We start from the raw sequence: 119,122 nt of genomic DNA, 5'->3' as shown, positions 1-119,122 counted from the left end.
GAATTATAGATGCTTGTGAGCTATATAACAAGGATGCTGGGAATCAAACTTGGGTCCTCTGGAAGAAGAGCAAGTACTTTAAATCTCTAGACCCTCTCTACAGCCTTCTTTTGTTGCTTTTCTGATAAAGAATAGATGGAACCCAGGCAAGCCTCAAACTCTGCATGTACCTGAGATGACCTTAAAGGTCTGCCACACTTGCCTCCTGCTGTGACTCCCACTTTTGGTTTTATCAGGTTTTTGGTATGAAACCCAAGGTTTACTGCATGCTAGGCAAGAACTCTACCAATGAGGCTGTGTTCTTAACCTCTCAAGTCATTGGAAGAAGAAAATTCTAACTAAGAGTTTATGCTATTCTTTTTATTTATTATACACGGTTTTACTTTTGAGGCAGAGTTTCACTCTGTAGCCCAGGGCCTCAGTGTGAATCCCCAAGCTAGCCTGGAGCATTTGAGTGACCCTCCTTCCTCAGCCTGCTGAGTGCTGGGATTTCAGGCATGGCCATCTTACCTGGCTTCACATATGTTCTTTAGGAGAATGGTGGGTGATTACCTGTGTAAACAATGGTGTGATCATTTGTTCATGTCTCGGGAGGCCAGAGGTGACCCAAGTTCATCTTCAGGGAACCATGAACTTCAGGTTTAAATGGAGAAAACCAAGGCATTATGTGAATGCATTAAAGAGTCCTGATCAAGGTGTGGTCTGGTTGACCAGTGTCTCATCTGGTTCTGCAATGTTGTCCAAAGAACTTGCTGCCATTCTTGTCACTTTAGGGGAGCAGTCTGGTTCCTGCAGGGTGATTACTTGTGATCCCAGGGGAGCCTCCCTCTGCAGAGACATTGCTTTTAGCTGAGGGTAGTCTGTCATGTGAGGCTTCCCTGTTCCTTTGTGTCTTCCATCTTAAAAGGAATGAGCTAGGTTAGATAAACAGCTGCTCCTGAAGTAAGTATCATGCATGTGCAGAATTGGGGTGGGGGGTATCTGAGCCAAAGCAAAATAGGCCTAGTGCCCAGCTTTCAGCCCGTATTTAGTTACTCTGCAAGTCTTGGTGCCTTTTATCAAAAGTAGAATCTAACTGCCTGTTCCAGTAGCACCAAGAGTGGCACTTCTCTGTGGGAGAAGTGAGGTCCCCATTATTCCTAGCCTCTCTTCAGTGCCACCCAATGTTCCAAAATCTTCGTTACACACTAGCTGTAATCTAGGTGCCGGCTCAATAGTACAAACTCACCACACTTCTATGGTGAAACACTGGCCACACATGTCATATCCAACCAACAGGCATGTCTTATTAGACCAGTACAGAGTTAGACAGGAAAACTGAGCCTGCACTGAGCAATCAGATTTGGACCCAACAAATGGCAGCTCTGGAGGCTAAGGTGGAAGGATCTTGGTAGGCTCTCCATCTCAAAATGAAGTGATTATAAGTAACAATGAGGTGGTATTACAACAGATCAAGTGTGGAGCACATGCTTAGAATTTCAGCAACTCTGGGGACTGAGGCAAAAGAATGAACAAATTCAAGGCTAGCCTGGGCCATATAGCAAAACCCTATCTCAAACAAACAAACAAACAAATAAATACAGGGGCTAGAGCCAAAAATAGAGCACTTGCCTAACATCCTCTAGGCCCTGGGTTCTACTATAAGACATTGTTTTTATGTTTGTTTGCATGAATGTACATGTGATATATATGCATTTGTACATGTGCATATATGCATGTTGACATGGGTAGGGGTACACCACGGAGTGACGACAGGGCATGTGTGTTTGTTTGCATGTATGTGAAGGCCTTAGGCTGATGTCAGGATTGATCCTCAATCATTCTTCCACCTTATTTATTAGTCAGGGTCTCTTAGTCAAACACCGAATCCCCCAGTGTGGACTGGCCAGGTTGCTCTGGGGTTCCCCTGTCTCCATCCTCTAAGGATGGAGCTGCAAGCTGGCTGCCATGCCACCCATTATTTATATGGTTTCTAGAAATTGAAACTTAAGCTTGCTTCTTCTCACACAGGAAGTGCTTTAACCACTGAGCCATTTCCCTAGCCCTCAAGCATCAGAAAAAAAAAAAAAAAAAAAAAAAAAATCAAAGGGCCAACCAAAGACAAGTTCAGAGGCTCTCGCCCTTTGAGAATGTGAGAAGGTTTGTGTTTTATACTGCACGTATCTGTGTAAAGAGAACATGTTAGGTTGCTGTGCTGGCTGACTTTATGTCAAATTGTTGGAAGCGCAGGTCATTTGGACAGAAGAAACCTTAATTGAAAAAAAATGTCCCCACCATTTTGGCCTGTGGGCAAGACAGAGGTATACTTTCTTAACTAGAGATTGATGTGGGAGGGTCCAGCTTATGTGGGTGGTGCCAGCTGGGCTGTTGGTTCTAGCATGTCTAAGAGAGCAAACAGGTCAAGCCATAAGCAACTTTCCTCCATGGACTCCGCTTTAGTTCCTGCCTGATTTCCCTGGGTGATGGACACAAGCTGTGGACTGGAATCAACCATTTCTTTGACCATGGTGTTTATCCCATCAAGAACCCTAACAAGAACAGTGGTCATTTTTTCATACTCAGTGCTTTGCTGGTTTGCACAACGTTTTAGTTTTGCAGAGGTAAAGTTGGTATTGGAAGCCTCAGGGTGGGAAAGGAGTGCCCACAGTAGCTCATCAGAACTTTCTTGTAAGTTAGAAGGTAGGGCTTGTGCGTCTTAGGGGATGCAGCCTGAGACTGGGTTCCAGAATTGCCCTGAGCTAGATCCCAGACACGATGAGGGGCTGCCAGAATTTGCCTTCTCCCTATTTCTGCTCTGCCCACCTGACTCCTGCTAACTGCACGTCTGCTTCTCACAAAGCTCAGCTTGGATGGGGAACTGAGGCACTTGCCCACAGCCCAGTCTTCCAGATGTTTTGGTTTCCTCAATTTGAAACTTTCTGTTAAGGGTCATGGGGTTGATGTTCTCATCTCTGCTGTGTCTTCAGTTTCATCACAGTTAACGTTTTGTTGAGAAAATGGTTTCCTTCCTCAGAGTCCTTGGGTCCACAGGCTTGGGCACCCACAGACTAGAGCCTGTGGAATGGTTTGGGGAAAAACAAGGACTTTCTCAGTAGACTATCACTGTAGGTGTGTCCGAGTGGATAAGCAAGGGCTGCAAATGGAATGCCTCTCTTAGGCCTAAAGACATGAGCCTACAGATGTGAGCTCATCTTATAGACACAGATGTTTTGTAAATGACAGGCCATCAGACCTTTCTAGAATTCTACAGTTCAAGTTTGACTGTGTATTCTGTTATGATCTCATTGCCCAGGTAAAAGAGGGTTGACTGACCATTGGCTTGAGCAAGCAAAAGCAAGACAGCATCGTCCAGAGTGAGGACAACATGTGTAGGGACTGATTTCTGGTGGCTCCACCACTGCACTAAGCAACATTGTCTTACTGTTTAGCCTCTCCATATCATTCCTCTTATATAAACAGAGCTAACAATAATGTTCACCTTGGAGATGAGCCTCACGTGCTGTGCATGTATAGGGCTCAGACCAATAAGAGATTCCCTGCTGTTTTTCACAATAGAGCTTTCCCTGTTACTGTTGATGGTTGAGCCTGCATGGCTTGTTTACTTTGAATCTTAGGGTTTCCATTGCTATGAAGAGACATCATGACCAAGACAACTCTTTTAAAGGAAATCATTTCATTGGGACTGCCTTATAGGTTCAGAGGTTCAGCCCGTTATTATCATGGCAGAAAGCATGGCAGTACCCAGGCTGACTTGGTGCTGGAGAAGGAGCTAGGTGTTGTACATTATGATCTGCCTGTCACCAGGAAAGGCTGTCTCACACTGAGCAGAGCTTGGGTATATATATTACCTCAAAGCCCGCCTACACAGTGACATACTTCTTTAACAAGGCCACACCTCCTACAATAAGGCCATACCTCCTAATAGTGCCACTTCCTATGGCCAAGCATATTGAAACCATCACACTTTGTGTAGACTTTGTCTATACCATGAAGCTAGAGGGAAGACAAAGTTAAAAGTGCTTTCCAGCTCTGACCTCGCTTTCTAGGGGGATCCGTGGGCTGCCCAATGCCGTGTGTGTGCTTCATGCATCAGCAGCTTTGAAATGGGAAAGAATTACATCAGTGCCCTTGACTCTGAACTATTTGGGAATGAAAATCCTCTCTGAACGTGAAAGTCATGGAACACCTCAACCTCACCTACAAACACGCGTTCCTGAGGATGCAAATGCTCCCTGATCCCCACTATGGAGATGCAGGCTGTCAATGTAGAATAAGAGCTGGGCACAGGAGCCTCTGGCATACCACTGCCTGGCAGGCCTTAGGGGTTGAGTTGTCCGGCTTTATGTTGATTCCTGTCCCAACTGGGACTACACATACCTCACAGATGTCACGAGGGCCCAGAACATTCTATGAAATCCTGACATGGGCACAGTGAAGACCCCTTCCAACTTGCCTCTGACAATGAGAAAACACAACTCTTGCCTCAGAGGGAGCAAGGGAGAGTTTATTCCGGAGTCAGGTATGAGTGACCATGGTTTGGGAACACAAATTTTGTGTTTCGGTGTGAAGCAGCTTTATAAAGCTTTTATAGTAACAGAACAAAGAAAGCCATAACCAGATTCTTTTCAAATACTTCACTGGCTCTGTCAGGTAGGTGGATTATGGCAAATCGGGGAGAACTCTGCTATCAGCATCTGCATCTGCATCAACATCGGCATCTGCCATCAGATACTGTCACCATCCACTGCCCTTTATTGCTGAAAACTCCAGGTCTGTTCATACATTCCAAGGTATTTTTTTTGTTAGTCATAGGATGTTAGACCAGACACAGAGGTAGACAAGGAATGGCTATCTAGGGGCTAAAGATAGCCCAGCATAATTGTAATTAGTTCTGGATCTGCAGCATTCCAAACATCTCCACAGCACTGAAATTAATCAGTCCCACAGGCTCTGTAGACAGCCTGTTCCCAGAAGTCCTCATTCATAGCCGGTCATGGGAACTCTGGAGCAGTTGGGCAGTTTACTTTTTAACTTAGAACAATATTATATTAGTAACTAATATTTATACTTTAAGTATTAAACTTTTTTTTTAATCCTCTTAAAAGGCTGTGTGGTTTGACCATTCATCCAGTGATGGGCACTTTGCCAGCGTCTGTCACTTTTGCTTGCCTTTTGCTGCATGTAAGGAGAGGAGAGAAGAAAGTGAACCGAGTTTCTGGTGAGAAGTGAGCCTAGAAATGAGCACACAAACTGGGGACCATCTTTTTTATCGGAGATGGTGGTGTGAGTGCCCATTCCTTATTTCTTTGAGTACCTGCTTCTGGGGACAGAAGGTCTTGCTAGCTCGGAGGCTAGAAGCATTCTCTGAATGGAAGAACCAGCTGGCTCCTCCAGGCCGCAGAGCCCTTCCCGTCACAGTCCAGACTCAGTCAGCAAATGCTGAGTGAGGAAAAGTGGTATAATGTGAACGTGCCTCAAGGTCAGACCCAGAATGTCACATCTCACTAGGCCTTGGCCTTTGCCTTGCATCCAGCCAGCTGTTCTAGGAAGAAACCCTACTCCTCAGTTAACAGAACTGTCTTAGGGCTTTACTGCTGTGAACAGACACCATGACAAAGGCAGATCTTATAAAGGACTACACTTAATTGGGGCTGGCTCACAGGTTCAGAGGTTCAGTTCAGTATCATCAAGGTGGAAACATGGCAGCATCCAGGAAGGCATGGTGCAGGAGGAGCTGAGAGTTCTACATCTTCATCTGAGGCTGCTACAGTAAGGGTCTTAAGGCACCACACCCATAGTGACACACCTACTCTAACAAGGCCACGCCTTCTAATGGTGCCACTCCTTGGCCAAGCATATACAAACCATCACAAGAACCAAACCTGGTCCTATCCTCCCAAGCCTTGAATGGTTTCCCTTCTCCCCTTTTACTCTGCCACACTCCAGGGGTATCCTTTCCTCCCCATCCTAACCCCGTCCTCCTTCAATTCTTTACTACTCTATAAGATTAAAAAGTAATTTTGTTTGTTTGTTAGTAAAATGTTTGAATTGGTGTCATCCTTGTACAGGGGCCATACTAAGCTCTGCCCTTCCACTTCTAGTGCATATGCTGCTGAGGGGAGTCTTTACATCTTCTGTGATGATTAATCATCAAGGCTGACAGCTTGATTAAATGTAGAGATGCTTAGGGATTACCGAAGCATGGCTCTGCTCTGACTGTGATGGTGTTTCCAGAGAGGACTGGCATGTGAGAGAGCAACTGTGTATGGGCTTGGGGCCCAGGTAGAACAAAAGCTGAAGAACAGGGAACGCATCACTAGTAGCCTGCTATGTCATTGTCATTGCAGTTGTGTGTGTGTGTGTGTGTGTGTGTGTGTGTGTGTGTGTGTGTGTGGTGTGAGTTTATAAATGCCAGGGAACATGTATAGAAGTCAGGACTAGAGAGTCAGTCCTGGGGTTTGAATTCAGATCATCATATTTGTACATCAATTAGACACAGAACCATCACTTTCCTGCTAATTTTGTCACAGCAACAAGTTCTGACTAACATGTCTTACTATCCCCCACTCAGGGAGCCACAAAGACTAACATTCTGGTGGATTTCCTTCTTCATTTTCCTTTTGTTTTGAGACACATTCATTCTGTAACCTGCATGGGCCTCAGGCTCAAGGTGATGTTTTCATATCTGCCTCCTGAGTGCTGCGATCCCAGGCGTAATCCAACTTCCCCTAAGCAGTACATTTAATTTTATAAACAGTGCTAACATTGTACCCAAGTTATCATGCTGTGACTAAAGTTCACCATTTTGTTTTTCCATGCCTTTGTAAATGGTAATTGTGTCACGTTCTTCCAGCAATTCTCAACCATTTTCTTAAGAACGTCAACAGCATAGCAGCAGAGGTGTCTCGGCATGTGCAAAGTCCTGAGTTTGAACCCTAGGAGTAAAATAGTAATAAAATAAAAGTTAGTTAACTAAGTCATTGCTCATTTTTATCGTAAATTATTCTGTATTGGGTGTAATAAACCTTTGATCTAATTTCACAGTATTCAGGATGGGATGCCATAAAAACCATTAGATAATAAGAAGTTCTCCTCCTCATTATAAAAGTATTGTGCATTATGGGAAATGTAAGATGGTATAAAAGATAAACATGTACCTGTGTTCTCCCCACCCAGAGATGGCTGTCATAGGTATGTGGCAAGAGAGCCTTACCTGGGAACTTGCTGGAGTGTAGACTCGAGTGACAAACTCCACATATATTGAGATATGATCCTTCACTTGACTACACCCTGTTCAAGTCTGAGAATTATGGCATGCACAGCCATAATCCTACCCGTGTATAGGCCTTTCCTTTCAGAGCTTTACACAAATATCTTTACTGTTTGGGAGTCTAGGGAAATTCTGTCACCCCTGCCTGTGAACGGCCCTGCTCTCCAAGGCTTTTCACTGAGCACTATGTGACTGTGTTTTCCCGTTTGTCCACTTTCTCCGGAGCATGCATCTCGTGGCTTCAGGGAGTCGTCCATCTACTGACTGTGTCATAGTTCATTGACTGACTCCTATTGTTATCAGGTTGTTTCGCAGGGGGGTGGGGGATGTTTTATGGCTGTTGGAAATACACCAGAATGAATGGGTCACATTTGTCACAAAGAAGTTCCTTCCTTTTAGTTAATTCTTGGAATACTGGTCTTGGGCCAAAAATATGACTGCTTTAATAGGTGCCTCAGGTGTGTGCAAAATGCCCCACACTAGCCTAGGCCTCTGTGGTGCAGTCTGTGGTAAATGGTACAACAGAGCTGTCTCCATTTTTATTGTGCCTCTAGAACTGGCTCATTCAAAGGTGACTGGAGGAGGGGACATACGTGACAGAGGAGCAGGCAGTTGGCTGTGGTGATAGAGTTCTTTCCTGGCTGAGTCCCAAGTGGTAACAGATACCACCGACTGGGAAGTGGCCTCTTTCATGGTGTGTGTGCTGTGTGCACAGTGTAGACTTTCCTCACTTGTCCTGAGGTGCAGAAGTAAAACTTGCCTACAGTAATTGCGGATGTGAAGTAACTACTCTATACTCCCCACATCTGTAGGACGTGATCGGGACCAGACTTGGCTTTGCTTCCTAAGTCTCAGACTGTTAGGTTACAGAACAGAACACCAGATTCTTGTTTTAAGTAAACTTTACTCTGGAAGGTGTCCTAAGATTTTTTGATAAAGAAAAAGTGAGCTGTCAGATGTACAAATGTGATTGAGTTAGAGTTTGAACTTCAGTGCATGCATAGAGAGAGAAGAGAGGGTGAGGGTGGGCTGAGAGACATTTTTTAAGATTCATGTCTGTGACTGTGTGGTGTACCTGTAGGTCACAACCCCTTTAGGGAGGTCCAATGACCTTTTCACAGGGGTCACCTAAGACCATGTAAAGACTCAGATCTTTACATTACAATTCATAACAGCAACATTACAGTTATGAAATAGCAACAAAAGTAATTTTATGTCATCACAACATATTAAAGGGTCTCAACATTAGAAGGCTGAGAACCATCCAATCACTTTCTGCCTTATTCCCCTGATTCACTGAACATGGACATAGGTTAGGAGCCAGTAAACCCGAGCAAACATCCCACAGTACTGGGGTTATGGATGTAGTGGCCACGCCCAGCGTTTTACATAATTGCTGAGGGTTTGAACTCAGATCTTTATGGTTGGTCAGCATTTGTTCTTAGATCTTACCCACTGAGCCAGCCATCTTTCCATTTCTTAAGTACTTTTTATGGACAGCTGATACTGTGTTCTGTGAATAGATCATAATTTGTCCACTTTGTCTTTTGTAACCCTTTAAAGAAGCTATCATGAATAAAGCTGCTGGGAACATTCTTGGAATCTTTGAAACTGATCTTATTGAGGTACAATTTATATACCATTAGAACCCACTCATAGGTTCACAAATCTGTGTTTTCCAGGGGTTTGAACAACTGTCACCATAATCCAGAAACCCCTATTGTCCACAAGACTTCACCATGTCAGTCAGTCAACTCCTAGCCCTAAGCAGCCAGTCATCTGTTTTGTCTAAATGGAATCTTAGAACACAGCTTTGGGGATGTGGCTTCTTTTGATGGCAGAGTATGTGAAGATGTGGGTGCTCATGGAGGCCAGACAACAACCTCTGGTATTTTTTCAGGCGCTGTCTGTCTACTTTGGTTGTTTTGAGACATGCTTTGTTGTTGTTGTTGTTATTGTTGGCCTAGGAATTCTGTGTTTACGTCTCTAGCTGGATTACAAACACACATTACCAGGCATGGCTTTTTTATGTGTTTCTGGGGCAGAACTCGGGTCTCCCTGCTTTCATAGTAAGTACTTTATTAGAGTAGACATCTCCCCAGAGCTTACTTCCTAGTCTGTGTTGGAGAGTATGTCAGTAATAGGCCACCCCTTTGTATTATTAAAGGATTTGCTCCTTTGAAATGACGTACTCTCACGTCTACTTTTGAACTTAAAGGCATTTGAATTGTTTCAGTTTTGGTTTTGGTTATTTATATAGTTTCAGGTATTGCAAATGATGCTTTGGTTATTATAAATGTGAATGTGTCTGTATAAATTTTGTTTCTATGTCTTGTGGGTGAGTTTCTGAGAGTGTAGCTGTAGAATTAAGTTTATGTTTAACTTTTAAAACCTGACAAACTATTTTCCCAAAGTGTGTGCACAGTGCTGGAGTTCAAGCACCACTGAGGGAATCTGCCCTCTCTGCCTTCTCTACAGTATCCAGTGTTGGCCATCTTTATTACAGCCTGTCTCAGTCACTGTTCTATTGCTGTTCTGAAACTCCAGAGCCAGAGCATACAGAAAACATTGTTTAATGGGGCTTACAGGTTCAGAGGGTGAGTCTATGACCATCACCATGAGAGGCAGGAGAGCAGGCAGGCAGGCAGGTAGGCATGATATTCCAGTAGTAAAGAGCTTGCATGTTGAGACAGAAGCCACAAGGCAGAAGAGAGCTAACTGGCCTTCTGAAGCCTCAAAGTCTGCTCCCAGTGACATACCTCCTCCAACAAGATCACATATCCCAATCCTTTCCAGAAAGTTCCTCCAGGTGGGAACCAAACATTCAAATGTATGAGCCTAGAGGGGTTATTCTTATTCAAACCACCACACAGCCATTCTCTTGAGTATGTGCTAGCGTAGCATTACAGTTTTAATTGGCATTTTTGTAAAGATGAATGACCTGGAAGACTTTTTCTATCTGGTTATTTATCAGTATATGTGGTGAAATGGCTATCTAAATTTTTGCCAGTCCTTTAAAACATTTTTAATTAAAATGCAGTTACATCATTTCCTGTTGCCTTCCTCCACCTGTCTCATTCCTCCCAGATTCTTCTCAAATTCATGGTCTCTTTTTCTTTAATCACACACACACACACACACACACACACACACACACACACACACACACGAAGGGGAAATCTGCTGAGTCACAGTGTTGTTTGTTTGCTTATGTGTTTAGGGCTGACCACTGAGCATTGTAGGGAACACATCCCCGAGGAAGACTAGTTCTTCCTTTCTCTGCAGTTGTTATAGCTCTTCATAAGACACAGGCAGGCTTGCAGCAGACTTCCTAGTGCTCAGGCATTTACTTTCTTTCTGCACATCTGTGATGTTCCTTTGTAGATGTATTGGTTCTGTTGTAGATGTATTAGTTAGCATTGGGCACCCCACAGCCAATTGTTTTCTGCATTTGACCAGCTGTGGATTTCTATAATGGTCTCCTGCTTCAGAAAGAAGCTTGTATGATGAGGGGAGAGGTGAGAGGTACACTTACCTGTGGGTATAAGTGTTCAGGATGAAGTTAGGAATTATACTGGCTTAGAAAGTGGTAGTGGTAGGTTCTCCTTTAAGGTCCATGATATCACTAGCCATGGGTGGTTGGCTAGGTTTCTAGTACCAGGTGTGATTTTCCTCATTTTGATCAGGTCTAATATCCAATTACAGCTCTTTGTTACTGCCAGGATAGACTATTGCACCTTTAGGAATATCTCACTCTGATGGTTATTGTGATTCATAGGCATTCCTCCCTTTGGCAGCTTTCTTAGTACTACCTGGCTCTGTAGACTAGTCCTTAGGGGGGAGACCTTAAGGTCAGATCCAGCTTAAATCCTCTGAATCCTGTCCTCTAAAGTGTTTGTTGTCTTCAGAAAAGGACACTTAAATTCAACTCTGAGAGGTAACCAAGGACAACAGCAATAACATACATTGTTTGGGGGAATATTTTGGACTCTTCTAACAATTGCTCTACAGGACGATTCCCATGCCTGGTGTGTGTGTGTGTCACTGTCTTAGTCTTAGTTACTATTCTATTACTGTAAAGAGATACCATGACCAAGACGAGTCTTATAAAAGAAAGCATTTAATTGAGGGTTTTCTTAGTTCATTATCATCATGACAGGAAGCAGAGAATAATGGTACAGGAGGAATAGTGAATAGCTAAGAATTTAACATCCTTAATCACATACAGGAGGCAGGGGTGGTGGGTGGGGTGGGGTGGGTTGGAGAGAGACAGAGACTAGAAAACCTCAAAGCCCTCCCCCAATGACACACCTCTCCCAACAAGGTTACAACCACTCTAACACCACCACATCTTCTAATCCTTTCTAAACAGTTACACTAAACAGTGACATTCAAATGTATGAGCCTATTGGGACCATTCTCATTCAAGCCACCACACACTTTTTCCCTTCCTCCATCTGTATTTAATCCTCCTTTTCCTGTTTATGCTTCTCTTTTTCTGGTTCCCCCTTTAAATCACCTGTGACCTCTGTTCTGGTCTCTCTAGAGTTCCTTCTCTACCACTAAGGTCCATTTTTATACTTCCTTGGCTATTGTTATTTTAGGATGTGCCAGGAGCTGACAGAATTAAGAAATCCCCTTAGCCTGAGTAACGCCATTTTACATAGATCTTGGCCTAGGTTTCTGTTTCCCATGATAGAGGCCTTTTTAGCCAGCTGAGTAGAGCAGGCAACAGATCCTGCTGGCAGAACATTCTCTCCTGCACCTGGGTCGTCCCCTTCCCATGAAATTCTCCATAAAAGGTATTATGAAAAGTCCTTTAGCTGGAAAGTTTCCTTGGTCCCACGCCTTACTTCCTTCTTCTTCCTGTATAAAACTAGCATGTGAGAAATGAAAACTTGTCAACTTGACCAGACCCTTTGACTTTCTGTCCGTTCTTTGCGTCTCTTGCTTCCCCCATTTTCTCTTAGGTGATCCGAGCTTCCGTTGACTGTCCCACAGGACTGGGCACAATGTATATTCACATCTGAAGAGTTCAAGCTGTGAGCCCCAGATGAGAGCGAACCCACGGCATCTGTCATCCTAGATCTGGGTGACCTCAGTCTCTGCAATATTTTCTAATTCCATCCATTTACCTGTAAACTTCATAATTACTTTATAATTTCATTTTCTTTACACTGAATGGTGTTCTACTGTATATATGTATAAAGTTCTTATTATCCAGTCATCAATTGAAAGGCATTTAAGTTTTTCTGTCTCCTAGCTATTACGAATACAGTGACATCATTGTCTCTAAGGGTGAGAGGAGCACACTGAAGGAAAGCCCTTCACTTTGTGACAGTGACATAAGATTAATCTATTGATGATATCAGAGCCCTCCTAATGCAATCAGTTCCCAAAATTCCACCAGGCCAGGCATTCAAAACCTTCAGGGGACATTTCAGAGTCAAACCCTAAAATACAGCACCAGCTGGACCTCTTGTTTTGTATTTGGTGTTGCTGGTTTTTAACTCAGGCATTCTGGGGGATGTGGAGCTGTACACCATTGTGGTTTTGGCTCTTCTTAATGACAGATGCAGAGAGCTTCTAGATGCTGCTGGGTGTTTATGCATTTTTCTCCTCCAAGTGTCTTTTTCTTCTTTCAGTGTTCTTTGATTAGACTTTTATTTTAATGAGTTTCTAATTTCTGTGCTTTTAAAAGCATTTTAAGCAATTTTTTTTTACCTGCTCTAAAGGTTACAAAGATGGATAGACACAGATGTTCATCGCTGAATTCCTTTACAAAGAAGAGCTAAAGATGCACAATTGTGTTCAGAGGTGAGTGATCATTGGATTCCTATGAAAATCGGAGACATGGGACACCAGCAGAGGAAGGGAAGCAGAATGGTAGTGCCTGCCAGCCCATAGCCACAGCTGCAGAGGACAAGCCTCCCTGTAAGTGTGACAGGCCAGTACACTGCCAATGTGTGTGCTGGTAATTTTAGATCCTGGACGTTTTCATAACTTTCATGTTTGCAGCTCACTGACATCAGAAACATGGAATCTCTTAAGTATCATCTCCTTTCAGAAGAGGAGCTCACATATCTATCCTGTTGACTGCCACGCTTGCTCTCCGGATGTTGCTACTAAAGCCAACTTGAGAAGTCACATGTCTGAACTTGAACTGGCATTGGAGTCATGGTCCACATCTGCGTATTCTCACCTTTGGGACTCCAAAGACACTCACTATGCCCCACACCATAGGGACAGGCATGGTGACACAGAGAACAGTGTCACCTTCTTGAGTCAGGAGATTGGGGTGATTTCCCTTTGAGAAGGTCCAGCTGCTAGGACCGTGACCAGCCACATGTGTGTAGTCTCAGTGAAGGCTCTCGAAGTTCCTGCCATTGTACAAATGTGTCATCTTCATCACTCTGCCGTACCAGCTGTGCTCACAGAAGTGTTGGTGGGGCTCTACTTCAGCTCAGCACATACTGCACACACTGTCCGTACAGTCAATGACCGTAGGCAAGGAGAATACAGGGTTCCATTCTGTGGTGGCCAGCTAGAATCAAAGCTAGCACTGCACTAGTACTTCATGACACATGTTCAGGAGAAAGCTGCCTACTAAGAAAGTTACTTCATCAAAACAATAGAACCATCAGAAACACAGATTTTTAAAAATTTTATATTTCCAAAAATATATTTAGCAACTGCCACCACTTTTTTTTTTCAATTTTGTTTGATATTTTCTGTATTTACATTTCAAATGTTATACCCTTCCCCCACACTCCTCTCCCTCAACTTGCTTCCATAAAGGTATTACTCCCTCTCCCAATCACCCTTTCCATCTCAGTGCCTTGGATGGTTGGTGAAGTTGTTCTTCCCATGAGGTTGCAAACCTTTCAGCTCCTTCAGTCCTTTCTCTAGCTCTTTCATTAGGATCCCAGTGTTCAGTATAATGTTTAGCTGCAAGCATCCTCATCTGTATCTATATGACTCTGGGAGAGCCTCTGAGGAGACATCCATGTCTGGTTCCTGACAGTAAACACTTCTTGGCATTAGCAATAGTGCTTGGGTTTGTGGGGTGGTTCTCCAGGTGAGGCAGTCTCTGTAGATCTTTTCTTCAATCCCTACTCCTCTATTTGACCTTGTATTTCCTCCCCTGTCTTGTTCTCCCTTCTAAGAAGGACTGAAGTATCCAAATTCTGGTCTTCCTTGGATGAGAAATACAGATTTAATGTAGGAACATAAGGAATGAGATGATATGATGATGCCTCTCAAGGAAAACCCTAACTATGGCAATAAGTTCCAAATAAACTAAAGAGTAAAGAAAAGGAATGATTATTACTGGGCAGAGGAAGGAACCAGTGGAGAGGGGCAAAGGAAGGTATTCCAGGGGTGATTATGAGCCAATAAAAGGACCAGTGTCTCCTAGTGAAAGCCCTTGTTTTTTTACATTCATTTACAAAGGAACATTTGAAAGATAAAGGGATGATTATATTTTTTAAAGTGAGATCCAACAGAATACAGATAGATGAAATTAAAGAGAATTTAATATTCTCTTTAATACTATGAGTGAGAAATTCCATAGAGAAGTATTTGAAAAAGAATCAGACATCAATCTTGGGATTAAGAACACAGTAAATTAAATTAAAAAATACAGTTGACAGCCTCAACAAACAATGTAGATTAAGCAGAAGAAAAACTATCTGAACTTATGACCTTACCCCATTTTACCAGATTCCATTTCTACCCTCCAGGACCCAGCCACCCTGGCACACCGTGTGTTCCGATCCACCCTGATTAGTATAGCTCTCACTCCTTGTCATGGTCAGTGTTTTGTTGATGTGAAGAGACACCATGCTTGCACTATGACCACTCTTAGAAAACATTTAATTGGGGCTTATGTATAGTTTCAGAGGTGGAGTCGATGACCGTGTCAGTCATGGCACAGAGTGTGGTGGCAGGCAGGCTTGCTTGGTGTAGGAGCAGTAGGTGAGAGTTTACATCCTGGTCCACAGGATGTAGGAAGAGACCACACCTTCTAATCCTTAAAGATAGTGTCCTTCCCTGGTGACCGAGCATTTAAATCTGTGAGCCTATGGGGACCATTCTTATTCAAACCACCACAGCCCTTTTAAAAGAACCTCCTCCTCTTTGTAGAAGTCAGAGACCATCACTGAAAACTACAGTTGATCAAATTGAAGAGAACAACAGACCATGGAATGCCCAGCCCCAACTGATAACATCTACAATACAAGTCCTGCACCTAAGGCTCAGGGAGTGTAATGGAAGACAGAAAGATTGAGAGTCTGAGACACAGGAAGTCTGCTGTGAAAGCGTGTTTCCTAGAAGTGACAGGGAAGCCACATGCAGGACACCTCAGCAATGTGACTGCTGTAACAAGACCTGAACCATGAGAACACCAACAGACATTCTAACATCCACTGAATACCCTGCAGCCCCCCCCCCCCTTTCCCAGGGATGAGCCCCCTGATTTTCCCATACCAAGTGGTCAGGCCTGAAATGGTACATACTGCCAACACTACGTGACTCAGCAGATTATATTTATCCGTGTATTCGATGTCTTTATGTGTTACAATAAAGAAAGAGACCATCCATGAATGTGAAAGGGAATAAGAGATATAGGAGGAGTTGAGGGGAAAGGGAAGGAAGAAATAATGTAATTCTATTTTAATTTAATTTTTTGAACTTGAAAATAGGCATTCTGATAGCTCAGTGAGGGGGAAAAACATGAAAGAAAGTATTCAGAGACAGGCAGTGGTGGCGCATGCCTTTAATCTCAGAATGTGGAAGAGGCAGGCAAGCCCTCTGAGTTCAAGGCCAGCCTGGTCTACAGGGCAAGTTCCTGGACAGCCAGGGCTACACAGGGAAACCTTGTCTTGAAAAACAAAAACAAAACAACAAAACAAAAGTATTCAGGACTTCTGGAACACCATTCAATGAACAAACAGTATTGTTTTTAATACTTAAAGTTGAAGGAAGAAGTTAAGGACATAGACTATTTCAATGCAATAATATGAGAAATCTCAGGTAAAATGTAGACATATATGTAAACAGGGTATATTACGTCTCCAGTGTGGCCAGAAAAGATCTTTAGCTCGTTCATTATGCAGATGCCAGTGAGGCTGTGGTTCAAGCTGATGGTAGACCTTGCTGTCATACCTGGCAGGCTGGTTCTGTAGACATGCAAGATGCCACATTGTGGCAAAGGAAATCCTGGGAGGCCAGTGTGTAGCAAGGTCCAGTCTCTCTAAGAAGAAGCTGAGAGGGCCCTGTGCAGAAGCTTGAGAGTAAAGTCACATGCCGGGGTGAGGAACATCAAGGAACAATGTAGGCAAAAAGCAGAGCCAGAAGAGAGAAGGCCCAGGGTTCACTGTTCCTAACACAGGGATGTTTACGCCCACATCTCTGCTCTCCACACAGGCTCCTCAGTCCTCTGCTGTGTGTTCACTCAGTTTCCAGCCTCTAGATTTGCATCTTTGAAGATATATGCCTTTAGAATAAAGTGCTTTTCAGAGATTTTAAAGCCATTCAGGTGACAGATTTGGCAAGTACTCTCTCCAGCTGCCTCTTCGGCACTGCAACATCTATAGCAATAGGTTAAATAACTCCTTGTCTTAGTATATTTCTGCACAAAACATTATGCATGACCAAGAAGCAAGTTGGGGAGGAAAGGGTTTATTCAGCTCACACTTCCATATCGCTGTTTAACACCAGAGGAAGTTAGGCCTGGAACTCAAGCAGGTCAGGAAGCAGGAGCTGATGCAGAGGCCATGGAGGGATGTCACTTACTGGCTTGCTTCCCCTGGCTTGCTCAGCTTGCTTTCTTATAGAACCCAGGTCTACCAGCCAAGGGATCGCACCACCCACAATGGGCTGGTCCCTCTGCCTTGATCACTAGTTGAGAAAAAGCCTTACACCTGGATCTCATGGGGGCATTTCCTCAGCTGAGGCTCCTTTCTCTGTGATAACTTCAGTTTGTGTCAAGTTGACACAAAACCAGCCAGTACACCTTCCGTGTTGGTTGGTGCAACATCTATATCGATAGGTTAAATAACTGTTCTGTGGTTGTCGGTCCTGACCATCCTCACACACTCTCCTCTCCAGTGTATACATGTCAGATTTTGAAGCACATTCTAGTAGTCAACCCTTTTCTAGATATTTCAGTATGTATATTTAAAAGTGACTCTTCATTTCCATTTCCTCTGCAAAGATGTTCTCTATAAATGCAGTCCTGTCCTGACATACTGTTGTTCAGGGCTTCAACATTTGAATTTGAAGAGAGCAGAGTTCAGGATTACCAGCTTAAAAACTCCTTATACCCTAAATTTTCTAGTTAATGCCCAACTTTACTTTAAATATGTTTGCTTTAATGCATTCTATATAGTGTGCCTACTTGTATATTTTAATGCCCCCTTTTGCGGGTTTTTTTTTTCTTTTATTGACAATAGATATTTTTTTATATAATATATTCTGGTCATGATTTCCCTTCTCCCAGCTCTTCAAAAATTTCCCCAATCTTCCCTCCCATTGGAATTCACATCTTATCTTAAGCCCTTTAATCTTCATACTGTTGATAATAATTTACTGAAGAAACAAGCTGTTCCATAGAGCTGACCTTATCTTGATTTTCCTGCTTCTTAGTACTCATGGGATGTTTGGCTTTTTTTTTTTTTATGGTGAGCTATTGCTGAACTTAAAGGCTTTGTTGGGTTATAATTTCTTGGCAAGTCTACATAGTAGGTAATTATGGGTTCTTCACCACTCCTTTGGGAGAGATGGTGACCGGGGACTTGTCTCAATGTAAAATGCCACTGTTTAATTTTATTGTTGCTTTATCTTGTCATCACTAGTTTCTTCCCAATACTGTTTTATCCCCAGGTGGTAGAATTAATATAGAAGATGTAACAAAAATATGCCTCTCCCAGGGTTTCCCTGTGTAAGTAGAATCGATAGCTTGGTTCTTTAGTGTGTCCTCCAGTGTCACAGTAAGATTTGCCTCCTCCTGTTTTGTGTGCGTGTGCGAGCACACCTGTGCACACCTTTGTGGAGGAGACTAGTCTTCAGAAAAGACTGCTCATGGAATCACCTTGCACTTTCTCTGAAAATCAGTTGACCGTAATTTTTTTGGGCCTACTTTGGAATTCTTTTCTGTACCATTGACTTATGGGGATGTCTTTATGCTAATACCATGCTATTTTAACTTCTTTATCATTATAGCAAGTCTCAACTTGGGTTATACAAAGTGTTATATACAATTGTTCATGTGAACCATTTTCCTTCTCCCAGGACATGTATCTTTCTAGATGCACCATAAACCAGTGTGTCAGTTTCCACAAGATTAGCTTTTGGAGCCCTTTAGTCTCTGTCTTTTCACTGATTTAGAACTTCTCTTCCACAGCAACATTCGGTTTTCAGAATACTGGGCTTACTGTGCTTTGTCTGTTGTATCCTTGGGTTTTTCTTGTTTGTTCCTGCTATTGTAATATTCATTTCCTTTCCAATACTTTGTTGTAGTACATACAAATGTGACTATTAGTTGGCTTACTTTATTTTGGCTTCCTTTGAACTCCCTAAGTTCATGGCCATGTTACCCATGAGTAAAGAGTTTTATTTAGTCTATATTCCTGAGATTCACTCTGCTTGCCTATCACATGGGTGAGGCCCCTCAGTGAAGCACTGAGTGGACATTCAGCCCATCTAGGGAAATGGCTACTCTTTGATCACTTAAGCATGTGTCTTATATCTTGCTTGTCTGGTTAGGGAAGTTCCAGTCTCTTGCTTGTATCCTGTTGGGTTTTATGAAACGCTTTCTGCATTTGTTCAGCTGATCTTGAGATTTCCTCTTCCCTCTGCTAACATGGTTAAGTTACTAGATTTTCTAAACTAAGTCTGCACTGTTTGTAGAAGGACTTTTGTGTGTTCGTAGACCCCCATCGCTCATGTTTTCTTAAAGGGTATTCTTCCCGTATCTATAAAGTATGTTGGTTTATGATATACTTTTCTTGAACTACCTTTGGTTTTGATATTAATGTAATTCTGGTCTTATGACATGAGCTAAGGTCTGTGCTGAATTTAGTACTTATTTTTTTAAAAAACAACTTTTTATTGATTCTATGTAAATTTTATATCATGCACCTCAATCCCACGCTTCTCTCTGTTCCTCCATGTCAGGCCTCTGCCCTTGCAACCTCCCCTCAAAGGAACAAACAATTTAAAACCTCACTGAAGCGGCAGTGTGCCCCAGTGTGCCTCACAGTATACATACCCCTCTGCCCAAACAGGTTACTTGCAAATGTTTATTGCACTGAGTCACTGGTGTGGTTTGAGGCCTCTGGCTTCTGCTGCACTGTCAATACTAGATCCTCGCTGGGACTCCTCTTGGATGTCCTCTAGTTCACCTTTGGTTCTGCAGGACCAGCCCTGTTCTGTGCTCCAGCAGTTCGTAGATGGGTAGATATTGGGGTGGGCCCACTGAAAGCCTGGGTGGACGCTGTATTCATCAGCTTGCCAGCCCTCCTGCATCAGCACTACTAGGGCCAGGCCTCTTGCTTGCAACAGCCAGCCAGCTCTCCCTCATGAGCCATCTGAGCCAGCTAGCCTGCGCCAGTTAGGTCTCCAACACTGTCAGTGAAGGGCGGGGCCAGCTCTGCTTTGTGTAGCCTTCGGACATAAAGATGGCCCCAGGCAGTAGCTAGATGCTAACGGGGGCCATGAACATTGTCACAGACCATGCCATGGACCCAGACATGGCCCTCAGCAGCAGCGTGGGCTGGGATATCACTGTGGCCTCAGGTGGCAGTGCAGCCTGCTCACATCAGGCCGCTCCTCACCACCCCCACCTGTCTTCACAGTTCTCAAGCCCCTCGGCTTTGTCGCTGTGTCTCCACCACGCACTTGCACGTCAGAGTGGAGCCTACCCTTTGATGTCTTCTGCCCACCCAAGCCTCTAGGTCAGTACTTTATTCTTAAATATTTGGTGGAATCAGTCGAAATTGAAATTCCTTTGTATGTGTATGAATGTTTTTGCTTGTATTGTTTATGTGCACCACTGCTGTGCTGAGGCTGGAAGAGGGCACTGAATATCTTGGAGCTAGAGTTACAGAAGCCATGAACCACTATGTGGGTGCTGAGAAACAAGTCCAGGTCCTCTGGAAAAGCAGCCAGTGCTCTTATCTGCTGAGCCATCTCTCCAGCCAGTGGCTGATTTCTTTAATGGAGATATTTCACATTGTTTTGTGACTTGAATTTGGTAGTTTCCATAAAGCATTTCATCACAGATGTTTAAATCATTGGAAGAGTCGTTCCAAATAGCCCTTAATTACCGTCTAAGGGTTACAGACGCGTCGGCACAGCCCCGTCTTTCTAGTACTTAGACCATCTGCCTTTACATTGCTTGGGTTCTTACTGTTCCTGCCACGCTCCCACCAAAGCAGCCAGTTTGCCTCACTCATTGTTCGGTTCGATTTGGTTTGTCTGTTTCCTGCAGCCCATGCTGTGTTAGTCTCACCGGCTCCACCTCCTGAGCTGCACGTGTGAGTCACTGCTCAGCTCTGCTGCTGTTTCTTGTTCTTCTCTGTATCAAGTCCTTCCTTCAACGTCTTTTAGGTCTAAGTCACTCTCATCTCTTGGGGTTTAAATTTTTTCGACCACTGAATTTAGATATCCTTTTCCTATATGAACCAATGCATTTGAGTCAGAAGAGAACCTAAAAGGTTCCAGAATACCAAAATCAAAGCCAAAAAATAATTTTAACCATTTTCCTTACATTTCTACTGTAGCTTTCCACACTTAGGATTTCTTTTACAGCTTTTTTGCTGTGAAGTGAATGACATGTGAGGTTAAAACATTTCAAAGGACGCAGAGAACACTGGAGAATTATACTAGTAAGGATGGACTCTATCGAGTGGTCTCCTAACCCCAGTGGCTTAACGCAGCAAAGATTTGCTCATACTTGTATCAGTTGGCTCCTCAGTGTCTGTGGTTCGGTTACTCGGACCCATGCTGGCAGAGCAGCCATCTTTAAACTGTATCATCTAGTACACCGAAGGAACTAATGTTAATGTGTTTATAAATGTGTGTGTGTGTGTGTGTGTGTGTGTGTGTACACATACATATGGTATGTAATATGTATGTTGGAGGATATGTATATGTAGGTGTATGCATGGTGTTTGTGTGTATGTATATGGGATGTATATGGGGATTGTAAGGTGTGTGTGTACACATGTGTAGGTGTAGGGTGATCTGAGGAAATGATCTGGGGGTATCAAGGAGCAATATGGGCCATCTGAAGGACTAAATAAAATGGGTAATTTTCATTGTGTGTATCTCAGGAATTTCAGTTTTGTACCTTATCGGTTAGTTATAACAAGTTTCAAACCAGTATTTGTCTATCCTGCAAGAACTTCATCTTAAAAGGGTATGCATGTATGATTTGGAAGAATAGTTGTCTTAACCAACAGCTAATGGCAGTCTCCCACACGTAATGGCAGAGACAGAGTTCCTCACGTTTGGATTGTGCCTGTGTTTAAAGGGTCTTTTGTGCATAGATAGGGCCCCTTCATTTCTACTTGTGATTTGGTTCATAATCACGTGCTGTATGTTTAGAACTGATCTTAGGACTAAAGGTATGTGTAATCTTGACAAGGCTCAGTGTGTTCTGTAGTATAACTGTAGTACTAATTATTTAATAAACCACAGTGTGAGGTTGCTTCCCACCTCAATGCTTTAAGGTCCCAAATGAAAGGTATACACAGCCTTTGTATTTAATATGCCTTGGGCAACTGCCTAGCCTCCGTGCTGCTAGAATCTACAATCTACAATCAGTCTCAAGCCCAGGAATCCTAAATCCCACCTCTCTCTCTCCTCCCCAGTTATTGGCTGCTGGCATCTTTATTTACCAATCAGAACCAACTTGGGGGACACAACTTAGCATTAGAATACAAGCAGCTCCAATGCTCACAGGCTGTTCCCACTCAGCAGGCTCACAGGGCTGTCATACTGACACCTCCTGTGCCTAAAGCTACCTACCCTTTCTACTCTCTGAGCCTTATGAACCTACCGAGAATTTTCCAGAAGCCATGTGTGGTAGATTCAATGCAGATAAGGATTTAGCTAAACACTAAAGTACCAGTAAAACAGTGTAAGTTTGCTCGATTTGTTATGTTTGGGAAAATAAAGTGTTTTTTATTTTTTTACTTAAAATATTTAGCACACAGTATTAGGGGATCCTTAAACCAAATCGTAAGAGCAACAGGTTTGGAAAACTGCAGTATACTACAAGATTTCGTTAAACAGATGCCGTGTTAGGTGTGCCTAAGTCTCGGACATCTCCGGTGGACTGTCTTAAGTATAGTCCTCCTCCCTGCTGCTCAGGGAAACAGAGATGGTAAGCAGTTGGGCTGGCTCTGGTCCCAAAGGCATGTTTTCTCTGCAGAGACGCTTGGATGCTATTTACTAACTGGGTCTTAATGACGGTAACCTTTGCTTCTTTTCACAGAGGTCACACACTCGCTTTGGTGTAGTAAAGTGACTGGCAAGGAGCTGACAGGGAGCTGACAGGGATACCGCTGAAGGCTATCAAATGAAAAGAAGCTCAAGTCAAGAGAGAGTAAGTATAACAAGCCCTCGAGATAAAGATGGTGACGTGACGGCTCACACCTTTAATCCCAGCACTCAGGAGGCAGGGGCAGGTGGGTCTCTTGTTCCGTGCCAGCTTGGTCTACAGAGTGAGTTCTGGGACATCCAAGGCTACATGGTGAGACCCTGTCTCAAAACAACAAGAAGATGGAGACAGGAAAGCACAGAAGGGGTCTGCCCATGTGCCCATGTTTGGCCAGATCTCAAAGCAAGTGCTGAAGAGACGAATGTCTGGAAAAGGCCTTTCATGGTGTACTAAGTTGTACTTGAGGCACACGGATACAGCAAAGGACATTATTCTGTGCATGTCTGAATCCCTGTGGACACTTCAAGGGAAATTCTGGACAGGTAGATTATAAGATGATTTCACCTCCTCTGGGAGCCTATTTAAAGGAGAATATATTGGAATTTTGAATATTTGTAGTGGATTGTGGGAGATGGGGCTACATATATAAAATCCTCTAAGAAATGTCTTATTTTAGAAAGTCCCGATTTCGACAGCCATATTCAGGAACCACTGTGAAATGGCCCCGAATCTCATTTCTTGCATGCTCCCTTTGACTGTTCTGCCTGCCTCCAGTTGCGTGTGTTCCCTTGGTCTGAATTTTCTTCCACAAAGTCTGCTCCAGGCTCTCTTTCCATTTCCCTTGCAGACAAGTTCTCTGTTAGAACCAATCCTCTCTTCACCTTTCCGAGCCCCTGGGAAACACCTGCTCCTCCAAACATCAGCCAGCTCTCTCCCTACTGCTTCCCAGGTAAAGGAGGAGCCAAATGGAAGTGGGGATGGGGGTACCCCTTCAGGGCTGCCGCTTAGCTTTGCTAATTCCATTCTGGATAGACTGTAAGCAACGAGGATAAGGCATTCTCTTGCTTCTTTTACTCCAGATACATACTTTTAAATCTGGATTAAAAAAAAAAAAACAAAAAAACAGTTTTCATTTATTTTGAGAGGGTCCACAGCCTATGTGTGGAGGTCAGAGGACATCCAGAAAGTCGGTTTTCTCTTTCCACTACGCTGGATTGTGGGTTCCACTTAGGTCATTAGGTGTCAGCAGACACTGTTACCCACCGAACGGTCTCACTAGCCCTGGGTTTTTATGATTCTTTTTTTTTTTTTTTTTTACATCTAACCTAATTTTATTCATGTTTACCTAGGGATGGGGAATAGATCATTCAATAGAAACATACGGTAATAACGGGGGTGGGGAGAAGGCTTATCATGCACAATGTTTAAACTACAGTAATGATGTACATTAATTACTGCCATGCACACAAGTCTAACATTACAAGTTCTTAAAAGATAAACACCATCAGGACTTTATGACTCATTTGTAGTTGTGTGTTTGTATACACACAAACGAGTACAGCTGCCTGTAAGAACCGTCCAGCACGGGTGCTGGAAACGATCTGCAAGAGCATCCCATCCTCAGCACTGAGCCTGCTTCTTTTATATGTTTGGCTGAAGGAAATACAAATATCTCTATGTAAGTTGTCAAAAGCCACAGTTAATATAGAATTTACACTTTTATGTAACATCTCAGTGTAAAGATGTCAGAGTTCTGGACTGATTGGGGCTCAGGAACCGATCACATTGGCTCTTGTTCTCGATTCAGTGTTAGGAGAGATCATCACGTATGCGTCTGTCGGCTGCCACGCTTCCCCCACCTATAAGCCATAAGTTTGTGCAAGGGGAGAAGCATGAGAGGTTCTGGAGTGAAAAGACACCATGTTAACACCAAGGTTTTTCTTCTTTTTGGAGGGCAAGAAAACAAAGTGTCCTGTGTATTCATCAGCTCGTCTTGAAATTTAACTTAAAAATATGACAGCTCTTCCTTCAAAGAACTGCTCCGTTCAACACCAGTTACCTCAGTCTCAGCAGCTCCTGGATGCCAACAGTCTGTTGTTCTTGATCATACTTGGGAAAGTGTTACTAAACACCCTCATCCTGAGGGTGCGAAGGAAGGACGTCTGTTGGAGTTTTATGGGGTGTTTCTGCTTCTCACTAGCGTTTGTTGATCTCCTGCTGTTGGCAAACATTTCCGTTCTGACCTACTTGGGAGACTTTGTAGTCCTGGGGATTCGGTTTACTAAATACCACATCTGTCTGCTCACGCAAATCATTTCCTTCACTTACGGCTTTTTGCATTATCCAGTTTGCTCACTGGCTTGTATCGACTACTGGTGGAATCTGACCAGAGCCACCAAGCATTCATCTAGGTGGCAAAAGTTTCTTTATTTGTCGGCAGTCACTTTGACGTGGATCTCAGTCCTTGCTTACGTTTTGGGTGATCCAGCCATCTCAGTAAGCCTAAAGACACTCAGGACTTATGTGTATGAGTGCCCCTCCTATGTCAGCACTCAGAGTCACTGGCTGTCACTGTCTATGCTGATGGTTTTATTTGTGGCCTTTCTGATTTCATGGCAAGAAGTTCTTGCCTTGATACAGACTATTAGGATAGCATCCTACAAGAACAAGGCCGTCCTCTATTTTCCTTTGCCACCCCACTCTAATCCCACTGTGAGCTCCAGAGAAGGGCTCTTGCCCAGGCTAATCGTGTGCTTTCTCGGTACCTGGTTTCCCTTTGTAGCACTTCAGGTCTTCGTCCTCTCACTCAGAGCTCAGGTCCCAGCGTACATGGGCATGAATGTCCCTTGGCTGTACTTCGTCAACAGCTTTCTCATCGCTGCAGCTTATTGGATTAACTGCCACAAGCTTTGTTTAAGAGACAGCGCATTACCCGTGGATCCTTTCATCAACTGGAAGTGCTGTTTCGTTCCGGTCCACAGACTAAAGCAGGTGGAGAGGCCCATGTCCGTGGTCATCTGCTAGCATGCTCTGTGCTGGGAGGAACGCCGGAAGCACAGGTCAATCTTGGGAGGACCAGGGTGGCTCAGAGTATGTAACGGAAGCTCTTCTCAGCAGGTCTCTGTGGGGCAGACACTAAGTAGAGCTAAGGACACATTAACACAGAATTGTTGTGCCGGCTTAGCAACATTGAGTATTTGGTATTAACCCAAAAGTAAAAATAAACACATTTACATGTGGCCAGCTTGGTGTTTTACTCCAAAAAAAATAATAAATAAAAAGACTGGGTACAAAATGTTATATACATTTGAGATTCTATTTGCAAACTTTTAAGATCTGAGCTTAAATATGTTATAAACTTTAGAGCAAAAATAAAAGACTTAACATGATTTGGTGTAAATAAAATTTGTGGGTTAGATTAGCTCATTTTAAATATAGCTGAAGTATTTTATTACAAATATTCCTGCAGTTTCGGCTGTTTAACCTCCAGAGCTGGGAACCACGAGGGCTCTTGCCATGACACACCAATTGCTTGTTTATTACAGCGTGTGTTTGTCACATCATAATCATGTTAGCAACATGGACTAGAAGCAGCCTTGGGCTGTAGAGATCTAGGGCTGGATAATCCTGTCTTGTATGGATAACCCTACACACGGTACAGATGCCAGTGGCACCTTCCCCAGAAATGGCAATCAAAAATGTCTCCACATATTCCCATCCCTCCTGTGGGCACAACTCCCACCCACACTCCCCAGATTAAAACAACAACAACAAAACAAAAAAACCCAAGCGAAGCACTGTGAGCCAGACCAATGTGAACCTACTTTATAAACTAAGCTACATAGCTGCCTTGGCTGCTGTTTACAAATACTAACACATGTTGCAAGAACCACCCCCAGCATTTCTAAAATAAGTCGCTTCTAAGCCGAGGCGATCACTAACTGGAGGACTGCTTAGCAGCATGCACAAAGCCCTAGCACCACGGAACCCGAGCGCAGTAGCTTATGCCTATAACCCTGTACTTGGGATGTGTATGCAGGAAAATCAGAAATTTGAAGTTGGCATGGGTTACCTTGGGGTTAGCCTGGGCTACATGAGATCATCCAGTCCCCCCCTCTCTCCCGAGATGACTTACCTTTAACATCACAACTCACACGTATCCATAATGTATATACTTAGGTGTAATGCGTGTAACACATTGTTTTAAAAAGCAGTGGTGACCTATCCAGCTGATGATCTGCAGCGATGGCGACGGCAGGGCTGTGTGCCTGGCACTGGAAGCATTTGCATGTGGTGACTCCACTGCAGCCTGGTTGCGTCCCCAGAAGACGAGCAGCCTCCACCAGCTCACTCAAACCCTGGCTTTGGAGTCCTGCTAAACATACACTAGCCCCACCCACTGCTTCTCAAGACTATGCCTTTTTGTAATTGATTTTTACAAAATGCACAGTATCTATGAACATCGTAAGGAACTGAGGTCCCATCGTACAGCTCTCAGCGCCAGCCACCTAGAGAGACAAGCTGGCCATGCTGCTGGATAACCAGGAATTCTCTGAGTTAAAGCACAGGTTAAACATTCCTGGTCTACAATGCTTCTGGATAAGGGATAATCAATATTGTCTGAAAATGTAGGTCTCAGACATTCCGGATGACACCCAGTGATAGCGACCTAATCTGTGCCATTCTAAGGAAAAGGGCACTGTGGCAACAGTGTGGCAAATAAACTCAGACTCTCTGGGGTGTCGAGAGGCATTCTGGCTGCCAACAGGCCAGGCTTTAGTAACCCAACTGAAAGCTCCTACCTTCAGGTATACAACGTAGTAGATGATTGGCCCAATTTGAGTCACATGCTCTATGGCTAGCTTTGCTGCAAGGAGACACTAGAAGGAAGGGAGCTTAATCATTAGGCTGCGAGGTACGGTATTTTAAAAATGTTTAAAAATTAGATATTAAATTTTAGAAAGGAATAAAAATTATATTGTTTTTAACGACTGTATCCAAAGCCAGCACACCTGATTTGCATGGAAAGCCCTCACTGGCAGGGAAGCTCCAGAGTCTTGCCCTGGGCTGCAGCGCACTGGATGTGCTGTGCAATTCCGATGTCCAAAGCTGGCCCTTTACACTCACTGGAGTACATTTCCCTCTCCGTAGTTCTTTTGCCTTCCAGGTGGCCATAACATGAGAATAAAACATTCTTAGCTATATTGAACTTAATACATTCTTTATAGATTAGATAGCAAGAAATTTATAGCCAGTTCAGCCCTCTATTAAGGTCTTTATTAGATTTCCCCGTCTCTCAAAAAAAGCTTAAAGAAATAAAAATTCAATAACCAGTCAGGCTTTTATTTGTAAAGAACTGAAGTTACAACTGGGCTACAATATATTATTGTAATATAAACATAAATAAAAGGTCCTGTAGGCCCAACACTAGTCATCTGCCCAGACCCACTCAAAGCCATGTTACAATACTCATGTGAAAGTGTGCAGGTAACAAAGGTGCAATCCAAGCAAGGTTAAGCAGCGGAGGATAAGGTGCTTCCATGACAGTTAACATCGCCAGCGAACATCTGATGCTCCTTTAATCTCACTGACGAGACACACACAGGAAGTCTAAAATTCACACATGCTACTTGATATGAAAGTGCTTTCTCTTCTCTTAAACATACATCAAACGAACACTTTTACATAGGTAATGGTGTGCTCTTATGATGCAAAATTAACTTCATTTTCAGGTTATACACTGTAAAACTGTAGCTATGGACAGCAATCTAGGAACTATGCTAAGGGCGCTAGAACTATATTGTTTCCTGTGAGGAGAACTCTACCACAACATCCAATGTAAGACGTCTATCATAACCCTAATATTCGCTTTCTCTAAGGTTGAGACATGTTTTCTTTCCTCCTTGGTGATGATTTTTTCCTGGATGAATCATCTTTTGAGTTTTTTTTTTTTTTTAATATATATATAAAACTTTGATTTTTTAGAACAATGGTCAAAACCAAAAGGAAAATTTTTAAAAATGGGTTTCAAACATTCAAAAATAGTTAATCCCAACAACCTGCCTTTATGAAACAAATTTTAAGTGGTAAAAAGGCAAAGCATTCTAACCAAATCAAAGAGGCTTGAAGTCAGAAGCTTCCCCGTGCATGGCTGTCCGCAGTGTACAGCCCTTATTTCTAGCACAGTCCCTGTTCTTTCCAGGAATTTCTGAATCCTGATTTTAATCTCCTACTATACAAACCAAGACCCATCTTCTGAATGAAGTGATTGGCAGTCTACTCCATCAATGTGGGAGTCATACACAAAAATTACACTAATCTCAGCTGAATTCTCACGTTCTAAGAGTACAGATACAAGAACAGCATTTATGCAACAGAGATGTAAACAGCACAGGATATTTTACAACTTAGGTATACTTTCAAAAACTTAAAAAACACCTTAAAAGTAACCAGAATCATGGGACAATTTACAAAGGTCAGATTAGTGGGCTATTTAGATTATTATAACTTAGAAAAACCCTTAATTTGAAAGCATCTATTATATACTGTAATTTAACACTTTATTTGGGCATTTCTCCACTTTAAAAACCTATAGCTATAATACATAAACATTTTTAAAATATATTTTTCCATCTTTATAGAGAATGTGAATAGCAACTGATTTTTAGATTTAGAGCAGGAGTTACAACCTGATTCATAGAACCCCAGAGTGACATGGGAATTCACCCCATTAAAAGTGACTCTTACTCCATCTCCACTCCTCAAATACTTGTCAACACAAGCAGTATCTGCTTTTTGTTCTTGGCAGTGGCTTTTGAGACAGGGCTTCTCTGTGTAGCCTTCCTGTCCTGGAACTTGCTCTTGTAGACCAGGCTGGCCTCGAACTCACAGAGATCTGCCTGCTTCTGCCTCCCAAGGCTGGGATTAAAAGCATGAGCCACCCTCGCCCCCCAAAACTGCTGTCACCAGTTCTGCGCATTCACGGAGCAGTGCAGACCCTTTCTGGGTCTTCCCTGTCTTCGAGAGGCGTTTGTCTCTAACACACTATAATACAGCCAGCACTGTGGAGAAAGCAGCAGTAGCTGATCTCTGCCTTACTTCAGATGATCCTGTGTTGGAAAGCTACCCCACTATCAATACTGGACATAAACTTTTGTAACTAAAAATGCAGAATGATTCCACCAGCTTCTTGCATCCTGCCACCGGCGTCTCCCCCACAGTAACTAATGGTCCTGACAGTGCCGGTCACAGCCGTCCACCAGTCTGTCATGGCAGGCAGTCTCACTGCTGTCAACAGCCAAGGTCCACAGACGGCAAGTATGAGGGTGTGGATGTGACGGGAGCCCCTGGATGTTTTCAAACCCCAGTTCCCAGGCAGCAGGGCACCTCTTAAGCAGCACCGGGTTTGTCTGGGAAGGTGTTACTTGTTATTTTCCAAGTGTCCCGACAGTTACAGCTGAATGAGTAAGTGTGTGGGCACTGCCACTCACTGTCGTCATCAGACCAGGAAGAACCCGCAGCTCAGGACTGGAACTCTAAAGCTGGGGAGAATGTTTCTTCAATAATGATTTAAGCCAAAAAAATAAATAATCAATCAGCCTATTTAGTAGTGCAGGTATCACTGTACACTGAAGTGAGATTAAAAGCCAAATACCTGACCAGCATGTCACAGGGCTGGCCTGCCCTCTGAGTAATACCGCGTCTCTGAGCCGCACCCTTTCCTCTGCGCTCAGCACAGTAATGCAGCAAATGCAATCATCTGCTACTGCTGAAGAAAAGTTGTAATTTGCTCACTTTTTAACACTACAAAGACATTTAATATAAGTGTTATGTGTAAGGATTTAAACACTATACATATTTAGTTTACTTGAGGCAAGATTTAAAGTCTGTTCCTTCTTCGGTGGGTTCATGTTTCCTTCAATGATGTTCTAATCTCCACTACTCTTCACCACTGTCAGAGAAAGACCCACAAAACACTGATGTATCCCACTAAGCCAAAAAGCAATAGGTACTACAATATCTAAGATGATGACTGGAACTAAGTTAGACAGCATGAAGGACTTTCCTACATCCCTCTTACATTTCATTAAAACCATGCCGTGCTAGCATAATGATGTCTTAAATTTATACTGATTTTTAATTATAATTCATTCATTACATACTACTTTAAAATTTCTCTTTCTGTAGACTTATGCCCAATATCAGGAATATCATAGACAGCAGAAGGTTTACACTTGAAAGACCTTTGCCTGAAATATAAAGTGCTACATAGAAGCTCATTTTGTGCCTAAAATTTTATTCCATTGTATTTTTAAATAAAACAAAATGTCCACAAGCCATCAAAGGAGAAAGACAATAAAACCCTGTGGGAATCACTTCCCTTGGGTACGGCACTTGCCGGCGTGTGTGCCTACGAGGCTCTACTGCAGGGAAGCTGTGTGTGTCAGCAGAGGGCAGGGCCTCCTCGTGTTCTTCTCTGGAACGGGATGGTAATAACTGTAGGTAAACTCATATATCTCGTAACTTTCAAAAAGAAAAGAAAAAGCTTTCTCTTAGTATAATGTTACTCTAAAACTGCATGCACAATTGATAAGGCCTTACCATTTCAGGCCACTTCTTAAAATGTCGATATTTTAGCTTTTTAAATTGGAAAACAGTTTTTATTTCAGCTATAAATTATATGGCAATGCATTTTATAATCCAACACCAGAAAAATCTTCCCCGAGGATTCCTTAAGTGTTGGTTCAATTAGTTAAATTTAAATAAGAAAACACATTTACTGTTCCCAGTACTTATCTGTACTCATCTAAAAACCCATCTCTGAGATGAATGAATACTCTAGATGGAGTGGTGGTGTCAGCATTGCTGACTGTGAGTTAGAACAGTTCGTGTCGTGATGTGTTCTCCTTACACCAAGCTTGTGCTTACTAAGGTCCACCAATCACGAGAAACCTACAGCTGCAGTTACCAACACTCAGAGTGAAACGCAACTGTCCTACAGTGCCGTTCCTTATGACTGGCTGCAATTCGGAGTCAGCTGTGGTATCTGGCTGTGGAAATGCCTCTATATCCTGGTCACTCAATTATAAAAAACAAAATCTACATCTTGACAGATTCTCTCCCTCTGATTGGTTATCATCTTCAGATTACTCACTGGGTACCAATGGTACTATGGATATCAGCATTTCTCAGAGCAGGGCCAGGCAAATAAAGAGAAATCACTAATTTGGTTATGGCCAAATCTTGATGATTTAAAACCACAGAGGCTAGGTTTGGCATGGTAGTACAGATCTTAAATTCTAGCACTTGAGAGCAGGCCAGAGGATCACAATTCCAGGTTAGTCTAGGCAGACAAGCAGAAAATACAGTATGCATATTAAAGGTGGAGTGTGAGGCCCTGACTCAGTCCCTACTACCACAGACAAAAGAATTAGCATACCTTGTCCAACCATCCGCCACCAAGGAGTAATTCAAGCTACTGAGGACCACCATCGTGCTAAACGTCATTTAGCTAACAGTTCATCTCCCATCTGTCTCTTACTCTACCCCCCCCCCCAAACCTTCAAGGAACAAGTCACACCGACATATGGTACACAAGAAACTAGGAAATAATTTGCATAGATGGACAAGACTTTCACTGAACTACAACTGGGAAGTTATAAAGATAATGTCCACCCCATTACTAAAGCCTGATGCTTTCCAAGCCAGGATACTACCAACCTCAAGTAAAGAACTAACAAGAAAGTCTGTGCAGTTTATTGGAGGTAGGGTTGGAGCTAGATGGGGCTCAGTGCAGGAAATGAGATGAGGCCATCCCATGCCAGCAAACAGTACCACGGCAGCAAGTGTTGCTGGCATTCCTGATGTCTTCAAACTACAACCTTTAGCCTGTCTCTCTGGCTGAGAACATGTTTGAAATGCTTTAAGAGTATTAGCAGTCAGAGATTTCATATACTGGACACAGCTGCTGAGACACACAACCTAACAAGCTTCTGAGAAAATGAGTCCTGTGAAGAATTTCAAGCCAAGATGTGTGCTTATAGATAGACATGTGACTAAAACTTTGCACTTACTATATGAAGACTGACTATGTGAATAGTTACTCAAAGGCATGGTAAAATTACAGTCTCACACACCAGTCTTCCAACACAAGAAACAAAGGAAACACAGAAAATCCCTTCCATTTATTCAGGTAAGTAAAGAACGTTAACCTCCACAGCACAGCAGTGCGCAGGGTTGTGCTGCTGAGCTGAGCAGAGGAGGAGGTCCCCTTTGCTCTTCCTCTGTAGTGCTTCCCTAACACACTCATCTTGTCCTGCCATCCCTGCTCCCAGACGACAGTCTTTAACCTGGACTTCACTGTCCTGCACTGAAGGCAGGACTTCCCTGCTGGGCTGAAGCAGTGCCCCTGTGCCTGCACGTGTCCACGAAAAGCCTCTCAGTACCATCACATAAGGTAACTTTTACAAGCCGGCACTTTATCTTCCTAAGAACACAGAACTTAAACAACATGTGAAAAGTACGTCCCACAGTGGTTGAAGGCTTTCAGGTCAGGAAAGGCAAACCCAGGAAGCAAAACTAGGAAGAAGCACGTTCCCTTCCTGCTTGTCATTTTTTTTCCCCTTCCAGGAAAATTCTTAAGTGCTTAGTAATACAAACGGAAATGAAACCAGTATTTTTCGTGTCTACATCACACTGAGCAGCCTAACACTCAGGAGACGGGGAAACACGGTGTCCCCATTACATGTGATTGAAGCTTTCGAATTAGCACGACTGAAAATGACCTAGAAAGAAGTACCTGCAGCAATGGGGAACAACCCAACACCAAATGAGCCACTTCTAAATAAATAACCCACTTGTAAGAAAAAGGTGTATTTGTTAGTTAAATTTAAGTGCAAACAACAGAAGATCTGGACTACTTCTACGATGAAGGACAAGAAGGCATTCTCCAAGAGAAACCCATCAAGTGAACTGTTGGGGGATACTTAAAAACAGTGCTAGGCACGGTTTCTCCTAAGCACGCGATGGCCGGTTTTAGTGCAAGTGCAGAGTTAATGCCGTAAAGGCGTCTGTATGGATCTGTAGGAGGGAAGCGTATTAATGGAGCTCTATCCTGGACATGCCGTATTAACTGTGGATCACTACCTCATTTTCATGCCAGAGGAAGTGTGCCTTTGTGCCTCGTTCATTCTGGCAGGGACCTGAGTGCTGCATAGCCTATGTCAGGAGACTGAGGAGTGCCCATGACAACTCCGCCATGACGACTCAGCACTAAGAAGTGAAGCTGACTGCAGAGAACCTGCCTTCTCTGAAAGGGTAGATATGTACCATAGTCTGTACTACTGTAGTCTGAAACAGGAGCCTCAGCTACTTACACATTCTGAGTCTACACAGGACCACTAGTGAACGACTGTTAAAACTACTTACACCAACAATCTCACAGAGCATACATTCAAACAAGAGGCATCTAAAGGTTAAAAAAATTATCCGCTATATTTTTGTATAAAAATAACCAACATTTTCTAATGTACACAAAGCCAAAAGATAGATTTATCTGTGATGTCTTTGTGACATCTGAGTCCTCTACTAACTCCACACTCTGAAAAGCACGGCTAAGATGACTGAGCTCAGATTCTTGCTGTCTCTCATATCTGTGCCAAGAGTAGGTGCACATCCTTCCGACTGTTCCGATTTCTCAAACGCGGTGGAGAAAGAGAAAGCAAACAAAATCAGCAAGACTTCGGATGCTCTCTACTACAATGATTTCAGAGCATCCACAGAATAATTTGGCTTAACATCCTAACAGAAAACTGTTGAATGAAAACTTTTGATTAAGAGAAATCACTTTAAATACTCAGTGGGAAGAATCCAAAGCCTTAGTAAGGGAGGAAGAGATGCGCTCTAGCCAGACTCAGCAGGGCTGCTTCAAGGACCAGATCCCATCTCCACTACTCCCATCTGCTGGAAGAGGCATGGCTGCATCTCACACCTTCACCAGAGCACGGGACAGCGGCAGAACGAGGGGACTATGGGCCAGTGCCACACCACAGTCACATGATCTGTGAGTTAGCCTAGTTTTATAGCCCAAGTTTCTGGATTTCCTTTCCTTTCTAGTATACAGTAAAACTAAAACCTGCTTCTGCAGAACTCCAGTGCCACTTGGCTAACCCTTCCCTGTCCACCCCCTGGTCACAGCCCACCTCTTACGTATGCCCTGCAGGTGAAGAGCAACACATAGCTCTTGCCCACCCAGGCTTCTCAACCGTGGCGCCACTGGCATCTGTAACAGATCAATTATTTTTGGTAACAGAGGGACATGCTATGCGCCATAGGATATTCAGCCACATCTCTGGCTGGCTGCCACACCTCCGTTCCTAACAACCTCCCCAAAACTCAGCCCCAAGCGGTGGCAGCCAGAATGTGTGTAGATATTGCCAACTGTCCCCTGAAGAACAGGTTCTCCACTGAGAACGATTGCTCTCAATGCACAAAACCAGGAGGAAAACTGTCAGTCATGCCAATCTGGGTAAAGGCTAGAGAGAGACTCAAGAACCTTCAAAAATACTGCTTATGCTGAAACACACCCCTTTTCACAGCCAAAGCATTCATCTGGAAGATACGCTTTTAAAAACATACTGATATTTCACTGCATTCAATTCTGTCAATGGGTTCCTAAATTATCCTATATCTCTATGACAACATTTAGAAAACTAACAGGGTAGACAAACGGATAAGAAAAGAGAATTAAAGGAGGGGGGGTGTAAATCAATAATTATTTTTAAAAGGATTCTTTTATATTAATGATAAACATTACCTTTAAAAAATTATCTAGTATAACATGTTTCTTTGAAAAATATGGGCCTCTGTAACAAGTCTTTCAGTGTAGTATGTAACTGGTAAAATTAACGTCAGCAATGTTTGCTAATTATGAAAACGGATGATGAGTTAGGACATCTGAAGAGAAATGTCGGCACTGGCTGTGGCGGTCCCAATGCACTTGGCCTTCCCCATCAGTCTGATGTTCTCAGCCAATGAGGCTTTGCCTTCACACAGTAAGAGGAGCGACGGAGAGACACAAAGCCTCGCTCCTGTTAGGAGTCCTTCAGGGAGTTGATGCGTGCACAAATCTTCAGGGCTGGGCCCAGCTTCATGTTCATTGCACTCATGAGATGGTCTTCTTTTAGCAAGAGCAGGGCTTGTCCATCAATCTCCTGTGCCCTGAACTCATCTGCAACATCCTGGCAGCCTGGAATTGCATGAGAAAACAGTTACACACAGTTGTCACTAGGTGTGAGAGCTTGCAATAGAAGCTGAGAAGCCGATGTACTACAAGGCCTAGGGCTCACCCTTGAAGAAATCAAAGCCCAAGAAAGAGTTTACTTGTTAGTCTTGCTCTAGAAACATTACACTAATAACAGCTAGAGGGACCAGGCAGCATATCATATTTCCCATGCAAAAGGGCGACATCACTTTGATTTTACCTCATGTACTCATCTCTGCATAACACAATTCCACATACAGGTAGAGAGGAATAAATATTTAACTATAAATAATAATCTGGAAATATTTTCTCAAATTTCAGATTAAACTTTCATTACCACCCACACCTTCTCTGACTTTGCATAACAGAGGTATGTCTAAAAATGTTTTCACTGTTCCCTCAGAGCAGAGCAGCTGTCCAGGACTGCTGTACTACCATGTTAGTTACAATGCTGATGACATACATCATGCTGCTCAACTATAACACCAACCCCAAAGCTCAATATCACTAGACATTTCTATTTATAATAGTCTGTGTAGCCCAGGGTGGCCTAAACTTATTCTCCTGTTTTCCCAATACATGCTGGGATTACAGGAAAGTACCACAATACCAACCCTGCACCCCTTGAGTGGAGCTGGGAACGGAACCCAAAGCCCTGGGGATGACAGGCAAGTACCTACCCTGAGCACTTTACCACACTTCCAGCACTCCTCACCTTTACTTTGTAAGGAAACAAGTTGCCACTGGAATTACAAAGCTGCAGGGTAGACTGCAGTCAACAGTGCACTAGCTCTCACCCTAAAGCGGGCTCCTGCTGCCTGAACCTTGACTGCTTCTGTCCACCAACATACGTGCACAGCCATCCTACCCAGTCACTTCCCTACCTCAGTAAAGAAACCTCAAGGGTAGGTAATGAACTATGGAGCCCAAAGAACAGACAGTACAAGAACATGAGAGCTTCCTTACAAATAGTAATGTTATAAAAGCAAGCTTATTATGTAAGAACAGCATCTAATAGCTTTAAAGACTTTTGTTATTGCTGTTTATTTAAATCAGTATTCTAGAGGAACCAGGAGTCAGATGAGGAGAGATAGAAGCGGCTAACCTGCACCCTGGAGTATGGCAGTCTTACCAGGGTAATTCTCATGCCATTGTAAATTCACCCTCTGGCTTGTGTTCAGATAACGAGGCTGATCCTGACCCAGGAGTATATCCTGAAGCACTCCAGTGCAAGGATGAGTGAAGAAATGAGAAAATGAAGAAATGTAAGGCACTATGGAGAGCATCCTGTGGCTGAGACACCCTTCAGTGGTGTGCTCACTTGTGTGGCTGACACTTTCCTCAGTGTCCCTCAATGGCTCCCTTCTTTCCTCTTCACTGCTTCTAATGCAGCAGCTTTCCAGTGTCTCTATTTTGGTAATTTCTTAGACTTTCAGCAATTTATATTTCAAAATCCTGTATAAAATTTATATGGCTTTGCCCATGTACCACACATAAGAAACCATATAGATGAAACAGGATTACTCACCATTAAAAAAGCCCCTTTTCTTTTCCCAGAGGTAGCTCTCAACAAAACTGACTAATCTTGCATCTAGTTGTGACTTCATCCTTCTTTTATGGAAGAACTAATGTTCTTCTCTCCAGTCTTATTTATAAGAACCCAGAAAAGGAAAGAAGAGAGAGAGAAAGGATAGGGCTTACTTAGACTCAGAAATCAGGAGGAGCAAGTAGTAGGAGCCACAAGAGCTACATGGGGATGGAAGGAGCTCCCCTGAGGAATACCCAGCATGCTCTCTGGTTCCTCCTGACTGAGATTCCCTTTCAGATGTAGATAGCCAGGAAATTGGCAAAATCTCTCTAAAGTGTATTGGGAAACAGCATGATTAAACAGTATATATTATTGTCATATTTTTAGATCCTAGTTTTCTTAAGCCAACCACAAAAGTAGCATTATTAGGACAGAAAGGGAGGGACAAGCAAGCCTACATCTGGAAACTCACTGTGAAAAAAAAAAGAAAGTTTTTTTTGTTTGTTTGTTTTTTGTTTTTGTTTTTTAAGTTTAAGTATTCAAGATACCCTGAGCAGGAGCTCTGTGAGGTCCTGACATCCTGACTTGCTGCCTGAAGCTGAGACTGACAGACCACACAGGGGAACACACAGGGGAAGCGGCAGGTGGCTCGGCTGGCACCACTAACCCAGACCACACCCAGACCAGGGCACACACAGCTCCTGGGAAGGCTCTGCCTTTGCTGTCCTGCCTGAATTCTCCGGAGTCCACAGCCACTCCTCCCCCTTGTAATCCAAATCAAAACATTTCATGTACAAATTGACTTCACTAAAGCTGTAGAAAAAACACCAAGTGCCACTCAAGACAACAGGGTAACCACATCCCCAAAGACAGCGCACAGCTGTAGTTAAAGGATAATTCCTCCTTGGCATTCCTACAGACAAGTCAAATCTATGGATCCACAAATCAATACAGAATCACCTTTCCAAAAGGGCAGTTCACTGAAGGGTGCTAGAGAAGATGGCCTGCAACTGTTGAAAATGTTTAGTGCACACAGGTTATGTCCTTTGCAGTCTGGCAACAGCTGAGATTCGAGTTTGCTACTTGGAAGCTTTAACACAGTCCCAAAGGGCTGTTAACAAGATACACCAAGATAACAGAGCCCTGATCACAAGGAAGCACATTCTGTCTGGAAGAAGCATGTAAGAGATCAGAAAATGGATAAACTAGTTCCTACTGAGAAACTTGCAAATAGACCACTCAGGAAGAAGAAATAACCCTGAAGGTACTCAGAAAGTTATTTATAAATGCCAGAGAGGCAGAAAGAAAAATAAACAGTTTTCTGGTGTAAGATTTACCTTGAGCTGTAGAGCATCACTCTGGAAAACGTTTAGGAAGGTAATAACAGAGTTCACAAACAGAATTATTTGGTTTGTCAAAGCAATTCAGAAATATTCCTATTTCATCAGCAATAAAGAAGTCAAGCCAATCAAGACTGTCTCTTTGTAATGATATATTATGTTCTTAAGTACAGGTGAACTCAGTAAACCAAGAATGTCCAGTTTGGGGAATGGCTGCTGAACTCCAGTGAAGGAAGAGCAAGACATAGTCCCCAAGACTGTGAGGATCCACTGAAGCAGTTCAGAGTAGACACAAGCCCTGCAGGCCAGGAAACTGCCTTAACAAACAGCACTTGAAGTGACCCTACTCAGCAGTAAGGACAACTAATTACATTACATTAGGTCTAAATCAACTCCCTTGACCAAAGAAAAAGACATCTCTTCCCCAGACAGAACCCAGGCTTACAAACACAAGGAAAAAGACGACCAAGGAGGCAAAATGCAAAGCCTGGGTGATCAGTTGGGACTCCAGTGTTAATCACAAGACCACTATGTTGGTCTGAAACTAAAGTTTGGTTTTGTTTCCTTAAATAAATCAGTTAAGGTTCACCACCCCAACCCTTGCTAAGAGACCAAGTTTAGAGTCTAAACATACTGGTCCACATATAACATACACCTTAGTTTCCTTACACAGGTGCTTATAAATGAACATGAAACATTCTTCCTTTAAACCATTCTTTCTTCCTATAAACAGGACCATACCTTGGGTTTGCTAAAAATTAGCATTTAGAAAAGCTATGATACAATAATAAATTTTCAGAGTTCAGTAAGTGAGGTAAAATTTGCAGTGGCAGTTTTTAAATTACTATTTCTAGATGTATTTCCTTCAACTGTTTGCTTCTAAAACTTTGGTTACCTTCACAGGAAGACAGTGATATCTCGTTAGCTCAATATAAAATCACTCTAAGAGACTGATGAATAACCCAAATGAGATGTATGCCTTGAGCCAACTCATAATGACACCACAACAGAATGTGGCTTTAAAAACTCTTTTTCTAGGTCCATATGACCGGTGTTTTACAAATTTAAAAACAGTGTCCTAGCATACATTTAGTGTGGCTCTCACTGCAAGCAAAGGCCCCCGTTTTCTTTGGCTGCCAACCTCTTACGAGGAATGTAGATACAAAAACAAAACAAAAACAACAAAAAACAGTTGCTTAAAGAAAACGGAAGCTGAAGCTGGTGAGAAATATGCTAAAAAGAGAACAGGAAAGTATAAGGCTACCTTCAGCATTAGAATGAAGATAGCTTTTTACAAAGAAACCAAAATTTTACCCTAGTCTATAGTATTGATTAGCTTTCAAAAAGGCACAACATGGCCTTCCTTGTCTTGATTTCACAGCAAAGTGGAGTGGGGGAACAGTCTGCTTCATACTGCTGACTCCCGAGAGTCAGGCCAGAGAAGACAGCACCCTAACACTGCCTGCTGGGTGCCACAGAAGAAGCAGGACTAGTCAGTCTTATTCATGTTAGGATATGAAAGAATACAGTCATGCTGAAGGAATGAGAAAGATCACACTTCAAAAGCAAACACCCTTTAATTTTTACATGCACTCTAGCCTTTACTGCCAAAGGTTTGAATAGACTTAACATCATTTTCCTGTGAAAGCACAAGAAAAACATCCAGGCTCGTGTGGTGAATCACATACCGGGCAGAGAATGGATGAAGGCCCAGACGTCATCCACCGTCCATATGGAAGGCTCAGTCTGTGCGACTGGGAGCAAATCACTGTTCTCAGGCATTTTCCTGATCCTCACATCGCGAAGCTCACGCTCTCTTTCCCTCTCACTTTGCCTGCGCAGACGAGTGGTCATTGCAGACGGTACAGGATCTTCATGAGAAGCCAAGTCTTCTTCTGCAGATGGATAAGTAATTGGAAGCTGGAAAATGCAGTACAAGTAAAACACAGCATTGCACTTCCCCTGCATTTCTGAAAAGGACATTGTACATTGAAGCAAGCTTTCTACAGACCTGCCTAAGGATATGTTCTCTTGCTGCCCCTTCAGGGCCACTTGGACGACGGCCCCGATGACCAAGACTTTGATTATCAGGCTTACGATTCCAACGACTAAGTGCAAATTTTTTAGAACAGCTAACATTGTACCTAAGAAATTCAAGAAAGAAAAATTAAGCAATATATGGGACAGCCCATAGTATTTAACTGTAACTCTAAAATACAACGGTGACAGTAAGGACCAGATACGTATTATCCAGGACTAGCACCTCACACAGTACATCCATCTTATTGAATGGATTTATTTATGCTTCAGGTCAAAAATGGCCTCTGTGTATCATAAAATATTCCTCAACATAATACTACACAACTAAAACAAGGAAATGATATTTTCTCCTGATTGTACAAGAATCATGAGAAATCTGCAAAATGCAGAAGAAAGTTCATCATTCCAGAAGAGATACTTGATAATAAATATTTCCAATGCTTATTTAAACTATTTCTCAAGTAATACATTTAGAGTTTTGTTTTGTCTTGTTCTTTATAGTGTATGTGAAAAGGAGTATGCAAATATAATAGCACATATGTGTGCAGACACATATACACATGTGGAGACCAGGGTTTGGTTCTCAGCATACAATGGAGGCTCACAATCGTCTGAACCCCCCTTATAGGGATCTAATGTCTTCTCTTCTGTCTTTCACATCAAGCACACACATAGTGCACAACTATTCTTTGGAGGCAAAACACTCACACACATTAATTTTATTATTGATAACAATTCTAGAACAATACAAGTAATTTTGCTCACCTATGTTTTATGAACGTATCAGAGATGGAAATAAAGAACACTATGAGAACAAATAGACTATGTGCCCTGAGAGCTACTATGAGCAACACTCCTGCTGGGTTCTTCCGGGCCTGTCTGTGGGCTCAGCAATGTTTCACTTTTAATTAGTACATCAGGTGGCCACCTTACTACTGAGGAGAGAACTAGTTTTAGGCCTGGCTAGTCCTCACATAGTTATATATATAGTTAGCTCTCCAGGACTGAGAGCCGCAGCAGCAGTGACTCACTGACCCGACACAGCCTCTCTTCCTGCTCTCTCGGCCATGCTTATGAAGTATACTACGTGCCTAATCAGCCATCATCTCTGGGAGGAGGGTAATGATAGGTAGTAGTAAGTGTCCTGACAGACTTCTAAATAGTCAAGAGATTTAGCATATCCTCAAAGACAGACCATTTCCCAAACTTCCAAGTATAACCAGCATTAGAAAATTACTGTTCTTTCATGTGTTTTATGCAAACTGAAAAGTCTAACATAATCTAATTATAGACCGGCCACTATTCATGAATAAGCATTTGAGTAATGGACTGAAACAGTGAGCTCACTTTTGAAACTTCTACTCACTAAGGTAAATTCAACTAACGGTAGTTCTGTGGTAACTACACAAAATGATATGTTCAAGCAAGAAATTCACTGGCTTCTTAAGAGAATATAAATTTCAAAATAATCAACCTAAACACACCTGGGTCTTTCCAAAGAGTGCTCCTAACTGCTGGGCTATCTCTCCAGCCCCCATATTAATCTTTACAGACTAGTATTCTATCTAGGCATGCTAGTACCTGGCTAGGATCCCAGCACTTGGGAGGCAGAAACAGGAGGATCACAGAATGCTGGAGACTAGCCTGGTTCACCATAAATCTAGGCCAGGCAGGGCTACACAGGAAGATCCCACACAGAAATGATTTTAAAATTAATACTAACTAGTAATTAATCTTTAAGCCACAAGACTGGGATTCTACAACATACTAGTCATGCTGCAGGAGAGATTCTCCACACGTCATGCATGCCTGCACCAGATGACTGCTGCATCATTACAGGGCATTAGGAAGCTGTGTTGCTATCTATAGTGACTCAGCAGAGCAGCCTACTGCACACACACGGGACCTAACCTTTCCTCTGTCCTATGACCTCACTCTTACCTATGCCCAACTATAACCTGTCTTGACTTTCTGCAGAAATTACTGGTTCTCCCTAAGCAAATCCAAGCACACCAACATACCTTTTGGCACATGACATAGTACAGAATCGTTTTGACCGTAAAAATTCATTAGGATATCCCATTTTTCCACAGAATTCACACTTAAGTAACTCACTATCCATTTCTTCCAATGTCTCTAAAAAAAGGGAAAAAGAAAAACATTTGAGTGTGTCAAAAATTTCCGTCAGCCTCTAATTCTAGCTATGTTACACAGTCAGACCAATATTTTTTCACTTTTTTTGAATCCAGAGCTACTTGGCTAGGCTCTTACTAATTCCTTGTTTCCACATAAACATTATGGGTTTTTCTATATAGTAAGTATATTTATACAAGTAAGTAAAAATTAGAGTCCAGCATGTGTAAAATGTAAAAAGTTATGCTGAATAATCACTGAGAAATGAAGGTAAAGGCCATATACCCACCACCCACTAGAAGGGACATCCAGGTAGCAAAATGCGGGGTATAAATGTGGTACTCTATGCGGTGAAGATTGACAGCAGAGGAACCCTTTAAATTCCTAATGGAAAGGGGAATGGCTTAAAAGACAAGAAACTTATGTTTATTTTTAGTTGTAAACATAAAATATTTAATTAAGGGACTTGTGGTACACTAACCAATATTATAAAGTTATGTATGACCAATTTACAAAAGTTCCTTTTAATATTAAACAAAATTAATTTTGCTTTTAAATCTCAAACAGACTCATAAAGTCCAACTACTGCTATGTTTTCCACTAAGTAAAAATCTAACCCCAACCCCAACCCTCTCCTTCACTCTTATCTGCTGCTTCAGGAGCACCACCTAAATCTGCATGACCTTTCCCAGTGAACTGAAGTGAGTGGAAAAATAGCTGGCTCTGGTAGAGCTCCAAGTACATCATCTCTACTAATGAAATCACAGGGCTGGAAGTGGTCTTGCTGGCTTCTATTTTGTATTTGGTACAGGGAATCAGACTTGGGGCTTCTCACATTCTATGCAAATGGTCTATATCTTCAGCCCAAGAGTGGGCATTTAAAGGAAGCTCTCTACCTTGGTATATATGCAAGTAAATATGTAAGCAGGTATGTATGTATGTATACTCAGCTACCTTGGTATGTTTGCAAGGATCACTGATTTAGATGCAATGTGAATACAATTGTAAAAAGTAAGTAAAATAAAAACTGTCCCTTTCACAGGGTCCCAGTCATGGAGCTACTGTCAGCAGATAGTTTCTAGGGAAGAAGAGCTATTTTTTCCCCAGGTTTGTGGCCCCAGATAGTTTGCACATGCTCAAGAGGACCCCAAACCCATGCACATACTGGTAGGTAGCACTAACTGAACTCAGGGGAGGCGGGGCACAAAGTTGGGAGAAGGAAATGATGGGGAAGCTGTCTGGCAAAAGTTGAATGGGACCACAAAGTGCATTTAATCAAAACTCGTTATATACATGTATGATATTTTCAAAGAACAAACTTAAATGTAGTTTCTAAAAAATGAAAAGATTCTGCCCTTCCAAAAACCTAGAGATGGTGTCAACAAAGTTGCTTGTCATTCCTAACTTTCAGATCTGCCCATGGACTTAGCTGGTGAACTCCCAGTAGTATCACTTACACCTGAACTGATCTGGAAAGCCTAGACCAGAGACAGAACTCACCGAACCATTACCACTGACAGAACTACCACAAGACCATTCTGCAAGTTGCTCAAAGCTTTGCTTCAGAGATTTTCCAAAATTATTAACATAACTGTAAAATACCTGATAATGTGCTCCTACTGTTGCTGTTGAGCAAGGAAAGAAATCTAACAGATGCTGTTTAAGTACAGCATACCAATGAAGCAGAGTACCAGTTTATTCTTCATAAAGGAGCATCACTTGGGAATGCCTACCCTAGCTAGGGCTGGAGGAGGCAGAAAGATGTCAAGTCAAAGACCACCTGAACAACTTCATGAAACCCTATCTCCTCAAATTAAAATACAAAAGACTAGGAATATAACTGAGTTGTTAGGTACTTGCCTAGCATGTGTAAGTCCCAGGTTCCAACCCCAAGACTGGTAATAGATAATAATTCCTATCCTAATGCTCAGGTATATTTTTAAGATTTGTCAGCAAAAACATAAAAAACCAAGTAAACTTAAGCTAAACCCAGCTAAGTTTAGCTAATAACCATAGCTTCTATCTATAGACACCTGGTGATTCTTCACTTTCCCCCAGAGACAGATCCTAGGAGTATGCTCACCCAGGCTGAAAACTACTTTCTGCCCTGGGTGTGGCTGACTTCTGACCTCTGATATATAAGTAGAAACCCAGCAAATCCAGACAACACCTTTCTCTGTCTCCCCAGTGTGAGTGTGATTGTAAAGGTGGCCATACTGGAACAGCACTGACAGAAGGCACAGAGCTAGAATGCTCACTGTCACCTAGCCTCAGACTAAAGGCTTGTGGATTGTGTCAGAGAAATCAAATCTGAGTCTCCAAACCTGTATCATAATACATGCAAGCCTCCAGTGTCTGTGTGTAAGGAGTCTCAATGGACTGGAAATTACAGGAGGGGGAAATTATCTGAAAATATGATCAATGTAATGATTTACCAGGGAAGATAATATACCATTTTGATATATCACAAGGCATGATTACAGAACCAGTTTAAATAAAACAACAGTTGTTGCTTGTGCTTGTAAATTCTTGTCAACTTGACACAAAATTGAGGGTTTGAGCTGCCTAAGCCCTTTGAAGCCTACGGCATCATAGGTTAGTCCTAGACATCAGACGTAAGCCATAACACTGTTGGAGTTTGGTTTGGTTTTGATCTGTTACTGTGTCTTGGTTCTTCCTTTTAGAACAAAAAAGTAGGTAACTCATTTTAAATTTTATAAGAGCCCATAGCTGAGACTTTGAACTTCTGAAATATTGTAAAATGTAAAGACTGCAGGACTTTATACTCAGCTGGACTGTGCTTTATACCATGATATTAACATGGGATCTTGGGGATGAACAAAAAGGAAAAGGTTACAATTTAGTAGTGTTTGTGTGAAGTTACCAAGAGTTCAATGTACTAGGTGTTTTTATGTTGTTGTTGTTTTTGTTTTGTCAACGTTACAGAAACTAGAGTCATTTAGGAAGAAGGAATTCAAATGAGGAACTGCCTCCATCAGATAGGCCAATGCGCACATAGGGCATTTTTAAATTAAAGATTGATATGGGAGGACCCAGCTCATTCTGGGCAGTGCCACTCCTGCTCCTGGGTTTTATACAAGAAAACAAGCTGAGCAAGCTACGGGGATCAAGTCAGTAAGCGGTGTCCTTTCATGGTCTCTGCTTCAGTTCCTGCCTTGGAACTTTCCTTGATAGAGGACTGATAACCTGTAAGCCACTAAACCTGCCAGGCTGGTTTTGGTCAGTGTTTTATCACAGTAACAGAAAAGCAAGCGTTGACAATCCTTTACACAGAGATTTATACATAATATGAACTTCAATACTTTGCCTACCTTAAAAATGAGTGGTTTTATACTGAAATTATATATACAAACCCAAAGCTACTAAGTAAATGACTGCAGCATTTTACTCTGTATTATTCTATGTGAGCACTGGTGTATACTATAATAAAAATGCTTAAACTATAAAATGGCCTTGGAAAGTGAAAACTATCAAGCACTCACAAATGTTAGCATTTTCTGTAATACTTGTCTGCTTTGAAATGTGCTAGCCATCTTTAGATCTTTCTGCCCTTTCTGTGGCATCCCTACCTGCTGAACTGTTCACTGCTTTGATCTCTCCTTCCTCTTCACACTTTGATTACAGATGTCAACTATATGACAAACCTCTAAATACATCTAACAGAGAGATGACCAGCAAAATTCTAAAGCCCAATTAGTTTCTGACAACCACCAAAAACCTTCTGTAAAGTTCCCTCGAGTCCATAGGTCTTCATCCCAGGTCCTGTGGCCCGGCTCCAGCTGTCTTCCACGGTTCCTCAGCACTCAGACACATCCTCTGCGCACAGTTCATGTCCTAATCAGAACTGGTTGCCCTGTTATATTAAGTCTGTTTGCCTCAGTGTTTCTTCAAAATGTAGTTCAAACCTCATCAATGTAAGAAATTCACCAGGCTGTAAATAATTTCGGCCAGTTCTGTGTTCTTACTGTCTGGACATTCACTTGCTGCTCTGTAATTCCCTAGTTCCCAAGTAAACATAAACTTTCCCAGATTTCCATGATCCGCAGCGTTCACCAGGTCGGTAGGATAGACATGTTTTAGCAAAGAACCTTCATTTACACAGGCTTTACAAATAAGAGGAAAACAGATACCTAAACATTCTTTATTGATTTTCATCTCAGATCGGTGTCCTCACATATAATCACATGTACAACTAAAAACTGGTATCTGAGAATTAAGTGAAATTTAATTTTAACAATGAAAGCCACCATAGTGACCTAGTTTGGATCCTGACTTTAATCAAATAGCTGTGAAAGAACATGCTTCAGGTAACTGGGAATATGAATATGGATCAGGCATTATGCCAAAGAATTTATTTTGCTACTTAACTTATTTTAGAAAATACCTGCTTTTAAGATGCCTCACTATCTTGGTGAAATAAAATGGCTACAATTCAGAGAGGACAGAGGAGGAGGAATGAAAAGACAGTCAGTACAGGGGAGGTGGGAGGTAGGAAAGCAAAGGATGCATGAGAAGAGTGTGGCCAAACAACTGAGCAGCCACAGCACTGTGTGAGCCTGGTGACCAGGGATCAGCAGACTGTTCTCTACAGGTATGTGTGGAATGGTTCATGGTTAATAACCTTTTACATAGAAAAGAGTCAAACTGAATTTGAAATAATAACCAAAAGTTAGTAAAAATCAAACGTCATACTATGACAGGCTTAGTTGTTCAAATATGAAGTAAAGGTGACGAATACTTTGAAAAAGTTTATAAAATACCAACCAGGGCAGGTGCCATCTTTATAGAGTCAATGCGAATGTGGGTATTTGCTTACCAACTTGCCATTTTGCTAAATTTAACAATGTATATAGAGAGATACACAATATGGTAACACAAAATATTTATAAAAGAATAAATTAAGTTTAGACATACTAAGGATAACTACTAAGAGAAAATGTTAATTAGTTCACTATTGTGTATTGTATTGTGTATTGATTAAATACATCAAACAAAGCAACAGCAACTGTAGGACCATGATCAAAATGATCAATAACAGCATCTCATGAAGGTCGTCCTACATGACACAGCTAGTTTGTCTGGTTTTGTTGGTTAACTGTTAAACCACATTCAGAGCCTCATTAAAAACAAAATAAGAAACACAGCACAATCATTTGCTGACTTTAAATAGAAAACTGAAGGCAGAGAACATCATTTTTTTATCTACCTGTGTTTGCTTTCCCTCAGCCATTTTATCACTTCGACTTATAAGGGATATTCAGTATTAGAATATAGTCAGTTGAGGAGGAGTCTTTGACAGCAAGTAGATTAACAGTACTTTTCTCTTAAAACACATGTTATCATCTATTGACTAAAGAGAACATCCTTCATGTAACTGGAATATTTAGCTGGTTACAATAAGGACATCACTATTGCAGGATATTTGATCACATTGTGAATTCTGAGATTGTGAACTGGAAAACCTGTTTCTTGTTGTGGTGTGGCTCAGCCCCAGCAAACACCCTTAATCCAAGAACTTCCTGTAAACAAGAGCTAAATAAGTCAAGATAGGTCAAGGGGTGGAGCAAGCAACCAGTTGATGGAGAATAAACATTAAAAAGCTCAGGAAAGAGAAAAGAGGGTCTTTGAGTTGAAGTGTATTTAAAACAGCATGAAGGAAGAGGAGGAGTAAGAGGAGGAGGAGGAGGAGGAGGAGGAGGAAGAGGAAAAGGAGGAGGAGGAGGAGGAGGAGGAGGAAGAGGAAAAGGAGGAGGAGGAGGAGGAAGAGGAAAAGGAGGAGGAGGAGGAGGAGGAAGAGGAAAAGGAGGAGGAGGAGGAGGAGGAGGAGGAGGAAGAGGAAGAGTTGTTGCTTCCTTCTGGGACATTGGTGGAATAAACAGGTCAGCTGATGTTTTCTCTGCCTCTCTGAACCAGTGGTCTTTTACCACAGCATCTGGCTCCTGATTCTTCATTTAGTAAATCAAACAGTTGGGATTTTGTTTTTAAAACAACATTTTGTCATTCAACGTGGAGCTTGAACCCATGACCCTGAGATTAAGAGTCTATGCTCTATACAACCCACAAATGCCTATTAAAGAAAAGCTCAAAATCTCTATTTCATATCCAATATCACAGTAGGGACAAGTCTAAAACCAAATACACAGATGTTCTATATTTTTAGCAAATACAATAAAATATTCATGTTACTTAGATCTGCTTTTTAAAAGCAAGAACTGGTTCTTCTGATTCAAAAAAAAAGGTTAAAATACTTTCTCATATATGATAGAACTTGCCCTACCTAGAAATCGAATCATCACCAATGTTGTCGGGTTTTTGTTGTTGTTTAATTATAAGCCTGGTTTGCTTGTCTATTATTCTAGTCAAAAACATACAGTAAGTATGTAAACAAATCCAAGTGAAAATCTGTGGAGACGAGAAAGGCACACTCCATTTCAGAAGTAAAAGACTAGGTTGAATAAAGAGTTTATGAGACCCACAGACCTTCAGCAATCATGTCTTCCATCTCTGTGTCGGATGAGTTATCTGCATGCTTAGCGTTATTCTGTAGCTCTGGCTGAACACACACAGAATTTACCACCTGATTATCCAAAAGTGGTCTCTTTTTCACTGGTTGTTCGATCAGCAAAGATGAACGACTCACCTTTAAATGGAAAAGAGAATGAAAAATAATACAAAAAAATTCAGAAATAAATGAGTTCAGTTTTAAAATAACTGCTTTGGGAGGAGTGGTATCAGTGATATTTACTTACTCGGTGATCAGATCTAATTATTGAAGGGACTGATTATCCCCCAAGTAAAAAGGTAGTCTGTATTTACACACTACTGGTGGCCAGTAAAATATCTGCTACAGGGTCTGTTAATAGACTTGACTGTTGCTTTAGGCATAGAGCTGTATAAAAGGCTTAGAATCTAATGACTCTTTGCATTTGTACTATTAAAAGAGAAGTGATCAGACTATCCTGCACCAAGGGAAAGCAAAGGTGCTGACTTTCAGTATATTTGGGAATTGAAGGGGAAGCAGTTGCTGTTTGAACTGACTTATTTTGCAGTTCTAGAGATTGAACCCAAGGTAGTGCACTGAGCTATACCCTCATCTGTTGCCTTAGAATGTTTTTAAGATCTCCTTTCACTACATAGGTCCTCTTGCATCAGCCCATGTCCAATGTTGGGTTTATCCTATGCAACATCGATGTGCAGCCGAATGTTTCACAATACTATTCAGTTCAGCAACTATTTCTTTTTCATAGTGCCTTGCACACACAATACAAGCTCTCTAATTCATGGCTGTATCCACAGACATTTTATAATTGGTGATGAAGATCAGAAAACAGTTGTGATTGTGTTCATACTTACATAAAGGATACATTACCTACAAGCTGAGACTTCTCCACAGTTCACATTACCCCCAGACTATTTTCCAATATGTTTTCTGTATTAATTTTTTCTAATTTTATTAGATATATTTTATTTACATTTTGAATGTTATTTCCCCTTTCCTAAATTTTCTCCATATCCCCTATCCCATCACCCCACCCCAGTTTCTATGAGGGTGCTCACCCACCCACCCACCCCCTTTCTTCTCCCATTGATGCCCAATAAGGTCAAGGTCACCCTATGCAGCTGGAGTCATGGGTCCATCCATGTGTACTCTATGGATAGTGGTTTAATCTCTGGAAGCTCTGGTTGGTTGCTATAGTTATTCTTATGGGGTTGTGAACCCCTACAACTCCTTCAATTCTTCCTCTAACTCCTCCATTAAAGACCCCATTCTTAGTTCTATGGTTGGCTGCGAGCATCTCCCTCTGTATTTGTTATGTTCTGACAGAGCCTCCCAGGAGACAGCTATATCAGGCTCCTGTAAGCATGCACTTCTTGGCATCAGCAATATTGTTTGGGTTTGGTTGCTGAATATGGGCTGGATCTCCAGGTGGGGCAATCGCTGGATGGCCTTTGCTTCAGTTTCTGCTTCAAGCTTTGTCTCTATATTTCCTCCTGGAAATATTTTTATTCCCCCTTTCAGAAGGACTGAAGCATCCACACTTTGGTCATCCTTTTGAGCTTCATGTAGTCTGTGAATTTTATCCTGGGTATTCTGAGATTTTGGGCTAATATCCACTTATCAGTGAGTGCATACCCTGGGTCTATTTTTGTGACTAGGCTACCTCATTCAGGATGATATTTTCTACATCCGCCCATTTGCCTAAGGATTTTATGAACTCATTATTTTTAATAGCTGAAGTAGTACTCCACTGTGTAAATGTACCACATTTTCCGTATCCATTCCTCTGTTGAAGGGCATCTGGGTTCTTCCAGCTCCTGGCTATTATAAATAAGGCTGCTATGAATATAGTGGAACATGTGTCCTTGTTTTATGTTGGAGCATATTTTGGGTATATGCCCAGGAGTGGTATACATGGGTCCTCATGTAGCACTATGTCCAATTTTCTGAGGAACTTCAAGACTGATTTCCAGAGTGGTTGTACCAGCTTGCAATATCACCAACAATGGAGGAGTGTTCCTCTTTCTCCACACCCTTGCCAGCTTCTGCTGTCACCTGAGTTTTTGATCTTAGCTATTCTGATTGGTGTGAGATGGAATGTCAGGGTTGTTTTGATTTACATTTCCCTGATGACTAGGGATGTTGAGCATTTCCTTAGGTGCTTCTCAGCCCTTCGATAATCCTCAGTTGAGAATCTTTATTTAGCTCTGTACCCCATTTTTTAATAGGATTATTTGATTCTCTAGAGACTATTTTCTTGAATTCTTTGTATATATTGGATACTAGTCCTCTATCAGATGTAGGTTTGGTACAGACCCATTCCCAATCTGTTGGTTGCCGTTTTCTCCTTTTGACAGTGTCCTTGGCTTTACAGATTGTAGAGAGCTGCAAGGTGCTGCGCCCCGAAGATGGTGCTGGTTTCCGCCTTCCACCTCCTTGATGGTGAGTGCTCTCAGTAGTAAACAAGACCTTATTTGGCTGTGCCTATTCAGCTTGCCTGCTTCTGTATTGAAGCAGCCTATCTGCAGGGCCCAAGTGGCTTACATGGGTTGGCGGGGCGCAAGGGAATTTAAGCCTGTGCAGGCATTCCCCTGGGGGCGGGGACAGAGGCAAAAGTAGTAGCAGAAGCTTGTTCAAGGATCCTGTATAAACTGCTTGAAGAAGATTTTCCCCGGGTCATGTCTTCCTTTTCTGGTCGAGGTTGGGCGAGACAACAGAAGCTTTGCAATTTCATGAGGTCCCATTTGTCAATTCTTGATCTTCGAGCATAAGCCTTGCTGTTCTGTTCAGGAAACTTTCCCCTGTGCCTATGTGTTCTATGCTCTTCCCCACTTTCTCTTCTATTAGTTTCAGTGTACCCTAATTTCTTTCTTAGCCTGATTATCCTTTGAATAGAGGAAGGCTGCTGATTTGTTTGTGTTAATTTTATATCCACCCACATTGCTGAAGTTGTTTATCAGCTCTAGGAGTTCTCTGGCGGAATTTTTGGGTCACTTAAGTACACTATCATATCATCTGCAATTAGTGATATTTTGAGTTCTTCCTTTCAAATTTGTATCCCTTTGACCTCATTTGTTGTCTAATTGCTCTGGCTAGGACTTCGAGTACAATATTAAATAGATAAGGAGAGAGTGGTCATCCTTGTCTGATTTTAGTGAGATTGCTTTAGGTTTCTCTCCATTTAGTTTGATGTTGGCTACTAGTTTGCTGTATATTGCTTTTACTATGAATTCCTGATCTTTCCAAGACCTTTAACATGAAGGGGTGTTGAATTTTGTCAAATGCTTTCTCAGTATCTAATGAGTTCATCATGTGGCTTTTTTCTTTGAGTTTGTTTATATAGTTGATTATGTTGATGGATTTCCATATATTGAACCATCCCTACATTCCTAGGATGAAACTTACTTGATCATGGTGAATGATTGTTTTGATGTGTTCTTGGATTCAATTTTGAGAATTTTATTAAGTATTTTTGCATCGATATTCATAAGGGAGATTAGTCTGAAGTTCTATCTCTTTGTTGGATCTTCATATGGTTTAGGTACAAGTGTAACTGTGGTTTCATAGAAAGAATTGGGTAGTGTTCCTTCTGTTTCTATTTTGTGAAATAGTTTGGAGAGTATTGGTATTAGGTTTTCTATGAAGGTCTGATAAAATTCTGCACTAAACCTATCTGGTCCTGGGCTTTTTTTTTTGGCTTGGGAGGCTTTTGATGACTGTTTCTATTTCTTTAGGGGTTATGAGACTATTTTGATGGTTTATCTTATCCTGATTTAACTCTGGTACCTGGTATCTGTCTAGTAAGTTGTCCATTTCATCCAGATATGCCAGTTTTATTGAGTACAGGCTTTTGTAGTAGGATCTGAGGACTTTTTAAATTTCCTCAGTTTCTGTTGTTATGTCTCCCTTTTCATTTCTGATTTTGTAAATTTGAATACTGTCTCTGTGCCCTCAGGTTAGTCTGGCTAAGGGTTTATCTATCTTGTTGATTTTCTCAAAGAACCAATCCTGATTTTGTTGATTCTTTGTACTGTTCTTTTTGTTTCTACTTGGTTGGTTTTAGCCCTGAGTTTGATTATTTCCTTCAGTCTACTCCTTTTGGGTGCATTTGTTTCTTTTTGTCCTAGATATTTTAGGTGAGCTGTTAAGCTGCTAGTGTATGCTTTTATTAATATATTTTGAGAGATAATCTTGCTAAGTTGTCCAGACTGGCCTTGAACTTGAAATCCAACATCAACAGTAACTAAGGTCACAGGCCTATGCTATAACAGTAAATATTAAAAAATCAGCAAATGGTTTCATGGCACCATACCACACTACCCCCTTTACTCTCTTGTTATATAGCCTGGGTAGGCTATATATTAATTGTATATGCAGGTGAGAGCAGGCACACGATAAGGCAAGGCAATAAAAAAGACAGACAGGTGTGGGCAGAGCTTTGAAAGGGCGAGGAGATAGAAGAAGGAGGAAAGAAGAAGAGGAGGAGAAGCTAGAAGATGATCCACCCCTGTGTGGCTTTAAATATGCACAGGTAGCTATGAATATGTTAGAAGAGATGGATTATTATAGGACAATCTATCTTATCTAGGTGGGCAGTTTGTATCTATCAATATCCATTGGCTCTGAGTTTATTGTGTGGATGTTTTGTGGAGTGAGAATTTACTAATATAAATCTTTTGATAAACTGCAAGCTTCAAGAATTTTGATTTTGTCAGGTTTCTGGGAATAGTGAGTATAACCATAAGAGGAGGATAATGTGAGCAGAGTTTGCAGCAGAGAGCCAGCCTGGAGAGGGTGGCCACTGCACACAGCTAGCCTTGGGGGAAAAGAGAGCGCTAGGGACAGAGAGTCTGCCACGATGAAAACACCCCACTAGTGCCATATGGCCCGCCTGTGCTGGCACTAGCCTGGAATGGTGCCTGAAACCATTTTCCATTTTCTAATATTTACCACTACACTATGCCACCAGGCCCAACTTAAAAATTTTAAATAACTATTATCCTGAAGATGATGATGATAATAATGATGATGATGATGGTGAGTGTGTGGGGGGATGTGGGTGCATGTACGCACATACACATGCATGTGATAGTGAAGGGGAAATATGTACCACAAAACGAACATGGATATCGGAAACAATTTTATGGAGTTAAGTATGCTGTTTCTACCTTTATGTAAATTCTATGGACCAAACTCTGGTTGCAAACTTAGTGTGGAAATGGCCTTTATCTGCTGTGCCATCTTGCTAGTGGCTTTTAAAAGTACAGAAACACTAAGCAGACTGGACCAAAAAACAAATTCACTTTGGCACATAAAAATTAAAACAATAAATGTACAGAACAATGAAAGAATACTAAAAGCTGCAATGGAGAAAGACCAATTAACATATTAGACCAAAGCAGACATTAGAATAACACTGGACTTCTCAATGGAGACTCTAAAAGCCAGAAGGGTCTGGACAGAGAGGCTGCAGGCTCTACAAAGAGCAACAATGCCAACACAGTCTTTTATACCCAGCAAAACTTTCGATCACAACAGGTATAGAAAATAAGACAATTCATTATAAAACTAAATTTAAGCAACATTTATCTACAAACCCAGCCCTACTGAAGGTGCTAGAAGGAGAACTCCAATGTAAAGTGATTAAACCACACCCAAGAAAACATAAGGAATAAATTATCCCAAACAAACACACATACACACACACACACACACACACACACACACACACACACACACACACAAGCAAACTAACAGGAATCAACAAACATTGCTCATTGATATCTTTCAACATCAAAGGTCTCAAACTTCATAACAATAAAAAAATAAAAACAGACAAAATGAATTTGAAAACAGGATCCACACTTCTTCTGCTGCACCCATGAAACATATCTTAATATCAGCAATAGACATCGACTCAGGGTAAAGGATAGAAAATACATTCCGAGGAAATGGACCTAGAAAGTAGCTGGTGTAGTAGGCATTTTAATATCTTACAAAATAGACTTCAAACCAAAACTAATCAGAAGAAGTAGCAAAAGATACTATATAAACAAAGGAAAACTCTACCAAGAGGACCTTGCAATTCTCAACATCTATGCATAAAAAATGAGGTCAACTAAGTTTATAAAAGTATTGCCCAGCACACACTAGAGTGGGAGACTTCGACAGTACACTCCAATGAACGGACAGGTCATCCAGACAAAAACTAGAGAAATGATGACGTTAACCAACATTATATACCCAAGAGACCTAACAGATATTTATAGAACATTCCATCTAACACAAAACTTCTTAGCACCTCAGGGGGCTTTCTCTAAAACTGAATACAGTCAGACATACAGCAAGTCTCAACAGATACAAGAAAATTGAAAAAAACTCTCTGTATCCTATCTGATCAACACAGGCCAAAAAATGTCTGCATTAAAAAACAAAAAAGAAAAAATCTGATAATAGTAACTTAACAACACACCTGAAAGCTTTAAAAAAAAAAAAGAAGAAGAAGAAGAAGAAGAAGAAGAAGAAGAAGAAGAAATCACACCCTAAAGGAATACACAGGAAAAAAAATATTAAAATCAGGACTGAAATCAATAAGATACAAGTAACCAAACAAAAATACCAAAAAAAAAAAAAGTTGATTCTTTGCAAAAATGAGTAAGATAGACAAACCCTTATCCAAATTACCCAAAAAGCAAAGAAAGGAGTACCAGCTTAACAAAGCAAAGATGAAAAGAGGGACACACCCACAGACCAGGCTTGAAGCCTGTACTCCATCAAATAGGAAAATCCAAAAATTGATACTTTTCTTGACACATACCACTTACCAAAGTTAAGTAAAAATAAGATAAGCAACTTAAACACACCTATAACCTCTAGTGAATTAGAAGCAGTAATTAAAAGTCCACCAATCAATGTAAGCCCAGAGCAAGATAGATATAGCACAAAATACTACCAGACTTTCAAAGATGGTTTAATGCCAATACTCGTCAAATTATTCCACAACATAGAAACAGAAACAACATAAATCAACATTTTATGATGCTACAGTCACCGTGATAAGCAAACCACATAAAGACCCAAGAAAGAAAGAAAATTACCGACCAATTTCCCTCATAAACATAGATGTGGAGAATATCAATAAAATGATTGCAAACATAAAACAAAAATACATCAAAAAGATCATCAACCATGATCAAACAGGCATCATTCTGACATGCAGGGATAAGTTATACATACATACATATATACATAAATTTAATTCACCATTGAAACAAACAAAAAGGCAAAATCCCATGACCATCTAATTGACTGCAGAAAAGACCTTTAACAAAATCTAGCACCCCTTAATGATTAAAAGGTCTCAAGATATGAGGAATACAAAAAAAAACATAAATAAATACAATAAAGGCAGTTTACAGCAAGCCCACAATCAACATCAATTTAAATGGAGAAAAGTCAAAAGCAATTCTACTAAAATCCAGAACATGACAAGCTTGTTCTCTCTCCATACTATCCAATCTAACTGAAGTCTTGAAGTCTTACCTAGAGCAGCAAGACAATTGAAGGAGATCAAGGGGATACAAACAGGACAAGAAGAAATCAAAGTATTGTTATTAGCACATGCATATACATAGATATCATATATAAGTAACCCTTAACATTCCACCAGAGAACTACAGCTGATAAACAACAGTTTATACAAAGTAGCTACATACAAAATTAACTCACAAAATCAGTAGCCCTCCTACATACAAATGACAAACATGCTGAGAAAAAAATCAGGGAAACCATACCCTTCACAATAGCCACAAATAGTATAAAATATCTTGGCATAACTCTAACCAAGCAAATGAAAGACCTGTATGACAAAATTTCAAGCCTTTGAAGAAGATATCAGAAGATGAAAGCTCTTCTACATTCATGGATCAATAAAATTAACTCAGGAAAAATGGCCATCTTACCCCAATTTAAAGATTCAGGGCAATTCCCATCAAAATCCCAAAACAATTTTTTTTTTTTTTACAAACCTTGAAAGGAAAATACTTAACTTCATATGGAAAAACAAAAAATCCAGAATATCTTTAATGTCCTGTACAATAAAAGAACTTCTGGAGGTATTATTATCTCTGATCTCAAGCTCTACTACAGAGCAATAGTAATAAAAACTTCATAGTTATTGGCATAAAACAGACAAATTGGGACTGGAGAGATAGCTCAGCGGTTAAGAGCCCTGACTGCTGTTCTTCCAGGGTTCCTGAGTTCAATTCCCAGCAACCACATGATGGCCACAACCATCTGTAATGGAATATGATACCCTTTGCTGGTGTGTCTGAAGACAACAACACTGTACTCACATACATACATAAAAAAATAAAATCTTAAAAAAAAAACCAAAACAAAACAGATTGATCAGTGGAATAAAATCAAAGACCCAGATATAAATCCACACATCTATGAACATCTGGTTTTTTACAAAGAAGCTACAATTATACAATAAAATAAATAAATAAACCATCGTCAACAAACGCAGCTGGTCTAACTGGATGTCTGCATGTAGAAGAATAAAAATAAGATCCTTGCATAAAGCTCAAGTCTAAGTGGATCAAAGACCTCAGCACAAAATCAGATACACTGAACCTGATAGATGACAGTGGGGAATAGTCTTGAACACTGGCACAGGGGGACAGCTTCCTGAGCAGAACACCAATAGCTCAGGAACTAAGATCAACAACTAATAAATAAGACCTCATGAAACTGAAAAGTTTCTGTAAGACAAAAGTCACCTTCAATAGGACAAAGTGACAACCTACAAAATGAAAAAAGATTTTAACCAACCCCACATCTGACAGATATATAAAAATCAAAATATATAAAGAACTCAAGAAACTAGACAGCAACAAACCAAAAAGTTCTATTAAAAATGGGGTACAGATCTAAACAGAATTCTCATCAGAGGAATCTCAAATGGCCAAGAAGCACTTCAAGAAATGTTCATCATCCTTAGCCTTTGGAGAAATGCAAATCAAAATAACTCTTACATCTGTCAGAATGGCTAAGATCAAAAACACTAGAAACAGCTCATGCTTGTAAGGATGTAAGGTAAGGTAAACACTCCTCCATTGCTGGTAGGAATGCAAACTTGTACAGCCACTTTGGAAAGCAATTAGGCAGTTTCTTGGAAAATCAGAAATAGATCTACCTCATGGACATATATCCAAAAGATGTTCCATTATACCACATGAATATTTGCTCAACCATGTTCACTACAGCTATATTCATAATAGCCAGAAAACAGAAAAAACCTAGATGTCCCTCAACCAAAGAATGGCTAAAGAAAATGTACATTTACACAATAGAGTGTTCCTCAGCTATTACAGAATGTAATAACATCATGAAATTTGCAGGCAAATGGATAGTACTGTTGGGAACAAGCCAAAGAGACTGACTCTAAGTACTACCATTTCATTTTTAGACTCCATTTAATCATAGGAAGAAACTAAATTCAAGGTCCTAGGTCCAAGGGGGAGCTGGGGACTTTCCAACAGCTAACAGCTTCTGTTGTAAGAATACATTTGTCTGAGTCCAGACATCTCAAGGGCAACTTCTCCATCTTGCTGCAGGGTAACAAGAGTTCATGCTCCCAGGCCCGGGAACCCATACTAACCTGATTGACGAAAACGCCTTTGCCCCACTCCTTATGTCAAAATGTGATTGGACAACGCTACAGCCCACCCTGCCCGACATGTTCTATGCTTTGATCCTTTAAGTATACTGCACAGCCCTTCTAAAGGTCATAGTTTAGCTCTTGCGTCTGTTCTATGGCCAAATTTTTGTCAACTTCATTGAGCTGGCATTTGAGTTATGTTAGATTTTTGTTAGATTCAAGTGGATCCCACACACAATAGAACTAGAAAAATTCACCCTGAGTAACCCAGACCCAGAAAAATAAACATGGTATATATCATAGTGGGCATTAGCTGTAAAGGATAATCATGCTGCCATCCACAGACACAGGGAGGCTAAGCACTAAGGGGTCTCAAGGTGGGAAAGCAGGACTCTTCCTAGAACAGGGACCTAGAGGACTGCAGGAAGCCTAAGGACAGGAATAGGAGGGACCAGGTCAGGGGAAGATGGAAGGGAGACAACTTAAATTGGGGGGCATTTCTGGGGTGAGGTAGAAACCTAGTGCTATGGAAACTCCCAAGAATCTAAAAGGGTGACCCGAGCTAAGACGCCTATTAAGGAAGATACAGAGCCTGAACCTCCCAACACCTATAACCAGGCACGACTACCAGTAAAGAGATTGGAACACCAAGTCAGCCACAAAACCTTCAACCCATAATCTGTCCTGCCTACAATGTGTGCTGTGGTAAAGGTGGTACAGAAATTGGGAAAGTGTCCAACCAAAGATCAGTCCAGCTTAAGACCTGCACTATGAGAAGGAGCCTTCCCCTGACACTGCCTGAATGAGCAGGAACCAGAGGATCAACAGCGCACACACCTTGGATAGAACCAGACATGACTAGAAAAAGTGTCAATAAAATGATCCCTAATGATAGCCTGCTATACTAGTAAACAGAAGCCTAGTATGCTTCATCTAGCAACTGATGGAAACAGGTACAAAGACCCACAGCCAAATATTAGCTGGAAGAGGGGGAAGAAGGATTATAGGACCCTGAGAGGTCAAGTACACCACAAAGAAAAACTTCACAGACTCAACTAACCTGGTCCCATTAGGGTTCACAAAGACTGAACTGACTCAAGGAGTTTATGTGGGCCTGACCTAGGTCCTCTGCATATGTGTTACGGTTGGTTAGCTAGGTCTTCTTGTAGGACTCCTAACCATGGGAGCAGGGGCTGTCACTGACTTTTGCCTGCTTTCCTCCTTCTGGGTCACCTAGTCCAGCCTTAATACAATAGGAAGTACCTAGGCTTACTGCAACTTGATGCCGCATTTGTCTGATATCCCTAGGAGGCCTGATCTCTTTCTGAAGGGAAACAGAGTGGATGGGATGGAGGTGGAGGACTGAGGGGAGGGAGGGGAAACTGCAGTTAGGCTGTAACATATGAAGGAAAAGGGAAGCTGTAACTGACACTGCAGATGTGATGATCAGTGATGATCAGATGATGAGTGTCTGGTAAACTCGAGTACAGCAAAGAGTGACACTAACTTACTCAGTTCCAACAAACCCTAAAAGCATCTCCATCAGACAGATAAGCAAAATTCAGATCAGAAATGGCCAGTACAAAATGTCTCAGGCCAAGCAGAGGAGGCACACACCTTAAATCCCAGCACTCCAGAGACAGAGGCAGGTGGATCTCTGTAAATTCAAATCCAGTTTATTATCATTAACTGGTACAGTGAAAGTTCCAGGCCAGCAAGGGCCACACAGAGAAACCCTGTCATAAGAAACCAAAGAGGGGTTTAAAAGTCTCAGAACCTGTATAGAGAAATACATAAAAGATTTGACAGTTACGATTCTACATTTAAAAATAAATCAATGGCTGGAGAGATGGCTCAGTGGTGAAGAGAACTGACTGCTCTTCCAGAGGTCCTGAGTTCAATTCCCAGCAACTACATGGTGGCTCACAACCATCTGTAATGGGGTCCAAGGCCCTCTTCTGATGTGTCTGAAAACAACAACAGTGTGCTTATATACATAAATAAACAAATAATTCTAAAATAAACAAATGAATAAATAAATAAAAACAAATCAATCTTTAAATTTAAAATCACAAGCATTTTCTTAGAGAACAATAGTAGACAATTTCTTAAAGACTGTGTTGTGTGGCTAAGAATAATTTTAAAAGCACAGTAAGCTTCCTACTTACAGGAAATGGCTCCAGTCCCTCCTGAATCACAAAACCTTCTATAACATGGGTCAGAATCTGTGGTTTCACAATAGCCTGCGGAGGCTTGTTTTCCAGGCTGGGAGTGCTGCTGGCCAGGGAAGTGCTGCTGCTCGTGGAGGCGGCAGGAAGTAAGAGGGGAGGTGCAGGTGCGGAGACGTGGCTGGGGTCTGACGGAGACTTGATGACGGAAGCACTGACTGAGGCCACGGCAGGCAATTCCACTTGCTCTGAAAGAAAAGGGATCTCATGGTTAGCCATGTGCCCTGAGATCAAAGGGCGGAGAGGGGAGCACAAGGGGACTACATATCTACTGCATATCATCTCATTTAATCTATACAATATCCCCATTCGATAGACATCTGCTAATATGCTCAAAATTATCACCTACATATTTTATTGTCACCATAAAACCTGCAAATGGCCCAAATATCATCTCAAGAATAACTACAAAAATTGTCAATTGAGTTTCTGTCTGCTTTTAAGCCCACAGATAATGTCTTACATTCCTGTCTATTCCACATGATTCAGATGAACATACATTCACTTAAAAATTTCAAAAAGACCCCAAAATCTATAGAAGTAAAAATTTCAGTGCTTTGGGCTAGTTATGAATCCTCTCAGGTGTATTGCTTTCTTTCAACTTCTGTATTGCTGTGTGTGCTGCCTGTGGAAACGGTGCCAAGTAAGGTTCAGCTGACAGTGTCTATTGGAAAGAAGGTAGTACTCACAGGAGCATCAGCCCTGACTGTCAGTGCTGACGCAGAGAGGTAAAGCAGCTAATATGTAGGCAGTAGTGAGAACAGAACTCTGAAGAAAGCAGAAGGCATGCACGCAAAGTCACTCGCTGAACACATGGTTGACTGGTGTCATGGCCAATGCTTTTGTATTGTACCTCATTTAATCTACAGAGGTCAGATAAGGAAATCAAGACACAGGCAGAATAACTTGCTTGCCTCAGTTATGAAACTGGAATCCCAGTGTGCTTCTAGAGCACATGTGACTCCTGTCTACCAGCAGTATAAAAAGAACTGATACCAGCCAGGCTCAGAGACAGGGGCAGAGGCAGGCAGATCTCCAAGAGTTCCAGCGAAGGCAATGGAGTGAGAACCTGTCTAAAAACGAGCAAACCTCCTAAGCACAAAATAAACCCAAAGCCACAGAGTCTTATTAAACTAAGGAAGAGGGGGAAGAGAGATGAGAGAGGGGCAAGAAAAGAAATGCATCCGTAAAACGCTAACTTGCTAACGTCTACGATACGCACACACATCCACATGAGTTATCAAGCAGGAACGCCACAGTACTCCTGCCCATGTATCAAATCTAAGGGACAAAAGGAAAAAACTAAGTGGTATGATTAAAAGTAATTTCTCTATTAAAAAAACTTATGAGGAACTAACATAAAATGAAATTCTGATAGCCCTTATAGGTGTAATGACACTTCCTTGCTCAATAAACAAAAACTCCAAGCTATGGTTTAAATAGACATTCCAAAAATTCCTGTGCTGGAAACTTAGTACTTGATGGCATCATTAAGAAGTAGAACTTTATGAAAGCGATTAGGACTCATTTCCATCATGGAGGAACTGTGTAGGATGCTCACACTCCACACAGAAGTGGTGCTTCTGCCATGTTACAGCTCATCAGGAAGGCCCTCACCTGACGCAGTACCTTTATCTCACAATTCCCACACTCCAGAAACACAAGCCAATTCTATTTCTCTTCAGTGTAGACTCAGTCTACGGTCGACTGTTGGTTCTGAGGTGGGGCCTGTGCAGTTGGTATGCTACTTTTAAGCTCCAGATGGACTCCCTCACTCCCCTGAGCGCTGCTACAAGCATGTTCTACATAATCAGCCCCAATCCACAAAATGGCTGAAGACATTGCAGTAAGTATATCTTTCCTAGAAAATACTGTTCAATGTTTATCTAAATCTATATATTATGTGTATAATGAAGTCCTCAAGTTGTGTTAAAAATAGATCTATAAATTATTATTTGCTGGGGCGCCAGGATCAGCACCGAAACATGGCAGAGGTTGGGTCCAAGTCAGTGCTGTATGTGTGTCTCGGTAACATTTGCCGGTCACCCATTGCAGAAGCAGTGTTCAGGAAACTGGTCACTGATGAAAAGGTTTCGGATAACTGGAGGATAGACAGTGCGGCTACATCCACCTGTGAAGTGGGGACCCCCCCCTGACTATCGAGGGCAGACCTGCACGAGAAAACATGGCATCCACATGCATCACATTGCACGGCAGATTACAAGAGAAGACTGTGCCACATTCTGTTATATACTACATGTGGATGAAAGCAATCTGAGAGATTTGAATAGAAAAAGTAATCAAGTTAAAAACTACAAAGCTAAAATTGAGCTACTTGGGAGCCATGATCCACAGAAACAGCTCATTATTTAAGATCCCTATTATGGCAATGACTCTGACTTCGAGGTGGTGTACCAGCAATGCCTTGGGTGCTGCAAGGCCTTCCTGGAAAAGACTCAGTAGCTGGTCCTACCCACCACCACTGTGCAACTGCCTACTCACCTCTGCTATGCCCAAGGGTGGTAGCAGTCCCATACCCCACCTCTCTTTTCAGCTGACTTACTGTATATCTTTAAAATAATTGTAGGTGGAAATTAGGCATATGTTCAGAAGGATAAAAACATTTGAATCAGACAGTTTGAGGTGTGGCTAAGCATTCTTAGACTAACTAAATCTTGCCATAATTACAAAATAGTAGAACAGCAAATATGGAACAAAAGAAAACCCAGTAAAGTAAGAATGACCTACAAGGTCCAGGTCAACCTCTGAGTCCAGCAAACCTGGGTAGCCTGGTCTACCTGGAGCGCATGGCAGCACCCAGTGGTGCTGTCTGCTTGCCTTGTACCTCTCTATTACAGACTCTTATTGTGACAATATCTCCACCCAGGGCAGCCTTCCATTTAACATTAGAATTGTTTAAACTCTGAGGGTATCAGGTATTTGAGAGGGAGAAGCTGGATGTGATGATGGGCTGGGAACTCCAGCAGGCCTTCCTGGGCTATATAGTGACACCCTGTTTGAAAAATAAATAAAAACAATAGAAGATGGGACCCACAGATCGGTAAAATTAACAACTTTAATCTTACTTGGTTTTTGTGTAGTTTTTTGAGCTTTGTTTCTATTTGAGCCACTTTGCTTTAAAAAAATAAGTGTGCTTAAATAGTGGTATGAGTTTGTAAGTGTTCTTTATCAACATTTTACAAAGTGACAGGCAAGCATAAATAATTTTAGTGTATTTTCAGAAAAGGGACCTCGAATTTATATGGATGTATGTCAGGAAGGATTGTGAATTAAACTGGGACGTTATCAAATACAAGTAGAATATAAAAAAAAATTATTTGCCAATTTATAAGAAGCTATTAAAAGCAAAAGCATGAACCATACTTACAACAAACAGAAACACTACTTCTGTACTGTCCTCTAGGCAGCACTATGATTTTTAGAATGAAAACTAATCTGTTTACAGATATACACTGGACTGTGAACTTGTCTTACTTTTTCACATGGAATCTTTTAAAGACTTTTACAGATTTACAACAATTGAATCATGTACGGAAACAAATCTTTTTTTTTTTAATTTATATGTAGTGTGAGCATATGCCAAGTGTGCCCAGTGCCTGTGGAAGACAGAAGAGGGCAGTGGAACCCCTGAAACTGGAGTTACAACAGTTGTAAGTTTCCATGTCGATTCTGGAAGCCAACCTAGGATCCTCTGCAAGAGCACTGAAGCACCTCTCCAGCCCCAGGCAAGTCTATTCTTACAAGTTACTCTAAACACCACTTTCTTATTTCCCACTTCCACACACCACAGAAGATGAAGTCAATACAAGACTGAAGTTTCTACACTGTAGCCGGCAACATCCAGAAAGACAGGCTTGACAGGGTCTCTGACCACACATAAGAGAAAAACCATCAAGACAAGCTTGTGTTCCAACATTTCAGAGCCATTCACAACATTTGGTGTCAGCAGTAAAGCCATACTTAATTTGAAATTAAAGCAGAATCACAATCAAGTTTATTATCCCAGTAAGCTGATATTTTTACTTTTGAATCAAAACCAGGATATCTGGAGCAGCACAGACACTTTCAGAGAAGCCATACATATGGCTGCCGCTATGTTACAATGAGACCTAACCAGCATTCCTAAGACCCTGGGTTTCATCCTCGGCACCACCAACAAAGTAAGAAATAAAATACATAAAAAATAAAGGAAAAAGGAAAAAGGGGGAAAAGGAACATAAAAATATTTTAAATTAAACAAACAAACAGGAATATCTGATGCTGTAGATAGGTCTCATTGGGTAGCCCAGGATGGCTTCAGACAACTCTGGTTAACATCAAAGTCACCGAGGTGACAAGTGTGAGCCACCATGCGGGTAAGAGAAGACGGCTGACTTTCCTCTTGCCTGCTTCCTGGATTTTACTTTAGGGAATAGGCTTCAGAGAAGGGGAGAGACAGGTGCGGCACAGAAAGGGGGAAGGAAAGGGCTTTGCTGTCAGTCTCCTCAGGCTCCAGCTGCAGTGTGCTCCATGCCTCTGACAGAACCTGTCCTAACTGATGATCATCATGAGGGCCACTGAGTCATAAAAAAACAAAACTATTTCAAGCCAGAGCCAATATTGGTGTTATTCGACCAAAACTTAAGTAACATGTGTGTTACAGAGACCTGTAAAGCACTCAGTTGAAATCACAAACAATTATGAGAACTTCCAATATAACTTCAGAGTAGTCTTTAAATTTGAAGAGTGTAACTTGTGAGTGTGTGTGTGTGTGTATGTGTGTGTGTGCGCGCACACACACACACACACATACATGAAAGCATGTGTGAATCTCAGAGGACAACCCTGCATGTGGATCTCCGACTCTACTTATTTTCAGACAGAGTGTTTTCATTACTTGTTGGCATATACACCAGGCTAGCAGCCCTCAAGCTTCTGTATATTCTCCTGTCTTGGCGCTCCTCTAACCATGGGAACACTGGGATTATAGGTATAGCTACTGTGCCTACATGTGGTTCATGGGGATTTTAACTCAGGTCCTTATGCTTGAACAACAAGTGCTTTACACACTGGGCCATCTCCCTAGTCCCCTATTCTAATTTTTAAATAAGAAATAGCTAACACGGGAATCCTAATAGAACATACCGGTATAAGCCACTAATGATCATAATGCTTGAAATGTCACCTTTTCTTTGGGTGGTGCTAAAATTTTTATAAACCAGTAACTTTCCACTGCTATTAGAGAGTTTTCCAAGAAAACAAGCAATTTTTATTTATTTTTAGTAAGACAATATTTTTCATACATTAAAAAAATTTTAATATAATCTTTTGCTACAGTTAACAACAGTAATAGGTTTATTACTATCTATACTGAAAGAAATTTCCTATTACTGACATCTCTGAAATAGGATCTTCTATACTTTGTACTTCCTCACCTAACAAAGGATGTTCGGACGTCAGATCCTCCCCTCTCCCCACAGTGACAGCTGCTGGAGACAGAGTTGGGGGTGGTGGTGTTCTGTCCATCCTTCCACATTCATCGGACTCCTCTGGCATTTCTTCCTCACACACATCTTCTACTTGATAAACCTGCAATGACAAGCCATACTTCCTTGAAATTTTCCAAAAAGACATCTAACGAGGTATTTTGAACTTTAAAATTATTAATTCTAAATGCATTAAATTTAAAAGTAAAGCAAACAGCAAAGCTGACAACTTGAAAGGAGAACTTTGGAAGCACTCGTAAGAGTGTTTTATAAGACCTCAGAGTGCCACTGGAAGCAAGCTGTGACCATCTAGACAGGCTTTCCAAAATGATACTGGCCATGTCTCAGCATATTTGTTAGAATTTTTTTTAAAGTGTTTTGTTTTACATAATCAAATGACTACTTTAGAAATACCATCACTTCTGTTCATTTCTACCTGTCATGAATCAAAATAGGTGGTATTTCGTTTTACACTCTCAGTAAACTTCCAAAATAATATATGTCAGGCCAACATATTACAAAGGAAATCATATGCAAGATTGCTTATGTTGTTCAAGACTACGTTATGATGAGACCACAGGGAAGCCAGCAGCCATGTTTTCAGTCCCTTTCTGTTGTACTCTGTCAAATGAACTCTGACAAGCTAACATGATACATTTAGGAAACATCTCTCTAACACAGTACACACCCTAACCTATACAGGATCTAATTTTGGTTCCATAAAGAAGGTTTAGTTGCTTTTATCCAACTGTGAAGATTTACTGAACTACTGTGACATCAAAATCATAGAGAAGGAGCCCTGAAATTACAACAAAATTATTCAACTAACATTTTATTAAACTTAAAGACTAAGTTTCAAAGTGTCTCTGGAAATGTGGTCCTCTGAGTGCTTGGGACTTATGAAAGATGATGCTCTACTCACACAAAGCCAGAACGGCTTACTTCCTTTCCTGTGTCAAAGCTTTCTCATACATTTACAAAGGTTGAGGCTTTTTTAGAAAGATTCCTTAATTAATTAAAACTGTAATCTTTTCCCCCAACCCAACTATATTAAATCTTAATAAAATACAAAACCCTGAACATTCATAAAATAACTTTAAGTAACATCCAATATTACATTTTTAGTTAAATTGTTGTAAAAAGTTTGAAAATTTTAGGTGTCTAGAATTTAACATGAAAATAATTCAGGATTTCCGAATCTGGCATAAACATGTAAAGTACTATGAAGTTTCATTTATGAAGATATGTATAACAACGAGCAATGCTAGTTAAAAAGCAAACACCAACTCTAAGCATCTATTCACAGTAAACATCTGTCCAGGAATGGTGGTCCAACCTTATACAGAATACTGAGCTCATGGCCAGCCTGGGCATACAGCAAAACCCAATGGAAACAACAGCAAGAAAAATTAACATGATCCTTCCCACAAAAAAAAATTATTTCTAAAATTCCACTAGAGTCATTTTATATTTAACATATCTTGAACTATTATCCAAATCAGGTTCTAAATAGGCAACATATTTTTTTGTAAGATACTTTCTCACAACCCAGAAACATCACAAGTGGAAGTGGTCACTGTCATGTACAACACGCAGTATCTGTTCGTGGTAACAGCAATGTTTAGTATGACGCTAAGAGTCAGCACAGAGTAAGTCACTACCCCAAATGCCTAGGGGTTAACAAAGACAACAATCAGCAAACAAAGTAGACTTTCCTGGTACTGCGTAGACAGTGTCAGCTCACAGGAGTGAAGCAGAGCTGGCTTGGGGCAACCAGACAACCTGCTTTATTAAGCCATCACATTCCCTTTCATAGACTACACTCTGGCTATGAAGAACGTGACTACTAAGCTGCCACGGCTCTCTCTACCCTTGGCTCTGCCATGTACTGCTAAGCAGCTACTTACAGTATCTTCTAAGGAACCAAAGCCTGACCATGAACAGAATTATAATTTTTGAAAAGTATTTTTTTTTAAAAAAAAGGCTAGAACATAAATAGCACTGTTTTTCAAATTTCAATCAAGGAACACTATAAAATAGTCTATTCTTGAGGTTAATATAGAGATCTCTTCATAATCTCCCACAAGTTAACAGGTAAGTAAAGTAGGCAAAAGAAATTTATCACACGTATCTGGCACAATCAGCACAAAACCTAAACCAACACAACGTCTAAAGGACTGAGAAAGGCGGTTACTGGAGGTTTGCTCACAAGAGCATCACAAGTTCTGCTCAGCACATCACCGTAACAACGACCACCAAACCTACCTGAGGAAACTCCATATTCCCATCTGCCTCCCTTTCCTAATAAACTGGAGAACATTTGCTCATTAGTTCTAAATCATCTACCCTCAACATGTCTTATTTATACATAAATCTCAACTTTAAAAAACTATTCCTTTTTTAGAAATAGATTATCTGAAAACATACTGATTTAGCTTAATAATTCACCTTTTTGTTCAAACGTTTATATCTTATTGAAAAGAAATATATCTATATTTAAGTACTTGACATAATCAAGGGTGGTTTTGATAAAAAAAAAATCTTATAGCAACAACAATAACAACACAGCAACTTAGTCACCAGCTGAGGGGAAGAATGGAAAGGAACTAACAGGCAGGCAGCAACAGGGGAACCTTCCAGAAATGACAGTGACCTTGTATTTACAAAACAAGAGGGCAAAATGAGTAAAATATATCTAATAATATTTCTGACTTAATATTTAAAGTGGCTTTTTTTGGCATTTGTACCCTAAATATGTTGACCCAAAGTTCTCTTATTAAAAAAATAATTTAAAAAATATGAAAAACTTTATTGTTTACTCATTGAAAACCAAACACTGAATTAAATACTAGGAAAATTAAATTATATTTGATTCCTTTTGTTTTTCATGTTTTTGTTTTGGCAGTACTGGGGACTGATCCAGGGCCTGACACATGCTAAACAGGCACTCTACCGCTGAACTAAATCCTTAAGGCAAGACCTGTTTTAAGGGCTCTAAAACCCATTAAAGGAAAAGACAGAGGCATAATTAAATGGTAAGCTTATCTGATACATGTTTCTCTTGGGCTCTGGCTTTCCAGGGTAGGGACAGAAAGGACTGAGCAGCAGCTCAGAACCTATTAAGATTACTTAGAAGGATAAGAATAACAAACTATAATCGAGTCTAAGAGTCAAATGTCTTTACTAATGAAGAGTGTACTCCTTTCCCTCCCGAGATCAGTGCTGTTTAAATCTACTCTGTGGGGACTCCGTAACCAAGGTTCCTTTTGAGCTCACTGGACAGTCCAGGATGGCCCAAACTCATGGTCTTCTTGCTCCAGCTTCCCAAGAACTAGGATAACAAGAGTATCAAACTATGTCTGACTTTGAGTGATTTTTCAAAGCTTGACACAAAACTTCCTTTTAGAAAGATTCTTTTTCTCAGTGAGAAACTAAATGAATTTGGTCATTTTGATTAAACTCATAAAGACCTTATTTCAATTTTTGTATAAACCATCTTATAAATTTTAATAAGTCCTTCAGAGAAAATTTTGAAAAAGAAGAATATTTTCAAGATACTTTTTAGACACCATGTGACCCTTTCTAGAGGTTCATTCTGATACACTCCACTGAAACCCAATTACTCAAAACTTTTACTCCATGTATCACGTTTCTTTCATTCTCCATACCAAAGTCAGAAACTCTAACTTTTAGCCTTTTAATTGAGAACTAATTTAAGTATATATTTTCCCTTAGTGAAATTGAGATTTTAAACAGTTGTTTTTTTTACAAAGTTGAACTCTACCGTAGAATAAATTTCTTAACAGTTTTAATTACCAAAAAAATGTCATCAAAAAAGTTACATCATACAATCATACCTCTTATATCAAAGAAAAGCTGCTCAAGACCAGGACTTCCGAATGCACACAACTAGAAGGTTAGCTAGATAAACCATGCGCTTAAGAACATACAAGCCAACAGAAGGGAGCTATGAAGGATAATCACCTTAAGAGAAAAAACTTTGTGCAGATGACACTGGTTCAAATGCATTCCCTTGGGGAAAAAAAATCAACTCTGTAAAGATAGCAGATGGATTTGTTTAAATAGTAATAAAATTAACGAGGGACTTTTATAACCATCACAAATTTAAAGCATGCATACTACAACAAACAACATTTTTTCCTTTGTTTATACAATACATTGTCAGAATCTGACACAAGAAAAATGCAAGCTTAAAAAATCATAGGCATTGAGACTTAGCAGTACAGCATAGTGAGGGAGAAACAGATTGACGTTCAGTTCAGCAAGAAAGTCAAAGAGCTGCCGAGGGCTTACCACTGGTGGATCAACAGGTGCTGGCGGCTGTACTTGGAGATTTACCGCAACGGTCTGTGGAGGAGGAAGAGTCTGAAATGGCAACTGGACCAAAGCTTCTGCAGCAGGTAGCTCCTCTTCTGACACCAAAGCATTCTGCACCAAAACCTGGCCCTGGGACAGAATTTCAGGCTGCACTTGTAAAGACTGCATAGACTGCAAGGGCAGTGGTGGGATCTGAGCTGGAGGAGATGCCGACATCTGTGGAGGGGTTGCGATTGGAATTGGAGATGACTGTAAGGTTGAATATTGCTGGTGTGATGTTGGGGACACTATCTGCTGACCAGGGGACACCAAGGCAGACTGCTGGACAGGGCCAATGTGCATAACAGGAGATGCTGGGAGTGGAAGATGGGATGGAAGATTCAGCTGTGCTGTGGATTGTACCTGATCAGCAGTAGCCTGCTGCAAATTTGGCCCTGTTTGAAGAGCTGAAGACACAAGAGGGTGTGGCTGGATAAGTGCTTGTGGATGGATAATAATAGTAGGAGACTGGCTTGGGGAATGAGGTGGGGGAGGAGAAACCACTACAGACTGCTGTGCAGACTGTGCCTGATTAGGAGACACAGTTAAAGGCGGGGGATGGCTCTGAATTGGTGAGCAATGCTGTGACTGGGCATTACTAGAAGCTGGAGAAAGGCCATGATTTGGGAGAGGGATACAGTGCTGGGATGGGGGTGGATCTTGACTTGGACTCTGAAGGGTGATTGGCTGAATTTGTTGTTGTTGCTGTTGCAATATCAGCTGATGATGGGAAACTTTAGGAGGTGGTGAATGAAGAGGAATCTGTTGATGTTTGATAAGAGAATGAGGCTGAATTGGAGAATATGAAGCTGTGAGAGAAAAAAATGACAATTAGTACTTATTTCAAAGCAGAATAGCTTTACATAAACCTAAAGGGCTGTTTTCACATCAGAGTCAGTCACTAGCAGTCTATTACAAGTCTTTCAAGCATGACTAATTTGAAATTCTGTGACAACATATTTTCCTTACAAGGCTAAAAATACTGGATAAAGTGAGCTATACTGTAAAATGCTGAAGAGAAAACAATCTAACCACATATGTACAATCACACATGTACAATCGCACATGTACAATCGAACATGTACAACCACACATGTATAACCACACATGTACAACCACACATGTACAACCACACATGTACAATCGCATACGGAGGCCTTCGTTTGTACTACTCTCCCTGGTCAGAACAGCTGAGTTAGCTTTTAGCACTTAGGTCTATGCGCTGGAGTCTGTCTCTTCTCTGAAGGAGAAGGATCATCACTCAACAACTACATTACACATAGGGTGACTTACAGACCAAAGATCTCCTCCTATCTGTGACAAGACATGTCTCAAACTAACAGCAAAATCAGTTAACTAGAAAGCTTCCCAAGTAAGTGTTTTAGCTCAAATAAAGTATTATTTGATCAGAAATGAAACTGTTTCCCATAAAACTCCAATTCAGCAAAACATGTGGCTGAATCTTGTAGTGCTCAAGCCAGTCCAACTCTAAGTGAGCAACCTATTCTTTGCACAGAATGAAGAAATGAGATCATGCTACCTAAATAAGGGATGGTACCTATCCCTTTCCACTCAGCGGAAACCCCGGGAAGAATGATGAGCAGTGACTGCATCAGATCCCCACCACAGAGGTGCTCACAACAGGGATACATTTAGACAGGGATCGCCCTAAGCTGTGAATGGTTACCAGCATGGTGCCTCTTTACAGGGTGGAAGCTGAAGAAATTCTCCCTATCTAGAACTGAAAAGAGAGTGTACTGGAAGATAAACGGAAATGATTGCATCATACAGCACAAAAAGTAAACACATCTAAGCAGTTAAGAGCACTGGCTGCTCTTCCAAAGGACCTGAATTTGGTTCCCAACATCTACATGGTTGCTCATACCTATCTGTACCTCCAGTCCCAGGGGACCCAATGCCATCTTTTGGCCTCCTCAGTTACCAGGAACACATGAGGTGCACTCATACACATAGGCAAAAATCATATAAAATGATTTCTTTAAAACTCATAGCAGTCCTTTAAAGAAATTAACATCTAATTAATATCTCAAAAGTATTTAGAAATTTCAATTGATATCTACTAATTATTTTTAAACGGAGGGCTAAATAACAGCTCAGTGTTAGAACAGATGCTTAGCATGCATATGGCCTGGATTTTAAAAAATAGGTCTAAAATTTAATCTAAAAGTATTTTCACAAAAGCTAGTAATTCAAATTAAGGCTGTCAGCCCTTTACTAGCATGGTGATAGCTCTGTTATACAGTATTCAAAAGAAAACAGTGAATAAAATCCTGCAATTCTCACAAGTGCTTTCCAGTCTCACATCAACACTCGTACATCAGCTGTGGAATGAGTGGCTGTTACTCCTTCTTTCAGATAAGAAAAAAAGATCTTTTTGCCTCCTTTTAAAAAATAAAGTTATAATTTCATCACCTTTTCCAAACACCTTATTTTTAACTATGTGTCTGTGTAGTATGTGCACATAACTGTGAGTGCCTGGGGAAGCCTGAAGACATATCAAGATTCCCTCAAGCTGGAGTTACAGGTGATTTGTGATCCATCCTCCATGGGGCCTGGGAACAGATCTCTAGTCATTTTTAATTACCAAGTGTCTCTCCAGCCCCACAGAGATCATGTTCCTGAACACAGTTGATGCATCCACTAGAATAAACTTTGGGATCTAGTAAGTAAACAATCTGATATTTTAGTAAAGTAAAAGTCTATTCTTCATCTAAATTAAAATCTTTTTAGATCAGAAGTCAGAGAGCAAGGACAATACTAGAGTGGAGGGACTGTGAGCAAGAAAGCTGACCATGTCAGAACGCTGTGCCGTACTGGTGACTTTCATCCATTTTCTTTAATGGACACTTTATTATTGTCAGAGTGACCTAATATTTCAAAGATTAATGACTGACATCATTTCTCCCATTATTAATAATAATATATCATTTTATTCTATAATTACCATAACACCATGAAGTATACATGGTAGTAAACTAATGCAATATATGACAGACTAACTAAAAATCACATATCGAATCCTGAGCCAAGAGCCATATTATAAACTGTTTGTTTTCCTTTCCCCAAAATCCACATGTTGAAACTATAACCCCTAAAGTGGCTATATTTAGAGATGGAGAGGATAAGAAACCAAGGTTACATGGGATCCTGGGAGTAAGGCCCTGACACGGCAGAGATTTGTATACCAATAAAAAGAGATTCAGGTAAAGCACCTGCAGCCAACCCTGATGACCTAGGTTCAATCCCTGGAAGCCACATGGTAGAAGCAAAGAACCAACAAGTTGTCCTCTGACCTCGCCATGCACTCTAAAATGCTAGTGCCACCTACACTAACCTACACACAAAATGAGCAAGTACCCCAAACAATGTTTCTAGAGAAGTGCCAGAGAGCTCCCCTCACCACTGTGCACTCACAGGAAAGTGCATGTGAGTGACAGAGAGAAGTGAGACATTCTCATCAGAGGTGGGCATGGTCAGACTTTGACCAGGGACTTCCAAGGTACCTAGACAAACCAGTAGAGAACTTTTTCACTACATGTTGAATTACTGTCTAGATAAGAAAAAAAGAAAAAGCAAAGAGCCCTCTAAAAACTGTTTTCATGCTGTTTTCAAGCTACTTAGTGAGGTCTTCTTTAGCTTACAAACTTTCTCATTTTAAAATGTTTTAAAACTGTCATTCTTACTCAAGTAGTAGACATTCTTTGTTATAAGACAACTATGTTCCATGAACATTTACCCACCTGGTGCTATTAACTGGTGAATACTTGATGTCCGTGTGACTGCTGTGCTCCGAGATTCCAGACCTGGGCTTCCACCCTTCTTGCTCTCTGGAGAAGGGTCACGTTGGCTGATTTTAGAACTGGTCACTGTTGTTTTGTTATGGCAAATTGTCAAGGACTGGGTTTGACCAGCACTTTTTGGTGGGCCATTCTGTGAGCTAGATAAGACACCCAACTTCTGGCTGCGTAATGTTAAATTCTGAACCTAAGAACCACATAACAAAAAGTAAAGATAAAAACAGATGGCTTTAGCTGATATGGGAAACATTACAACAATAACAGCAATTAATATTATGCCTCTTACACAAGGAGACAACTCACTGATCCCTAGGGAAAGGAGAATCAGCCTTCCAAGCATATCTCAAATGTTATGTGGCAGGTTTTAAAGGCCAAAAGGGCAGGTACTGGCTGGTGTGAGTGAGGAAGTGCAGGACGGGAAGAACAAGAGGAGATAAATGAAAGCCAAAGACTGAGGGGAGGGCTGATGGCAAGGAATTGCAAATACAAGGAAAAGGCTCTGCAACCTGCTGCACTGAAGGTAACTGACTCTAAAGGTGTGGGGACAGGGCTGCAAGACATCCGATTCATCCATGGCCGACTCCATTGTGATACTTACGAGAAGCATTTTCACAAAACTTAAATTTAAATCACATTATTGACCATTCTTTGCCTTTGAGAACTAGCTTTTTTGAGCTGAACATGAAACATACACAGCTCTGAAATGGGTCTGTGTGATGTCCTGCCTACACTGGGGCCATTCTAACTCCTGTAAACTGACAGGACTATTGCATTTCATCTCACTTGAGCTTATACCTTTCTAAACAGCAAAGCAAAAAAATGCCTCAAAGCTGCATGGCTTCTTGCCTATCTGGAATATGTACTGAATACAGCTAGAGCCAGCAATGACCCTCGGAGGGTCAAAGGAGGTCGCAATGTGACAAGACTACCGACGGGCTGCCGAGTCCTAACCTCTGCAGTCTCAGTGGCTCTGGTCCACCTTTGCAGGTACTCAAGGCTACTTATTCCTTGTCCAAATGCCAAACAGTGTCAACAGAAAGCAAATAAATGTTCATGCCAGGCAAGCTTCAACCAATTCTGTAGCTACTGTTAATTTGTGGAAATGAAGTTCCTCCACATTCACCCCGAAAAAAGACACATGTAAGCCATAAGCGTGTGCTCAGAGGCGGCTCCACTGGGAACTGATGGATGAGGACTCTGCCTCCATCAGTGTTAACTGGCAAAAGGACTTAAAGCTAAATAGACTATTAGGAGGCAGATCTGTAGAAGAGGAGGTCTGGGGCCCTGGTCCCTTCCTGCCACCTTCTCTGCCTGTCTGCCAAAAAGTAAGCAAGTTGGTCTGCCATACATTTTCTGCCATAACAGCCTGTCACTTTGGCACGCACACTCCCTACCATGATGTTCTGCCTCTATGCCCAGAAAGCACAGCAAGGGCCCACCATGAACTGAAACCGCAGGACAAAATAAATTTCTCTCCTTTTATACTGTTTCTCCTAGGTTAGTAGTCATGGCAACAAAAACTGACTAATACTACCATCAGAAAAACTTTCTAAGTGAGATCATATTGAGCTGACATATATTAGTAATCATTAGTAATAAAGTTTCACACAGAAGTAAAATGTACTATATTCCTTGGGTTGCCATTCAAAAACTCATGATGTAAACTCAGGCTACACTGAAGCCACTTTCTCTTCTCCTGTCTACAGTTTTATGTTCCTGCCAAACTGCTCTCACCGCGCTGTAAACACACCATGTACATCCGTTATTTGTTCTGTCCCTGCTTGCCTAAATGTCATTTTTTCTCAAGCCCCTATTCCTAGTCCAATAATGCCCTTCCCTCTCTCAGAAGAGCTTGCTGAAGTCCTTGGTGAGAAAGCTTCTTCCTCCATTGTTCCCATACTGTGTAGCTGGTGTGTGCATTACTAACGTGCACATCTGTGGATGCTGAGATGAGCTAACAGGCCGCCAGCCTCAGAACTGACATTCCCACAAACACGGGACACTTCCTAAGTCTGAGATATTCTCTTACATCTAATTTTGAAATATATACCATATAACTATTTGAAAGGTTATTTTGTTCCATTTAAGGCTCTTATGCTAAGACTAAAATTTGTTCATAGTTACTAACAAACTCCATCAAGTATCCTGGTGGAGGTACATTAAAATGTCTCTGGGAGAACAGGGATATAGCTAAGTGGGAAAACCTTTGCCTAGTATATCCAGTATTACAAGAGGAAAAAAACCAACTCTATCAGAGATAGTGGCCCAGGCCTATAATCCTAGCACACAGGAGGCAGAAGCAGGAGGATCACAAACAAGTTCAAGGCCAGCCTCAGATGCATCATTAATTCCAGGACAATCTACATAATAGAGAATATAACGTTCTCCATGCATGATCCATGCAGTAGACCATATAATAATGACAACCAAGAATGAATAACTTAGAAATCTTGAATGAGTCCTTCAGAATGAAAAGCATGTGAACAGCAAATGGAGTCTTGGCACACACACACACACACACACACACACACACACACACACATTTCTCTAATGCTCTTGCTGTTCCCTGCAAGCCCAGAAGGCAACACATGTGTCCACAGTTAAAGAGGATATGGTTAGTATGAGCTTTTAGACTTTAACTCATCAGCTGCCATCTTTACTCAGGCACCAACTTGATGTACATAAACTACAATACAGAAACTATAGCACCAAAGGTAATATTTATTTACTGTTGGATAGATAGATATTAAGATTCCCTTGACATTATCATTTTTGAGGGGAAAAAAAATCCATGTTAAGACCCTGGCTTTAATTTTCATTTCCCTGGAACCAAGCCTATATTATGAAAACTTTCTGACATTGTACATGAGGTATTTTTCCTAACCTCACTCTAATGTTTTATGATATATCATGAGTATATCACTGCCAAAATAGTCTTAAAAACCTTTAACTTGAATCAAACGCTGCAGATACTGTCGCAGTGTCCTAGCTCTGCACAGGGCAGGAGTCAGTGCCGTGTTGTTCCCAGTAGAACTTTAGCTCCAACTTTTTAATCAAAGAGATCACTTCTCCCATCAGCATCCCCACAGTGCCTTTCCATAGCACAGGTTCTTACTCTCCTACAAACACATCTTTGTGCCAGTCACAGTGGTGCAGGCCGTTAACCCCGCACCCCAGAGCAAAGGTCACCTCTGTGACCCTGAGGCCAGCCTGATCTGTATCTTTTTCCAGGCCAGCTAGAGGTACACAATGAAACTAGACCATATGTGTGTATATAAATACATACATGTATACATATACATATATACGTGTGTGTGTGTGTGTGTGTGTGTGTGTGTGTGTGTTTCACTGAGGAATTAATTGATATACTGACTTTGGTAGTTTAAATTAGATCATTAAACTACAAATCTTTTTAAGAAGTAGAAAAGTTTGAAAGCAACACTACTGAGCTTGAAGTTACTCCTTTGTTGGGTCAGCATCACCAACCATGCCAGCCTCACTCACATATTCACAGAAAAAAGCCTAAGGACCAACACTCCTCCAGTTCTCTGGAAGCCTTAACTAGATCAAACCCTCACAGAGACACACAGATAGGTCACATCAAGTGCACCAGGAGACACTGTTATAAACTACATTAGCTGAATTAAAGACTTGTGAAAACGCTTTCTTCATGAATTGTGCTCCAGACCACGTTAAACAGTCAATCTCTGAAGCAACTGGTCTAGCATAGAAACTATAAATCATTTAAATAGCTATGTCCTCTCTTCATTTCTAGCTTCTTGAAAACTAAGAATCAAATGTGTGACTTGTGTCTTCACACAATGTCAAATAAAAACAGTAGTTGGCAGATATGGTATCTTGTTATGTGGCAGGCACTGTGCCTCATCGCCCCTTCTAACAACTGAGGTTACATTTAAGGTCACTTCCAGTGGAAGTAAAAAAAATTGAGCTTAGCATCTAGTGATTGCTACCTATCAGACTCTCTTAAGGAGGTACAAAGAGCCAGGGAGCAAGTTAGGAAAACTCTGGGCATACCTGACCACACTCTTTACAACTAATACATGAAAATTAGTCTTTATTATTAAATATGTTGATACACAAAGAAGTTCTCTTATTAAAAAAAGTCAAAGAATACTGTTACTGCCTCCTTTCTCACATCTGTCAGAAACTGAAATGTGAGATGCAAACGCAGAGCAGCAGGGCGGTGTCTCACGCCTGTGATCCCTGCACTGGGACAGACACTGAGGCAAGAATGCTGCCTCAAGTGTCAGGCCAGCCAAGGCTACACACAGCAAAACCCTGTCAAAAGAGGAAACTGAACACACACCCTAAATGAATAAAAGATATTATAAGTATACAATTAAAGGCCAAAATATGACAATATATGAGTCTGCCATGAAGTCCAAAAATAACATCACATAAAGTAATATTCTACTCAATTGTTTTAACTGAAAGTTTACTGAATCTAAATAATTTTATGAAGTTTATCGAGGTATTGCTTCTAATGGATACAACTGCTCCATGGGTTTCAACAGCAGGTATATACCATATAACCACATCCCACCAATACACAAAACATCCCTCTTCAATCTTTCCTACTCTGCCTCAGGTACCATTAATCTAATGTTTTCACTATGGAAAAATTGTCCTGTTCTGGAATCCTAAAAATGCAGAACCCCAGGTGCACTTGTGTCTGTCTTCACACTAACCATGCTGTTATGGATTTGCCTGTGACTTGCTCCTCACCCGTGAGTACACCCCACTGTATGAATATGACACATCTGCTTACACACTTGACATTTAAAGACTATGTAGCTGTCATCAACTATTGTAGCTCACCAGTCACTTCAGCCACCCGGTGAGTATATAACGATCATTATGGTTCATATATCTATAATGATCTATGATGCTGAGCATTTTTCATGTACTCCTTTTTTGTTTGGGGTTGTTGTTGATAATGAGACAGGGTCTTATTATGTGTTTCTGACTGTTGTGAAGTTGGCCTCAAACTCATGCAGATCTATTTGCCTCTTAGGTACTGGGATTAAAGCCGTGTGCCATGCCTGGCCTATATAGTCTTGTTTTAAAACAATCTCTTCAAATCTTTTGTCTGAACTCACCTCATAACCAATTATTAAACCATAGACATTTTAAAAACATATTCTAGGTACAATCTCTGGTCAGATACATTTATTGTGAATAGTTTTTCTCCGCCTGTAACCTGGGTACTCATTTTTGTAATAGTTCTTTTAAAAATAATTTTTAGTTTTAATAAAGTCCAATTGATCACTACTTTTGTTTCTAGTTAATCTTCTTTGTCCTAAGAAAGCCTCACCTACCCTAGACTGGCAGAGATGCTGCGCTGTTTTCTCCTGGAGAGTTAAGTTTTTACTTTTATCTTTATATTCTTATAGGCTTATATTCTACTTTTAGTTTATATTTTGTGAATAAGATAGAAGTTCTAGAATAAAACAGAATTCATTGTTTTTCCATTCTGCTTAAGTTTTTAACTTAAATTCTGCCTAATTTAACGAATTTTAAAGCTTAAAACCACTCTCCACTTTGGCTTATACAGTATATAACTGCTTGCAAAGAAATCTACAAAAAGTAATATAATTCCCATAAAAAGGAATCTAGTATACAATAAAACTAAAAATACAATGTCATTAACAAGCTCTCATTAACCTTAGTGAACACCTAATAACCTAAATCTCTGTCCAATTATATTATCAATGCTACAAAACAGTCATGTCTCCAGGCACCGTGCAGCAGAGGCTGGGCCCAGAGTGCAATGCCCGTCTCTCAAGGAGACACGCCCTCAGGTACACTGAAGCCAGACAGTCTCACCTGAGCAGCTGCAGACTGACAGGAAGGTGACGGTGACGACGAGACAACAGGGATGTCAGACTGTACAGCAGCCACAGTGGTAGCAGGTGTGAAAATCAGCTGTACAGACAGAAAACCAAAAGTAACAGCCTGAGACTAAAGAACACGTCCCACACACAATGTGCAGCAAGCAGGCAACACACTGAACCCTGTGACAGAAAGACAATGCCAGTTAGGACCACCTCCTAAGCAAAAGGTGTCACATGACAAAGAGAAGGTTGTGATCACAGAGCTCAAAAAAGCCACCAACAACTTTAAAATAGCTCACAATTCTGAGAGTAAGGGAAAAAAATCTACTCAAAGAAAATAATGTGTTTTGGTGATATGAAATTCTCAAACCAAATTTGTTCCAAATAAAAGCTCAGGATTCCTAAGACAGAAAGTGAAACTAGAACTATATTAGGATATAGGCTAATTTCTGGTGAGAAACAGGAAAAGAAACACCAAAGTCTTTTCAGGCCACACAGATAACAATGCCACATACTTTACTACAGTTTCTCAGCTACAAGGGGGACCTAGCTATAGAACAAAGTCAGGTTGCTCTTGATTTTAAAACTGTTTGTAAAACCCTATTTATTCTAAATGTAAAAGTCAGAATGTTACAACAGAGCAACAAAATGTCCTCACACACCAAAATGACAAAAAAGAGAAAATCATAATCTATACATCCCCATCTTACTTCTGACTTTTATTACTGTCCAAGTATCATTAATTTCTAAGACAATACAATCTACTCAGCCAGGCTGAATGTAGTCAATAACGACAAGTTTCAGAGTGAGGAGACACTATTCTAAAGTCACTCCGGGAGCTTCTCACCTGCTACTTAAAGTAAATCGACCTGGGATATTTTCTAATTTGAATACTTACTAGTAGGTACTAACATACAGTAATGGCTTCACTGTGATTTTCATGGGTGTACATACATTATGGTCATATTCATTGTTCCTGTCACATTTACCCCCAACTGCTCCTTTCCTTCCTTTCCTCTAGATCTTTTACACTTTAATTCTTTATTCACTTACTGAATCTAAGTAAATTCACCCACAAAGTTTCTTAATTCAGCGCATGCCGTCTCAAATCACTCCACTCCTAAAGGAATATACTCCATGAGTTATGCAAACTGATCACTTTAAAGGTCAAAATCATCACAAAAAAACAAACGTTTCAACCTAATTTTAATCAATATCATTAAAGACAATTTCAAGGAGAAAAGTAACCCCAAAAGAAAGGTGATGCGTACCCCACAATTCGTGGACAAGGGTAAGAGCTGTGTCCCATCACCACTCCCACCAAAAAACCACTGGAAACTTCCAGCCAACTCTAAATGAAGACCTGGGCTCAGATGTGTACTCAGTTCATTGGTCAGAAACCTGCATTTTTAAGGAGTCTGAAGATGTAGGATATCAATAAGATGCCTGCCTAGCCCTGGGTTCAATCTCTAGGACTGCAAAATTAACTAATATTTTATAACTTATATAAAAACACATACATATGCTAAAATATTTGTCTAACTTTGTCTACATTCCCTAAAAGAAGTTCAACAATTTAATCAGAAAATCGGTAGGAACCTAGTTATAGAATAATCAATTAACATTTCTATATTAATAAAAAATTTGAATTACATATAAGAATACAACATTGCAGAATTTGAGACAATAACCAAAGCTATGGATTATCTGAAAAACTGTCAAACACAATCCAGATTCAAGAATTTTACTAATAGTTAAAAACTAAGGTTTTAAAATTTCCAACAATTTCCTCAAATTTTCAGTGTCAGCAGAATGATTTTATAAATTACTGTAAGTACTAAAACTATAAAATTATTAAAAGCACTTCAGTTGTTGAGATGGCAAGAAAATTTTTAAAATCAGTTACTCGGTATTAAAAAGTATTTTTACCAAAAAGGCCTACTAAATCAACGTGAATGTTTTATGCACATTTATAAATGTACAAAGGCTGAGCATATATACACACACTTGATAAATACTGCTTAAGTATTAAAAATGCCTCACTGCATCAAGTCCAGAAACACTGAAGTCTCCAGCAGTTAGATACTGAAAGGCTGGTATCTTGTAACTTACCATTTGGGCTCGGAGATACATTTGAGCTTGGCTGGCCGTTAGGGTGGGAGAGGTACTCCCTAGTAGCATAGTCTGCTGGGTAATACTGCCGCTGGTAGAGCTGGAAGCCTGGGAACGGTTCATCAGCTGAGCAGGTGTAGGAGAGGTGGAGAGGTTGATCTGAGGAGGACAACATAACAGGTCAGATGTTTCCATGTTTTGCCTCTGTATTGCTCAGCCTCACCAAGCTGAGGCAGGCACTCAAAGTAGAAGCCTCAAAGAAGGGCTCTGATCTTTGCCAGAACCCTTTACTTTGGGCACATAAGTGAAAAGCGCCACAGACTGCTTAGTAACTGGAACAACTTGTTAACATATCCACATTTCAGTAAGATTTCTAGCATCTTAAGATGCCATTACTACTATCTCCCTGAAATTAGGGCTAATGTTCAATTACTTTAATATGCTACAGAGAAAACAACTTTAAAATTCTAATTTTAATACACTATTTTCTCACACTCACATTTTAAGGAGCTTCTGAAGTGAATAAAAATTAAAATACAAATAATCCATTCCTATATAGAAAGCATACGTGTAACATAAAGTTAGTGCAGTATTTTCTCAAAACAGAAGAAAATATAATTGCTACCTGTCAAACAGATGAGGAAACCCTGAATATTAGGACGATGTGGTGACTCCTAACCCAGCACTCAGCAGGCTGAGAAAGGCGTCTCCTGGGTTAGGTGCCAGCTGTGGCTGTGGAGTAGGCTCTAGGCCAAGCTAGAGTGCATGACATGTGGTCTAAACAAAAAGGAAAAATTACTAAATGGCTGAGAGGGTGGCACAAGAAATGCTGAGGCAGGAGGATTGTTAGTTGATGGTGAGTCTAAGCTAGGCTATACTTCAAGCTCCTGGATAGCCTGAGATTATTGCAAATTATTATATAATAAGATCCTAGCTCAAAAATGTAAAGACGAGTGTATAGTCTAGGAAATCCCTGCAAAATACATTAGAAACTGGAAACTTGCTTGGATCTGTAAAGGGGAAACGGAATGGGGAAGTTGAGAAGCAGAGAAGAGAGGCACACATACCCTTTTTCATCTTTCCAACGCATCACCATGTTCATGTATCATTCATCTTAATAATTTCAAACAGAGACTATAGCTCAACCTCACCTTAAATCTCTTTTGTGGAACAAAGCAGAAAATAAAATGTAATAATATTAGACTTCTGATTCAGGAAGTGAATACACATCCATGTGCTCAAAAACACTGCAATGCCAACTCAGCATGAGGATGAGAGTAGAGTTAAAGTAGCCAAGGAGCAGGGGTGGGACTGCCCAGGTAGCAGTACGAAATTCAAACCCAGGAAGTAAGCAAAAGCTGCCACCAAGGCCCTCTACATCTTTGACACCTACACGAATGGAAGGTCCACATTTGGCCTGCTCTGCGGTAAAGCTGGAAGTGAAACCCCTATTTTTTGAGACAAGACCCTGAAAAAGGCTAATAAATTTGTAAGAAGCTAAGAGGCAGCTTGGATGCTGTTATAACTCTCCCGACATACTGGAAGGCTGGAGGAAGACACCTATAACAATTAAAATTTCAGGTGTTTACCATGGGTGGATATAAAATCCAAATTCATACTCCCTGTATAGCTCTTTAACACAATTCAATTCATACATTTGCTGGAATGCAATGGGAGAGCAGGTTTTCCAGCAATCTTCCAGCAGGGGAAACATCAACTTCAAGTATCTGCACATAAAATTGCTTTCCTGAGACCAAGGATATCAGATTCTTGTTAAAATAATTATAAAAGCTATGAAGTAGAAAATTTCAGGCATACTAAGGTCAAGTTTATCACCAATGTCTCGCCACAAGTAAGCCATCAGAAAGTCTTCCAGCAGACAGAGCGGTTACCATAATGTCCTATGACTATTTACTTGTCTTTATTCATCCTCAGTGCATTCTAAAATCTGTTTTCTTTCAATGGTTGGTACCCAATACAGTGCCTGACAACACATCAGCATTAAAAAGTTCTTTACATGGGCTGGAGAAATGGTTCTGTCAGCGGAGTGCTCATCCCACAGGAGGAGGACCTGACCTTAGTACCAGTGCCAACATAAAGAGGGGCGGGGGGCACAGTAGCACTAGGAAGGCAGAGACACAAGGATCCCTAGACTTGCTGAATGGCCACTCCGAAGCAGACAAGGGGCTCTAGGTTCAATTAGTAACCCTGTCTCAAAAGCTAAAATGCAGTATGACCTCAGCAGACACCCTACATGGACATCAGTCTTCCACATGCGAACAAGTGCACACACACAAAAGTACTGAAACACACTTTCCCTGTGAGGGTGGAAGACTAACACAGAATCCAACACAACAATGGATGCATGAAATAGCTTTTTCAAAATGCTCTCTAAAAACTTTTTTCCTAAAAACTAACTAACACCCCATATAAAACTAATGTATGTGTTACAATCCCTCAAGTTCTCTCCTGCTCACCACCACACCAGTATGGAAAGGAAGTCAACTACCACATGACTACATGCTCTTAAGACACTTGCTGTGTCTGGGTTAATTACTCAAAGGAATAGACTGTCCACGAAGGAAGGGTCTGTGACTTGTGTACACCCTCAGGGCAATCGGCATGATGCTTAACAATAAAACACTGTCTCCCTTCCCATAACCACCATTCCGACATCTCATTATTAGCTCAGATTCAGACCCTATTCTATTGCCTAATTTTAGGTAATTGGGTTGTATCCTAAAAGAATTCTGTTTACAGATGATCTTCAACAGTAGGATTTTGTTTTTTGGGTCTTTTAACTATATTACAGGCTCTTGTGGGGGATGCCTTTAAATCCAGCAGTTGGGAAATTGAGACAGGCCAGCCTGGTCTGCAGACCTAGTTCTAGGAGAGCTAGGGCTACACAAAGAAATCCTGTCCTAGAAAAAATAAAAAACAAAAAACTGTTGCATATTCTAGCTGATGCTCATCCTTGACACCATTCATCCTGCAACATAAGCCACACATTTTTATTATACATGTAAACTATTTTAAAAACATCAAGGAGTCATAAATTAACATCTAAGTCACTAGTGTACAAACTGCTTAACAAATCCTCTCTTCAAATCAAGTATTACTAAATAATTCTAAAACTAATTTGTCTGGGCAACTTTAAGATGCAAAGCCTTTTCTGTCTGAGTCTGCCACAGCAGAAAACCCAACAACTTGAGCAACAGAAACTTAAGACAGACCTGTGCTCAGTGACAGAGCTTTACTCGGCCTGTGGGAGGGCCTGCATTCAATTCCCAGCACCATAAACTTTAAAAACAGATATTCATTTTTGACAGCTGAGAGGAGTAAAGAAGTCCAAACCCAAGTTTCCAGTGTGGGGTGTCTTTCTGGCTAACAGCTCACTACCTTCTCCTACGTCCTCTCATGCTGGAGAGATCACTGAGAACGTTTTCTCTTCCACAGACATCAGTACTCCCATAGGAGGGCTCCACCCTTAGGACTTCATTTAACTTTAAATCACTTCACTACAAAATCTATTTCTAGTATAGATTTTGAACATACAAATTTTGGGGAGACACAATTCAAACCATATCATCACTCACTGAATCTTCTCTCTTTAATCTAAATGTAGTATATCCAGATGAAGAAAAAGCTAGAAGTCTAAATAGACAATATCAGAAAAGCTTGGGGTACATGCAACTTAATGGTTTGCTTGCCCTAAGTTAAATCATTGGCCACTTACAGAATTTCACATGAAAACCCACATGCATGCAATCCAATACATCATCATAGCAGTGATACCACTGGGCATTCTCATAACTTATAGTCTTTTAAAAGAGTTTTTAATTACATATATATATGGAGGAAGGGGACTGCAAGTCTGCCCAGTGCCTACAAAAGCCAAAAGAAGGCATCAGATCCTCATGCCCAGGAGTACCTGGCCAACAGCAGACCCCCATGCTCTAGAGTACCCAACCGACAAAGGAACTCAATCACAGTTCTATGGACTTTTTGTTTCATTTTCCTTTGTTTTGGTAAATTTTTTTTGTATTAATGGTCTTTTTCTTGTTTGATCTTCATTTTTGTGATTTTTTTTAATTTCTTGTTTTGAAGGGGTTGTTTGTTTGATTTGGATTTGGTGGGGGGGAGAAAATATAAAGTTAAGTGGCTGCAGGGTCTATGAGGAGTTGTAAAGGGAAAAAACATGATCAAAGACCTCAACATAAAACCAGACACAGTGGCTGGAGAGATTGCTCAGTGGTTAAGAGCACTGACTGTTCTTCCAGAGGTCATGATTTCAATTCCCAGCAACCACATGGTGGCTCACAACCATCTGTAATAAGATTCAATGCTGTCTTCTGGTGTGTCCGAAGATAGCAACAGTGTACTCACATATATAAAATAAATAAATCATTAAAATACAAAACAAACAATCAAACAACATCAAAACCAGACACACTGAACTTGATAGAAGAGAAATTGTGGAATAGTCTTGAACACACCGGCACATGAAAGACCTTCTGAACAGAACACCAACAGCTCAGGCACTAAGATCAATAATTAATAACTGGGACCTCGAGAAACTGAATGCAAGGCAAAGGACACTGTCAACTGAACAAAACAGCAGCCCACAGAATGGGAAAAGATTTTTCCTAACTCCACATCCAATAAAGAACTACTATCTAAACTATATAAAGAACTCAAGAAACTAGATGCCTAAAATGGGGTATAGATCCAAACAGAGAATTTTCTATAGAATCTCAAGTGAGATTCTATAAATTCTCAAAAACTTAAAAAGAAATGTTTAACATCCTTAGCCACCAGGGAAATGCACATTAAAACTACTTTGAGATTTCATCTTACATCTGTCAGATTGCCTAAGATCATAATACAATAATTACAGCTCATGCTTGTGAGGATGTAGAGCAAGGTAAACACTCCTCCACTGCTGGTAGGGGTGTAAATTTGTAAAGCCACTTTGGAAACCAACATGGTGGTTCCTCAGAAAATTTGGGAACTGATTTGCCTCAAGACACAGGTTAAAAAAAGACACTATGTATGGAGTATTAAATTTTTTTCAGTAAGAAAAAAAATTTCTTTTTAATTATACATATGTGCAGCAAGTCCTCTTAACTACTGAAACATCTCCCCAGCTCCCATAAATGGAGATTTGATCCAAAACATTTTTGGTTTGGGGTGGTGGTTCCTAGGGACTGAACACAGGTCCTCAAGTATATTAGCCAAGTATTACCATTCAGCTACTCCAAGCTCTGTCTTTTCTTTTAAAAGGGGAAGCAGGAGGACTAGGAACTCAAGGTCTTCCTCAGCCAAATGACAAAGACCAGCCTGAGCTAAAGGCCTTGTCTCAAACAAATAAAATTCTGAATTATCTTGTGAATGATAATATTCATCATTCTATGAATAAAGAACCTATTGCATTTTAGAAATGTAAACCATTTTAACATAAGTACAAATTTACTTCTATTTTGTTGGTTTTAATTCTTTCTGGCAGTAGAGTTTACTATTAATTTAATTTTCATTTTAGCAATCCAAATTTAATTAAATCTTGGCCCTGGTCAACCGAAGTGCTAAAGAAACCAATCTCTAGGCTCAGTAGCAATTACTTTTACAAATGATCATAAAGCTAGCACAGGAATGAGTAAACACAGTCTAAAGTTCAGTGCTCTGTACCAAAGCAGGGACAGTGTCGAATGCTGCACCTGCTCCACACCTACGCTTCAGTAACACTTCACTCCCTCAGCAGCACCGTTTCCTTGGCCATGTGACTAGACTTACTAAAGATTCACATAATATTCATTCCTCGGCTATATTTTCACTTATCTAGGCAGGAGTAAATCCTGGCACATGGCTTCATTATTATCTAAGAATCTCTTAAAGTAACTAAAACAACCAAATTTGGTAGCTCATACCTGTGCTCTTAGGACTGGGAAACAGGATGAGACCTGACTCAAAAGCCAAAAGTGGGTAGGGATTCTCCAAAAATGAGCAGACTGCCACCTAATAATTCATTCTTATTATTACTACCTAGAGATTTCTCTACTATTGACTTGAATTTTGTTAACCACTTTAGCCATCCTTCTGGTGAAATCACTTGTGGAACAACTGGCTACCCAGAACAGTAAATAAAATAAACATGGCAGACTGTCGTCTTTTTACCAGATATCTGTTCTCCCTTAATGCTTCTCTCAGTCAACCTCAGTCAACCAGCCACTGGCAGTTCTGGTGTGCTCCACGGAACAGTGCTCAGGACAGGTAGTTTTAGTTATGCCACTTAAAAAACATAGTCACTTAAAATTACAGCTTCTCTGAGTACCTTACACATAAAATCATAAAGAAAAAAATATTTTTAAATGAAACCTTTTTAACTTCCTGAAAGAAAACATGCAGAGAGTACCTGCCTGTGCCCTAAAGTTACCCCAATGTTCAATAGTCATAACTTCAGTGTCTACAATTAAAGCTATATGACATTAAGTCCTTTCATTCAGACTGAGTGAGAGTAATTTCATACCCCCAGATACTTTCATAATGTAACTTTTAATTATTTTATGTATAGGAGCATTCTGCCTGGAACCCAGGAAGATCAAAAGATGGCATCAGATCTCTAGACTAGAGATAGAGACAGCTGCAAGCCATCAAGTGGGTGCTGGGAACCAAAGTTGGCCAGGTCCTCTGCAAGAGCAACAAGTGCCCTTAACCACAGAATGAACTCTCCAGAAAACTAAGTATATGTGTCTAAAGCTCATACTTTAGCAAACACACACCTTTAGGTGAATACAAGATCATCTTCAACTTCATAAAACCTACAGACTGTATTTCACTGGAGTTAACTTCACAAAGTATGAAATTAGTAATACCACCTTAGACCAGAAAAAAACTAACTAAAAGAACTTTCTTAGGGAAACTCAATGGTTTTTGAATGAAGAATGTTTGCCAACCAGGAGACATTTCCAGTTATGTTGGAAAGAAGGAAACCACAGGATACTGCGATTACCTAGCTGGTAGAGGTTAGGGATGCTATGTCCTCTAATGCCAGCCCGACAGCTCCTGACAACAGAGAGCTATCTGGCTCGCCCATATTTTTGCTTAAAAGTTTAAGAATGACTTGCATTGCACTGATTAAACTTGTAGAATTTAATAGCTTTCCTGTGACTTCATAAAAAATGACTATGTTCTTAGAAAATATATTAAAGTATTTAGGAATATACCTTGACTGACTTCTAAATAGTTCAACAAATGTGTGTATACAGAGAAAGACAATGTTGTGTACACAAGCAAAATTAGTGAACCTGAGTAGACAATATACAGAATATTTTATTACTGTTTTAATTTGAATTATATCAAACTAAAAAATTGACATGTGTCAACATGTCTATATAGATTTCTTTTATCTAAAAAATTAGTACAAAATTTTGGGGAGGGGGCTTTATGGTCTTAGTCTGGAGTTTATGGTCTGTTCCTAGAGATGGTGTCCTATGACCTAGTTTCTGGATGATACACTGTGTTCATTGGGATTTCTACAGCTGTGAAGAGACACCATGACCATAGCAACTCCAATAAAGAGAAACATTTAACTGGGGCTGCCTTGCAGGTTGAGAGGTTCAGTCCATTATCATCATAACAGAAAGTATGGCAGCACGCAGGCAGACACGGTGCTGGAGAAGGTCTAAGTACACATCATGATCCACAGGCTACAGGAGACTGCCCCACTAGGCCTAGCATATATGAAACCTCAAAGCCCACCTCCACAGTAACAAGCATCCTCCAACAAGGCCACACCTCTTAGCAGTGCCACTCCCTATGGGCCAAGCCTTCAAACACATGAGTCTTTGGAGGCCATACCTATTCAAACCACCACCCAATACAGAAAAAATGGCTTTCTTTTACTTCGTTCTCAAAATAAACAACCCCTGTCTCAAATGGAAACTTGCAAATTTGTCCCAAAGTACAAAATACTCAAAAGTATCTTTCTTTGCTTTGCATATATGTGTACTTGTGTGTATGTTTGTGTGTGTGTGTGTGTGTGTGTGTGTGTATACTTTATTGTTTACTGTTTTTTAAGACATAACATACTTTTCAGTACTTCAGGCTTCATTAAATTCTGAAACTAAGAAAGAATTAGGAATCACAAAACATTAAACATAGTCAGTGGGAAAGATGTGGAAGAATACAAAAAGGCTTTAATAACCTTTGGATTTCCAAGAGCTAGAAAGACAACTCAATGGCTGGATGGACTGATCTTGCAGAAAACTGAATCCAATTCCCAACATCTACAATGGGCTGCTTTTAACCACCTATAACTTTAATTCCAGCCTGGGATTTGATGTCTCCAGCCTCCTTAAATCTACATATACGGGCTGGAGAGATGGCTCAGTGGTTAAGGTCACACTAACTGCTCTTCCAGAAGAGTGGGGCTCAAATCCCAGCAACCACATGGCAGCTCACAACTGTCTGTAATATCAAGCTCTGACATTCTCACAGAGACATGCAGGCAAAACACCAGTGCACACAAAATACAGATAAATAAAATTTTTAAAAGATTTTAAAAACCTGCATAGCACAAACAAACACATAATAAAAATAAAAATAAGACTTTTGAAAACCTCAGATTTTTACAAGTTTAATTCCTCCCACTTCCAGGCACTCACTAAGTGAACAGCAGCTTTATGAATACCAAGTTTACGTTTGGAAACAGCAATTGCCATGCTTAAACCAGGAGAGATGTGGGTATACTTACAGAGGTCTGGGACATACTTGACTGCTGTGTGACACTGCCTGTGGGGGATGTAGATGGTCTTCCGCTGGACAGACTGGCCTAAAATAACAGAACTATTGTAATATGTCTGTAAAAGCATTGCAGTGAGAACTTCCCTGAGTGACCAGAACCTTGACAGAGACAGTGTGTTGCCAAACATCTTTATCTCCCTTCTGTTTTGAGTGCTTGACAGTCAATAGAAAACATGGCAGGGAGAAAAAACAAAAACAAAACCACTTTTTTTGAGCCACAATAATATAAAAGTACAATAAAAATTCTAACGTCTATTTATGGAACAAATCACTGTATAGTCAGCATGGCTTGATCCTGGCCTCTTTTTTTTTTTTTTTTTTTTTTAAGAAAAAACAAAGCTGAAAACGTTTAAAATAAAGCCCTCCCCTCCCCCGAACTGGCTACTCTTCTGTCTACATTCCTATATATATATTTGCTTTTTGTTACTATATGCGAGCCCTTCACTGAACACATGTGGGTCCCAGGGATCAAACTCAGTTCATCAGATTTGTTGGCACACTTAGCAGCAGGTGCCTTCACCCTGAGCCATCTCACTGACCCCAGTCTTATTACATTAGCTGAACTCTCAGAATGCAGTTACATTGGTAAACTGTCACGTTATCAGAGTTCACTAGTAGAAGTGGGATTGGCCCCACAAACCTCAACTCCAAGCACCTTTATTTTGTCAAGTGTCCACTGAGACCTCTTGCCTGGGAATGTGCTAGACCCCACTAGCTCTGTGACACACAGGATAAAGCAGAATTGTCCAAGGATAAAAACATCATGTCCTGGAAAACAGCTAGAAGATAAACCATCTCCATCTGATATTTTTATTGTCTAGCCCATGAAATACAGGCACCTGCACGGAGCTGGAAAGATGGCTCAGTGGTTAAGTTGGATTCCCAGCACTCATGGCAAGTGGCTCACAACTGCTTGCGATCACAGCTCCAGGAGATCCAGTGCTCTCTTCTGGCCCCCACAGGCACCAGCACACAGGTGTGCATACAAACAAACATGCGTACACAAAAATAAAAAATAAAACCTTTAAGAAAGTAAATAATAAAATGAAAGGGGAAACGCTGAAAGTTCAGCCTTGAGGGGAGTGTAGGGATGGAGCTCAACCATGCAGAGAAAGCTCACTTGAAAACTCTAGACAACTGTCTCACTTCGATGGGTTTTTGCTGGAGGCTTTAAGTGCCAATTTGATAATTTTATCTCTAGACATCGCTATACATTCTATGACTTGGAAGCTTCACCCAAAGGGATACTCCGCTTCGACTGGGCATGTCCACTGGAAATAACAGCTAGCTGCCTTAACAGGGCTTTCCCAGCAGGGTTCCTGCTGGATGTTTGCAAGACCCAGCTCTGATGGCAAGCTTTTCTGTGGTTATTTGTGCTGGCATTTAGAAGCCTTGCCTGAGGGGACATCCGGGATACCCATTAGGAACTCCAACTGACTAGCTCAATGGGGCTTGGACTGCTGTCTGTTTTGACCACCTGATATGATGTTTTTCTTTCTATTAATTTATTATTTTGCTTCCAATTGCTATGTATTTAATAAACTCATTCATTCAAAACAAAAAAAAATATGCTGGGTGATGGTAACATATAACTTTAAATCCCAGCACTCTGGAGGTAGAGGCAGGCGGATCTCTGTGAGTTCAAGGCCGGTCTGGTCTATAGAGTGAGTTCCTGGATAGCCAGGAGATCCTATCCCAAAAACTTAAAGTAACAAGACAAAAAAAAAAAAATATGACAATGGTAAATCATTGTCCAGAATGTAAAAACAATGTGGAGGTTTGGTCTGTTGTATTGTAATGCTAAACACTGGCCCCCAAGTTTTGGTTGCCCCCAGGGATGAAGAAATTTTTATTACACATGAGATACTATGTAGCCTTGCCTTAATTTAAAACTTTTGATTGAATAAAAATGCCTATACCTGGGCAGAAGTAGCAAGGTTTCCGTTCCCATGGTTGGGGTCAGAGGTAAGACCAGGAGAGGAGGGAAAAGGAGAGAGAGAAGGTGCCACCGGGTAGGTGAATTGTGAAAACTTGGCAAAAAGGGCTAGCCAAGTCGTAGCTCAGAGTTATTGGCAAGGAAGTAGATACAACAGCACAAAGGGTAGATACCTGTCCAAGTCCAGGGCCGATTACAGCCTAGCATAAGTATAGAGGTTTTGTCTCTGATGGGAACTGAATGATCTAAGGCAGGGTAGAAATCCCCGGTTGAGATTAATTATTACCACAACAAAACAGCTCACCCTCAGTCTCACTAGAACATTACCTTTGAAGTCAGGCTGCCTACTCCATCAAGAAAACGAAACTAAGCAGGGGAGGTGGCTCTGTACACCTGAGCACAGAGACCTTGAATCCCTAGCATTCCGTATGAAAGCCATGCACAGCTTCACATTAAGCCTAGCAGTGAAGGACAAAGACAGGAAGATCCTGCAAGCCCAGCACATCAGTGAGCTTCTGGCTCCTGACAGACCCTGTTTTCAAGGCAATTCCAAGGGACAGTTGCAGAGAAAAGACACTGGCATCTGCCCTGGCCTCCACATGTGCACACATGGGGACACACATTCACACACTCGTGTGTAATCACACACATCAAAACCATTAATAAGACAGGCAGATCTAGTTTGAGGCCAGCCTGGTCTACAGAGTGAGTTCCAGGACAGCCAGGGCTGAAACTTGAGCCAATGAGTGAATTTCCATTTCCTTAAATCATAAACACAACTGTTACTTAAAATATTTTTAATTCAATATTGAAGTTGGCATATTGGTACACACCTCTAATTCCAGAATTTGAAAGGCAGAAACAGGTGAATCTCCATGAAACTGAGGCCAGCCTGGTCTAGATAGTGACTTCTAGTTAGAGCTAATAAGAAGACCCATCTTTCTTAAATAAATAAACAAATAAACAGACAAAAAACAAATAGTATACTATTGAAAAGAAGCAAGAGCTGGTATCTATAAATAACAGAAACACCTTTTTTTTTCAGGTTCTGCAAATTAAGATTATTTTTCTGGTCAGATTTAAGATGAAAGTTCACAAAAATGTCAATCATAAAATTAAGTTACTGATAGGACTAATTTCAGATTTTAGAAAGGTACACACACACACACACACACACACACACACACCTGTGTGCTGCCATGTGGCACCTCTAGAACTCAGGAGTTGGCAGGCATAGAAGAATGAACAACTGTACCTCATCCATCACTTGGAATTTTATCTCACTTGCTGTTCTTTATGAATATACACTACCCATATAAGAAAACACTCACTTTTGCTTTAAACAATGTAATCCATGTAACCTTAAGTATTCAATGTTGTACCTAAAACTTTGGAGACAGAAGTACACCACATACAGAGCAATTACCCAACTGAAATAAGGAGCACACACCAGCATGTCTACTCTCCTCCCAGTGAACTTGTGTCAGCCTATGAGCCCATCTCCTCAGAGACAGCAAGGACAGGACACTGCCTGCAGACTTCCGGCAGCCCCTGTCTAGCACACTGCCCACCCGCTCTCACCTGGACAGCCGCGAGGCTCTGGAGCTGGGAGCTGCTCAGATGCTGCTGCTGTAGAGCAGCCGTGTGCAGCATCAGGTGCTGCTGCTGAGCCGCGTACATCTGCTGCAGGTACTGAGCCGCCGAGCTGGGGGGGCGATGCAAGGCCTGCTGAATTACCTGTGATGAGGAGAGCTTATGTCAAACCATCACCTGAAAACTGCCTTTTCTCCCTCTGGTGCTGAGGCTGTACGCGTGCTAAGCTCAGCTCTACCATTTTAACTCCACACCAACCATGAAGGTAACCATAAACTTGAGTATAAAAAGGAGCTGTTTAAGTTTTTACTACTTTAGCAGTCAATGCCATTAAGCTTATTGACACATTTACCTATTGCTCATTATGCAATAATAATGCACTGTTATATAAAACATACAACCTAATATAAATTAAATTGCCCAGATCATTCACTTAAAATAGAACAGGACAAATATGTAAAGAAATCTCAGCTCTCCTTAGTAATCAAAAAAAAAAAAAAAAAAAAAAAAAAAAGCCTTACCAATTAAAGGGATACAGTAACTCAAAACTTTTAGATGGACAAAGATTCAGAAAAATATTCTTACTGAATAGGAAAATAGACCTTCCTACACCAGTAGTGAAGTTGTGTAGCCTTTCTGTGTACAGCTTGGTAGATGTCATTGTAGTTTCACCATGCACCTATTACAAACGGTAATACAGACAAATGCAATGACCACCAGCCACAAATCTAGCGCATACAGATGTCCAAGGTAAAGAAATGGGTTTTAACTTTAAACTGACTTGAATCTTAAACTGAATGTAAATTGCTGCAGGTGTATGTAGTGACTATTGTATCATATGATGCACTTTTTAAGCTATACAGTAAATACCAAATACATCACCAGGTGAAGAAAATCATTTTGAATAAGATGCTATGTAGGAGGCGAGGATATTGAAGATGACTGTTAATGTCTGGTTTGTCTGAAAAGTTTATTTTCCTACATATGTCTGAAAGTTCTACAATGAGTAATATACTAAACATTATATAAAACTAAAGAGATATTTCTCTTGAAAATGACTCAGTAATTTTTCAATTTCTAAAAAATATTTGATTCTTTGTTTCCCCATAGGACTACTCTTAACCATTTTTAAATTTTATTTATTTATTTGTGTACTGGTATAGCACGAACGTGTGTGTGAGGTCAGAAGACACCTCTGAGGAGTTGGTTCTCTCCTTCCACCATGTGGACTATGGGAACTCAAACTCAGATTGCCAGCCTGGAAGACGAACGTGTTTACTTGCTGAGCTGCCTTGCCAGCTCCAGGACTGTAGAGAAATAAACTCCTAGAGAGGGAGAGTTGGCCAAGGACCTGAGCATGGTTCCAGCACCCGTATGGCAGTTCCCCACTGCATAGAACTGCAGTTCCAGGGCATCGGTGCTATCTTCTGACCTCTGCAGTCAAGCAGCACACACAGGTACACAGACATATAGGCAAGCAAAAGCACGTTAAAATATATATTTATATAGGACTCAAGAGCTGGCTCAGCTGTTTTGAACACTTGTTCTTCCAGAGGACCAGGATTCAGTTCCTAGCACCCACGTGGTGGCTTACAACCATCCATAGCTCCAGTTCTAGAGGACTAGACGCCCTCTGCTGGCCTTCATGGATACTGCATGCACTTGCCTCACACATTATGCAAGCAAAACACACAAATAAATCCAAATTTTTTTTAATTAAATAGAGTAATTTTTAAATAAACTCGAAAATCATTATTATGGTGAGTAATTATTAATAGATATAAAATCTAAGTCTAATGAGAGAAATCAAGATTTCTAAAAAAAAAACAACAGAAAAATCCTCCCTCCATCTGTTCAAAACAAGCCAAAGTGCTTCAGCATGCCACTGTGACTCTAGCCGCACAGAATGCTAATCTCAGCCTCACAGCGGAGCTGTGAACATTCTAAGGGGGTAGTATAATGCCCCATAATAAGTCAGGACACTGACAAAGCCATGGCTCCTGTGAGTTACTGCTCACTCTCACATGTTTCTACCTCTGTCCAGCCACAGAATTCCTGCTGCGAACTCTCCCCAGAGCCCCAGTTGACTCCTCACAGCAGAAGACAATGGATGGAAGACTGAGTGACTCAGGGCCACACTGTTCCTCTTGGGTCAGATAAATCCATCTATGATCTTCTAATTCCAGAGCAAAACTCTAAACACCCCACAACAGGCCCATCATGGACTGGAGGCCTTTCTGTCAGTGCAGTAGTTTCCTGTGTCAGCAGGATCTCCTATTCTCTACCAGATGCCTGGCTCAGAAATAACTGCCTAGCGGCACAATATAGCATTCTCATCTGGTTCTCGATTGAAACCAGGGTAAAGAAAATCCACATGACTAAAAAGGAAAGCTTGAAAGTTAAATGGGTCAATGACTACAACTTTGAAAATACTTTAAATGGGAGAATTTGATGGCCTGTGATAACTAGGGCTTGGGCTTCTTATGAGACATATCTGTGCCTGCGATGTCTCTAGTGACATCACATTCTTATGAGACATCGATATTTACAATGTCTCTAGTGACATCATATTTTTAGTTCATCCAGCATCAGTGAAAGTGGAAATAAATGGCAGAGTCAAACATACTATCTGTATGTTCTTCAAGAACTTTCTTCCTGTGCATTCAAGTCTGTATTTCTGCTGCGTTAACAAGGTCTCCAGGAGTTCTCCACAGTGACTTCAGAAGTAAACCAAACCACAGAAGAGGTACATAGATTTTACACTGAGTATCTACCATGGAGAAACAAAGCACAGGGATGAGGGTAACACAGCATGAAGGAGGGCTGGAGAGATGGCTCAGTAGTTAAGAGCACTGGCTACTCTTCCAAAGTACCCAGGTTCAGTTCCCAGCACCCACATAGCAGCTCACAACTGTGTAATTCCAGTTCCAGGGGCTCTGTCAGCCTCACAGAGACATGCGTGTAAACAGAAAAATCAATGTACGTTTAATAAAAATAAATAAATCATTTAAAAAAAAACTTTAAAAGTGCAATTACAAGCCTGGAGGTAGTGGTGCACACCTTTAGTGTCAGCACTTGAAATTAAAGGCAGAGGTGAGCCAATCTCTGAGTTCAAGGCCAGCCTGGTCAACAGAGCAAGGTCCAAGACAACCAGGCCTACACAGAAAAATCCTGTTTCAAAAAAAAAAAAAAAAAAAAAAAAAGCAAAAATGCAATTATAAGAACTGAGAATCCTAGAAAAATGAAGGAAAATCGCAAGCATACAGAACCAAGAACTCGAGGAGTCACTGGCAGAAGTGACATCAGAAAACCTACCAGCAATGTGAGTTTGGAAATATTATTTAGCTTTTTTAAAACACTAGTTTTCCTATTTGTAAAATTCCTACTGTATAAAGGTCTGGGAGGATTAAACAAAATAATCTATACAAAGAAAGCATTCATTAAATGTGCCTGGCACATAAAAATTGTTCAAGGGATCTACTATCTTTTATAGAGACCTGTAATGTCTCCCACACAGTTCTAGACCCTTCTTTTAATTCTCTTAGTAACTGATCAAAGTACACTGTGTTATCCACATTTTACTGTTTCCTGGGACTCAGGGAGATGATTATGTCTTTCCCCCAAGGGTACACAGATACAAAGAAGAATGACAACAGAATTCAAACAAAGAACCGGTCAGATGGCAACACTCCTGTCCATCCAAAAAAGACCATAGTCTCTATTGTTATAAAGTTCAACTAAATAACTTTACTTTCTCAACTAAGTAACTATACTGAAAATCTGTGGAACTGTTCCCTCTATCCCAAGAGATGGTAGAACATTCCTGTGTCCTGTTCTTATACCACCCGAACATGAAAAGTTCTCTGTAATGTATATGTTGACTCGAATATAAAGTAAGTCAGAAAAGCAGCTGTTCTAAATATGCCACCAGCAATGTCTTCACTTAGAACTGCATTTAGGGGTATTCAGTTATAATTTTCCTGACACATAATCTTACAAGCCTGTTAACAAATGTGAGCCCTCTAAATAGTACAATTATTATAAAACTTTTTTGGTTTTTTTCAAAAATCAATGCTTTCTTTCTTCTACTTGATTTTTCGCAATGCTGAAGATCAAACACAGACTAACAAACACTCAACCACCGAGCTACACTCCCAGCCTGAACTCTTAAAAATCCTACTATCCAAGGATATGAATCAACTCATACAGCTGACTTGGGCACAAAACAGTATGCCATCTTTGGCCTTAAGCCTCCCTGTGTATGGCTGAAATACCTGAACAGCATGTCGGTCCGACCCACTGTAGACAGAGATCTGTGGCTGCTGCATTCGGGAGGAGGATGTAGTGATGGTGGTGGTGGTGGTGCTGCTGGCTGTTGTTGACACAGACGTTCCGGAGCTTGGCTCACTATCCATAGCTGTACTGTGGTCCTTAAATCTGGTAGATAACACAAACGATCAGTACTGGAGAAACCACTACCTATGAGCTTTAATCAATACTCACTATTAAAAAAAAAAAAGAAAGCGATCAGTTAAGGCCTTCCTTTAGGCCTCAATAAAATAAAGCTAGCACTAGTCAGCAAACAAGAGAAACACTTCCCTTAAGTACAGAAGATTTGATAGTTACTATCTGTGAACCTGAATTCAAATGACTCAGAACAGTGACTGAGATGCAGCCTAGATTGAAGCTTATGTTTGCATTATTGAAAAGAGACAATGCAAGAGTGAACATGGGGTCCTATTCCTACCAAGAAGCTATCTGCAACTGATGCCCATCAGCAATGGGGAAAAATCACTGGCTACCTCAACCCACACTTCAGGGCAGCTCCCACACTTAGAAATAGTTAGCCAACAGGAAATGAACTCAATAGTATTTCTGGGGATTTTCTTTTGGGGGGCTCATTTTCCTTTGTTTTTGACAATTTTTGTCTAGAATTAGTCTTTTGCTTATTTATTTGGATTTTTTTTGTTTTTAATGAGGTTTTCCGGGGAGGGGGTGTTTCTGGGATTCTCTCTTTTTTTTTTTCTTCTCTTCAAGACAGGGTTTCCTCTATGTAGCCCTGGCTGTCCTGGAACTTGCTCTGTAGACCAGGCTGGCCTCAAACTCAGAAATCTGCCTGCCTCTGCTTCCTGAGATTAAAGGCAGGAGCCATTACCACCACCACTCAGGTACTTCTGAAGTATTTTTGGTTTTTGGTTTTTTTTTTTTTTTTTTTTTTTTTGCTTTTATGTTTACTTGTTTAAAAAAAAGAGAGAAACAGACTTAAAGTTGGGTAGGTAGGGAGGTGGGGAGAAGCAGGGAGAAATTGTAGCAGAAAAGAAAAATAATCAAAATATGTTGTATGACAAAATATTTTCAATTAAAAAGAGAAATTTGAAACCAAAAGATAAAGTAGTGAAAGAATATGAAGGGGGTGGGGCTTAAGCATTATCAGAGTTCTTTGCTTATTTTTGTGTTCTTGGGTATACGGGGGGGGGGGGGGTGGCTAGAGAATGTATGTGCGTATGTACCTGTGTGCCATGCATTTGGGGTTACGGACAGTTCTGAGCTACCATGTGGGTGCAAGGAATTGAACCCAGGTTCTCTGCAAGAACAAATGCACCTAACTCCTGAGCCATCTCTCCACCCCTCAAAGTAATCCTTAGAAGATTTCTAAGGACTAGCTTCCTAGTTTAACTGTAGTTGTCATATAGTTTTTTAAAACAAAGTCTTAGTAGGCCTGGTTATGGTGGCACACATGTAATTCCAGCACTTGAGTAAGAACATCCTTGGCTACATATTAAGAGAGGCCAGCCTGGGGTGCACAACAGCCTTGTCTCAAATAAATAAATAAGAAACAAAATTAAAAATAAGATCCTAACATGTTAGTGGGGCTGGAGAGATGGTTCAGACGGTTAAGGGCACTTGGTTGTTCCCGCAGAGGACCTGGGTTTGATGCCCAGCACCCGCACAAACCTCCAAAACCCAGTCCCAGGGGAACAAATGCCCTTTTCTGGCTTCCGAGGGACTGAGCACATACCATGGCAAAATGCACACACATATACCCAGCTACCTATACATAAGAAATTTTAATTCGGGCTGGAGAGATGGCTCAGCCGTTAAGAGCACTGGCTGCTCTTCCAGAGGTCCTGAGTTCAATTCCCAGCAACCACATGGTGGCTCACAACCATCTGTAATGAAATCTGATGCCTTGTAGTGTGTCTGAAGACAGGAACAATGTACTCACAATAAAATTTAAAAATAAAATCAATCTTAGGGGGGATAAAAAAAAATTTAATTCAATTTTTTCAATTCTCAGTAGCTTTTATTAGTCTACACCATTGTCCTTACTAACTCTAGTAACAGAAGTTTAGCTTAATAGCAGATTAGTCCACTTAAGGAAATAAAATAGCAAATAAAAGCAACTTCTTACATCTTTACAAAAAAAATTTTTCCACACATATTTGCTCTAAAATTTGGGAGCGTAGAATATAACTTATTCAGTTTCCTATGTACAATAAGCAAAGTACATTTTTTTACCAAGCTTTCCAATCTTTTCCCTCCAATATTTTGATCTTATGCCATTTATTGTGGTTTCACCCACTGAGAAATCTCTATTTTAATAAAGTCAGGTCTCTAAGGTCAATGCTAAGGGGCTTCCATGCTGTTTCAGACTAAAACCACAGTAGCTGTCAACCCAGGATCAGAAACCACATGAGATTTTACTAGTTTTCTCCTTCCCTGTCTGTCTTTTTCTCCTGAGAAATAGAACTTGAACCAACTGACATTCCCATCTGTGACAAGACTGTAACAGGAACGTTTACTTTTCTTTCTTAAAACAAAACAGGGTAACACTACGTAGTTCAGGCTGGCCTCAAAGAGACTCAGGAGTCTGCAAGCCCACCACACCTGAATTATCATCTCCAATTTACAAGGGAAAACAGTGATGGGACTACTAACTTCTATTAGAAGCTGAATCATACATTTTTACACTTTTCTGCTATTCTCTTCATTTCCTTCCAATCAGCAAACCACAGTATCATATGGTAACTGCTCAACATAACACACAATCAGCAAGTAAGGTAAAATTTTGATGAATTATTCTGTGTCATAACACTTTTGCACCTTGTACCAATGACATCCAAGACACCACCACCACCATAAACCCTGGTCTTCCAAAGTATTACTCTGCTCAGCTGCGCTCTCAAAGCCCAAAGGCGGCGGCGGCGACAAGTAGTTCTGACTAACCAAAAATGGTCAGAGAACCTAGACATTAATTCCAAACACTGGCGAGTGCAACTGGCCAAACCATCGCTTTACATTTCGAGGCCTGGTTACAAAAGAACACTTTCCGGGGAGTGCACGGGCTCGGCAGGGAACTACTTGCCGCGTTCAGCTCGGGCACGCCAGCGGCCTACTCGGGAACCCGAAGTTTCAAGTCGCTAACCCAGCATAGCATCACAGCGCTCCACAAGAATGCGGCCCTCCGGGGAGGGAGGCTCGCAGGCTGCAGCCCGAGCCCGGAGGGGGACTGCAAGGAAAGGCCGTGGTGGGGAGGGCCTCCAGGGCCGCAGCCGCGGTCCGGACGCCTCCCCTCCCCGCCCCCGCCGCACGGACAGACGGACGGACGGACAGACAGCAACAGGCCCGCAGGAGCCGGCGCGGAGGCCTGGCGGCGCCTGTCCTGCCCAGCACGCCTCGGCGGGGCCCGCGGCTGGAATGACAGCCCCGGACAAGCGCAGCAGGGCTCGCGTCCTGGGAGATCCCGGAGGCCCGGGTACCCCCCCCCCCCCCCCCCCCCCGTAAGCTGTTCGCTTAGGACCACGCAGCCCCGGGACCGGACCGCGCAGCACGCACTCCCGAGGGGAGGCTGACTGGACCTGCCAGCCTCCTCTCGTAGCCGGGCTTCTCCACCACGCCGTGGCTCCCGCTCCTCCTCGGCCCTGCACTGCCAGCCTCGGGGCCCTAAGAGCTCCCTCGGGGAAGCGTGTCGCAGCCCTCACTCGCCCCCCGGTTACGACATCAGTCACCAGCAAGTCACTCACTCCGCTTCCGCCATCTTCTCTCCTCCATCACTAACACGGGGTGCGCATGCGCCTCCTCTTTCCCCCTTGCTAGAGCAGAGGGGCGGGACCTGGGGGGGGGCGCCCTGAGGTCACGTGAGGCCAGCGACTGCCAGGCTCCCTCCAGCCTCAGCGCTCAGTGAGGTAGCCAGTGATTCCATAAGTTGCCCTTCCCAGGCACCCTCTATTTCTATGGCTCAGAATCTTTGTCTTAGCCGGGGGTCTGTGACAAAAATAGAAAAAAAGTTGTGCTTAGCGCTGGGAAGGTAGAACTTGCTAGAATACTTTCAGAAGCGTGCATCGAGTCTTAGGTTCAAGACCCAGTACCACATAAACCAGCCATGGCTGGGCCCTTGCAAAGTGTAGTTTTGAATAAAAAGTCAAAGTCGTCTTAGGCTATATAAGGTAAAACTAAAACCGGAGCGACACTGTTATTAAGTCCATAAAAATTATGAGGGTAAGATTCTTTCCTAAACCTAAGGTATCCTACAAACCATGTTGTTCAACCTATGCTGAATTTGTAACCACATGATGTATACCCACTCCTTTGCCTTGATAAACTCCTGAACACCTGTGATGACTCCCCTTCCACATGGTGTATTCTTACCCCTGTATACCTCACAGACAGCCTTGACCCCTGATCCTCCCTGCTTTGTATCCCCCATTCTTCTGTCCTGGTGCTAACTAATAGCCAACTGTTTTCTATCAGCCCTAATCCTTCCCCCACAAAAGACCTCAAAAGCCTGGGAGAGGCAGCCCTCTGAAATCCCAACTTATAGTAAGGCAGCCTTTTGGCCAGTCTAAATAAAGCTTGCTTAATCAGACAGTCATGGAAATGGTTTTTTCCTCAGGTCTAACAATAGAAATTTTAAGGCTAGCCTGGGATATATAACACTGTTTCAAAAAGAAGAAAGCAATAATTGACTACAACTATAAAACATTAATGATATGTTCCCAAAATAGTCTTAGTCTGAAAAGTGGATTTTGTAGATATCTGTACACAGTATGGCTTTGCTTCATAGATCCAAGAAGTAAGTAAATCTCTGCTGCTCTTGACAGAAAAAGAAAACTAGTGACGGTAAACAACATCTATTTCCTGAGATGAAGTACTCTAATCCCAATGTCTTAGGGTTCTATTGCTGTGGTGAAACACCAACATGGGGGAAAGGGTTTATTTGAATGAACGCAGCATAAAATGACATTATATAAGTTAGAATAATAGCATATGGACTTGCCTTCTCTTACTTGAAAGGAACAGAATGTGCTATCGCCAAACACTTTTACTAAATCAAATCCTATGGAAACTAGAAGCGGTTCTATAATCTGCGACCTCTCAGCCTGTCTCAGTCTTATCTTCCTCTGTATACGTGTGGGTAGCAGTGTCCACTGTTAGCCGTGTCTCCCCAGGTGCTGAATAACAGCTCGGAGCAGTAAAACTGCAAGGGCACTTAGATGTCATGTGATCGCTGGAGCAAGAATCTGTGGTAAATGAAGAATGTGTACGGTTACCTTCCTCACCCTCTTCAGAGGTGTTTTTCCACAAGTGCCATGGGACCTCGGTGCAAGTAGGTAAAGTGCTCAAGAGGCTCTGGAAGATGCTGTAAAGCTGTGTTTCTGCTCAGTCTTTTTACGTGGTGTGCATTTATCATTGTGGCATCCTGGAAAAGTTTTGAGAAGTGGAGCTTTAGAATGAAGTCATTATCAGTTCTTATTCTGACGTACATTTGGGAAATGTACCTGTGACCCCCTGAAGTCCATTCTGCTTCACCTTCAACTAATATGCTCATCTCTGTCTCCACCACCATAGGCACAATGAACTTACCAAAATATACGTCAGTTGTCATTTTATGCAGCCTCCACCATTCCCGGCTGTGATGGCTATAATTGTCTATTTGACACAATCCAAATTGTGGTAAGAGAGCTTCAGTAAGGAATTGTCTGCTTTAGATTGACATGTGAGTATGTCTAGTGGCTGTCTTAATTAAATTAATTGATATGGAAAGCCTCAGCCCACTGTGGGCAGCACCATTCCCTAGGCAAGGACTCCTGAACTACGTACAAGTGCAGAGACTTGGTTGAGTGCAAGCAAGCAAGCAAGCAGGTGTGTTTAGGTTTATGTTAAGGCAATATATGATTGGACATCAGAGAGGTAGTCGGGAAAGGTCTAGGAAAGCAGAAGAGGAGGTGGGAGGCAGGGATGGATGGAGAGAGAAGATGGAAACCTGATGTGTTTGTTTCCGTGTATCTCTAGCTTGAAGAGGTCTTTAGGATTATTTGTAATGGTTTCTGGGTCTAATTTATCTCATATAGATGGGCAATTTATATCTTTGTCCATTGGTTGTAAGTTTATTGTGTAGAGGGTTTGTGGATTGAGAATTTAACATATAAACCTGCTTGATAAGTTAATAATAGATGTGAGTCATGTTTTTACCGGGCTATGGAGAATGTGAACTAAGTTCTCAACTGGTAGAGGAGCAGCCGGGGCGAGCAGTTTCAGCATGGTGGCCTGTGGCTCCGCGCAGGACCTGGTAGCCAAAGTTCCAGACTAAAAGAGAGAGAGAGAGGGCGGTGTGGAGACCTCTTAGTAGAGAAAGAGCCGGGACACAAGGCTCCACAGTGGAGCAGCTCCCACAGAGAGAGACCAAGCAGGACTGGTAGCAGCAGATTCCTTTTTTAATATTTATCGAAATGGGTGTGTATAATTTCTCTTGGCTCTCAACTATGGATATGGTATGACTAGCTGTTTGATATACTGCCTCGACTTACCTATAACAACAAGACTATAACCTTGAATTGTAAGCTAAAATAAACCCCTTTCTCCATTAAGTATTTTAGCACAGCAACGGAAAGGAAGCATTCCTCAGCCTAGGTCGGGTGGCCATTCTCTCTCTCCCAGACCACAGGAGTCCATACCTGGCAGCTCACCGGCTTCAATCCTTGTTCCTCTGCACTCTGTTGCTCACACAGTAGCTCAAAGAAGAAACATAAACGGCAGTGTGGCACTGTCCTGCTAAGGGTCTTTCTAGCCTACTCCTCAGTCCGAGCCTTGTGTTCACCACTGCCTTGTGATGTGAATGCTTGCATACTGTCCTCTCCTCCCTTCCCCCTTCTTCCTTCTCTCTCCCTCTCTCTCCCTCCACCCCCTCTCCATCTGTCTCTGTCTCTGTCTCTGTCTCTCTCTCTCTCTCTCTCTCTCTCTCTCTCTGTGTGTGTGTGTGTGTGTGTGTGTGTGTGTGTCTCCACACCCCCACAGCTTCACTCTGTCCCAGTCAGGACTTTCACACTACTGCTGTGATACTCCACCTCACACAGGCCTAAAAGCCTATGTCCCAAGCAAGCATAGTCTAAAACCTCTGAAATCATGAGCTGTCTCCTTTATAAGTTATTTATCTCAGCTATGTTGTTATAGTAACAGAAAACTGGCCTAACCACATTATTCATTCTACAGTTGATTTTAGACCTCAAGGTACTTTTGTTAGAGTCCAGAGGCAAAGCACTCTTTGTAACAGGGGTGTAATATGTTCCAGGTAACTCAATATTTAGAAAAGGGTAGCTGGGCGGGGCATTCCCAGAACTCACAAAGTAGAAGTGGAAGGACCAGAAATTCAAGGTCATCTTTAGCCAGCATGTATCAAAAAATAAAAATAAAGGGCTGGAGAGATGGCTCAGGGTTAAGAGCACTGACTGCTCTTCCAGATGTCCTGAGTTCAGTTCCCAGCAACCACATGGCTCACAACTGGCTGTAACAGGATCCAATGTCCTCTTCTGGTGTGTCTGAAGACAACTACAGTGTACTCATATACATAAATAAATAACTCTTTAAAATTAAAATTAAAAATTAAACAAACAAACAAACAAAAATGCCAGGCACTGGCTTGTACTCAGTAAGGTTAAGAAACCACATCCTCTCATGCATGGTTTATTCTGGGCTACCTCTTCAGCTTTCATCTAAAGAATGAACTCTTATCCCTTCCCAAAATGTCAGCTGATTCCTGCATCTCTCAGGAACAAACCCTAAAAAGCCTTTTCTAACATAGTCTTTTTATCCAAAAACATCTTCCAGTGTCTGCTTCTTACTGCCTTAGACTTCAGTCTTTTAAATTTCGCACCATTCAGACACAAATAATGCCTTCCGATTACTCTGCCTTTCCAATGAGCATCATTTCCACCGAAATTAGCAGAAAGAAAATACTGAAGAGGCTCTTTCCCGGGCAGGTCAGACAGCGACCACCACAAAGGTCAAGCTATACAGTTCCAGCGGGTAGTAAGATTTGCACACCCCCCAGACCCGGGTGGTACTACTCCAGGACTGACTAGTCAATTTTCCAGTTTCTCGATGCAAAATGCAAGTCCAAATTCCTTTCCAAAAGACACCCTGGGCAGACAAACTGGACTGTCCTGTACTAAAGAAAATGCAAGAAAGGACAATCGGTAGAAATTCGAAATCAAAGAACCGCCATGCAGTTAAATTCCAGCTAGCTGCCAATGGTGCATCTCTTGCTGATAAAATTGCTAAGAAGAATCAGAAACTAAAAGTTAGGAAAGCTTAGTGAAAGCAGGCTATAAGGGCTGCGAAGGAAGAAAATGAAAAAAAAAAAAAAAAAAAAAGCTAAGCTGCCAAGGCCCCCACACAAAGTCAGCACCTAAACAAAAGATTGTGAAGCCTGTGGAAGTCTCTGCTCCCTGAGTTGGTGGAAACCAGTAATTTGGTAGATCTGTTTCTAACACAAAGAAGAAAGAAAGAAAAAAAGAAAGAAAGGAAGAAAAAAAGAAAGAGGGAGGGAAAAGAAAGAAGTGCAGCATGTGTTGAATACTATCTAATGTGCACAAGTCTGTGACGTAGATCTTACTTCATCTTGCAGAGGAGGATAGTCACGATAGTAAGATTAAGTCCCCTGAACAATTATTCACAGTTATTCAATGGCGGGACTGGCATGCGTGGTTTTAGTTTTTTAAAAAAGTTTTACCTATTTATTTCATGTATGTGGTACACTGTCATTGTCTTCAGACAAACAACTTTAAGAGGGCATCAGATCCTCTTAAAGATGGTTGTGAGCCACCATGTGGTAAATGGGATTTGAACTCAGAACCTCTGGAAGAGCAGTCAGTGCTCTTAACCACTGAGCCATCTCTTCAGCCCGTGGTTTTTCTTTAACATTTATTTTATTAATTATTTGTGTATGCACACACGCACATGATGAATGTGAGTGTGAGCTCACAGATGCTATAGACTGCGTGCGAGGTCAGAGGTTAATAATCTTCAGCAGTCAGTTCTACCTCTGTGGGGTCCAGGCAATCTCCAAGGCAGGTTGACCCACCTGCTCCACCTACCGGCTTCTTCCGGTATTGCTCTTCAAATTCTGCACACCATCGTTAGCTCTCACAGCCTCTTACCAGATGGAGTCAGCTGTTTCTATGGTATTCAATATTTATACCACTTACCAAGTGTTTTTATAATTGAAACATGATTCACATAACATAAAAATTATTTAAAGTATGCGCCCAAGTGTGTGTATGTGTGTATATACACATTGTTGTATAATCGTTATCATGTTATAATTTCAAACAACAAACATGTTCTGTGTCTCAATGGAGTACCTATTGTAGACATTTAATAGAAAAAGAATCATATAATATACAGCCTAGAATGTAAGATCCCTTTTATGCACTGTTTCAAGATTTGTGCACTGTTAATGTGTATCAGTGACTTGGTCCTGTTTTGCTACTGAATGCTATTATACCGATGTACTAGGTTTTTGTTTATCTATTCGTCATTTGAAGAGCATTTTGGGTTTTGTTGTGATTTTTGTTGTCTGGAAATGTGTGTATTCAAGCAAACAGACTTCCAAGGCTGGAATTACAGAGGGGCTGCCATGCCTACCTGGCATTGGTTCAGGGAATCCAAACTCAGGCCTTCCTGCTGCATAGCAAGCTCCTTAATGTCACTGAGATATCTCCCAGCCTCGGCTTTTTCTAATTGCATGTATTTACCTATTTATTTTGTGTGAGTTTTGCACACACATTGTCTGGAGGTCAGTTGAAAGCTTGCGAAACCCGATTCTGTCTTTCCAACTGAGGATCTTGGGGATCCAGTGCAGGCCCCCAGACTTGGTCACAGGTATCTTAACTGGACAAACCATCTTTCCCACCCTCTTTTATTATATCTCATAGTTATTTCAACAGGATTTTACCAGAATTTCACTAATAACTAACGAATTGTCCTTTCTGCACTTTTTTTTTTTTTTTTTTTTTTTTTTTTTGAGAACTGTCTGTTCAAATTCCTGTCCCAAAGGTTTTCTTTATTGTTTGGTTTTGTTGTTGTTCATTTGTGTTTGGCTTTTTCAGACAGGGTTTCTCTGTGTAGTCCTGGCTGTCCTAGAGCTCACTCTGTAGACCAGGCTGGCCTCGAACTCAGAGCTCTGCCTGCCTCTGCTGGGACTAAGGCATTCATCACCAAGCCCAGGCCTTCTTGCTTTTGTTTCTTATGTTTTGGAATCATATCTAAGAAATCATTCTCTATGTCAAGATGATAAAGACTAACTACATTCTCTCCTAAGTATTTTATAATTTAAACTCTTACATCTAGGCCTTTGACCTGTTTTAATTTTTATAAACAGTTTACAAAGAGGTCTAGCCTCACTCCTTTGTGTGTGGATGGATAGCTAATTGTGTTTGAACTGTTTGTCTAAAAGCAACAGTGAAACTATTCTTTCCCCCACTGAATTACCTTGAACTTTATCACATGCTTTTAAGCAAATATTAACAGAGCTCTGCTACTGTGAGCTACTTAAGTGTAAGGTTTAAGTTTTCCTACCTTGATCTCTACTACAGGTGTGTGTGTTTGTGTGTGTGTGTGTGTGTGTGTGTGTGTGTGTGTGTGTGTGTGTGTACTCAATGGATGAAAGACTGATTCAGTATTTTTATTACCAACCAATAAAAGCTAGGCAGTGAGAGATGCAAGGAAGGCTTTATACAAGGAACTGAAAGTTGATTAAATTTCTCAAATCAAAGGTCCCAGGAGGGGGTGAGGGGCTCAGAATCTTATAATTCTAGCCTGCCTGTCATGGAGATCATCAATCTTGCCTTTTGCTGAGGAAAAGCAAAGTTCAAAAGCTAAGAACAGTCCTTACCTTATCATGTGTGAAACAAGAGTCCTGGCTGTCTTTGAACTTAGGTTAGAACCATTGCATTTCAAGAAGGGCCCTGGCTCTTTTGGTTAGCTCCTGATAAAGTGTTTGATAAGGGGTTTTTTATGTTTGTCTTGACAACTGTCTCTTCTAAATGAAACAGACTGTGCCTGTTTCAGGCCACACACACCTGTCTTCTGAGATTACCTATCAAAGAGTTTGCTGTTTCATTTTCTGTTTTAATTATCTAATCTAGCTATGTATAATTACATAGGTTGACAGGTGGCTTGGTGTTGGTCTATTGCTTTGGATTGTTACATACTATCAACTGTTGTTTGATGTGTGGCCTTTCCAAAGGGACTGCATCAACCAGGGGGCAGAAGCATTATTTCTCAGTTTATTAAGAGAAAGCTGTATCTCTGACAGAGAGCTAATATCCAAAATGAATAAGGAACTCAAGAAGTTAGATACCAACAACCCAATGGGAGTTGTTAAATAATGGGATACAGAGTTAAACAGAGAATTCTCAATGTTAAAGTCCTTAGTCTTCAGGGAAATCCAAATCAAAGCAACTCTGAGGTCCCGTCTTACACCCACCAGAGTGGCTAAGATCAAAAACTCAAGAGATAGCACATGCTGACAAGGATGTAGAGCAAGGGGAACACTCCTCCATTGCTTGTGGGAGCCCAAAATTGTACAACCAATTTGGAAATCAATTGATGGTTTCTCAGAAAGCTGAGAATAGTTTGACCTCAAAACCCAGCTATACAACTCCTGGGTAGCCTATACCCAAAAGATGTTCAACCATCCCACAAAGCCACTTACTCAACTATGTTCACAGCAGCTTTACTCATAATAACCAGAAACTGGAAACAACCTAGATGTTCCTCAACCGAAGGATGGATAAAGAAAAGGTATTCAGCTATTAAAAGCAAAAACATCATAAATTTTGAAGACAAATGGATGGAACTTGAGAATATCTTCCTGAGTGAGGTAACCCAGTCCCAGAAGGACATGCATGGTATTAACTCACTTATAAGTAATTATTACCCATAAAGTACAGGATGCCCACATTACAATCCACAGGCCTAAATTAACTAAACAAGAAGGAAGGCACAAGCAAGGGTGCTTGAATCTCACTGAGAAGGGAGAATAAAGTAGTTGTAGGAGGCAGATGGAGGAGGAACTGGGAGGAAGGAGGGATGGAAAGGGGAATGGGGGATTCAGGATCAGGTGTGGGGAAGGACAGGAGAGATGGCCAATGGTCATGGGAATGAATGAAAATCAGCAATGGACAGGGAGGGGAGAAGGGGGACGAGACAGAGACATGGGATAAGGAGATGCCCAAAAATCAATGGCCTTAGGTATGAGTCACACAGCGTTGGGGATATAAAACCTGAAGAGACCACCTCCTTTAGCCAGACAGAACCCCGGTGGAGCAATAGAGACACCAACCCACGTACAAAACTTTCAACCTCAAATCTATCCTGTCTACCAGAAATGCAGGGACAGGGGATGGAGCAGAGACTGAGGGAATAGACAACCCATAACAGACCCAACTTGAGACCCATCCCATGGGCAGAACCAATCCCTGACACTATTAATCTGTCATGATTGCAGACAGGAGTTTAGTGTGGCTGTCCTCTACCTGGCTTGTATCTTCACAATCTTCAAGGGCCTGTCCTCTGATCTCTACATGCTTGTACACACACACACACACACACACACACACACACACAGATGAGCCAGCCCCGAGGAAGTGAGAACTGGAGAGCTCACCCTGGTCCTGTGGGCACAGGAGAGGTTGGCAGGCTGACCAGCTCAGCTGCTTCCCAGGCCCAGATCCAGGGTTCTGAGTTGGTTCACCCCAGCATCTATCCCATCTATGAACTGCTGGAGCTCCTGGAGGGGTCTGTCCTGCAAATTCAGTAGGACCTGCATGACACAGGTCCACAAAAGGACATCCTAGAGGAGTCCCAGAGTCCCAATGAGGATCCAGTATTGACAGCATAGCAGAAGCCAGAGGCCTGAAACCAGACCAGCGACTCGGTGCAAAGAATATTTGCAAGTAAAGCTATTTGGGCAAAAGGGTATTGTGTGTGACACACCACAACACACCACAGCTTCTATGGCGAGATCTTGTCTGTTTGACTGATTTTTATTATTGTTATTTCTTTTTGTTTTCTTTTGGGGGGCAGGTTTCCAAGGTGGAGGGGCAGATATGAAGGGTCAGGGAAATGAGTGGGATTGAGGTGCACAATATGAAATTCATAATTCATAAAAGGTTAAAAAGGAATATAATAAAGTTTTTTTAATAGTGAGGAACGTTCTATTTGTAAATTTTACATGTGTCTTATTTATTTGTTTATGTTTGTGTAAGTGTGGGGATGAAAAGCAGCTTGTGGTAGTTGGGTCTCTTCTTCTGACGTCTGGGTCCCAAGCTCGGTGCAGGTGCCTTAACCTATTCAGCTGTCTCGCCGGTCCTAAATAGTTCTCTGGATAATGGCAGATACCCACAGCTTTTTGATAGTACTCAGAACTATCATGGAGAGGCCAAATCTTATAAATTTAGACTCCATTTTAGACTAACAGGCCAGTACCTAGTATTAGTTTCTGCACTGGCTGGTTTTGTGTCAACTTGACACAAGCTGGAGTTATCACAGAGTAGGAGCCTCAGTTGAGGAAATGCCTCCATGAGATCCAGCTGTAAGGCATTTTCTCAACTAGTGATCAAGGGGGGTGGGCCCAGGTCATTGTGGGTGGAGCCATCCCTGGGCTGGTAGACCTGGGTTCTATAAGAAAGCAGGCTGAGCAAGCCAGTGGAAGCAAACCAGTAAGTGACATCCCTCCATGGCCTCTGCATCAGCTCCTGCTTCCTGATCTGCTTGAGTTCCAGTCCTGACTTCCTTTGCTGATGAACAGCAATGTGGAAGTGTAAGCTGAATAAACCCTTTCCTCCCCAGCTTGCTTCTTGGTCATGATTTTTTGTGCAAGAATAGAAACCCTGACTAAGACAGTTTCCAAGTTACCCCCCAACAAAACCCAAGCCTAGCTCCAGTCTCTTAGCTAACCCCCAACAGGACCAGTGTCTCCAGGTTATTCCCCCAGCAAATCTGCACTCCCACGTTACAAGCCCACACCTTTGCCCGACAACCACCAATGCAGAGGGAAATAGAAATTAAGTTTATGATTTGATTCCCAACACCAGCCAATTATGCTAAAGGCCATAATAGCTTTCCAATTACATGCTCGCACACTCACCCCCCCCCCCGCTTGCTGCTTTTATAAATCCTTGCTCCGACAGATGTGCCAGGCTCCTCTCTACCAAAAACTGTTCGGTGTGTTGATGGTGAGCTGAGACGCCCCAGCTAGCTCTAATAAAGAGGTCCTGTCGTGATTTACATCAGATCGACTCCTGTCCACTTTGGGGGAATCACTAACACTTCACTGGCATTACATCACAGTAATAACAGTTTTCCTGCTTGGTCTGTGATTTTCAGCTATTATCAGGAATTATTTATGTGACACCTCCCCCCCCATCAGATCAGCAAACCCACGGGTTTGCATTCACCATGTGCAGGACAGCTGGTGGCCTGAACATGCTTCCCCCACGTGACCTTGCCTGCTGTGCCACAGACCCAGCTTATCCACATTCATTCCAGTAACTGTACCTTTGCATGTGATAACCCAAGGTTCAGGTAGTCAGGATAGTTGAGGATTTTTCACACCAGGGATCAGCAGCAAAATGATGCTTTCAGCTCAGGATGCACCCATAGGCTTTCTAGAAAAGCAGGTGCATTTCTCCTAATAAATCTTTCACATGTAGTGGGTTTTTTAGTAAACTAACCTCCCAGGAAGCAGATTTTAGCAATTATTCCCATTTGTGCCCCCCCTCTCTCGTCTGAATCTCTGTGTGCATGTGAGTATGCGCATGTATGTTTACATGTATGTGGAGTCTTGTTATAATTCTTCTGGTTAAAGACTCCTTTCTGCATAGCGTGGTAGTTCTATTTACGTTTTTCAGCATGTCACATTTTCATAATGGTTTCATTTTTTTTTTTATTTTATGTGTACGTGTGTATGCCAGAATGTACACAATGTATGTATACAAGGTACATTCAGGTGCCCACAAGCATCAGATGCCCTGAACCTGGATTCCAGACAGTAGTAACTGGATTACAGCAGTTATGAGCTGTGTGGTGTGGGTGCTGGGAACCAATCCTGGGTCCTCTACAAGTAAGTATAGTTAATCACCGAGCCATCTCTCCTGCCCCTACGACCCCAGTTTGTTTTTGAAACAGAGTTCAGTGTAGCTCAAGAAGGCCTCCAATGTCCTATGTATCCAAGGCTGACTTATAACTTCTTACCCTCCTGCTTTGGTCTCCCAAGAGCTGAGATTACTGACCTTCTCCACTTTACTTGGTGCTAAGTGTCTGTTAATCTCAATTGTCAACTTGGAAGGATTTGGAACTACTTGGGGTTGGAGTTCCACTGGAGGGTTATCTAGAACAGGTAGGTTCAGGGCTGAGTGGGGGTGGGGGGAGGAAAAGAGAGAAAGAGGAGCTCAGCATCCTTGCCTCTCTGTTTTCTGACTGTGAATGCAGTGTGGTTAGCCACCTGGAGCTCTTGCTGCTGAGGCTTCCCCAAAATGGTGGACTACCATCTGGAACTACTAACCAGAATAATCCCTTTCTCGCCTAAGCACATTTTGTCAGAGTGTTTTCTCATAGCAACTCAAAAGGGAATTTAGATAGGATCTAATGCAGGAGACCCTGTAGGTAACAAGTACATCCCCGGTCCAGCATGGACACTGTGCATGGGCAAGCTTAGCCTTGTCTTCCTTGGAGTTTTATTGCTATGAAGAGACACTATGATCATGGCAACTTTTACAGAGAAAATTATCTAATTGAGGCTGGCTTACAGTTTGGAGGTTTAGTCATGGCGGGAAACATGGCAGCATGCAGGCAGACATGGTACAGAAAAAGGAGCTGAGAGTTCTACATCTTCATCTGTAGGCAGTAGGGACAGAGCTGACTTGAGCTTCTTAGAACTCAACACCAGCCCTTACAGTGACACACTTCCTCCAGCAAGGCCACACCTCTTTACAGTGCCACTCCCTATGACCAAGCCTTCAAACACCGGAGTCTCTGGGGACCATTCCTATTCAAACCAGCACACCTTCAACACAATCTCCTTTTCTTTAAAGGTTCTTAAGCCTCCTCTACTTTCTGCAGTCCAAATGTCTGCAGCATTCACAGCGTAATTCAAAATAGATTGATTTTGTGTAACCTCCACACACAAAGCACGTCTTAATTTGAGGCGGCTGGGAGATCCAAGAGCTGACTAAACACAGCCTCAGGCTGGAGGCCCAATAATTTTCTAAGTGTCAACAAAGTAACATTTCTGCTCCCTGTGAGGCACTTAGAGAAAATGGTAGCTTGCTTCAATAGGCTGAGTGTGCAGCTCTGGGTTGCTTTAATTATAGGCTCCTTCCTACTTGGTTATTTTCTGGAGTAGGAAGCCACTCAGTAGCAGTCAGAGGCTTGAGTCCTGGAGTGAAAAGCGAGTGTGCGGGTGACTGTATGGCTCCCGTGGCCTTATCTCCCAGTGCCCTTGCACAGGTACTGTGTAGGTGGCTCGCAGCCAGAAACCATCCTGGACCGGGAGCTCCACCTCTTCCTTAATTTATCTGCAGCCAGAAATAGGGTATGGTTTATTCTCACTCAAGATAGGTAGAAAATCAATACAGAAGTATTGGTTTTATTCCTGGAGCCTAAAAGGAAGCAAGCAGAGGTTACAGAGAGCTGAGCCAGTCATTTGGGAGACAGGGAAAGTCAGGCGGTTTGGCTCCGTCAGGGGGAGAGGACTGGTTTCCTGAGGCCAGCTGGGTCCACGTGGCTGGATCAGAGACTTTATCAGAAGATGCTTACATTTTCAGTGCAATAGACTATCTTCAAGGAAACGTCTGTTTTTCTACATTGAAAGGTAACTTGTGGGCTGGAGCAATGGCTCAGTGGTTAAGAGCCCTGAGTGCTCTTCCAGAGGACCTGAGTTCAATGGCCAGCAACGTGGTGGCTCACAACCATCTGTAAAGGGATCTGATGCCCTCTTCTAGTGTGTGTCTGGAGACAGCTGCAGTGTACTCATATAGATGAAAGGTAACTTGTGTTTTAAGTTAGTAATAGTGTTATGCAGATATCATTAAATAACCTTAAGCAGTGCAACTTCCCTGGGCTCTAAGGTTCAGCATGGGTTTAGCTCATGTAAGGTACTGACTTCAATTGCTGCTACTTCAATTCAAAGGAAAAAAAAGTTTCAGAAGAAATTTCCGAATTTTGACAGAGGCTTTTGAGTCATGTCACCTAAAAAATTATTTTATTCTTAAGTGTGTGTGTGTGTGTGTGTGTGTGTCTGTGTGTGTGTGTTCAGTCTCCTCGGAATCTAGAAGAGGGTGTTTGGTTTCCAGAAGCTGGAGTCACAGGACGTTGTGACTTACCAGAAGTGGATTCTGGGAAATCGAAGGTGGGTCCGCTGTAGGAACTGCAAATACTCCAAACTGCTGAGCCATGTCGCCAGCTCCAGAATTTCAGAGTCAGCTTTGTGCCATTTGGTCTAACTAGAAGCAAATATGTTGCTTGCTTCTCAAAAAACGCTAAGTGCCACTGTAAGTCTTGCTACTGTTTGCAACAGGCATGCTTCGTTTTATCAGTTCATGTCCTAACAGCTCTTCTGGACCACACTATGCATGAAAGAGAGGAGAGTGTGCATCAGTGCCTAGTATCAACTTAATCCCACAAAAGGTAATTATGTTGAGCTTTCTCAGATCACTCTGAGTATTGGACTGACTTCATTAGATAAGTCTTTTATAATTTTTAATAGCTTTTATTTTTATTTTGTGTATATAATAACAGCCCCCCTCCCATGTGTGTGTGTGTGTGTGTGTGTGTGTGTGTGTGTGTGTGTGTATGTGTGTGTGTGTGCTGGAATCAATAAATTATCTTTCTTTTCTTATGATGACCACAACCCAAAATATTTTAATTTTTTAAAAATGTTTTAATATTATTTAAACTCAAAATAAAGCAACTCTATTTCAAAGTAAAATTATAGTAAGGTTTATAGTAAGGTTTGAATGCTAAAGATTAGTGTGTGTAGGTCAGGAGACTGGGAAACCATGTGTCAATATGTCTGTGCGGCTGGAGTGAAGGGAGAATCCAGAAATCATCTGAGATGAAGTTTGCCATGTCATTAGGGCGAATTAAATGTGCATCTGCATAGAAAACATTAACAACAGCAACAGCAGAACAGAGAGTTAGGACTTCACCAGTCTTAAAAGCAAGGATAGCATCAAGAAAATGACAAGATGATGCACAAATGTGCACATAAGCATTTATGCATTATACTCTGGCCATTGAATATTATTTAACCATATTAAGAAAGTATAGGTACTTGATGCAATGTGAACAAGCCTCAAAAATATTAAACTAAGTCAAAGATCCAAAAACAAACAAACAAAAAAACCCTACATAGTCTATGAGTCCCTTTGTTTAAAATACACAGGACAGGAAAAATGCACAGCTGCACAAAAGATATTAGTGGTCCTGAGAGGCTGAGGAGAGTGGACCCAAGTTATTCCTGCAGGGATACTGTTACTTTGGGGTATGATGAAGATATTTTGGGTTTCAACAGGGGTGATCGCTGTCCAACGTTGTGAACATGCTGGAAAATTTAACTGTGTGCTTTAAATGTGTGACTTGTAAAATATAGCTCAATAGAGTTTCAAACACATGTGAATGTTATACTTTCTGTGTTCATCACAATGGTTGGACTTTTCCTGTTGTCCTAGCTGGTTGGCCCCTCTCTTCCCTTCTTCTATCTCTAGAGACTTAGAGGTAAGTTGGTCTTGAACTCATACTTTCAACTAATCTTTCTACCTTATCCTCTGCAGTAGCTAGGCTCCCGACCATATGCCACCTGCTCTTAAAGCTGCTATCTTGGACGGACAAAATAGAAGTGGTGGTTTGAATATGCTTGGCCCATGGGAAGTAGCAGCTAGTTGGAGTGGGTGTGGCAGTGCTGGAAGTGGTGTGCTAAAACTGCCCAGTATGGAAGAGAGCCTCCTCCTGGCTGCTCGAGGAAGACAGTATCCTTTCAGCTGCCTTTGGATGGAGAAGCAGAACTCTCAGCTCCTTTGCCGGGGCTGTGTTGGCCTGCATGCTGCTATGCTCTTCAGCATGATAACAGACCGAAGCTCTGAAAGTATGAGTCAGTCCAATTAAATGTTTGCTCTTATAATGTTTGCCTTGGTCGTGGTGTTTCTTCACAGCAATGGGACCCTGACTAAGACAATAGTTCAACTGACAGCTGCTGTCAAGGTCCCAAACCCAAGTTTAACCCCGAAGAGCCATATGGTGGGAAGAGAGAACCAACTTTTCTAAATAGTCCTACGAGCTCCCCATGTGCCCCATCCCAAAAAACAGAATATAATTTTTTTAAGTTTAATTTAACCTTACGCATATGGCTGTTTTACCTGTATGCATGCACC

At 41.3% G+C, this 119,122-nt stretch overlaps 2 protein-coding genes and 1 pseudogene across 4 annotated transcripts; 2 read left to right on the top strand and 1 right to left on the bottom strand.

Moving 5' to 3' along the window:
• Positions 1-24,734: 24,734 nt before the first annotated feature.
• On the top strand, positions 24,735-25,745 carry GPR160 (G protein-coupled receptor 160; the record flags this gene model as incomplete). Its single annotated transcript, XM_080929325.1, has 1 exon — positions 24,735-25,745. One exon carries the CDS (start codon positions 24,735-24,737, stop codon positions 25,743-25,745), a length of 1,011 nt encoding a protein of 336 aa, XP_080785451.1.
• A 2,232-nt stretch (positions 25,746-27,977) lies between these two features.
• Positions 27,978-103,452, bottom strand: PHC3 (polyhomeotic homolog 3). Of its 2 annotated transcripts, none has more exons than XM_080929455.1 (15): positions 103,436-103,452; positions 99,686-99,848; positions 95,400-95,555; positions 91,833-91,910; positions 83,084-83,242; positions 80,964-81,062; positions 75,060-75,303; positions 71,236-72,107; positions 66,871-67,024; positions 61,376-61,623; positions 49,525-49,684; positions 42,912-43,026; positions 40,862-40,994; positions 40,539-40,770; positions 27,978-35,967 (listed from the first exon to the last, which is right to left on the bottom strand). In XM_080929455.1, exons 1-15 carry the CDS (start codon positions 103,447-103,449, stop codon positions 35,813-35,815), a joined length of 2,982 nt encoding a protein of 993 aa, XP_080785581.1. In that variant the 5' UTR covers positions 103,450-103,452; the 3' UTR covers positions 27,978-35,812. The 2 variants fall into 2 exon arrangements, with proteins under 2 accessions (XP_080785581.1, XP_080785582.1); XM_080929456.1 differs by lacking the exon at positions 27,978-35,967 and adding an exon at positions 37,510-37,627.
• LOC308430323 (low molecular weight phosphotyrosine protein phosphatase-like) lies at positions 63,421-63,898 on the top strand (annotated as a pseudogene). The gene has a single exon. The product of its transcript is annotated as a low molecular weight phosphotyrosine protein phosphatase-like (transcript).
• Positions 103,453-119,122: the final 15,670 nt, after the last annotated feature.

Source organism: Micromys minutus, assembly GCF_963924665.1.
Source record: "Micromys minutus genome assembly, chromosome: 15".
NCBI classification, from domain to species: domain Eukaryota; kingdom Metazoa; phylum Chordata; class Mammalia; order Rodentia; family Muridae; genus Micromys; species Micromys minutus.
This window is presented reverse-complemented; position numbering and strand designations above follow the sequence as displayed.

Bases quoted from the DNA above. Each gene is read 5' to 3' on its own strand.
- PHC3 (XM_080929455.1), bottom strand. The intron at 81,063-83,083 runs GTAAGTTACAAG...CTGTCTGTACAG, and splicing joins TGTATCTCCGAGCCCAAATG to CTGATTTTCACACCTGCTAC. The intron at 49,685-61,375 runs GTAAGTAGGAAG...TTCCATTTAAAG, and splicing joins AGGGACTGGAGCCATTTCCT to GTGAGTCGTTCATCTTTGCT.